The sequence below is a fragment of the Hypanus sabinus genome, chromosome 1, assembly GCF_030144855.1.
Source record: "Hypanus sabinus isolate sHypSab1 chromosome 1, sHypSab1.hap1, whole genome shotgun sequence".
NCBI lineage: Eukaryota > Metazoa > Chordata > Chondrichthyes > Myliobatiformes > Dasyatidae > Hypanus > Hypanus sabinus.
In genome coordinates this window covers 104,474,047-104,618,225 of record NC_082706.1, presented here as the reverse complement: position 1 = coordinate 104,618,225, position 144,179 = coordinate 104,474,047, and the positions used below count along the sequence as shown (strand labels likewise).

Genomic DNA, 144,179 nt, shown 5'->3' with positions numbered 1-144,179 from the left:
ACTATAAGCTAAAGTGACTAGCTGTAGGTTATAGAAGACTAGGAATGAACTGCAGACACCAGAACGGATGGGATAGGTCGAATGGCCTCATTCTGTGCTGTATATCTGTTGTAATCCCTGCCTTACCTCCTTCTACAGCACAGTCAATCTTTTCTGCTCTGCAAGTCTTTGCTTTGACTGTAATAAACCTCACAAGTGGGAGTGAACAGCTCAAAGTCAGCAAATGGTTCTGAAGAATATTATCAAACCCCAGGATGGAGCATCTTGTGCAGCTGTCCTTAATTCCCCTGAGTGTGTTTGTGTGTGTACTCTACAGTGAGAAATTCTCTCTCCTGCTCTCAGCTCTCTTCTAAATTCACTGCCAACAGGCTTCCTGACAATGCAGACACCTTTTATCAATATTTTTGCAGGGAACAGACCGTCTCTTTAAAGAGTGTTTCTAAGCTACAATTAGCTGGGGAATGATTGATAGTTATGATTAATGATGGCATGTTGAATCTATAAGTTTAATTCTCCCTGGCTGTGCAGAGTGCTGGCTGGGTTTAACTCTGCTACAAATTACATGGCTGATATCAGCAATAAAGAGCTTATTTGCTGTGAAATGTTCTACACAAAAGAATCGAGCCAAGATGAAACCACACTTTCTTTCTCCCACTTGTCCTCAGTTCCAACAAAGCTACATAATGAAAAAGCTTGTGTTGTTTGTGTATGTGTTACTCATAGAGAAGAGGCTGCAAGAAAGGAAAAGTGGAACAAACCTCAACAAATAAGACTCATTTCCTTGGCTCTGTGAGTGTGGTTGTGTTAGTGTTGGGCTCTGAGAGGAAGCCAGTCTTCTCCCTGGCCCAGGGTTGGATAGTGGAGGACTGAAGTGAGAGGGTTACTGGCATGGATATGGTTTCTGCCATGAGCCCACTATCATGGGAGGGAAAGAGGTGTGGAAAGGTTTTTGCTACCCTCACCCCAACTGGCACTTCAGTGCTATTAGTGTGGTGGCTCTGGGGTAGAGCATTCCCCACACAGTTCACACCACCTCTCAGACAGCTTTCATACGATATACAACACAGAACAGTACAGCACAAATTGGACTTCTACCTGTACATAACTCATATTCCTCCATTTTTTTGCATATTTATGTGTCTAACAGCCTCTCAACCACCTCCACCACATTTCCTTCCACTACCTGTCCTGACAGTCCATTCCAGACACCCACCACTCTCTGCAAAAAAAAACTTGCCCTACACATCTTCTTAGACTTTCCCTCTCTCACCATACACGTATGTCCTCTAGTATTTGACATTTCTACAGTGGAAAAGGAATTCTAACTATGTCCCCTATCTCTATCTTCCTTCTTTTCAATCAGGTCTTCCCTCAGGCCTCAACACTCCAGAGAAAACAAACATAGTTTGTTGAGCCTCTCCTTGTAGCTCATACCTCCTGATCCAGGCAGCATCTGTTTCTCTTCTGCCCCCTCTCCAAAAGCTCCACATGCCTTCTGTAGTGGGGCCACCAGAACTGCACAAAATAAGTGTGGGTGAAGTGAGGTTGAACCTCTTCCAGTGCAAGCTGCCCTGCTCCCTTTCCAATCAGAGCCACGGGATCCATCCCTTTCATTCCCAGCAGGAAGTCAGACCCTCGGGCGGCGACGCACAGTACTGCCCAGGGTGGGCCATCCTAGGGTTCCTTACTTCAGCACCTGGGCTGTGAAGTCTGGTCTTCCCGCAACAAGAGGAGCAGTTTGCTGCAGCTGAGCTTTGGGCTGACACGAGAGAGGGAGTTCATGCGATATCAATATCTGTTCCCCATGTACAGTGTGGATTCAAGGAAAAGAGAAGCAAGGTTCCTACACTGTAAGGGACAAAGCCTCTGAGAAGGTATCGGAGACCATGGTGCTGAGGCATGGGCAGCAGATACTCGGGAGTATGCCACTGACAATCCCCCTGTATCTACCAGACCGCTGCCAGATGCATACCGGAACCACCTTACCCCTACTCTGCAAAGTTATTCATTATCCTGGATGGGAATCGAATGCAGATTGTGACCCCATGAGTGAAAGCAAGACACTCAGTCTCCTACAGCCCCCCTCCTCATTCTCTCAGGTCCCTACAAACACAGGAGCCAATTTTTACCCAGCAAAATCCCGTGATCGTCAGCAGGCCATCTTTTCCAATGGGTGTTACAGACATTGTGCTAAGATACCAGAGGCAACTCACTCGCTCAGCTGTGAGGAAGCACGGAGGGCTATGTTGCATCCTACAATCAGAATGTTTAAACACTTTTAGACAGGTGCATGGACAGGAAAGATTTTAAATGATATGGGACAAATGCAGGAAGATGAGAATAGCTCAGATAGGTATCTTGTTTGGTGTGAACAAGTTGCCTCTGTGTTGAATAATTCTATGAATCTATGACTGTGCCCCTTTAGGTGACCACAGACTAATACCTCCTTCTGACTTTGCTATGTAATGTGTACTGTACCAGGATTACTGAACGTACCCCTGGACTTTCCAACTTTCACTTGGCATGGTGGAGGAAGCTGCGAATCTTCATTCGTCAGATACCCTTGCTGAATTCCATGGGCAGTGTTGCACCTACTGGCTTCTAGTGAGAGGCTTCAAGCTCCTGAGCATCAGTAACTCTGAGGATTTGTCCAGGGCCCAACATACTGATACATTATGAAGAAGGCATGCCCACAGCTCTACTTTGTTAAGAGTTTGGCAGATCATCGAAGACTCTAGGAACTGTCTGCAGATGCACGATGAAAAGCGTTCTCTTGGGTCGGATTGCAGCCTGGTGTGGAGGCTCCAATGCACAGGACCACGAGAAGTTTCAAACTCGGCCAGCTTATTCGTGGGTACACCGTCGGGGACATCTTTGAGAGACAGTGCCTCAAGGAGGCAACGTCGATCATTAAGGACCCTCATTGTCTGAGCCAAGTCTTCTTCTCATTAGTACCATCACAGAAGAGCCTGAAGACCCAAACTCATTGACTCAGGAACAACTTCTTCCCCTCCGCCATCAGATTTCTGAACAGTCCATGAATCTACAAACACTACCTCATTATTCACACGATTTATTCATTTTATAACTTACAAATTTTATGTCTTTGCACTGTGCTGCCGCCCTGAAGCAACATATTTCACACTATACGTCAGTGATAATAAACCTGACTCTGATTCTGTGTGAGATGAAACATCTTCACCAATCTTCACTACGTTAAAGTTCTGTGTCATCTCTCTGTTCCAGTTAGCCAGTGAAGAGAACAGGAATGTCCCCGAGGTGACCTGCTCTATTAAGTGTATCAGTGGTGCTCTAACTCCACACTGCAGTCACATACCATTGAGCTCATGAAGAAATTGTCACCATTGGGCTTCACAAATCGTGCAAAGTTGAATCTCTCAATAAGATTTACCCAGGGAACTGTTAGCTTACCCAGTTCCCTTATACAGCAGAGACTGACAGCTCCCAAATTTGACTGGGGTTGTGAGTGGGGAGAGTGGAATGGGGGAAGGAGGCTATTCAGCCCAAAGTGCCAGTCCCAGCTGTGTAGAAGAACTCTTATCAAGCCCACTCCGAAGTTCTGTCCTTGCATGTGGACAAGCAAATGGATGGAAAGGCTGAAGGGAATACTAGCCAAACATGATATCACATGACACATAACACCAAACACGTAAATGGGACTAACTTAGATGGACATCTTGGTCAGCATAGATCAGTTGGGCAACAGGGCTTGTCTTCCTGCTCTATGTATGATTTTACATACTGCAGCTCATTTCCTTTCCTGCTACTTTTCCTTCATTTCTGGAGGTTCTTGTTGAACCTACCTCCTTTGCCCTCTCGGGCTTGGAATTCTCCCCACCGCCCACTCTTGGTTCTTTTGAAGGGAATTCCAGGCCCCTGTTTCTTGAGCTCCTCCATGATTCTTGTGGCTGGGGAAGTGATTCTGACTGGTCAGTGACTTGAGGACTTTTCCCATCGACTTCTGATCCTAAGGTAGTCACACTTCCTCAGCGTACCTGCCCAGTTCCACATACGGGGGCTCTATGGGGCTTTCTACTAAAGGTTGGAGACTGGAAGGAAAGTTTCACTGGACAGTGTTGTGACTGTCGAAGATTAAATGGGCCAGAGGCATTGAGGAGGGCTCAGGATTGTCTGCAACTGGTGCCAACTCTGATAAAACCAGTGGAGGGTTTGGGGAACATCTGTCCCTAGAGACTAGGGAGGAGCTTACCACATGGAACCTGGCTCTTCGGACCACTGAGTCACTGCTGTATCTCTCTACCACCCAGTTACCTCAATCATACACAAACCCTATTTTGTTCTCCCCACACTCCCATCCATATTCCCTCTCCCACACTCTAGGGAGAGGTATATTTTACACTGGCTATTGGGCATACCATCCTGGGGAGGAGACCCTGTCTCACCTTGTCCAAACTAGCTGTCCCAAGGGAGGGATGGATAGTGTCCATGATAGCCAAACACATCTGTACCAGCTGTCTGACACAGAGCTGGTCCCACGGGCACAACGTGGCAGGTACCCACTGCAAAACATCACCTTCAGCATTCCTGCAGAAACCCTCACCTATGGCTTTGTCATGTAATTCCTGCGGGGAGTGTCATGAGATCCAGTCAGTGACCAGAGCAATGGGGCACACCAGTCACCTGCCTAACAGCTTGCCCATTCAGGGGGTTCAAATATGCCCACTACACATCACAGCACAGAGCCTCAGGGAAAGCATTTTAAGCAACATCACAGGTAGAAGGCTAATGAAAAAGCTGATAGCGGAGTTAGGACATTATGTTTCATTGTGCAAGATGCCAGTGAGGCCACACTACAGTAATGTTTACAGTTTTGGTCTCCCTTTTATAGGAAAGATGTGGTTAAGCTGGAATAAGTGCAGCAGAGATTGATGAGGATCTTTTCCAGGGCTGAGCAAGCTGACTTATTGTGATAGATGGTTCAGGCTAGATCTTTATTTCCTGGAGCATGAGAGAAAGAAGGGGTGACCTTACAGAAATGTTCAAAATTATGGGAGATGTAGATAAGGTGGAGGCAGTCTTTTCACTGGGGAGGGGAGTCCAAAATGAGGAGGCATAGACTTAAGGTGAAAGTGGACAGATTTAATAATGATCCAAGTTTCTTCATATAGAGAGTGGTCAGTATATAGGAAGAGGTTGAAGAAGGGACAATAATACCATTTAAGATTGGTGGGGCTTAGATGGACATGGGCCAACACAGGTCATTGGGATTAGATGGCTGGGGACCATGGGTCAGCATGGACTGGTTGGGCCAAAGGGCCTACATCCTTGTTGTATTGCTCAATGACTATGACTTCATGACTGCAAAACCTTGATCAATGCATAGAAAATATTCTGTTACCATAGTGACACCAGCCTTGGGAAACCAGAACTAGCTACTCCTGTTGGTTATGCAAAATTGAAAATAAAGTGAAGAGTTTGAGCAGATAAAGAGACATTCAAAAGTCAGCCTGTGAAGAGATGAATCACAGAATGGAACACTTTTCTCCACAGAAAGCATCGCCTACTGTCCTTCTGAAGTCATCGCTCATTGAAGTCATATGTACAGATAGGGAGAAATCAATTTTGTGTTGCTGGGCCTACTTCCTCCCTCACTGTTTGCACCCACTGTATTCACTCATTCACCTTTCAGGATCCGGGCATCGATGACAAGACCAGCATTTATTGCCCATCCCTAACCGACCCTGGGAAGGTTGAGGTGAGCTACCATCTTGAATCACTGCAGTACAACTGGTGGTGGTGCTCCACCAGTACCACTGGAGAGAGAGTTCCGGGATTTTAAAAAAACCTGAGGGAAGAATGGTGTTATGTTTCCAAATTGCCATTTGCTCTTGCTCTTGTCACTTTTGGTGGGAGAGGTGGTGGGGTTGTGAGATGCTGTTGAAGTAGTTTACATGAGGAACTGTAGATGGTGCACACTGGACATGGGTGGTGGAGGGAGTGAATGTTTAAGAGGTGGATGGGATGCCAACCATGCAGGCCACTTTATCCTGGATGGGGTCAAACTTCTTGAGTGTTAGAACCAACAAACCACAAGTGATGAATCCAGTGGCAACTCCACTGCGGCATGGGACAACTGCTGAAGGTGATGGTGCAGAGATTATCTCGGAGATGCAAGAAACTGCTGATGCTGGAATTTGGAGCAAAAGCCGTGCAGATGCAGACCCAAAACGTCGACTGTTCATTTCCCATCACAGATCCTGCTTGACCTACTGAGTTGCTCCAGAAAATTGTTTGTTGCTGCCGAGGCAGGAGCCCGGTAGCATAGCGGTCTCCAAGTGTGTGCTCAGAGCGTGAGGAGCAGCCCAGCAGGCGTGAAAAATGGCCAAAAATATCAAAATGGCCAGGGTTATGGAGGGTTACAGCATTGGAAAGTCAAGTAGGCAGTTGTAACGGGAAATAACTCCATAAGCAGGGAGTTGTAACAGGAGATAACTCCATAAGCAGGGAGTTGTAATGGGAAATAACTCCATAAGCAGGGAGTTGTAACGGAAAATAACTCCATAAGCAGGGAGTTCTTATGGGAAATAACTCCATAAGCAGGGAGTTGTAATGGAAAATAACTCCATAAGCAGGGAGTTGTAATGGGAAATAACTCCATAAGCAGGGAGTTGTAATGGGAAATAACTCCATAAGCAGGGAGTTGTAATGGGAAATAACTCCATAAGCAGGGAGTTGTAATGGGAAATAACTCCATAAGCAGGGAGTTGTAATGGGAAATAACTCCATAAGCAGGGAGTTGTAACGGAAAATAACTCCATAAGCAGGGAGTTGTAATGGGAAATAACTCCATAAGCAGGGAGTTGTAATGGGAAATAACTCCATAAGCAAGGATTATCCTTTCAATTCGCCAATATGTGCATTCATTCTATCTATTTTTTACATCACTATAATATCACACCTCACTCTAATAAGGCTCAGTGAATAAAATCCCAATGTTTCCCTACAACTCAGGCCCTTGATTCCTGGCAACATTCTCATACTGTGAATCTTCTTTCCAATGTATTCATGCCTTTCTTACAATAGGCACAAATAGATAGTAGATGTGGAATTAGAATGCAGTCTGTTTTCTGGAGCTTCAGGACTTGTCAGTGGCTGTTGGAGGGGAGGAGGGGATGGTGGGTTTTGCAGAAGGCTAGCTGGGGATTGGGGGGAAATCAGTGAAAGGGGCAGGGAAGGAGGAGGGTCAGAAGAGGAGTGGGGAAGGGTTAGAGGGGAGGTTTGCAGTGGGAGGCGTTGAGATGAACTTTAGACAAGAGTGGTGGCTTGGGAGAAGTTAGAGAGGGTTCATCCTCAGGGCTGGAAATCCTTTCACTATTTCGAACTGTACTTAATCAATTGAATCTAACAGCAGAATGTTGTCAACTTGGAAAATGGGAATCTAAATGGTGAGAGGTGCAAGAGAAGATGCAGGAACAACAAGGATAATTTTTTAAAAACTACTCAGAACAATAAACAAAAGTACTGGACTCTTCCTAAGGAAAATGCTTCATGCTCAGCATTGGATGTGGGTCAAAGTCTGATTAGAACCCACACAACACTGACACTGTCCTGGTTTCCTTACCTGTAGATGTTATAGTGGTACTGGCAAGAATGCCAAAAAAATTTACCAGGAGGATACACAACTGAGAGGTCCCACCCATCAGGAAGGACGGGTTTGCCAGCACCTTTCCCTTGTCTGGGAGTGAGCAACACGGGTTTATCTTTGAGTTACTGCATCAGGGGTTTGAATACTCTCTGGATGGACAATCATTTCCAGCTTGAACATGTACCTCAGAATCAGATTTACATTGGGAAACATCAGACCCTATGGAGGCTAGTTGTTGAGCTGAGACCCCACTGTAGTTATTCTAATAATTACACACTATTCACCCACAATGTACCTTCACCCCTCCTCACCACCATATTAAACCGCTAGAGCCCAACACCTGACCTCCCAAAGATCCCATTGTCAACTCACTACTACCGCAAGAACCTGATCACCTGCCCTCTAATCTCTAGTGGAGCTACCAACCCAATCACACAACCTAAATCTCTCCGTTCTCCAGTCTTCCTCTGGCTGACATCCAATGGAGCAAGTGACCTGATCACACAACCTAAAACCCTCCACTCTCCAATCTTCAAACGGCTGACATCCATCCCTGCTTTGGCAATGAGGTAATTGGATGTGCACTTGATACGGAGTCACAACAGAGAGAAGAACATGACTCAAGAGGAGAAGTGGCAGGTTGAATTTCCTGTGAGATGTAAACCCTAAACGTATCACACTTCACTCCAGAAATAGTACTTTATTCATGGTTTGCACCAAAATAAACAGCTCCTTACATTTAGTCTTGAATCAACAGCTCCAATCAGGGCAATAATCATTTGGGGAACAGCTTTTGTAATGCAGATGAGACAATGAGAAGCAAAAAATTAACTCAGCTTCTACTGTGACTGTTGAAGTCTTTTTCGCTAGCCTGATTCCTGGGGTGAGAAGGGAAGGTTGTTCCATACCAGGATTCCCAACCTGGAGTCCATGGGCCTCTCAGTTAATGGTAAGGTTCCATGGCATAAAAGCAGCTGGGAACTCCTGGTCCATACACACTAGAAAGAGCGGACATCTTCTAGATGTGCCTAGGAATCTGGAAGGGATGGGCAGGACAAGATTCAGGGAGAGGTCCACTGGGTACTGGACAGGATACAATGGAGGGAAGTCTCAATCATGTAAAATGGAACTACTTCTTTCAGAGAGTTGGAAACATCCAGAATTAGATGAGGGAATTAGAGGTGCAGGGGACTTCAAGGCCAAGACTCAGAGGTCATTGTGCTTGTAGTGCATGTAGGGTTGGTAGGAAAGTGCTCTGAGGGTGAATGACGGGCAGGTTCGGTGTGCTGAACCACATGCTTGCTCTTGTCTCTGATATATGACGAGGGCGGCACTTTAGTGTATTGGTTGGTGTAATGCTTTAGGACACTTGCCATTGGGGTTCAATTCCTGTTGCTGGCTTTACAAAGTCTGTACCTTCTCCCCGGTACTGCATGCGTTACCTCCCATATTCCAAAGACGTAGGGGCCAGTAAGCGGTGGGCATACTATGTTGGCACCAGAAGTGTTGTGACATTTGCAGGTTGTCCCCAGTACATCCTCGGATGGTGGAACTGTATGTTTCAACACTTTCGGTATACACGTGACAAATAAAGCTAATCTTTCGTCTTTTATGTTATGTATGAACTGATGCTAGTCATTGAAAGTTAGAGCAGCAGATTTTGTTTTGTATGTAAAATTCCTGGAAATGCTTTATTTGATTAAATAATTCAGATTCCGACAAACACAGCAGAGGGGTCCATGAGTTGGTGTAACGTTACTCACTTTCCGTTGGTTGATGATAGAAGGAAAATGCATGCAAGTCACCGGTGCTGTAGTATGCATGTAATATATATTATGTTGGCTATTGATTCTGTGAAGTGGATACTTGAGACTTCTGGAACAAGAGCCAACAATTTGTTTCAACTTAAGCTTTTGAGGGGAATATTAAAACACACCGTAATTAATAACATCCTGCATTTTATTCTCATACGACCAGTAGGTTCAAGAAATTGTCATCTCCTTGGCTAATCGGTCTGCTTCCAGATCACGTGCTGCAATCATCTTTCATGGGCAGAGCAGAGTTTTTAAGTGCCTCAGTCTTTAATGGTCCCCAATGGGAAGAACATTAATGTTTCTCTCTGTAATGATGTAATAAACAGCCACTTGTCCCCCAGGGCTCTGCAGCCAATGAAAAACTTTCTGGTGGAGTCACCGCTGTAAAGCACAAGACACCACTGCTGCTGCATGCACAGCAAGATCCCACACCTGCTTTTGCGATGTGAGCACATTACCTATGTTGGCTGCTGGCTAAAGGAAGGGTATCAAGCAGGCATGCCTGGGTTCGAGGTCTGGAACACTGAGACATCAACCTCAGCCACCCTCCTCCTTGACTCCTTGGCCTTCTCTCCCTTCTGATACCCACTGCTCAATTGGACTCTGTCTCAGGGTGAAACCAATGCCCCATGTACCTGCCAGCTAGACACCGCAGAGAAGGTCTGCAGTGGTGAGCTCCCTACAATGGTGAGCTGCGGGATGGGGCAGAAATTAGCTTAGACTTCCAACAAAAATGCAGAAGAGCCAAAATGATAATTTCTCCACCAAAGTGGCAGGAGTTCCAGGTCACAGGAAATTCTCAGTATCCAAGTCTCACTGCTGATGCAGAAACCGGGAAGACCAACCGCAGGACAGGACGGAGGGAGTGATGCATTGTAAGAAGTGCCATCTTTGGGCATAAAAGAGTGACAGGCCTCCGTTGCAATGTAAGGCAGTACAGTAAGTCCTGGCCAATAGTCATTCCCCAAACAACGTCGGTAACAACGCAGGTTGCCAGGTCATTATCACTCATATTGCGTTCGGCACCTTCTCACAGAGGAACAGTGGTTTCACTTCCACTGCATCACATTAAAAAGGCAGTTGAAAGTGCAACTCTTTCTCCAGTGGCTGAGGAACACTGCAGGCCCTGCTGTTGGGATATATTGGATTAATAATGTTTATACATTTTAAATCTAATTTGGAAGATGTGCAGCTGAATAAATATCTTGACAGTTTGCAAAGGTTAAATGTATATTCATGTATTTGAAGTCTAGAGAAAACAGGAGACATTTAAACAGAGCTGTGGATGTAAGTGTCAATTAATGGCTTTATGCAATGGATATAGAAGTTCAATAACCTTCACCAATCTTTAAGAACAGATGATAGAGAGGGTAAGATTATTATATCAGGTTCCAGCAAAACTCACGCACTCTTCATTGAGTAATGACAAAGCATCAAAAGCATTAGGATAGATCTAATTTGTAAAGGGAATTTTAAGCAAAGTCACAGTACACCCAGAGGCATAACCAGTATTAACAACACCTGCTCTGTCCTATGTTCCTCTGTTGCAGAGCCTGCTGCCTCTCATCCATCTGAGAGACAGCTTCGGTGAGCTGGGCAATGTCTGCATGCTGAGAAGCAGAGCCTGATTAGGTCACAAGCATCAGGGATAATCAGCCTGGGTGGGCCCGGGGGATCAAGAAATTTATCAGGTCTTGTTACAGCTAGCGGGACCTGCAGGCTTCATAGTAAACTCTATCTCCCACACCACTACGTTTCCACCCTCCCCTGCCAAATATCATCATTGGCTTGCACTTGGATAGCACCTTAGAAACACCTCAGTACCGTACAGCAGTGCCGTTACGTGCAGATCTCCTGGAGAGATAACAGGGCAGTGGGCAAATGGCTGGTCAAAGAGGGAGGTTTAAGAAGAGTGCTAAAGATTTTGAGACTCCAGAGGGCTGAAAGTGGGAGGAGCACAGAGGGCACAGAGGCTTTAGGTTTGGAGAAAGCTCGGTAATAGGAGAGGTGACTGTGCAGAAGTCTGGAAGCCACAGAAAACATTTGAAAAGTGGCGTGTTGGCTAGAAGGGGAATTCAAGCCGTAAGGTCTGAATGCCCCCCCTCCACAGAGCTGTGTTAAATGAGAGTGAATGGGAGGGCAAAGCTTTAAACTGTGTTACCAACACCCCCTCACGCTCACAGAAGCAACCAGACTACAACCTCCTTCTGATCATCAATATGTCAAAGCACGAGAGGAAATGAAAAAGTCAGGAAGGATCCTGCTGGGGCGGATTGATGCTCAGTGTGTCTCCTCGCTACAGATCAGCTGTCTCCCTGGCTCTCTGAAAAAGCACACGTCAATACACTTCTGCCAAGGAGGATGCTGCAGCCTGGAAAATCCCACATTGTTCTCTCTCGCTGCTCTGTGTCCTGTAGAAGCAGATGTGCCTCGCCCTGAGAGTCTGCCCCTGCTCCTCCCACCGTGAGTCGGATGGATGACAGAGACACTAAGGCAATAAGCAATTCATACATGGCTGTGGGAAGGAGTGGTTGTGTTGCTGTGACAAAGTAAGTAAACCTTACAGGGTAGCTATACCACATACTTAAACCCTTCTTTACTCTCCCGTTCTATCAGAGTCAGGTTTAATATCACTGGCATATGTTGTGAAATACTGTATGTTGCTTTGCAGCACCAATGCATTGTAATTCAAAATTAAAAAAACAATAAATTACAATAAGAAACATACATTAAGATATATATAAAAAATTGAAATAAAGAAGTAGTGCAAAACGAGAGCAAATGAAGAGGAAAAAATGGTGAGGTAGTGTTCATGGTTTCATTGTCCATTCAGCAGTCTGATGGTGGTGGAGAAGAAGCTGTTCCTGAAATATTGAGTGTGTGTCTTCAGGGTCCTTTACCTCTTCCTTGATGGCAACAAGAAGATGGTATGTCCTGGGGGATGGGGGTCCTTAATGATGGATGCTGCCTTTTTGAGGCATTGTCTGTTGAAGATGTTCTCGATGCTGGGGAGGCTAGCGCCCATGACGGAGTTAACCGAGTTTGCAACTTCCTACACCTCTATTGGATCCTGTGCTGTGCCCCCCACACGCACCCCCCCCCCCACCATACCAGACAGTGATGCACCAGTTAGAATGCTCTCCATGGTCCAACTTTAGAAATTTGTGAGAGTCTTAGGTGACATATCAAACCTCCTCAAGCTCCTAATGAAATGTAGCCACTGTTGTGCCTTCTTTGTGATTATGTTGGGCCCAGGATAGACCTTCAGAGATGTTGGCACTCAGAAACTCGCCTATTTGACTATTGATCCCTTGATGAGGACTGCAAGCTTAGGCAGGATTTGATTCTGACCATGATCAACCTCTCAAAGCACTTCATCACAGGAAATGTAACTACAGCCGTGAATGGTCACTGAGACAGCTTACCCTGTTCTCCATTACTCTGTCCTCATGAATTGACATTACCAACAGAAAATAAAATCCTGCAGAACTGGGAATCCAAATTAAATGCATATCCCTGTACCTCAGGTTGAGCTGAGAAAATTAACAATATAATAATATTGGTCTGAAACTGATCTGGAAAATTTAGAAGGAAAAATAAGAACTGAAATGACAAATGACAAACATTATGTACACTCGAACACACTCAGCTTAACACTGGCAACAAATTCAAGATGATAAATGCAGAAAATGCCATGAGTAACCAGAAACAATCCAACGCATTACAGGATCCTGCAGCAGTTTAACTCAATCTGATTACTTACACAGGGGCAATCAAATGGCAAACATCATTCACCAAAATCTTAATTTAAAATACAAATTTACAAAAGACTCCATACCTTACTATAATTATAAGCCTGCTCCAGTTTCAGAGTCTGAGTCCTACAAATTATATTACAACTGATCTATTATGACAGAGCAATCCATAATAACCGTCTGGATATAATAATACAGGATAAACAACCAAGAACTTAATAGATATAGTCATTCCAAACACACATAACTAACAGAAATCAATAAGTAAAAAAAAACACCAGAAATATGCTGAATTAAAAGAGGAAATTAAAAGACTATGGAACATGAACAGGGTTTACATTGTCCCAATGGTAATATCTACAACTGGTATCATCCCAAAGTCAGTACACAATGACATTAAGCAATTAGGGCTATACAGCAATATTTTATCTCCAGAAAGCCGCAATACTAAACACTCTGAAAGTTTCTAGCGATTGAGAAATTGGTGTACTTTGCTGTGCCTGTATCTCGGGTTTTACCAGTTTGTGCTGAGAAAAAATAAAAATTCAATAATAATATGTCGTTATATTGTCTACCAAAAGGCATTTATTCTGTTCCATGCTCCTGGTTGATAAAAGCTCTTAATATATATAAAATACACACAATACTTGTGAAATTCCTACAACATCTGATAAAGCATTAGCTAATTGACTGAATCAGACAAAAATAGGTTATCAGAACAGAGACAACAAAACAAATTGTGCCTTGACACACCTTCTATACGTGGATGATTTGAAATGATAAACTCCATCAGTAAATCTAAAGCAATTAATTTAAATAGTAGAATTATTTTCTAAAGATATAATCATGAACTTTGAACTAGCTAAGTGCAGAACATTAAACATAAAGATAGAGCTAATAGAATATAAAAGAGAGTAGCAGAATAAAATACAATCAATGGATGAATGTTAAACATAAATATATGGGTTAGCATCAAGCAAAGAAAATAAATCATTGTGCAATAAATGGAAAACTTTTAACAGAATTTACTTCAAGGCTTAAGGATATTTGCCAAACAGAGCTTAATAGTTAAACTATATAACAAAGGCAATAAACACTTTCATTATACCCATATTAATGTATTCTTTTGGCATAATTTCTTGGTCTGAACCCAATCTGGAAAACTTACAAAGAAAAGTAAGAATTGAAATGTCAAATTTTAGAAAACACAATGTACATTCAAACACACTTAGATTAACACTACCTAGGACAGAAGGGGGAAGAGGAATACCAGAGATTAAGGAAAATACAATTGTTAGATAAAACTTTTAAGAATATATTTTCATCAATGAAAACTAGATTCAGCACTCCATGTGAGCATATGCATTTCTGATAAGTACACACTACTAAACTTAAATGAAAGCACAACCCAGAGAAATGAAGAGATTATCACTACAGAAATAAAGTTAATCCATGGAAGAGCATGAGCCTCCATGGAAGAAATCCCATGATCTGAACAGACTAGATGTTGACAAGGAAGCAGTGAATGGCTGGCTGTAAGTCGGAGATCTCTTCCCATAAATAGAGGGGTTCCTTGTGGTAACACAGGACCAGGTGGTTAACACAAAAAATATCAAAAATACATAATAAAAAGACAACAGATTCAAGACAGCAAATGCAGAAAATGCCAAGGGAAGCCAGAAACAATCCAACAGATTACAGGATCCTGCAGCAGTTTAACTCAATCTGATTACTTACACAGGCACAATCAAATAGCAAACATCATTCACTAAAATCTTGGTTTAAAATGTAAACTCATAAAAGATACAATACCTTACTATAAATACAAGCCAGATCCAGTTTTAACGTCAGACTCCTACAAATTATATTATGTTTGATCCATTATTACAGATAGGTCAATCCATAGTAACCATTCAGATGTTATATCACAGGATAAACAAGCAAAAACAACTTTGTTAATAGATATAGCCAGTCCAAACACACATAGTATACAGACATCAATCATTGAAAAACACCAGAAATATGCTGAATTAAGAGGAAATTGAAAGACTATGGATCATGAAGAGGATATACATTATCCCGATAGTAATATCTACACCTGGTAACATCCCAAAGTAACTACACAATAGCATTAAACAATAAGGCCGACACAGCTATATGTATATACATCTCCAGAAATCCACAATACTAAACACCACTAGAATATTCCAGAAATTCCTAGCAATTGAGAAGTGAGTGTGTTTGGCTATGCCCATACCTCAGGTTTTACCAGCTTGAACTGAGAATAAAATAAAAATAAAATTAATAAATAAATGAATAAGCAAGAAAGGTCAAGAACATGAGATGAAGAGTTCTTAAACGTGAGTCCATAGGTTTTGGGAACATTTCAGTGAAAGTGAAGTTGAGTGATGCTGTCCCCTCAGTTTCAAGAACTTGATGGCTGAGGAGTAATAACTGTTCCTGATCGTGGTGGTGTGGGACCTGAGGCTCCTGTACCTTCTTCCTGATAGCAGTAGTGAGAAGAAAGCATATTCTGCATTGTGGGGGTCCTTGATGATGGTGCTGCTTTCTCGTGATAGCACTCTATGTAGATGTGCTCATGGTGGAGAGGTCTTTACCCATGATTGACTGAGCTGTATCTATTACTTTTTGTAGGCACTTCCATTCAAGAGCATTGGTGTTTCCATAAGAGGCTATGATGCAACCCGCCAATATACTCTGCACCACGTATCTATAGAAGTTTGTCAAAGTTTTAGATGCCATGCTGAATCTTTACAAACCTCTAAGGAAGTAGAGGCTCTGCTGTGCTTTCTCCATACTGCCACTTTTCATTTCATGTCAAGTTTATTGTCATTTCGACCATAAACTGCTGGTACAGTACACAGTAAAAATGAAACAACGTTCCTCCAGGACCCTGGTGCTACATGAAACAACACAAAACTACACTAGACTATGTGAGACAGCACAAGGCTGCACTAGACTACGTAAAACAACATAAAAACTGCACTAGACTACAGACCTGTACAGGACTATATAAAGTGCACAAAACAGTGCAGGGCAGTACAATAATTAATAAACAAGACAATAGGCACTGTACAGGGCAAATTACAATATAATAATAAATGATGTAGATGTCAGTCTAGACTCTGTATTGAGGAATCAGATGGCTTGGGGGAAGAAACTGTTGCACAATCTGGTCGTGAGAGCCCGAATGCTTCGGTACCCTTTGCCAGATGACAGGAGGGAGAAGAGTTTGTAGAGGGGTGCTGGACACAGGACAAATCCTCTGAAATAACTGCACTAAAGTTACTGACACTCTCCACCTCTGATCCCCCGATGAGGATAGGCTCATGGATCTCCAGTTTCCTCCTCCCAAAGTCAGCTCCTTGATCTTGCTGACATTGAGTGGGAAGTTGATGTTATGGTACCATTTAGCAAGATTTTTGTTCTCCCTCCTGTATGCTGACTTGTCACCACCTTTGAATCAACAACAACAATGGAGTTGTCAGCAAACTGCTCCTCCCTCAAGTCCTTAGTTCTAGAATTTCCCCCTCTGCATGGGAATGCACATTGTGAAGATGTTCATTGTTGCAATCTGTGTAAATATCTTTCTGTAGTAACAAGATGACTGACACCTGTCATTCTGGTTACCCAGTTCATCGGTTCCCCTCATCACCAAACTTCATCCTTGGGATGTCTAGAATGAGGCATGGCAGGGGGAAATGATTCTCATGTTATTTCACCTCCAACCCTCTCCAGCAGAAAGCACGGACCCAGTATTATGTATAAGGATGGATCAATTATTGTCTGTCCTGATGAAAAAAGAGCCTAAGACATGCAGCATCTCAGCCAGTAGAAAATTCAAGAACACTGACTCCTCTCTGAAGAATATTCCCCTGTTCCTTCTGGTTTTTGACAGGTTGAAATGAGAAGTTGCTCTTCCCTAACAAAACAAGGAGGACATTATTGGCTATAATAGTTATTACCCTTCAGCCATCAGGTGCCTGAACAATCATGAATAACTTCACTCACCTCAACTCTGAACTGATTCAACAACCTGTGGAGTCACCCTACAACTCATGTCCTCAGTATTATTTATTTAAGTATTTATCTATCAATTTATTTATTTATTTTTTATTTCTAAGTTGGTTTTTATTTGTTATTGTGTTTGCACAGTTTGTCTTCTTTTGCACATTGGTTGTTCAGTCTTTGTAGTTTTTCACTAATGCTTTGTTCTACTGTGAATGCCTGCAAGAAAACAAATCTCAGCATTATATATGGTGACGTCTATGTGCTTTGATAATAAATTTACTTTGAACTTTTCTAATGTCAGCTGTTCCATTCCACCACCTTCTAGGTGAGGGGAAAATCTCTAAGATTTAGTTGCACTGGCATTGCTCTGTTGCCACTGCACAGTAATGGGATCAGTCCACAGCGGGTGGTGGAGAATGCCGTATTTCATCTCATTGTCTCCCACCTCCCAGGCGCATCCAGAGCTACCATGACAAGCAGTCAAGTCAACTGCGAGATGCAGGTGCTGAATTTTGATGTGAAAACTGATCAAACTCACCAGATTGAGTGACTCTAATAAGTATAGTAACACCTCGGTGAAGAAGTACAAACAGCATTAAAGTTTGAATGTTCACAGTAGACTGCATCCCAAGTAATCACACCACAAAATTACTGCATCAATAGGGGGTGGTCAGCAGAACTGTTTTGAGTCAATAACAAATTATTTAATATAATGTGGTTTAGCAGATGGATTTTTTAGTTATAATAACAACTGCCACTAGAAGATAATGATAATGAAAACCAAAGTGTGAACAATGTTGGTATCAGGAGATAATTACAGAGTGCCCTTTCAAGATCTACAGAGCTAGATTAATTTATTCCGAAAGAAACAAGTGGCATTTCTCAAAAGGCCAGGCAGGAATGTACTGGATTTAATTTTCATTTCTCGATCACAGCTTATGCAGTTGTTATATCTAGAGTGTATTCAAACAGAATTCATTTCTTATTGATTTAAGTTTGTAGATCTTTTGCAGTATCATTCCACCCAATGAAAAGATCCCTGCAGAATCTCCATGTGAGTGCCACATTGCCTGTCCTTCCGGTCCTGGTGATTGTTGTAGATCCCGCAGCTTTGAGCAGTCAGATTCTGTCTTCTCCCCACCCTGAGCGCTGGCTGTATGTACTCCAGGACATTGCTCCTGAGCAGTCAAATATTGATAAAGGCTGGCAGCTATGGCTATCATCAGCCCTTGCCTTGAGGATGAGGTGTTAAAACAACACCTCCTCTCAGGCAGACATGAAAGGTCACCCAGTGAAGAAGAGTGAGGGAGTTCTCACCAGGACCCGTGAGCCTATATCTGCTCTCCAGTCAACATCCCTAAAACAGATGATCAGGTCACCATCCTGTTTGTGGGCCATTGCATCAGTGAAACAGCTGTCTTTTGGGGAATGTCAACTTGAGGTGCTGACAGGCACTTTAAAAGTAAGTCTTTTGCTCTCTGATTCATGATCTGAGTTGACTGATATTTTCCCCTGAAATCCCAGTCCTCACCATGAAGTGGGTTGTGGGCAGAAAGATGGTCAGACCAGCCACCCCATCACTGCCCATAGACCTCAAACTAAGTCTTAATGAAGATGGGAGCAGCCTACACTGGCTGAGGAGCGGAACAGGGATTCCAATCATATTCTAGACTGGGTCCCTAGTTAACATATTTAGGTACCTGTTTGAGGTGTGAGCACCTCAAATAAAGGCACCCAACAAATTGGACAGGCACCTTGCTAGGTTAACTGTCCTGCAATAAACCGGCTAGCTTGGTGCATGCACTTGGCACATGGTCCTGGTAAATCTTCCACACCCTCTGCAGTAATCATGGACCTTAGCATCTGGTGTGGTCTCCACACTACAGGAAGGATATGGTAGCACTGGAGAGGAAAGGAAGTTTATCAGAACTGAGGACTCTGAATGTGGGTCCCTGTTTTCTTTGGCGAGTGAGCTGAGATTTAATTTAGACATGATTATGACACTGTGTGAAGAGGAAGGAGTCATCTCCCCACCCCCACCCCCAGTAGAGTGGACAGTAAGGTGAAGAAAGAGACTTAAGGTAATGGCAGAGCATTAGATGGAATTTAAGGAAAGATTTGGTGTAATACAAACAGAAGCCCTGTCCACAGTCCTTGGATGAGCTTCTGCAAAGCTATGGCTGGAAAGGCTGTGGCCAGCATGCTGGAAAGTGGGATTACTCTGTAAGATATTGAACTGATTGCTCTTTCTCTGGTTCTGTGATGTTTGACCACTCTCTACACTGCCTCGACTTTGGCCAGTTTCCCCTCTCACCCTTCAGCCCAGCGCCCAGGGAATTATTCTGAGGTTGTTCCACATTACGTGTCCTTCGGATATAATAGATGTATTAGTGGCCAGAGGACCTAGGGTAACGGAGGAATTAAAGGAAATCCACATTAGGCAGAAAATGGTGTTGGGTAGACTGATGAGACTGAAGGCTGATAAATCCCCAGGTCCTGATCGTCTGCATCCCAGAGTACTTAAGGAGGTGGCTCTGGAAATCGTGGATGCATTGGTAATCATTTCCAATGATCTATAGATTCAGGAACAGTTCCTGAAGTTTGGAGGGTAGCTAATGTTATCCCACTTTTAAAGAAAGGAGGGAGAGAGAAAACAGGGCATTATAGACCAGTTAGCCTGACATCATTGGTGGGGAAGATGCTGGAGTCAATTATAAAAGATGAAATAGCGGCACATTTGGATAGCAGTAACAGGATCGGTCTGAGTCAGCATGGATCTACGAAGGGGAAATCATGCTTGACTAATCTTCTGGAATTTTTTGATGATTTAACTATGAAAATGGACAAGGGAGAGCCAGTGGATGTAGTGTACCTGGACTGTCAGAAAGCCTTTGATAAGGTCCCACATAGGAGATTGGTGGGCAAAATTAGAGCACATGGTATTGGGGGTAGGGTACTGACATGGATAGAAAATTGATTGGCAGACAGGAAACAAAGAGTATAGACTAACGGGTCCTTTTCAGAATGGCAGGCAGTGACTAGTGGGGTACCGCAAGGCTCGGTGCTGGGACTGCAGCTATTTACAATGTACATTAATGATTTAGATGAAGGGATTAAAAGTAACATTAGCAAATTTGCAGATGACACAAAGCTAGGTGGCAGTGTGAAATATGAGGAGGATGTTAGGAGAATGCAGGGTAACTTGGACAGATTGGGTGAGTGGACAGATGCATGGCAGATGCAGTTTAATGTGGATAAATGTGAGGTTATCCACTTTGGTGGTAAGAACAGGAAGACAGATTACTATCTAAATGGAGTCAAGTTAGGAAAAGGGGAAGTACAACGAGATCTAGGTGTTCTTGTTCATCAGTCAATGAAAGTAAGCATGCAGGTACAGCAGGCAGTGAAGAAAGCTAATGGCATGCTGGCCTTCATAACAAGGGGAGTTGAGTATAGGAGCAAAGAGGTCCTTCTGCAGCTGTATAGGGCCCTGGTGAGACCACACCTGGAGTATTGTGTTCAGTTTTGGTCTCTGAATTTGAGGAAGGACATTCTTGTTATTGAGGGAGTGCAGCATAGGTTCACGAGGTTAATTCCCGGGATGGCAGGACTGTCATATGTTGAAAGATTGGAGCGACTGGGCTTGTATACACTGGAATTTAGAAGGATGAGAGGGGATCTGATTGAAACATGTAAGATTATTGAGGGATTGGACATGCTAGAGACAGGAAACATGTTCCCAATGTTGGGGGAGTCCAGAACCTAAGGCCACAGTTTAAGAATAAGGGATAGGCCATTTAGAACAAAATTGAGGAAAAACTTTTTCACCCAGAGAGTTGTGGATCTATGGAATGCTCTGTCTCAGAAGGCAGTGGAGGCCAATTCTCTGATACTTTCAAGAAAGAGTTAGATAGAGCTCTTAAAGATAGCAGAGTCAAGGGATATGGGGAGAAGGCAGGAACGGGGTACTGGTTGTGGGTGATCAGCCATGATTAGAATGAATGGTGGGGCTGGCTCGAAGGGCCGAATGGCCTACTCCTGCACCAATTGTCTATTGGCTCTGGTGAATGTTGTAGTTAGAATCAGATTCTGTTACCGAAGTCAAATGCTCATCCTGAAACAAGTCAGCCCCACCCATCACCCATCTGCCGCGGGGAACATCACACCCTGGATATGTTACAACCACAGGTTCGGCAGCCCATCAGGTTCGGCTTCGCGCTCGTGAATATGCACGTGTCAGCTAATTATTATTTTATTGTGATAGTATTTAACTCCATTTGCTCGTCGTAGTTTTTGTCGAGACTTGAACCCAGGACATAGTAGTGCTTTGCTGCCTGCGTGAGAAACGGAACTGTTTAGTCAACTGAATCTGAAGACTGGAGGTATTCGTTTAATTCTTAGTTGTTCTCTTTCAGCCGCAGTTTTCCATCTGAGAGTTTTAGTAAACGGCTCTGTTTTCCCGAGCGTTTATTGTTTTCTTTCCATTGTTCGCATTAAAGTCTGTGATCTATCGACCTGCTCCAGTGCCTCTCGCTCCGCACTTGGGCCCTATCCGAACCGAGGGGACAGGATAAGGAGGCAAAGTGATGGCACTGGCTTTCCTGTTTTACCTCCAGTTGGATTTCAGGGGGGGCTTCCAGTTCTGAGGAAGCTCTTCGTCAGAATCTTCCCCCCCCCCCCTGTATAAATGCCAAATATAGAAAACAAGTATCTGGCCTGACCCACTGAGTATTTAAGGTCAATGTCAAGTTTATTAAGTGCACGAGTATGTACAGGGGAAATGAAAAACAGCATTCACAAAAAGAAAATCAATCAAACATAAATTATACACAATCTTTACAAAGAACATAAAATACCAAGTCCATTTTAGTGCAAATCCTAATAATGTTGCTAACTGGAGGTAGTAATTTGGGTTGTGCATGTTGGTTCAAAAACTGACTGGGTGAAGGGGAGTAGTTTGAAGTAATTTAATTGGAGTACATGCATGTCACCACTTCCAACCCTGTGATTATTCTTCCTGTGGGTGTACAGTACTTAGTAAATCTTTGGAACAGTAAGCAGGATCAATGATCAACACACAAAATGCTGGTGGAACACAGCAGGCCAAGCTGCACCTATAGGGAGAAGTGCTGTCGACGTTTTGGGCTGAGACCCTTCGCTAGGCCTGAAAGAAAAAATAGTAAGCGATTTGAAAGGGGAGGGGGAAATCTGAAATAAGATATATGGTTGTAATTGTGGGTCTGGGTCAAAATATGATCAAAAAGTTGAAGGGCTGAAGAAATTATAGATGGGTGGCAGCGAGAGAGGGTTTCACTGAGAAGATTTAAACTTCTTCAGTGTGGGCATCACTGGCAGAGGCTTCGCAGTAGTGAATTTGAAAACGCAAACGGGGAACAATTCACTACTGCGTTTCCCCGTGTTTGCGTTTTCAAATTCACTGGCAGAGGCTTCGCAGTAGTGCTGCCCACACTGAAGCAGTTTAAATCTTCGGGAGTTCAGTGAAACCCTCTCTCGCTACCACCCCTCCCCCCAATCTATAATTTCTTTGGCCCTTCTACTTTTCGGTCATATTTTGACCCAGACCCACTATTACAGCCATATATCTTATTTTGGATTTCCCCCTCCTACTTTCAAATCTCTTAATATCTCTCCTTTCAGTTAGTCCTGACGAAGGGTCTCAGCGCTAAACGTGGACAGTTTTTTTCTCTATAGGTGCTGCCTGGCCTGCTGTGTTCCACCAGCATTTTGTGTGTGTTGTTTGAATTTCCAGCATCTGCAGATTCCCCCGTGTTCAATGATAAATAACTATGCAAATATAAATAAATAGCAATAAATACTAAGATAAGGAGCCCTTAAAGTAAGGCCGTGGGTTGTGGGAACACTGGAAATAAAATGAATGTAGTTATGCACTTTTGTTCAAGAGCCTTATGGTTGAGGGGTAGCGGCTGTTCTTGAACCTGGTGGAGCAAGTCCTGAGGCACTTGTACCTTTTACCTGATGGCAGCAGCAGATAATTCATGAACCCGTTGGTGTGGGACTTCAAGCTTCTGTACCTCCTGGCCAGCGGTAACTGCGACAAGATGGCGCGGCGGGAGAGGCGGGGATCTGTGATGATGGCTCTTGCCTCCACCTGATGCTGCCGATGGGTGGGGTGGATGTGCCCGTATTGAGCGGAGTTCACCGTTCTCTGCAACTTCTAACGTTCCTGCTCATTTGAACTCCGATTCCGGCACCTCCTGTTTTTAGTTTGGACTTGAGTGACTGAGGTGATAGAGTGTCACAGGAGATTCCATCCCGCACCCTCTCAGTGAAACCACGGTCGTGGCAGGTCAGGGCACTGGGCGGGCTGATGACCACGCGCATCGCCGTTGCTATCTTTCTGATTAAAAAAAAGTGAGGGATTGAGGATCCCAGACCCTTGTTACCAGAGAATATGCCGACAGAGGATGGGGATTAGAGATTGCACGTAGATAAAAGGAAATCAGTCAATTCCCGGGGGTACGTTCCCGCTGGAAATGAAGGAGTCTGCAATTATCCCTTCAACCAGGTTTATCTTAAAGTGCCGGTAATGCCTTTCCGGAGAGATCAGAGCGGGCTGCCGTTTGCATATTGTGATCAGGGACTGTCGTTCAAAGGCAACTCCACAAATCTAAGCTTCCCTGCCCCTCTCGGGGCTGGGCTTCTCCCGATCCGGAGTTCGCAATAGCAAGTACAGTAATTCACAGAAGGGCAGCTCCGCGGGACATACTCTCGCTACGGGCGGCGATCCAGTTTACCAGAAACCTCCGTTAACCACGCTGGTGGTTGATAAGTTGACAGAGAAGGTCCTGAGAGGCAGGATTTATGAACATTTAGAGAGGCATAATATGATTAGGAATAGTCAGCATAGCTTTGCCAAAGGCAGATCGTGCCTTACGAGCCTGAGTGAATCTTTTGAGGATGTGACTAAACACATTGATGAAGGTAGAACAGTAGATGTAGTGTATATGGATTTCAGCAAGGCTTTTGATAAGGTACCCCATGCAAGGCTTATTGAGAAAGTAAGGAGGCATGGGATCCAAGGGGACATTGCTTTGTGGATCCAGAACTGGCTTGCCCACAGAAGGCAAAGAGTGGTTGTAGGCGGGTCATATTCGGCATGGAGGTCGGTCACCTTTGGGGTGTCTCAGGGATCTGTTCTGGGACACCTACTCTTTGTGATTTTTATAAATGACCTGGATGAAGAAGTGGAGGGATGGGTTAGTAAGCTTACTGATGACACAAAGGTTGGAGGTGTTATGGATAGTGTGGAGGGCTGTCAGAGATTACAGCGGGACATTGATAGGATGCAAAACTGGGCTGAGAATTGGCAGATGGAGTTCAGCCCAGATAAGTGTGAGGTAATTCATTTTGGTAGGTCAAATATGATGACAGAATATAGTATTAATGGTAAGACTCTTGGCAGTGTGGAGGATCAGAGGGATCTTGGGGTCCGAGTCCATAGGACGTTCAAAGCAGCTGTGCAGGTTGACTCTGTGGTTAAGATGGTGTATGGCGCATTGGCCTTCATCAGTCGTGGGATTGAGTTTAGGAGCCAAGAGGTAATGTTACAGCTATATAGGACCCTGGTCAGACCCCACTTGGAGTACTGTGTTCAGTTCTGGTTGCATCACTATAGGAAGGATGTGGAAGCTGTAGAAAGGGTGCAGAGGAGATTTACAAGGATGTTGCCTGGATTGGGGAGCATGCCTTATGAGAATAGGTTGAGTGAACTCGGCCTTTTCTCCATGGAGTGATGGAGGATGAGAGGTGACCTGATAGAGGTGTACAACATGATGAGAGACATTGATCATATGGATAGTCAGAGGCTTTTTACCAGGGCTGAAACGGCTAGCATGAGAGGGCTTGGAAGTAGGTACAGAGGAGATATCAGGGGTAAGTTTTTTACACAGAGAGTGGTGAGTGCATGGAATGGGCTGCTGGCAGTGAGGGTGGAGGCGGATATGATAGGGTCTTTTAAGAGACTCCTGGATGGGTATATGGAGCTCAAAAATATAGAGGGCTATTGTTAACCCTAGGTAATTTCTCTGGTAGGGACATGTTTGGCACAGCTTTGTGGGTCAAAGGGCCTGTATTGTGCTGTAGGTTTTCTATGTTTCTATGAGCCCCAGTATTCATCAAATTTGGGAAGCTTATGCCCAATTGTAATTCTCCTCCCCAGTCAGATTTAGTGCACAGTCCTCAAGAAAGAGGGGATGAGGAAGAAACAGTTGACCAGAAGCTGGGATAAAACTAAGTTAATGAATTTGAGGTGGGTTAGTGGAGTCCCATCATGCATGTCACATTGTCAGATGGAGGGCAGGAGTCTACTAGGTCTACTTGTCATTGAGCCTACTAGGGGATCAGCTGTACTGGATTGGGTGTTAATGTAATGAACCAGAGGTGATTAGGGAGCTCAAGGTAAAATAACCCTTAGGAGGCATTAATCACAATATTTAACTTGAAATTTGATAGGGAGAAAGTAAAGTAGCAGTATTTCAGTGGAGTAAAGGAAATTACAGTGGTATGAGAAAGGAGTTGGCCAAAATAGATTACAAGGACTTACTGGCAGAGATGACAGCAGAGCAGCAATGGCGTGCATCTCTGGGGAAAATGAGGAAGGTACAGGATAGATGTATTAAAAAAAAAAGAAATACTCAAATAGGAAAATAATACAATTGTGGCTGACAAGGGAAGTCAAAGCTCATGTAAGAGCAAAAGAAAGGGCATTCAACAAAGCAAAAATTAGTTGAAAGACAGAGGATTGGGAAGCTTTTGAAACCCTACAGAGAGCAACTAAAAGAATCATTAGGAGGGAAAAGATGAAATATGAAAGCAAGTTAGCAAATAATATCAAAGTAAATAGTAAAAGCTTTTTCAAGTATGTTTAAAAAAAAAATAAGAGATAGGAGTTAATATAGGACCACTAGAAAATGAAACTGGAGAAATAATAACGGGCCAAGGAGATGACAGATGAATTAAATGGGTATTTTGCATCAGTCTTCACTGTGGAAGACAGGAGCAGTGTGCCAGATGTTGCAAGTTGTGAGGGAAGAGAAGTGAGAGCAGTTACTGTTACAAGAGAGAAGGTGCTCAAAAAGCTGAAAGACCTAAGGGTACATAAGTCACCTGGACCAGATGCACTGCAGCCTAGGGTTCTGAAGGAGTTAGTGGTAGAGATTGTGGAGGCATTAGTAATGATCTTTCCAAAATCATTGGACTCTGGCATGGTGTCAGAGGACTGGAAAATTGCAAATGTCGTTCCACTCTTTAAGAAAGGAGGAAGGCAGCAGAGAGGAAATTATAGACCAGTTAGTCTGACCTCAGTGGTTGGGAAGATGTTGGAGTCACTTTTTAAGGATGAGGTTATGAAATACTTAGTGACTCAGGTCAAGATAGTACAAAGTTAGTTTGGTTTCCTAAAGGGAAAATCTTGCCTGGCGATCCTGTTGGAATTCTTTAAGGATATTACGCGTAGGATAGATAAAGAGGATGCAGTGGATGTTGTATATTTGGACTTTCAGAAGACCTTTGACAAGGTGCTACACATAAGGCTGCTTACCAAGTTTACAGCCCTTAGTATCACAGGAAGGTTACTAACATGGTTAGAGCATTGGCTGATTGGTAGGAGGCAATGAGTGGGAACACAAGGATCCTTTTCTGGTTGGCTGCCAGTGACTGGTAGTGTTCTGCAGGGGTTGGTGTTGGGACTGCTTTGTATACTGAATATCAATGATTTAGATGATGGAATAGATGACATCACCAAGTTTGCAGATGATCAAAGATTCATGGAGGGGCAAGTAGGAAACAGGTAGGCTGCAGAAGGAGTTAGATTAGGAGAATAAGCAAGAGAGAGGCAAATGAAATACAATGTTGAAAAATGCATAGTCATGCACTTTGATAGTAGAAATAAATGTGCAGACTATTTTCTAAATGGGGAGAAAATCCAAAAATCTAAGGTGCAAAGGGACTTGGGAGTCTTTGTGCTTTGACATCTCCTCTGCACCTACTTCCAAGCACCTTAAAACTCTGCCTTCTTGTGCTAGCCATTTCAGCCCTGGGAAAACGCAATCCACACAATCAATGCCTCTCATCATCTTATACACCTCTATCAGGTTACCTCTGTCGCTCCAAGGAGAAAAGGTCAAGTTCACTCAACCTATTCTCATAAGGCATGCTCCCCAATCCTTGTAAATCTCCTTTGCACCCTTTCTATGGTTTCCACATCCTTCCTGTAGTGAGGTGACTAGAACTGAGCACAGCAGTCCACGTAGGGTCTGACCAGGGTCCTATACAGCTGCAACATAACCTCTTGGCTCCTAAACTCAATCCCATGATTGATGAAGGCCAATGAGTTTTGGGCCCCTCATTTATGATGGTTTGGCATGTGTTGGCAGAAGAGGTTCACAACAATGATTCCAGGAATGAAAGGGTTATCATACATGGATAGTTTGATAGCTCTGGGTCTGTATTCACTGGAAGGATGGTGAGGAGGGGGGGAAATCTCATTGAAACCTTTTGAATGTTGAAAGGCCTAGACAGAGTAGATGTGGAAAGGATGGTTCCCATAATGGGGGAGTCTAGGACAAGAGGGCACAGCCTCAGTATAGAGGGGTGTCCATTTAAAACAGAGATGCAGAGACATTTCTTTAACCAAAGGGTGGTGAATTTGTGGAATTTATTACCATATGCAGCTGTGGAGGCCAGGTCATTGAGTGTATTTAAGACAGAGCTTGATGGGTTTTTGATTGGACATGGCATCAAAGGTTACAGGGAGAAGGGCAGGAAGAGGGGCTGAGGAGGGGAGAAAGGATCAGTCATGATTGAATGGTGGAGCAGACTCGATGGGCCAAATGGCCTTACTCTGCTCCTATGTTTTATGGTCTTAGGAGTCTGGTGCTGAGGTCAGGGTCCAGACTGTGGTGGTTTCAGGGATGATAGAGATCAGAATAGGAGCTAAGCAGTTTTGGAATTGCTGAGCAGTGTAGCAGTTGGAGGGTGCAGGCAGTGATCAAAGGGGGTACAGAGACAGGAATCGTGTAGCAGTTGGAGGGTGCAGGCAGTGATCAAAGGGGGGTACAGAGACGGGAATCGTGTAGCAGTTGGAGGGTGCAGGCAGTGATCAAAGGGGGTACAGAGACAGGAATCGTGTAGCAGTTGGAGGGTGCAGGCAGTGATCAAAGGGGGTACAGAGACAGGAATCGTGTAGCAGTTGGAGGGTGCAGGCAGTGATCAAAGGGGGGTACAGAGACAGGAATCGTGTAGGAGTTGGAGGGTGCAGGCAGTGATCAAAGGGGGTACAGAGACGGGAATCGTGTAGCAGTTGGAAGGTGCAGGCAGTGATCAAAGGGGAGTACAGAGACGGGAATCGTGTAGGAGTTGGAGGGTGCAGGCAGTGATCAAAGGGGGTACAGAGACAGGAATCGTGTAGCAGTTGGAGGGTGCAGGCAGTGATCAAAGGGGGTACAGAGAGGGGAATCGTGTAGGAGTTGGAAGGTGCAGGCAGTGATGAAAGGGGGTACAGAGACAGGATTCGTGTAGGAGTTGGAGGGTGCAGACAGTGATGAAAGGGGGGTACAGAGACGGGAATCGTGTAGCAGTTGGAGGGTGCAGGCAGTGATCAAAGGGGGTACAGAGAGGAATCATGTAGCAGTTGGAGGGTGCAGGCAGTGATCAAAGGGGGTACAGAGAGGAATCGTGTAGCAGTTGGAGGGTGCAGGCAGTGATCAAAGGGGGTACAGACAGGAATCGTGTAGGAGTTGGAGGGTGCAGGCAGTGATCAAAGGGGGTACAGAGACAGGAATCGTGTAGCAGTTGGAGGGTGCAGGCAGTGATCAAAGGGGGTACAGACAGGATTCGTGTAGGAGTTGGAGGGTGCAGGCAGTGATCAAAGGGGGTACAGAGAGGAATCGTGTAGCAGTTGGAGGGTGCAGGCAGTGATCAAAGGGGGTACAGAGACAGGAATCGTGTAGGAGTTGGAGGGTGCAGGCAGTGATCAAAGGGGGTACAGAGAGGAATCGTGTAGGAGTTGGAGGGTGCAGGCAGTGATCAAAGGGGGGTACAGAGACGGGAATCGTGTAGCAGTTGGAGGGTGCAGGCAGTGATCAAAGGGGGTACAGAGACAGGAATCGTGTAGGAGTTGGAGGGTGCAGGCAGTGATCAAAGGGGGTACAGAGAGGAATCGTGTAGCAGTTGGATGTTTCAGAGATGGGTAGAAGGATAGGGATTGGTATAAGTTACCAAGATGAGGAGGCAGGTAGAGGCTTGAAGAGTTAGAGATAGGATTGGGAGGAGAGAAGGGATGTGGGTGAATATAGAGATAGGATGTCAGGATTTGAGGAGAGCTGTAAAACAAGATTGGGAAGAGATATTTTAAAGTTCTTATAGAAAAGTCCAGAGATGGAGCAGTAATAAAGGCCTTAAATTAGGAGAAAGCCAGTGTCATTAACATAAAAGAAAAAATGACAAAGGTAAATTGGAAGCATCTTTTTGTAGGTAAGTCTACGTTCAAAGCAGAAATAGCTAGCGTTTGGGTAAACATGTGCCTGTAAGGGTTCCAAGTGCAGGAAACAATAGATGCTGAGGGATATCAATGTCTGAACTAAAAGGGGAAAGGAGATGTGCAATGAGTATCGGGAGCTAATGACAGGGGAGGGGACAAGTGTAAAAAGGGTAGATAGGTGTTAAGCTAAATCCAAAATGCTAGCCAGGTCTCAACTGGAGAACTGGGAGTGGTTTTGGGCTGAGGAATAATCACGTGCTGCTGGGAGATGCAAGGTCCCAGGTGACTGTAATGATCCGCAACAGGATTTAGGTTTCTCAGCAAACAGTGTTCCTATGCAGATTGAAAGGACCACAGTTTGCTTGGAAATTGAAATTCTTGGCAGATGTAACCCTCTCGCACTAAAATATGTGCTGATTGTGACTGTGATCTATTTGACTGTCAGTCTGATGTAAAATTAGCCATTGAGTTATTTATATCCGGGGTATTTGAATATATCCCTTCAGCTTCAAACTGGTCACAGGGGATGCCTGTGGTCATGTAATTATTTTTAATTTATTAATTGGGGGCCTTAATTGATCTGCTAATCACTGCAGTATATCATTAAACTAATTATGGGCTGCTTTGAAAGGCATGCATTTGTAAAAGTGTTGAATTCTCTACAAGTCTGCGTGTCTAAGAGCTCGTGGCATTCATCAAGGAAATGGTTTAATTATGCGGAGTTGTAGATGTAAATGTAATGCACACAAGTAGCAAACTAACTCTAAAGAGGCTTATTATTAAAGAATTCTTCTTTACCTGGACTGGTTCTCAGATTCGAGAATGAAAGATGCAAATAGCTCCTCATTTTACTAACAAACCAGCACTGGGTCCTCTGAGATCAGCATACTTCTGCAAAATGTTTTAACGGGCTCCCCAGAGCAGCCTTTCTGTGTTCTGCAGGTAAACAACATCAGGGAAAGATGAGGGGCTGTGAGTGTAAATTCAGCGTGCTCATTACGCGAAGGACCTCATTTGTATTTCTATGGAAGCCTCTGAAGTCCCAAAGAGATTTGCAACCAATGAAGCGCTTTGAAGTGCAGCCACTGTTGTCACATTCGAAGCAACGTGCATAGGAGGATTCAACAAACATCATCACGGTAGTGGCCAGAGACATTCCAGCAGTTGGAGGCACACTGTGCACCAAGGGTGGTGCTTGTTAAGGTCAATCATTGCCAGGATTCCTCAGAGCAGAGTTCGAAGCCCACCCATCTTCAGTTGTTTCGTCAATCTGTCACAGAAACACATCAGTACAGCTCATAATTCCCAAGCAAATGAAGCAGACCTTGCCTATACGTAGCAAGGCTTGGACCATATTAACGGCTGCTAAATAGCAGGTAATATTTGTGTCACAAGAGAACAAGAAACACCTACCCTTGAAATTGAATGGTGTGATGGATATTGACTTTTTGGGCCCCAAAAGGGCTCATTGATAACTTCAGGTTTTTGGCACAGCAGCAGAAACTGCCAAGGTGTCAAGAGGCTTGTTCATTAGGGTAAATTCTTCATTAGCGAAGCAGCAGAAGTTGCCCAAGGTCAAGATAATTGTTGTTCAATAAGTTAAACTACTTAATTGTTTTCTTTCCTTGCCCTTTTGACTTCTAACCAGTATACTTTATTCACCCTCTTAACTGAATCAAGGGACACGATGCAGTCCATGTTGGCCTAGCTAAACTATGATCGAATCGAGAAGGTACACATTGACGTAAGTAAACATTCTATCCAGCATGATAATGTAGTTGAGAAACACCAATTAACAATGATGCCAATTAATAGGAAAAAAACTGTATAAATGTTAAAAGGCTGTCAGGGTTGTAAACATTGACAAAAGGAAGATACAAAATTCATTCTTCAGCCATGGCTTCTGTAATAGCTGACTCATTCATCTGAACTCTTTGGAAATTTTTCTAGTCTATAAGAATTGTACTTGTATTTGGAAATCCTTTGCAGGTTATCCTGTAAATCTCTTAAGAATTACTCGTCAGAAATTAAAATGTGCTTCACTTAAAAATTGTTTAATCTTCTTCCTTTCCTGGATGGTGGGGGTCCTTGATGATGGATGTTGCAGTCCTTGTAGATGGAGAATCGATGAAGGTAAGGCAGTGGATGTTGTCTACATAGACTTTAGCATGGCATTTAACAAGATACCGCATGGGATGTTGATCAAGAAGGTTCAGTCACTCAGCATTCAAGATGAAATAGTAAATTGGATGAGACATTGGCTTTGTGGGAGAACCCAGGGAGTGGTAGTAGATGGCTGCCTCTCTGAGATCTTTGACTAGTGGTGTGCTGTGAGGGATTGGTGCTGGGTCCTTTGTTGTTTCTCATCCATATCAACAATCTGCATGATGTGGTTAACTGGATCAGCAATTTTGCAGGTGGCATCAAGATTGAGGGTGTAGTAGACAATGAGGAAGACTATTATGGCTTGTAGTGGGATCTAGATTAGCTAGAAAAATGGCAGATGGAATTTAATGCAAACAATTGAGAGTGTGCTCCACTTTGGTAGGACCAAATAGGGGTGGTCTTGCACAGTGAATGTTAGGGAACTGAGGAGTGCTTTAGAACAAAGGGATCTGGGAATACAGGTCCATAATTCAATGGAAGTGGTGTCACAGGTTGATAGGATCATATTGGCCTTCATAAATCACAGTATTTACAAAAGATGGGATGCTATATTGAAGATGTATAAGTCATTGGTGAGGCCTAATTTGGAGTATTGTGTACAGTTTTGATCAGCTACTTACAAGAAAGATGTAAATAGTTTGAAAAAGTAAAGAGAAAATTTATAATGATGTTGCTGGGTCTGGAGGACCCGAGTTATAAGAAAAGATTGAATAGGTTAGGACTTTATCGGAATCAGGTTTATTATCACCAGTATGTGACATGAAATCTGTTAACTTACCAGCAGCAGTTCAATGCAATACATAATATAGAAGAGAAAAAAAATAAAATAATAAATAAATCAATTACAGTATACATATATTGAATATATTTTAAAAAGTGCAAAAAAACAGAAATACTGTATATTTTTTAAAAGTGAAGTAGTGTCCAAGGGTTCAATGTCCATTTAGCGATTCAGGGACAGCTTCTTCCCCTCCGCCATCTGATTCCTGAGTGTGTGCCTTCAGGCTTCTGTACCTCCTACCTGACTGTAACAAGTGAGAAAAGGGCATGTCCTGGGTGCTGGAGGTCCTTAATAATGGACTCTGCCTTTCTGAGACACCACTCTCGGAAGATGTCCTGGGTATTTTGTAGACTAGTACCTAAGATGGAGCTGACTAGATTTACAACCCTCTGCAGCTTCTTTCAGTCCTGTGCAGTAGTCCCTCCATACCAGACAGTGATGCAGCCCGTCAGAATGCTCTCCATGCTGCAACTATTGAAGTTTTTGAGTGTATTTGTTGACTCTTCAAACTCCTAATGAAGTATAGCCACTGTCTTGCCTTCTTTATAACTACTTCGATATGTTGGGACCAGGTTAGATCCTCAGAGATCTTGACACCCTGGAACTTGAAACTGCTCACTCTCTCCACTTCTGACCCCTCAATGAGGACTGGTATGTGTTTCTTCGTCTTACCCTTCCTGAAGTCCACAATCAACTCTTTCGTCTTACTGATGTTGAGTACCAGGTTGTTGCTGTGGCACCACTTCACTAGTTGGCATATCTCATTCTTGTATGCCTTCTCGTCACCACTGGAGATTCTACCAACAATGGTTGTATTGTCAGCAAATTTGTAGATGGTATTTGAGCTATGTCTAGCCACACAGTCATGTGTATATAGAGAGTAGAGCAGTGGGCTAAGCACACACCCCTGAGGTGCACCAGTGTTGATCATCAGCGAAGAGGATATGTTATCACCAATCCGCACAGACTGTGGTCTTCCAGTTAGGAAGTTGAGAATCCAATTGCAGAGGGGGATATAGAGGCTCAGGTTCTGCAACTTCTCAATCAGGATTGTGGGAATGATGGTATTCAATGTTGAGCTACAATTGATCATCCTGACATCCTGTCAGCATCCTGACATAGGTGTTTGTGTTGTCCAGGTGGTCTAAAGCCGTGTGAAGAGCCATTGAGATTCCTTGGAATGTAGAAGATTGAGTGGAGATTTGATAGAGGTATACCAAAATCATGAGGGGTATAGATAGGGTAAATGCAAGCAGGCTTTTGCAATGAGTTTAGGTGAAACTACAGCTAGAGGTCATGGGTTATGGGTGAAAGGTGAAAAGTTTAAGGGGATCATGAGGGGAATTTTCTTCACTCAACGTTGTGAGAGTGCGGAATGAGTTGCCAGCAGAAGTGATGCATGCAAACTTGATTTCAAAATTTAAGAGAAGTTTGGATAGGCACATGGATGGTAAGGGTATTGAGGGCTATGGTCTGGGTGTAACTTGAAAGAAGTAGTCAGATTAAATAGTTTAGCATGGACAAGATGGGCCAAAGGGCCTGTTTCTGTGCTGTGCTGTTTTGTCTCTATGACTTTATAAGTACTGAATGGTGGGGAGGGCTTTTCCTGTGATGGATGAAAAAGCCCTCCCCAGCATGAGCACCTACAATTGCAATTATGAAGAAAGGGTGGTTGTGCTTCTACTTCTTTAGAAGTTTGCAAAGTTTCGGCATGACATCAAAAACTATGACAAACTTCTATAGGTGTGTGATGGAGAGTACGGTAATTGGTTGCATCATGGTCTGGTTTGGAAACACTAATATCTTTGAGGAAAATCTTAGAAAATGTAGTGGAAATGGCCCAGTCCATCAAGGGTAAAGCTCTCCCCACCATTGAGCACATCTACATGGAACATTGTTGCAGGAAAGCAGCATCCATTGTGGTGGGCCCTCACCACTCAGGCCATGCTCCTATCTCACTGTTGCCATCAGGAAGAAGGTAGAGGAGCCTCAGTACCCAAACCACCAGTCACTTGAACCCGATGGGTTAACCTCACTCAATTTCACTTGCCCCATTATGGAACTGTTCCCATAACCAATGGACTCATTTTCAAGGGCTGTTTATCTCATGTTCTTGATAGTTATTGCTTATTTATTTATTATTATTACTTTCAATATTTCTTTTTCTCTTTTTTATTTGCACAGCTTGTTGGCTCTTGCACATTAATTGTTGTCTGTCCTGTTAGGTGAGGTTCTATTGTGTTTCTTGAATTTACTGTGTATGCCTGCAAGAAAATGAATCTCATGGTGGCATATATGTACTTTGTTAATAAACTCAATTGGAACTTTGAACCCATGTTCTCACTTATTTATTTCATTATTGATTTTGTTATTTCTTTTAAATTTGCACAGTTTGTCTTGTTTTGCATGCTGTTTGTTGGTCTTTGTTTTGGTGCTGATTTTCAAGCAATTCACTGCCAATACCAAAAATCAATACTTGCTGTGATACCAAACATCATTACTAACCGTCGGTACCAAGCATCAATGCGAGCTGTCGGTAGGGCCACAGACACTCACCACTGCCACTAGGTTACCAAGACATAGGTTTCATCTGCATTTTTTTGTTGTGAAGTTTTCAGTAACTTTAAGCAGACCATCTTTATTCAGCTCAGCCATGGAATAAATTATTTCATCAACATAGCTCTCGAGAATCAGGTTCAACAGTCTCTTGAGTTGCACGATTGTATTTTTTGAGAGACTGTGGCAAAAACACTATCAGAATTAGCTGAGGATAAGGTTTAAAACTGAAATGAATCTGTTATCAATGGCCACAATATTTAAATTGACACTATTCCCTAATCCAGGTTTTGGTGTGAGCACTGAGCTCATGGTACACTGGACAACAGTGAACTTTATCTCCCCAGTATGCTTCATGGGCAGTTTCCAAAAACTTGCCACGCACTTGAAGCACTGGGTGATGCCACCAGTATTGTCCCTGCAAAGTCTTCCAGTTGCACCATAAGATTAATGGCATTGTCAGAATCCTCTCTCAGGCCAACATCCCCAAAGATGAGGCTCTACTTACCTGTACACTGTCAGATCTATTGGCCTTGTATTCAGCATCAGAGCCCAAAAACAGGTTCTCTATTTTGAGTTCTGTTGTGATAATGGTGGGGGTGGGGTGGTCATGGTGGAATTTATCGAACAGGAAGAAGGAAAGATTCAAAGTTGTGTTGTATCCTACTTGGGTGGGGGGGGACAATATCCCTGTTGTCTTTTGGGAATTCTTGTCCCATGGTTGCTCAGACTGCAGAAGGAGCATTAAGGGAGAGATTACCTCAAGGCCATGCATCAGGACACACAGAGACTCTGTGTACATGGGAGAAGATATGTACCCACTCACAAAGTGTACACCTGTCCACTCCATTCGGCATCTTCTGCCCAACTGCGTGAGTCATATTTGAACCCTCAGAAGAAAGTCATCTTTGACCCAAGGAGCTGCCAAAAAGGAGAGGAGCAGGAGGGAAAGGGTAGGAAGTGGGATTGGGTGGGAGGTCACCCTTTGTTTGAGTCTGTGCTTCTTTGAGACTGCATCCTCTGAGGCTGATGCCCACCCACCTCGCTACCATGCTCATCTCTGATGTCTCCAGAGGGTAGGTTGCCCCAATGGAGGCAGGATAACACTTCATAGCCTCAGTCTCAGCATGTTCCAGAGACAAGGGTATCAGGGTATGCACTTTGAGTGTGGACACTATTGCCCTGTAGATAACATGATGAGCAATATATATATATATTCATACATGCATGCATACATAGATATATAAATACAAATCTGTGTGTATGTGTTTAAAAAAAAATTGAGATGTAGTCTACATGGAGTTGGAGTTTATAGCTAAGCAGGGAGGAGTGTTGTGTATTTTTGATTAAACATTATTTGTTGTAAACACATTGCATTACGGGTTATCTGTTGAAGTACATAAATGGCATACGTCATCATGCCATCATGTGATACGTGCGCACCTCACTTACAGAAAAAAAAACAAAGTTAGGATTGCATTCCTGGCTCTGTGTTTTGCTTCTAATTACTTTTATGTTTTGGAGTTACATAACATAATGTAAAGTCCAGAACTTGGTCCATCCCCAGGGGTGGGCTCTGTAGTCCTCCTCTGGATGTCTCAAATGCTTCAAAGATCCCCCAAGGTTGGAGATGGACACTGCCTCCTTTATTGCACAGCTAAGCACCTTCTGGCCAAATTAACCATGCAGAGACGTACCCCACTGACTAAATCTTATGACAAGATGCAGGAAACACGGAATGTTACCAGTACCTGCTGTAGAAATAAAACACGGACAGAGCAGAAGAATGAGGGTTCACCGCTCACTCACATGTCTGGAGGGAAGTAGTTGAACTGACCACCTGTCTGCCTGCGAGAAAGATTTGGAAGGAGCTGTTTGCAGTGATGTTGTTGAACTGAAATGATTAATGTTCCCAGCAAGAGGCAGTATCTACCAAGTTTTGTAAGATTTCGCTGGTAGTGTGGGAAATGCCAGCACTGAAACAGTCCTATCAGTTGTATTATCACAGTGATCCAGGGCACCCTGTTATTTTTTAAACTAGACCAAGATCATAGACCGACGCGTGCTTGTCAACACTCAGTCTCTACTTTTGATTGCAGTATGTATTACTGTGAAACTGGTTAAATAATCCTGAGGGCAGGGTTGAGTGACCAGCAAGAGACAGTTAGCTCTCTCCCAGCCCAGCCTCCCTTCCAATGACTAAAACTGTGTCTGTGCGTGGTGAGTGTGGGTGTGTCAATATGTGAGTTGTCTGCATGACTGTGTGAGTGTGTGTGTATGAATATGTGAGTGTGAGTAAGAGAGAGGGAGGGAGAGGGAGATATGATTGAGGTGTCCAGGACTACATAAAGCTGGTGTTGACAGGGTGGAAATTTACAAAGTGAGAATTCATAAGGCTAGTGTTTATAAGTGAATGTGCATATAGGGAGGGTGTGTCTGAGTGACGGTGTATATTAGGAGTGCATGAATGGGAAGGGTGTGTGTAAGTGAAGGTTAGGACAGGAAAGGTGCCTATAGGAAGGGTGTGTATAGAAAGAGTGTACATGTATGAGGGTATGTATAGGGATTGTGTATATACATAGGGTGTATAAAAGTGGAGGTATGTATAGTGAGGGTATAAGTGGAGGTATGTATAGGAAGTGTGCTTAAGGAGTATGGAGGTGCATATGATTGTATCAGTTAGGGCGTGTACTTGGAGGATGTGCATAGAGAGAGTGCGTATGATGTGTACAGGGAAGGTGCTTTATACTGAGGGTTTGTATAGGGAGGGTGTATATGAGTTTGGCTTTAATTGCTGCCAAAGGTGCATCTACTAAATGCTGACGTGAAGGGTGTGAATACTTATCCAATCAATTATTTTGTGTTTTAGATTTCTAATTAATTTAGATCACTGTATAGAGATCTGTTTTCACTTTGACATGAAAGAGACTTTTTCTGTTGATCAGTGTCAAAAAAAGCCAAATTAAATCCATTGTGATTCAGTGTTGTAAAACATTAAAACATGATAACTTCCAAGGGAGGGGGGTTGACTACTTTTTATAGATACTGTATGTTAGGAAGGGTCTCGGCCTAAAATGTCGACTGTTTTCCATAGATGCTGCCTAACCTGCTGAGTTTGTCCAATGTTTTGTGTGAGTTCCTTTAGATTTCCAGCACTTGCAGACTTTCTCATATTAAGAAAGGTAATTGTTCATCCAAAACTCCAATCCTTGTTAAGCCTTGGATGCCTGAAGTGAGTTTCAGTAAAGGCAATCACTGTACATCTGTGTTCACCCCTGCGCTTTGTCCAACCCCTGTTTCTCATTCTCTGGCCCTCACTGGCTCTCCCAACTACTCTATATGGAATTCCCAGAGCCTACCAGTAGCTGTTGGCAGAACCACCGACTCCTGTACAAGACACAGTTCACAAGCCGAAAGGAATATGCCTCATGAAGGCATAAAAAAACGGTCCTACGCTGGTGTAGAGAAGACATTGAGTAGGTCTCACTGCTTCTAAATCAACAGCACAGAGGACCTACAAGGTTCAAAGTCAAAGTTGAGTTTATTGTCATATGCACAGGTGTGATGAAAACCTTACTTTTACTACCAAACTGGAGAATTATCATTGAAAAGAGACGCTGCTCAGGATGGGCGTGCTTAAACTGGAACAGAGGACGTTCAGGGAAGATTTCACTGAAATTAATAAAATTATCAGAAGCTTACAGAGAGTGAACAGAGGGGCCTATCCCCCAGCAGAGAGATGAGTAAACAGGGAACCCTCTGCCAGATTGGGGTCTAGATACTTGTTTTTATTGGGGTTTTTTTTCTTGTAGTGTTAGTTTTCCTTACACTATCTTTATGTTTACAACATAGTGTATATAGAATATAGAATATTACAGCACAGAATAGGCCCTTCAGCCCACAATGTTGTGCAACCTTTTAACCTACCCTAAGATCAATCTAACCCTCCCCTCTCACATACCCTCCATTTTTCTATCATCCATGTGCCTATTTAAGAGTTCCTTAAATGTCTCTAATATATCTGTCTCTAACTCCACGCTTGGGAGTACTTTCCACACTCCCACCACTCTCTTTGTGGAAAACTTTCCTCTGACATCCCACTTATACTTTCCTCCAATCACCCTAAAATTATACCCCTTTGCATTTTTTCAGCCCTGGGGAAGCATCTCTGGCTATTCACGCCTCTTAATGTCTTGTTCGCCTCTGTCAGCTTGCCGGCTTCTCATCCTCCTTTGCTATCAAGAGTGAAGCCCTAACTTATTCAACCAATCTTCTTCCTAAAGCCCAGGCAGCATCCTGGTAAATCTCCTCTGCACCCCCTGCAAAGCTTCCACATCCTTCCTATAATGAGACAATCAAAACTGAACACAACACTCCAAGTGTGGTTTAACCAGGAGTTGCAACATTTACCTTACAGTTCTCAATCTCAATCCCCTGACTATTGAAGCTCAACACCTCATGCGTCCTCTTAACAACCCTATCAACTTGCGCAGCAACTTTGAGGGATCCATGGATATGATCCCCAAAATCCTTCTATTGCTCCACGCTGCCAACAATCCTGCCATTAACTCTGTATTCTGCCTTCAAATTCAACTTTCCAAAGTGAACCATTTCACACTTTCCCGGATCGAATTCCATCTGCCATTTCTCAGCCCAATTCTGTACAATCACTTATTTCTTTGTAAACTTTTAGTACCTCGTAGTATATTTGGTTCTATGCCTCTGTGTTTACAAAGAAATAAGTGATTATACAGAGCTGTGTTGAGCTGAAGGGTGGCTCAGACAGTGCTGCTTCACAGTTTCCTTATCTAACTGATTCAGACTGGGTTACAGTACAAACTGGGAAAGTGTGGGGTCAATTTCTTTATTTTATTTCTTTTAATTTGTCTTGATTGCCGGTACAGGCTGACGCTATCTGACCTGTACTCTAATGAACATTTAATAAAAGAGCAGTAATCATAAGATTGGTGCCTCATTCTCGACTTCTGAGGGACTTAGAACATAGAATATATGACATTACAGCACACTACAAGTCTTCGTCCCAAAATATTGTGCTGACCTTTTAACATACACTAATCTGACACTTCCCACCCACATAACCCCCCATTTTTATTTCAGCCTTGTTCCTATCTAAGAGTTTCTTAAACGTCCTTAATGTATCTGTCTTTACAAACAGCCCTGGCAGAGCTTTCCATGAACTTCACACACTCTATGGGAAAAAAAACATGCCTCTAACATCCCCCTTTTACTTCCCTCCTTAAAATTATGTCCTCTAGTATTGGCCATTGGCACACTCTATAGGCCTCTCATCATCTTATACATTTATATCAAGTCACCTCTCTTTCTTGTTCACTCAAAGAGAAAAGCCTTAGCTCGCTCTGCCTTTGCTCATAATGTATGTTTTCTAATCCAGACACCATTCTGGTAAGTCTCCTCTGCACCCTCCCTAAAAACTTCATATCCTTCCTATTCAATGCTCCAAGTGTGGTCTCACCAGAATTTTATAGAACTGCAAAATTACCTCAAGGCACTTGAATTCATTTCCTCGACTAATGAAGAGCAACACAAGACATGCCTTCTTAATCACCCTATCAATGTTAAGGGATTTATGGACCTGAACTCCAAGATCCCCCGTTTCTCCACATTGCTAAGCGTCCTGCCATTAACCTTGTAATCTACCTTCAAATTTGATTTTCTAAAGTGTATCACTTCAGTTTTCTGGATTGATCTCCACCTGCCACTTCCAAGCCAATCTCTGAATCCTGTCAATGTCCCAACGTGACCTACAATAGTCTTCTATACTATTCCCAACACCACCAACTTTTGTGTCATCTGCAAACTTTCTACCCCACCCTTCCACTTCCTCACCTAAGTCATTTATAAAAAAAAGTCTCTAAGAGCAAGGACCTCAGAACAGATACCTGCAGAACACTACTAGTCACAGACCTCCAGGTAGAATATACTCCATTCTTCTGGACACCCACCTCACCACCAGAGTGGTGACTTCTGGATCTTTTTGCCCAATGGATGGGTGGTGGGTGCTGGATCATTTACATGAAGTTTTGATGATTCGAGCTCGGAACACGACTTTAAGAGATGGAAGCCGCAGGAAACAGAGGTGGAGAGCCAGCAATTATGTATCTTTGTCTCAATGTGTCTTCATCATATGACAGGACATGATGGACTGGGTGGATTCTGCAACTGTGGCACATCTCAGTGATTCTGAAGGTACTTGACAGAGATGGTTTGGTGACTTGTGACCCTATTAGTTTGGGAGATTGACGTAGAGGCAGAGGTGAGGAAGAAGAGTCCAGTGAGACACTTACGATGTTAAATGGATTGATGATCCTGAGATTTCAGTCTCTGGGACTGACGTACGAGCAACCTTCAGGAGGATGAAGCCACGAAAAGCATCCAGCCCAGACAGGGTTCCTGGCCAAGTACTAACGACCTGTGCTGGTTAACTGACTGGACTGTTCACTGAGATTTTTAACCTCTCAGTTCAGCGGTCTGAGATACCCACCTGCTTCAAGCAGACTTCACTTATACCGGTGCCTAAGAAGAATGTGGTAACTCGCCTCGATGACTAACGTCCTGTAGCACTTACATTCACTGTGATGAAACTTTTTTAGAGGTTGGTGACGAAACATATCAACTCCCACCTGAGAAGCGACTTGACTTCTCTCCAATTTGCCTACCGGAGCAACAGGTCCACAGCAGATGCCACCTCACTGGCTCTGCACTCAGCCCTGGAACATCTGGACAGCAAAGGTGCATATATCAGGATGCTCTTTATTGACTACAGCTCAGCATTCAATATCATCATCCCCTCAAAACTAGTCAGTACACTTCAAGGCCTCAACCTCAGTACCTCCATGTGCGAATGGATCCTCAATTTCTTCACTTGCAGATCCCAGTCAGTTCAGATTGGCAGCAACATCTCCTCCTCAACCTCTATCAGCACAGGTGCACCACAAAACTGTGTGCTTAGCCCCCTGCTCTATTTGCTTTACACCTATGACTGTGTGGCTAAGCACAGCTCCAATGCCATATTCAAGTTTGCTGAAAACACAGGCTGAATCAAAGGTGATGATGAATCAGCATTTAGGAAGGAGACTGAAAATCTGGCTGAGTGGTGCCACAGCAACAACCTCTCACTCAATGTCAGCAAGACCAAGGAGCTGATCATTGACTTCAGGAGGAGGGAATCAGAGGTCCATGAAGCCAGTCCTCATTGGAGGTTCAAAGGTGGAATGGGACAGCAACTTTAAATTCTCAGTGTTATCATTTCGGGGACCTGTCTTGCGACCAGCACATAAATGCAATTATGAAGAAATTACAGCAGCACCTCAACTTCCTTAGGAGTTTGCAAAGATTTGGCATGAAATCTGAAACTCTGACAAACATCTCTAGATGTGTGGTGGAGAGTATATTGACTGGCTGCATCACTACCTGATATGGAAACATCAACACCCTTCAATGGAAAATCCTGCAAAAAGTAATGGAGATAGCCCAATTGTTGCAGGAAAGCAGCATCCATCATCAGGGACCCCAACCACCCAGGCCATGCTCTCTTCTCACTTCTGCTATCAGGAATAAGGTACAGGAGCCCTAGGACTCACACCTCCAGGTTCAGAAACAGTTATTACCCCTCAACCATCAGTCTCTTGAGCCAAAGGGGATAACTTCACTTAACTTCCCCATCATTAAAATGTTCCCACAACCTATGGGCTCACTTTCAAGGACTCTTCATCTCAAGTTCTATATGTCTATGTTCTATTATAATAGGGTGTTTTAATAGATTTAGATAGGTACACAGAGCTTAGAAAAATAGAGGGCTATGCAGTAGGGAAATTCTAGACAGTTTCTAGAGTAGTTTACATGGTTGGCACAACATTGTGGGCCGAAGGGTCTGTAATGTGCTGCAGATTTCCATGTTTTATATTCTATGTTCACGTTCTCAATGTTTATTGCTTATTTATTTATTATTATTTTTTTCTTTTCGTATTTACAGTTTGATGTCTTTTTCACACTGGTTGAACACCCAAGCTGGTACAGTCTTTCATTGATACTATTATGATTACCATTCTATAATGGATTTATTAAGTATTCCACAAGAAAATGAGTCACAAGTTTGCATATGGTGATATAGGTGTACTTCGGTAGAGAGAGAGAATTTGTTTCTATGATGTTGAACAGGACCTTAAAATCTGAGCCGGGTCACTCAGATATTGCCTCCATCCTCGTGAGGGAGAGCTGTTGGTGCTGGGACTCTAGGTTTGCCAGATCTTTTATGAATTACAGTTCTGTCCGTTCTTGGTGCTGCTGCATGATTAAGCAGACTTGGTGCTGCCTGACTGGGTGGGAGCCAGCAGGCTTGCTGGGTCGGGAGTTGGTGTCAATGAAACTGGAGGGATTGGGACTCCCATGCTCTCCCTGGCCAAGGACAGAATCTCTTGGTTGTCCTTTCAACTGAAAAGTGCAGGGAGTTCAAAGTGAAGAGAATTTTCCACTGAGCTGTCTGATCTTGGGTCACTGCTGAAAATTCAAACTGAATCCTTAACTTCACAATGTTTTAAGTACAGGGAAAAGAAGCACTCTACACAGCTAGATCCTGGTGCTATCAAAGCACATCAGTTGTTAGAAAACTAAAATTACAATGGCAGAGTGTGATTTTTGTTATGGTAACAGGAAGCAGAGTGCAAGATTACTGTTTAGCAACTAAATGAGTGTTACCCATGCCACTTATCATTGCCTTTCCTCCATAGCTTGGTCTCTTCCTGAATGCTCCAATACTGATATGATTGATCCTAGGAATGATATCAGCATCATGAATATACCAGTGAAGGAATATCACTGATAATTTCTTCCGATTTTGAAGGCACAGTGGCATAGTCTACATCTAATATACTTGGAAATGAAGGCAAAGTAACAACAGTTTAATCTCTTCCTGATTCATCATTCACAAATTCTCTGATCAAAACATTTCTGTTCTAACCTGGAATATTGAGTTTCATAGATTTACTGATCCGGTCACTTGATTCTTTCTGATTCCTATCGCTCCACCACTGGTTGTTGTACCTTCAGCTGCCTGGGCCCCATCTCTGGAATCTGCCCCCCCCCCCCACTACTTACCAAATCCCTCATTTAAAAGCCTCTAAAATACAGCTCTCTCATCCTAAAATTCAGCCCCTTAACCAAGTTCTTTGGTCAACAACTTCATGTCACTTAAGTTTGATATGTGTACTCTGAGCCATAGTATCAGTATATAAATGCAGATTGTTGCCCTTTGAGTGGGTTGACATCTCTGCTTCTGATAACTGTGTAAAAAGACTAGGGTATCCATGTCAAGTGTCCCTTAAGTTTTAACTTGGCTCCTAGTGAATAGCAGTCAGGGGCAATTATGCTGAAGAATATTCCCAATGACTTGGCCATTCCATGTATCTTCAATGCCACTGTTCACTTGCGTACAGATTACTCTCCAGAACGGCAAGGAGATGAGTATTAGACAGGCAACATGGGTTTACGATCACAGTGTCGCTGATCCCTGGGGCTTGTCCACTGGATGTACTAATATGGGTCTGTAATTATTATGTGACTTGGCGTGGGATTAAAAGCAACTAATGGGAAATTTTTCAATAAACATCAATTTATTGAGGGAGATTCTAATAGCACCTCAATTCAGCAAGAGTGATTGATCCCTAAGGTCACAGAATAGAACCCATATGGTAAAAGTGATCATCCCAGGACAGTGTGCTTCTCCCGAGAACTGATCAAACACATCCTTTACCCCCTTTTCTGTCTCTGAGGTCCCAGAAATGTCTCCTTTGCTTTTAGTTTTGGGGAAGTGAATTCCATCCCAATTTTATCTATCAGCCTTCCCCATCCAGGAAAGATGGATCACTGTTGGTATGAGAATGAAATGTTTAGAGGGAACCATTTTAAAACATAAGAGACCCTAAGGGAACTTGACACGGTCAGTGTTGGGATGTTTTCACTTGTGGGAGAGTCATGAGCAATAGGATATAGCTACAAAGTCAGGGCTGATCTTTTAACTCAAGCGCATAGAAATTTCTTCAAAGAGCAGTAGAGCATAGATACTGACCCATTGGCCCAACAAGTCCATGCTGGCCATGGTGCTCACCCAGCTAGACCTGATTTCCTGCATTCAGCCCATACTTCTCTAAACCCTGCTCCACCAAATGGCCCTACAGTACCTGCTTCAATCACTTCCACTAACAGCTTGTTTCATATTTTCACCATCCTCTGAATGAACATGTTGCCTCTCAGGTCATTTTTAGACCTTTTCCCTCTGGTCCTAAACCTATGCCACCTCGTTTTGGACTCCCCTACTCTGGGAAAAGGGATACCATCTGGCTTATCTGTGCCTGAGGGGTAACTTGCAGCCAACGGATGGTGAAACTCTGGAGAGATGGATCATGAGATGTATTTAATGTGGTGATGGATAAATATCGACAGATCAAAGGACAGAGGGCTCTGGGAAGCTGACACAGAGGTGCAACTGAGGTTAACACAGATCAGCCATGATTGTATAGTGTTCCTTGAGTTCTGGAGTCAGTGAGAGGTTATTGGTGAGTAAACAGTAAATGACCGCACTATTGATGACAGCTTCTATCATTACTGTTGACTGAAGGTGGGTTGATTGTGTGATGATGAGATGGGCTGGTTTGTGCTGCCTTCTGCGAACGGGATGTACCTGTTGTCAGGTAGTTACCAGTGTTGTGACTGGAACTGGAGGTACAGCTGGTTCTGAAGCACAGGGTTTCAGAACCACAACTGGGGTGTGGCCTGTGCTGCCCCTAATACTGCCTGTCATGGGGTGAATGGAATTGTCTGGAGACAGGTTTCTGAACCAGTGGGATCTCAGGAGGGACAGAGACCGATCACCCTGAACATGGTTTTATATATATAGGTCACTCCACCCTCACGGAGGGTAGGGGTCGACCCTGGAGCCCCCTGCTCCCGTTCCTGTTTATTTGTTCACCCCCATCCACAACCAGATGAGGCAGACTGCAGAGCTCGGATCCGATCCCCTGTGACGTCACAGCGCTCCGTCACTCGCTGTTGGCGATGTTGAGCAGCGTGCAGTCCTGCTGCAGCTTCACTGGGCTGGGACCTCATCAGCTTCAGGTGTACAGACCCGAGGCCGCTCCCAACCTGCCCTTCTGCACAGCCCATTGACCCGAGTCTGACAGTGAGGGTGGTGTGACGGCCACGAGGTTACCGATTGGGACGGGGAACCTTTCTTACAATGGACCAAAGCGTCTCATAGATGATCAGTACTGAGTGGATGCCAGATATGCTCTGATTCTACCCCATTTGGTGTAGCATGCTGGAGAATATCCTCCATATGAAGAGGGGCTGTGGTTCTCATGGGCAGATGCATCTGCCACAGAGAGATTGGTGGATGGGGAACTTTCAACCCCTCAGACCAGGTGTGGGTGTTGGCAGACTCATTCCTGAGAAGATCTCTGATCTCCAGCATCTGGTTTTATTCAGAACTTCTAAACCCATCCATCCTTCCTACTTACACAGGGCCTGTAACCATCTTCCTGCTTCCTTCAAATTCTCAACAGAGATCAGGTTTTTACATCCAGGGATGAAAAGGAATTTCTTTGAAACCACTGGTATTTATCAGAAGCCAAAGGACAAGCAGGAGAGACGGGGCAGGAATCAGTAAGTGGAGCAGAGATGAGCCAATGGTGCAGGAGGATTTCACTTCCAACGGATGATAAGATGGAATTAATTCACTGACACGGTGGGAGGGCAGGGAGTGCGATCAGGCTGGGATTTGTACAGGGCTATGGGAAGAGAGCAGGGCAATAGGATTAGGGTGGATAATACAGGGATCTGGGGAGAGAACAGGGCAATGGGATTAATTTGGGGACTGATACAGGAATGTAGGGAGAGTGCTGGGCATGGAATTAGTTTAGGCACTCGTATACGGATGTCAGGAGAGGGTGTGGCAGTGGGATTAGTTTGGGCTTGGTAAAAGACTGGGGTAAGCAAGCCAGGAGTGGATTCAGAGTGCTGTGGGGAGAGAGTAGGGCAGTGAGATTAATTTAGATTACAGTAGATTAGATTAGTTTTTGTCATATTCATCAAAGTGGAATAAAATGCTTTCTTCACTTGAAGGTAACAAAGAAAGATGAGATTGATACAGAGCAGTGGGGTGGGGGGGACAGACAGTGGGTCAGTGGGTTTAGTGTGACGACTGAAGATTGGGTCAGTGGGCTTAGTTTGAGGCTGTGGGGAGAGTGCTGAATGTTTCATGTATGCCTGATGCATAAGCAAGATCTCACTTTATTACTGGTGAGACTGCAGCATTATGCACACGTTTTAATAATTTTCACACTAGGAAATGGTTCTGCATGTGGACAGTCTGGATTAAGTACTCAGAGTGTGTGTGGAATACAAGTTGTTTATTGAGAGGCAGTCTGACAGCTAGATTGGGCACACTCACTTGATGCATAATGTGTGCAGTTCCAAGGATCAGGTGATCTTTCGTTCCTGTTACTGGCCTTGACCTGCCCAGTGTAATGCAAAGGCAGCAGACCTCAATTCTGAGGCTATCCAGAAAATTAAATTTTAATTTAGGTTTGTCATTCATTTTCCAAGCATTAAAGATATCCAGCACTGGATTCCCTTTCTGTTTCAGTGCAACTGGACCAACATACAGTCAAAAGTGAGGCAAGATTTACTTGTCCTGGATGCCACACCTTCATCTGGCCGACAGTGATACAAGCGACAGCAGACTTGGGAATCTGGAGCAAAGTACAAACTGCTGAAAGAAGTCGGCCAGCTAGCCATCCCTTTGCTCGAGAGTTGCTGCCTGACCCACTGAGTTCTTCCAGCAGCTTGCTTTCTTGCTCCATCTGGCCAAGTTTGTCTCAAATTAACTACAAACAAGTTATCGTTCCACGATTAACTCATATAATCAGCCTATGAATAATCACAAGGTACATTCAGTGAATTTTTATAACATTTCATTATTAATGCACAAATGGAAGTAAGTGTACCTGTGCGTTTGCGTCTGAGTGTGTGTGTGTGGCAATGTGTGTGTGTGTGTATTTGTGTGTGGCAATGAGTGTGTCCAAGTGTGCGTGCATGCATGCTCTGCAGAATATTATTACGGTGGAGGTGGACAGGTTGTTAGGAAGAAAAAGGGGTGAAAGATCTGCAAGGGTGAAAGATCTGCAATGGTGAGTGGAAATGCAGAGCCAAGCATCAGTTGTAATCTTTTGAAAGTGTGGAGAAGGCATGAGGGACCGAAGGCCTACTTTAGCTTTTAGATTATATGATCATGTACACGTATATGAGTGTGTGGGGTGCAGAGTATATGAGTATACGAGAGTATACATGAATGGTGCGTAAGTGGGTGTGTTAAATCCAATCCAGCTAATTACTGGGCAACCTGTCTGATCTCACTGAGCAGTAACAACGTTGACGGTGCGCTCAGGCACTGCGTACTCTTCGATACTTGCTCACTGGTGCCCGGTTTACACTTTGTGTGTCGCTAGGACCACTGAGCTCCAGATCTCATCACATGCTTGGTCTGAAGATCTGAACTCTAGGGTTGAGGTGAGAGAGACTGACCTTGACAAAACGGCAGCATCTGTCCATATGGAGCCCCTGCAAGCCTGAAGTTACTGGGTGTCAATGGGAAATCACTCTAGTAGATAGCCAGAGTTCCTCGGGGCATTTTCAGCCACTTCAACACCTTTCCTCCCATCGTAAGGTTGGATGTAGGGATGCTCATTGATGGTTGCACAATGTTTTATTGCAAATGAAAAAGCCCATGCTACACATAGCAAAAACTGCTAAGTGACAAGTAACACTCTCATCACTAGGGTGCCAGTGGAGATGGTCATTGTCTGGCACTTCTGTAATGCCACTGTTACTTGACACACAGAATGGGGTTGCTTATCTACAACATTCAATGGCATTACCACAGCGCAATCCCTCGCCACCAACGTGCTGGTAGCCACCACTGCCTAGACATTGACCTGGACCAGTCATGTAAGTACTGTTACCATGAGAACTGCTCAGAGGCTAGGTATTATACATTGACTGACTCACTTCCTGACAGCCCAAGGACTTTTTACCATCCTCAAGAAGGTGGTGAACTCTCTCCATATATTTATCAATCACCTAACACTGAATCATTCTACTTTCTTTTGAGAAATAGCTTCAGGATTTTAAACTTATTACCCAATTTAATTTTTAAGTCATTTAAAACAGAAAGGGGTGAAAACCTTTAAAAAGAAGTGGAAATCAATGTAATTATAGAGTGACCGTCCATAGCTACGAAGAGGTTTAAGCAAAGAGTGAACCACACTGTAAGCAGTGAGCAGGGTCAGACCAAGCTAAGAACAGAAGCTCCATTACAGCATCACTAAGATGGTGGGATAGGGGACTTGCACTTGTGTCAACTTATCTCTTCATGTTCTCTCTCCTCTGCCGTTGGTCAGATCTATTGACAGAGTCCTCATATTGTTAATTTCTGTTGCTATCAACTCTATCAAGAATGATAATCTGCCTTCCCTTTACCAGATGTTGCTAGAACAGATAATGGTGAGGTTGTGGGGACTGATGTTGTTAAAACCTCAAAGTCAGGAATCCAAAGGTTGAGCATGGTGCGGCTAATGTCCTGAGCTGCAAAAAGTACTGTAGGAAAGGCAGATGAGCACAGGGCATGGATCAACAGCTAGGATTATGATACTGTAGCTATCAGTGAGAATTGATTGCAGAAGGGGAAGGACTGGCAGCTCAATATTTCGTGGTTCAATTGAGACAGAGTGGGAGTGATTATGGGAGGAGGGTTGGCCTCTATATGTGAAACTATATGTGATTTAGTTTCCCGCATATAGACTGGGACTCCCGTGCTGTAAAAGGACTAGATGGGATAGAACTTGTCAAATGTGTTCAGGAAAGTTTCCTTAGTCAGCCCATAGAAGTCCCAGCAACAGAATGTGTGATTCTTGATCTGCTACTAAGGAATGAGACAGGGCAGGTGACAGAAGTTTGTGTAAGAGAACACTTTGCATCCAGTGATCATAATGCCATTAGTTTCAAAGTAAAAATGCAAATAAGTAGGTCTGGTCCACGGGTTGAGATTCTGAATTGGAGAAAGGCTAGTTACCATGGTATCAGAAGGATGTGGCGAAAGCAGCTTTCTGGCAAAGGATACTTGGTAAGTGGGAGGCCTTCAGAAGTGAAATTTTGAGAGTACTATGTTTGCCTACAGAATAAAAGGTAAAGATAACATGTAGGAAACCTTGGTTTTCAAGAGATATTGATGCCCTGATTAAGAAATAAAAGGAAGTGTATTGCAGGCATAACCAGGTAGGAATAATTGAGGTGCTTATAGAGTACAAGAGATACAAGAGAACACTTGAGAAAGAAATCAGGAGGGTTAAAAGAAGGCGTGAAGTTCCCTTAGCAGACAAGGTGAAAGAGAAACTTAAGGTATGATAAGAATCTTATGCATATGTTAGAGCAAATGGATTGCAAGGGACAACATTGGGACAGAATGGTAATCAATGAGCACAGATGCAAGCAATTAATTTAAGATCTCCCCTATCAAACAAGATAGGGGAGACCTTGGCAGAGAAGTGTGAAGTGTTGCACTTTGGGAGAACCAACCAGGGTAGGTCTTACACCGTGAATGGTAGGGCACTGAGGAGTGTGTTAGAACAAAGGAATCTGAATACAAGAGCATAATTCATTGAAAGTCACCCACAGGTAGAAAAGGTCATAAAGAAAGCTTTTAGTAATTGGCTTTCATAAATTAAAGTATTGAGTACAAAAGTTGGGGTGTTATGTTGAAATTGTACAAGACATTGAAGTGGCCTAATTTGGAGTATTTTGTGCAGTTTTGGTTACCTACGTACAGGAAAGATATCAATAAGATTGAAAGAGTACAGAGAAATTTACAAGGATGTTGCTGGCTTTAGAGGACCTAAGTTTTATAGGAAGGTTAACTAGGCTATCACTTTATTCCTTGGAATGTAGAAGATTGAGAGGAGATTTGATAAAGGTATACAGAATTATGAGGGGTATAAATAGTGTAAATGCATGCAGGCTTTTTCTACTGTGGTTGGGTGAGACTACAACTGTATGTCATGGGTTAAGGGTGAAAGGTGAAAAGTTTAAGGGGACCATGAGGGTAAACTTCATCACTCAGAGTTCAGTGTGTGTGGAACCAGCTGCCATGGCAAATGCTGCATGTGAGCTTGCTTTCAACGTTTAAGAAAAGTTTGGATAGGTACATGGATTGTAGGGGTATAGAGGGCTGTAGTCCTGGTGTAGGTCGATGGGAATAGGCAGTTTAAACGGTTCAGCACAGACTACATGGGTTGAAGGGCCTATTCCTGTGTCGTAGCTTTCTATGACTCTATAGAGAAAGGCAATGATGGGTAAGTATTGAGACAAAAGACAGAGAGCAAGTGTGTGGGGAAAGTAAATGCCTGAGGCTGTTGAACTCAGTTAAATTGTCCTGGTCCCAGCACATAACTACAATCATTAAGAAGGCATGCAAGTGCCTCTACTTTACTATAAGCTTACGGGGATTTGGCACATCACCAAGTACTCAAAGAAACTTCTACCTGTACACTGAACATATCCTGACTGGTGGCCTGGTACAGTTTGCCAAAACACAGGAAGGCAAGAGGCTGTAGAGAGTAGTGGGCGTCAAAGACACAGACTTCCCCACCATTGACAGCATTTCCAGGAGGTGCTGCCTCAGGAGGGCAGTGTCCATCAGCAACAATCTCGATCACCTGGACCATGCCATCTTCTCACTGCAGCCATCAGGCAGGAAGTACCGGAGGACCAGGTCCAGGAGTAGCTACTTCCCAACAGGCATCAGATTCTTGAATCGGCCTGCACAATCCTAAATCTATCTCAGCAATGGAACACTATGGAGCAGCTCTTGCACTACCATGGGTTTGTCTCGGATTCTGCCTTTGTTTCTTGTGCTGATAACTTGTGTTTGCACAGTGTATTTTTTCTTCTCTATCTTCACTATAATCCATGCATTTATATTCAGCGTGTTGTCTGAACATACCTGCCTGTAATTCTGCTACAAGTAAGTTTTTCAACTGTGTGGCTGGAGGTGTAGGATCCATTCTTGCTCTATGGTGAGTGGTTATTTATAACTGTCCTGCTCTGCCTTCCCTTCAGTTTGCGAAACAAACCCTGCAGAGTCCAGTCAGGGATGTTGTGGTAACAGCATAATTGCTGATACAGCTTTACAGGCCACTTGTCCCCTCTGCTCCATGCTGGAGATTCCACTCTATGCCAGCCCCTCCCATTTCACCCTCTCCTGCACTCGAATTACTCACGGGTTAATTGATGAGCCTCTTATATTTATGGCCCTAAGTTTTGCATGGGGACAGCTTCCACGGACACATTGATGGCCTCCTCCAACTCCATAGCCTTCCAATACTAGAATACGAAGCCCATCTCAGCCCTCCCTCTGGCTGACGGCGACCTCTCAGTTGTGTTACTCTCCTAAGGAATCCCTTCTCTTCCTTCTCCAAGTCCACCACACCTGAGTTTTCCAAAAATGCACCAGCTGGGATTTGAACTCTCGTCATTTGCTCAACCCATGCTCAATCCCACTCTGCAAGTATTCCAGCAGCAAAAGGGCTTTATGAGGGGCCTGTCATACCCCAGGAGCCTGATTCAGTTCTTTGAGGATGAAGGCAGCACGCTGATGAAGGTAGAGCAGTGGATGTTGTGTATATGGATTTTAGTAAGGTGATTGAGAAAGTGCCCCCCTATTCTGAAAGTCAGGAGGCATGGGATCCAGGGAAACCTGGCTGTGTGGATACAGAATTGGATTGCCCATAGAAGGAAGAGGCTGATCATAGATGGAGTGTATTCTGCCTGCAGGTCAGTGACCAGTGGTGTTCCACGGGGATTTCTTCTTTGTGTCTCTGTGATTTTTATAAATAACTTAGATGAAGAAGCAGAAGGGCTATTAGTAAGTTTGCAGATGAGACAAATGTTGCTGGAGTTGTGGATAGTGTGGAGGATGGCTGTAGGCTGCAGCAGACAAGATGCAGAGCTGAGCGGCAAAGCGACAGAGTTCAACCTGGAAAAGTGTGAAGTGATTCATTTTGAGAAGGTTGAATTTCAAAGCAGAATACAGGGTTAATGGCAGGATTCTTGACAGCTTGGAGGAACAGATCTGGGGTCCCCATCCATAGATTCCTATAAAGTTGTCACGCAAGATGATAGGTTGATTAAGAAGGTGTGTGGTGTGTTAGCTTCATCAGTTGGGGGATTGAGATTAAAAACCATGAGGTAATGTTGCAGCTCTATAAAACTCTGGTTAGAACAGCCATGGAATATTGTGATCAGCCCTTGTTGCCTCATTTTAGGAAGGATGAGGAAGTTGTAGAGAGAATTTTTGTGTGTGTTTACTTTAGATTTCCAGCATCTGCAAAATCTTTAGTATTCAGTAAAATTTTTAAAAACTGTTGAATTGAAAGTCTTTGACTTGGTAGCAATATTATCAAATTGTGGTTCAGTTGCTCTATTCCTTAACTTTCGAACTCAAAATCAACAGCAGTAAGATAAATACATTGCTATATTAACTTGCTACAATATCCAACTGTACTTTCTTTACTGTTGCAAGTGTCTCACATTTCCACACAGTAAGGATGGTTGATAGCAAATAATCAGAATGAAAAAGTAAGTTTTAAGGAATGTCTTAACTTGTTGATCAGGGCATGAAGGGATACAGGGAGGAGGCAGCAGAGTGGGGCTGAGGAAAATTGGATGAGCTATGATGAAACGGTGGAACAGACTCGATGGGCCAAATGGCCTAATTCTGCTCCTATATCTTATGATGAAAGAGAATACAGAGGAGATTTACCAGGATGCTGCCTGGATAAGAGAATGTCTTATGAGCATAGGCTGAGTGAGTTTGGGCTTTTCTCTCTGGAGCAAAGTTGGATGAGCAGTGACGTATTAGAAATGTACAAGATGATAAGTGGCATAGATAGAGTGGATAGTCAGCGGCTTCTTCCCAGGGCAAAAATGGCTGATACAAGCTGACATAATTTTAAGGTGATTAGAGGGAAGTATAGGGTGGGTCATCAGAGTTAAGTTCCTTACACAGCGAGTGGTAACACCCTGCCAGTGGTGGTTGTGGATGCTGGTACATTAGGGACATTCAGGAGTCTCTTAGTTGGATGATAGATAAATGGAGAGCTATGTAGGACAGAAGGGTTATCTTGATTTTAGGTTAGGTTAAAAGGTTGGCACAATATTGTGGGCCGAAGGGCCTTTACTGTGCTGTACTGTTCTATGTTCCATGTTAATAACCTTTCATCAGAACTCTGTCTCTGCCTGACCTGCTGAGTACTTCCAGCATTTAGACCAAGAAAACTCACCAACGCCCCCACTTCCTCCGGAGGCTTAAGAAATTTGGCATCTTCCCTTCGGTCCTCACCAATTTTTATCAGTGCACCCTAGAAAGCATCCTATCTGAATGCAGCAGCTCTTGGTATGGCCATTCTTCTTCCCGAGACCATGAAAAAACCTGGAGATAGTGGTGGGCACAGCTCAGCAAATTGCAGAAAACACCCTCCTCTCCACGTACTGTCTACATTTCTCCCTGCCTTCATAGTGCAGCCAACATTATCAAAGACTCCACCAACCCAGAAATTTTCTCTTCTCTCCCATCTCGTTGAGCAGAAGATACTAAAGCCTGAAAGCACGTACCACCAGGCTAGAGGACAGCTTCTATCCTGCTGTCATAAAGTTACTGATCAGTCCCCAGAACAATAATATGGACTTTTGACTTTGTCTCCCTCATCATGACCTGGTACTTTATTTTCTACCTGCACTGTAGTTTCCCTGTAACTGTAACCGCATTCTGTTTGTGCTCTGTCTTGTACCACCTTGAAGCACTGTTGTAATGAATTGATTTATATGAAAGGTACACAAGTTCTTCCCTTTACACGTGACAATAATAAACTAATTTAGCAGTTTACTGAAGATCCAAAGACCATCTTGGGGTTAGAGCAGGAATTAGATGTCAATACATACACGTCTCTCCACACACACCACTGGACATCCCAAAATATAGTTATCAGAGAAATAGTAGCAGGTTCTGTGATGCAGATGGCCAACAATTAAAGTGTAAGTGTGTGTGTATATACACACATACAAATACATATCTAAATATACATATAAACACAGTGAATAAGTTTATTATGGATAGACTCAGCACTGTGTACACACCAGTCAAGCAACAAGGAGACAGTCATTGCTTTGATTATACGGTTATAGCCTTTAAAGCGTTTTATGTAGGTGATGTCCTTAGGACCTGTGGCAAACCCTGCATAACATTGCAGCTTGGCAGTGCTTATACACATGGGGGGTCTTCCTGGAATGTAGGACAAACGGAAAATGCAGACTCCATGTAGTAAACAGTCCTTGTCCTGTGTTCAAAAGTCTTCCTGCATTTAAATAGACACATCTTGTTCTCCAACTCTGGGCAACTCTAGAAGCAGGGGCTAACCTTGCATGATTTAAATTATCTCAATGCAAACTGTGGCTTTTCAAAGAGTCTTTGCCACACCAAGCTTGTTCTTTACAGGTCAAACGGAACAGCAAACGCCTGATGTATAAATAAAATTTTTCATGGACTTTCCCTCTTTCTTTCATTTCTGCCACTAATATTGTCAAAAGCAGCACAACTGCAGGAGTGTAGGAAGGACGAGCAGCTTGATGAATGTTGTGGATTAATGTTTTATAGGTCTGTGCTCTCTGTTGTTTGCAGCGCCACAAATTGCTTGCGTTCCTTAGCACGAGCTCTCTTCTTCTTCTTCTTGTCTGCTCCCTTCGCTTTTGCTCTCTGCTTTTTCTCTGCCAAAGGAAAGAACGACAATTAGTCAGGGTTCTCGTCTCTGCAGACATGAGGCATTTGTTCATCTGCCTAATCCCATCCCTCTTTACCCTAAGGAAACTGGGGCTTCTGACAGAAACTGCCTCTTGAAGTCTGGAAAGATTCAGACTATGAAGTCTTCCAATGGAAAAACGCACTGTCCACCAACCAGTATCCAGGGAACACCACCACCCCTCCAACTGGCCTATTTAACATCAGTGAATCCTGGAACCCTCTTCTGTGTTCTGGCCATCAAGGAGACTGACACCATGGCCAGAACTCAGAGGCAGACAAGAGGATATTCTGAAAAAGTCCTTGAAGAAATGCAACATCCACACTGATCCTGGGAATATCCAGCCCAGAACAATTCAAAGTGGAAGAGATTTGGGGTGGTAGTGACAACCTCAATCCTGATTCAGAGCAGACAGAAACCCCACACAGTGGTAAAAGGAGCACACCACATCACAACCCACACCCCAACCCTAACAGCCACCTCTTGCCCATCTGTGGTCCCCACAATAGCCTCAGTCACCTCAGAACCTGCAGAATAGGAAGCAAATCAGCCTCATCCTGCCTAAGACGACACAATGCTCTGGCCATTGGTCTAATTAGTGCAGAGTAGCCTCCCAGCTCTGAGCCTGTGAGTCTTGGTTGATTAAGGCTAGATTGCTGCATACCACCTGGTCTTGCTGGCCTTGACAGATGTGTGAACCAGCACTTCCCATGTGCCCCTCACTTATCCAGTTATTCTGTACAAATTCACCGGCAACCAAGAGGTTCTTTCATGGTGAACCTGCCTGAACTCTAGTTTTCTGAGAGGCCTGAAAGGGATTTCATTGAAATGCGCCAGGCTCCCAGGGCCAGAACACTGTGTCGTCTTAGGCAAAGCCAGAGATGACTTGCTTCCACTCCACAACCATGGGATTGAGGCTGGTGTGAAAGCTAGGAATTCTGCTTTGGGGGTGTGGTTGCAGAGATCCGGGCCTAGAAGGCAAAGTTTCTAGACCAGGTGAAGAAGAATTTCTTCCCTCAGAGTGTCTTTGCAAGAGAGGCCTGAGAAGACAGCTACTGAATGTATTCAAGCTTGAGATAGGCCGAGAGTGTGGGTAAGCGGCAGGAAAGTGGAAATGAGGGCAAGACCATGGGTCTTATAAATGGCAGCACATATTCGGACTCGATGGCTTTCTCCTGCTCCTGTGCCATGTGTTCTTGACTGCCTCTAGTACCACTTGCTAGCTCACCTCCTGCAGTAATACATTATATTTAAACTTTAAGGGAGATTGTGAGACATTGAAGGTCCATTAAAGAGATTTGTAAATAGGTGGAGCCATGGTGTAAAGCTGAAGATCCCTGTGAATCCTACAGAACTTTACATTCCTCTCATACAGGGAGTGGGGGCCGAGGTAAAAATGATAAGACCTTGAGAAGTCCCATTGTTAATGGGCAAAGCAGCCTTCCATCATTCCACAGTAATTAACCAAGGTACAGACTCACCTAATTGGGGATCAGTACCCAGAGTACCGACAGCCACCATATCAAATGGCTTGGCATTTGACACTTCAACTGTCAAAATATCTTTCAAATGTTTGTTATTGTAACTGCCGAACCACTTCCTCTGGTAATTCATTCCATAGAACCACCATCCTCTGCATGAAGCAGCTTCTCCTTGGGTCCCTTTTCTGACGGTGATCCTCCTGGAATCTTAGGGTCCAAATTCCTTGGGACCTATACTCCTTGTTCATATCATGCAGTGCTAATTCCACTCTGCGAGTATTCCAAAATCTATCCGCTCTCACCTCAATCCTACGCACTCTAGTTTTTAATTTCCTTCCCTGAGAACAAGACAGTGTACGTTCACTGTACATATAGTGTAACCCTCATGATTTTATAAAGCCTTGTATGTTCACCCTCAGTCTCCCACACTTCAAGAGAAATTATCTTTATTTGTCCATTGTCGTGATGAGGCCACACTTAGGTTGGAAGAACAACACCTTTTATTCCATTTGTGTAGCCTCCAACCTGAAGGCGAGAACATCGATTTCTCGAACTACCGATAATGCCCCCCAAGCCTTCCTCTCCTCCATTTCCCATCCCCTTTTCCCTCTGTCACCTTATCGCCTCCGTCTGATGCTCCTGCCCCCTTTTCTTTCTTCCATGGCCTTCTGTCTCTTTCTCCAATCAGCTTCCCAGCTCTTTACCTCATCCCTCCCCTTCAGGTTTCACCCATCACCTTGTGTTTCTCTCTCCCCTCCTCCCATCTTTTAAATCTACTCCTTAGCTTTTCCTTCTCCAGTCCTGCTGAAGGGTTTTGGCCTGAAATGTCAACTGTGCTCTCCCTGCCAATTTCCTCAAGCGTTTTGTGTGTGTTGCTCAGATTTCCAGCATCTGCAGGGGGGAAGAAACAGGTGGGAAGAGGTTGTATGGGGCAGGAGCACCAGTGGCAGAGGGGCTGAGTGGTCTGTGTCAGCAGTGCAGTATTTGCTTCCTCCTCTCCAGGCAGCATGGAGTCTGTGGGCTCCGATCACTGACCCGTCCCGAATAAACCAGGCCATGAGGTTACTGAAAGCAGATAGTGAACTATGAATGCTTTGTTCAAAAATTAAGATAACATCAGTCAGGGGTTCGTTTAGTTTCACTTCTACATTCTATTTACAGGTTGGTATCAAACTCACTCTCCATCAGTTGGATATTCCACGGTGAGGTAGAAATCTTAGTGTTTAAAGTCTTCAGATTACTAGCATTGCAACCTGTTAGACTGCTCTGCATGAAGAGTTTTCTGGTGTGTCGAAGTGTGGTCCAGGGTTGGGCTGGTGCACATGGTGTGAGCACCCGGAGTCAGGTCTGTGCCGACAATCACACCTCCCATTGGGAAGATGCAGCATTCCAGCCCTTGTCAATGGATAAAGGATGCAGACAACATCTTCTCAGTGTGAATAAGCTCGACACGGGTTGTGTCCCCTGGCTGAGGTGTCTCACAACAGTATCAGTCTCAGAATGAGGGGATCAGCTGCTTTTGGCCTGATCCCCATATCCATCAACACCTGGACATCAAATACTGATGGAACGCAGCAGGCCAGGCAGCATCTATAGGAAGAAGCAGTCAACATTTCGGGCTGAGACTCTTCGTCAGGACTAACTGAAAGGAATGATACCATCTGGGTAGCCTCCAACCTGATGGCATGAACATTGACTTCTCTAATTTTTATTAATGCCCCCCTCTCCTCCTTACCCCATCCCTGATATATTTAGTTTCCCCCCTCTTTTTTTCCTTCTCTCTCTGCCCATCACGCTGCCTGTTCTCCATCTCCCTCTGGTGCTCCCCTCCCCCTTTCTTTCTCCCGAGGCCTCCCGTCCCATGATCCTTTCCCTTCTCCAGCTCTGTATCCCTTTTGCCAATCAACTTTCCAGCTCTCAGCTTCACCCCAACCCCTGCAGTCTTCTCCCATCATTTCACATTTCCTCCTTCCCCTCCTACTTTCAAATTCCTTACTATCTTTCCTTTCAGTTAGTCCTGACGGAGGGTCTCAGCCAGGAACGTCGACGGTGCTTCTCCCTATAGATGCTGCCTGGCCTGCTGCGTTCCTCCAGCATTTTATGTGTGTTGCTTGAATTTCCAGCATCTGCAGATTTCCTCGTGTCTACATCAATCGTGTTTCAAATCAACTCATCTTCCGTGGCCTTCGGAGGATGGAATCTCAGATTCTGTTGGGAGAAGAGGAGGAGGAAGAGAAATATCTCCCCTCAGTGCATGGTGACTCATCAGAACTCTCTCCCCAACGCTGCAGGGACACTTGGCGTTCATTCTAGATTGCTGGATAGATTTCTGATGGTGGAGCAGGTTTGAGATCTTGAATGGACCACTCCTGTTCCTAGTTCTTCATGACTATACTTCCCCCATGGTTGGCTGGGATAAAGGTGGTCACTGGTTAGAGAAGGACAATTGAGTTTTGCCTACCCAGCTCCCTTGAGCTGACCTCCACTGGGGAAGGGACTGCGAGGATATGCTGCAAGCCCACACACTACATCAGCAGAAGAACCCTGGCAGCACCCGATGTGGTGCCTCAGGGAAGAGTGGGCCGCTGTTGCTCAGATCCACAAGCAGCGACAGCAACTCCCACAGTAAACCCTGAGGTCACGTCAGAGCTGCAGAGAATAAATAGAAGCATCAGTAGACAGAAAGACATCTCCTGTTCTTTTAATGGCTTCACACCACCTCAAAGTAGTTTGCAGCCAATCAACCTCTTTTCAAAGTGCATCTACTGTCTGTGTACGGGGGGCTACTCTGACAGCACCTGCTGAAACCTGTGACTTGTATGGCAGCAGTTACAGGGCTGCATGTTCCCCTCCAGGATACAAACTTCCTGACTTATAAATATATAATTTGTCCTTCATCCTCACTGGTTCCAAACCCTGGTACTCCCTCCTATCGGCTCTGTGGGAGACCATCAACAGACAGACTAAACGTTCACCAGAAGGACCAAGTCTGATTTATACTTGTGCATCACATCTACGCTGTAGGGTGACATGTACCTCCGCAAAAAAGTAACTCACGTGTCACGGCGACGCAGACCACAACAACTGTGATTGGTCCACTTGGTAGCATCGCATTTCCGGTTGCTGATTCTCCGCCATGTCTGTAGGCTGTGCGTACACCAATGCGAAATAGATGAACCAAATCGTCAAATCTACCTGCCGACATCTGAAAATATTTGAAATGTATTTCCTTGTCCACGTCTCTCGCGAAGAAACTCAACACTGTGCCATAGAAACTCCACTACCAACAAGCGTTTTGGCGCACACCAACGCATGCTCGCTACGGCGTTCAGCAACGCAGAAGTGAAAATCAGGGTTACAGCGTAGCCCATACGCTCAAGTATAAATCAGCCTTTACATCTTCACCAGAAAAACCACATCTTCACCTGAAATATTATATCTTCATCAGAAGCACCACAGCTTCACCAATAGGACCACACCTTCACCAACAGGACCATCCCTTCACCAAAAATACCAGCCCCTCATCAAAAGAACTCCACCTTCACAAAAAGGCACCTCTTTCACCATAAGGACCCAGCCTTCACCAAAAGGAGCACATCTTCACCAATAGGACCACACCTTCACCAAAAGGAGCATACCTTCATGAATAGGACCAGTCCTTCATGAAGGATTATATTTCTATGGATAGGATTACACCTTCACCAGAAGGATTATGCAATCTTAAATAAGTTTGGATGATAAATGTTATCCTTCACAGACAGAGGATAAAGACAGTCACTATTAATATCAGGAATAAACACTGGGCCCAGATACAGGCTCAATAAACATTAAGAAATAGATGTTGCACATCCTTGCTTAAAATGACAACAGATGTAGAAGCTCAATGTTAAGAGTTAAAGGCAGATCTGCCTGGAATAGGTTGCTGACGTGGGCCCAAATCACAACCCAGGATGAATCAGAGCATCTGTTCACAAACAAAATCCACAGTGAACATCCAGAGCTTTATGTCACCTCTGTACACGCAAGACCTGGAATTTACCTCAGTCTGAATAAATATGGATGTGAAATCCATTCGGACTGTTTCATATCTGAAGCACTTTATAGATGAAAGAAAAAAAAACTAGCACAACTATACTCAAGTCTGTGTTCCCGATACACTGGCCCACTCCACTTCAGATGGATCCAGGGCCACTTTCACTCAAACTCTCAGCATCTCCTTTTTGTGCTGTTTTTCTAATATCTGGTATTTATTTAAAAGTACATCCAAAGTCATTAAGATTTGTAATGGAACAGCCTGGATGGGAGAAGGTTGCAGGTTACCAGTCTGAAGTTTAACTGTTCAAATATCAAGGAGTCAAACTTTAAAAAAGGAAGAGTCTGAGTGGGCAGGAGGAGGAGGGACTAACAAAGATGCTCACTGCTCCTGGAGTCCAATCTCTGCCTAACCAGAAAGCAATCCTCGGGCTGACATGATCCTCCAAAGTAACAAGCTGCAATTCCAATGCTCCTTCCTCCTCCTGGATGTTCTTTTAGTGGCACACATTGCAAAAAGGATATGAGCCAAGTGGATATTTGTAAGGGTAATACAATCCCAGCGTTTCGATTTGAGTCATAGCTCACTTATTCCAGCAAGGGAAAAAAAAATAGGTTCATCTTCTGAGCAAAGAGCAGGGCTGTAGGAATGTTTTCACATTCTACTATTACAAACCCAAGTGCTCTGTGAAAAATTTATTGGTCGTCTTGCAGATTTACTCTTACTCTCTCCGAGTTTTGTCATGTGATTTGGAATTTTGCAAATCAGACCCATATATGGAAGTGTAAGCTCTTCTCACTTGGCGTGGAGTGCCCTGCATTAGAGAGAGGTAGGCGGACTGGGCCTCACCATGGGTTTGTCAGATCTTGACATCACAACAGGATTCATAAGTGAAAGCAGAGATGGAACCTGTTGACAGGAAAAGGATTGTTGGGGAGGGGAAGAAAGGGAAAGAGACAAGCAGGAGAGGGGGGGGGAGAGGAATGGAGGACGAAAGAACTGACAAAGTCAGGGGAAAAGATGGGTCAGAGGGGAAGGAGTAACGGGGGGGGGGGGGGAGAGAGAGAGAGAGAGAGAGAGAGAGAGAGAGAGAGAGAGAGAGAGAGATAGGCCAAAAGGGAAAGAAGATACGTGAGCGAGAGAGATAGATAAGTCTGCCAGAATATGAAAGAACACTACATCCGAGAGAAAAACAAGAAGCCAATAATCACAGCAGGGGACAAGGAATGTAAAATACAGTCATTCAAAAATTAGTAATACACTAGGTTCATAGCTACAAGACATAGAGATAACTTATAACCAGCTCCGTTCAATTGGAACAAAAGCAGAAAATATATTTCAATGTCCAGCCTCTGCAGCCTTTTGTTTGTATCTTCTGCTGAATTTGCCCTCTTCCAAGCCCCTGAAGATTTCTCGTCATAACCTCAGACAAAGCAGTAGGAAGATCAACCCTGAACTGGGTCATAGAACTGAAGAATCTCACTCAGCCCCACCAAACATCCATCGGCAATCTTTACCTCAATTGACTGCCCAACTGTGTAACTAAAGGCTTAAATCACCAGATATACATAATCAGGTCAACATTTCTCATCCTCCATAATCCAACAATCCCTCTCTCCTTCCTCCTTCCCCACCAACCCAACACCTCCTCCTCCTCTCTCCCCCCCTCAAAAGCCCAACACACCCAACCTCTTCCCTCATCAGCAAACCAGCACTCTCCACCACCTCCTTCCCTCAATAATTCAAGCTCCTACCTTACCCTCCCTTCCTCAACAATCCAACACTCCCACTTCCCTCTCCTCCTCAACATGTCAACACCCTCCACCTTCTCCCTCCCTCTCTCAGTAATCCAACCCGGACCTTCCTCCGCTCTTCAACAATCCAACATCCCTACCTTCCCCTCCTCTCTCTCAATATCCCTATCCTTTCTCATCCCACCTCCCCTCCCCACAGTGATCCAACCCCTCCCTCCACCTGCTCCTCTCCAGATTCTCAATTTTTCAAACACTTTGCCCACCAAGTAACAACTTGCAAGAGATGCTTAGCCCACAAATCTGCCCACAGCTCTGGAGATCTTCAGTTCACGTGCTGCTGATCTCAGGTGAGAAGGCTTAGCGGATAGGAGATAGTCCCTGAGGAACTGAAGGCATGTCATACCGTCAGAGAGGTAGTACTGAAGGAGTGTCATACTTGGTAGTAGCTGAGGGGGCCAGTACTTTGTGAGGAGTGTCACACTGTCCTTTTAACTGAGATTCTAAAATGCAATTGCATCTGCTCTCGTGGGGACAGTGGCACTAGAGAGATTTACAAAATCAGGCAGGGGTTAAGACCCAGAAGAGATTACAGAGATAGTAAGAGGTGTAGGGTCCCAGAGCAGGTTATAGAATCAAGGACTGTGTAAGGACCAGAGGGGTTACAGACGTAGCGCCAGAGACAGTTAGAGTTAGGGTGGGGTATAAGGGCTGGATGGAGGTAGAGAGTCAGAGGGGGTTACAGAGATAGTGAGAGGGGTTATGGAGATGATGCAGGCTAAAGGGGCCAGAGATGTTACAGATTCAGTGGGAGTGTAAGGAGCTAGAAAAATTTGACAGCTTTAACATGAGATGGAACAACGTAGGAGTGAAGGGTACCAAAATGAATAATTAATGAACTGGATCAAATGAAAAATGAATGCAGTAATCTGGACTGAAAAGTTTGTTAGAATTTCCATTAAAAGTGCAAAACCCTGAGCTGAGTCTGTCTACACTCTGCAGGTGGACACATCCACCAGACAATGTTCGGTAATATCTTTCAGACGGTCCACAAGGAGTTGTAGCAGAAACGGGTGAAACAGACAGGCTGGAGAGTAGGGTCCGAGCTTACACCCTGTACCTACTGACAGGAACCCCAGAGCAAATCAGGAGCAGCTCAAATCACAGCTGTCAGGAGTAACACTGCCCCACTCATAAAGTGATCTGGAAACCCCGGCTGGTGTCACTGAGCAATAAAACAGACAGAGCTGTACACTAATGCACAACTCGAGCTCAGACTGCACACTGCCAATCAGATGGTGGCAGCTACCTCTCAGTTACACTCATAGTGCAACATCCACCACAACCTCACTGTCACTGTACTACACCTATTGAGATACAGTTGGTGCTTCCAGTCCTTCGAGCCATCACACCTAGCAATCCCCTGATTTAATCCTGGCCTAATCACGGGACAACTTACAACAAACCTATTAACCTACTAACCGGTCCGTCTTTGGACTGTGGGAGGAAACCGGAGCACCCAGAGGAAACCCACGCAGTCACGGGCAGCAGTGAGAATTGAACCCTGGTCGCCTGCACTGTACAGTGCTGTGCTAACCACTACGCGGCTGTGCCACCCCTACTCGGGCATTGCACAGCTGGGCAAGAAGGATTGGAGGGAGCTATCGGAGGAATGTCCGAGGTTAAGAAGAAGTAGTCTGCCAGTCTCAGCACCTCTGGCACTTCCCGATGCCGCAGTGAGGAACTCCATTCTCTAGACCGAGACCTGGCAAGATGACTGAGCTAATTCCATTCCTTAGCAGATACTAGAAATATGATTTTCATGGCATTAGAAGTCCATGAGGAATATAAGGAGCAGTAGTGACTGCTGTACATTGCCTTTCTTTGTCTTGTCAAACACAGACAGACCCGCTGCAGTTTCCACAAAAGCCAAGTCAAGGCTCGGACCCTTCTCTCTATCGACCTCATTGCCGTACCTGATCCCACCTTCAGCCAGCTTCCTAACGGACAGGCTAAGAGGGAGGTGGTGCAACCTTTACCTCCATAACCGGGCCCAATCAGCACTGAACATTGTTGACCCCTTAACTTGGTGCAGAGGCGAATGATCCCTAAACAAAACATCCTGAGTTAGTGTTACACAGCACTGAAACAGGCTTTCAGCCCACCTAGCCCATGCTGGCCTGGTTTTCTACCAGCACCTGGATCATAGTTCCCCATACCTCTCTCATCCATGTACCTATCCAAACTTCTCTAAAATGTTCTGTCTACAAGTTCTAAATTCTCTACAATTGAACCCACATCTACCTTTCTACTTGGTTCTACTTAGTTTCACACACACCATCCTCTGAGTTCCCTCACAGATTCCTCTTAAATAGTTCAACTTTCAGACTAAGCCTGTGACTTAGTTCTCATCTCATCTAACCTGAGGGGGAGAAAAACTGGATTCAGCTTGTCTTTACACCTCATAAAGACTGAAATCCTTTCGTAAGATGTCCCAGCACACAAACAGACAGCCCCGACACTGCTGCAAATCAATGCCCATTCCCCCAGCACCTTTCCGCAGCACAGCCTTTGATTGCCAGAGGCAAGATCTTTGTGAAGGCCAAGACCTGAAAATCCTGCACCTTTCACTCTCCCGTGTGTTTCTGACCTCCTCATTTGCACGTTAGCTTAGGACCTCCCAGCTCATCTTAACTCTCACCCTGTTGATTACCAGAAACCTGGTGGGACAGGACAATATTTCATTGTACCAAAGGCACAGAGTACAAACTCACTCTCATTACCCAGTCTCCTCTCCCACAAACTAGAACTGCATACTAGTGCATGACCCAATCTCGGACTGCACAGCAGTAACCAGACCACAGCAGCTGCCTCTTCCCTCTGTGCCGATAGAGTAACTGCTTGACTCCAGAAAAAACTTGCCCGGCAGCCTTGCCTTCAACCCTTCTTGCGATTAAGACTAGTGTACTCATTGCCTTCCTTTTTCCGTACAGCACCTGCTTGCTAACTTTCAGTAACTTGTATAGGGACACAGAGACCATCTCAGCACCTTTTAATCTCCCACAGTTTAATAATATTCTGCTGTTTTAAATATTTTCCACCTGTCGAATGTCTTGCATTTTCCAGCATTGTACTCTATTAGCCAGATCCTTATCCAATCACCTGAAAGCTTCTCTGCACTCTCCTCATGTAGCATAATCACTTCACTCAAGTCATTTGTCTGGATGATGACGGATGTTGAGGGACACCAGTGTACAGTATCAATCACAACAACGTTGCTCAGATCAACTAAATATTCTAGTCTTTCTCGGCATTTAACCACACAGGCAGATCCCAGGTTACAACAGGGTTCTGTTCCTGAGAAGTGTTAGTAAGCTGGAAATGAACAGAAGCACTGCTTGGGAGAGGATCACAGATACAACCATGATGGGAGAGCAAGCAGGAATGGGAAGGGCAGCCACCAGCCAGCCTCACTGTCCTCAGCTCCACCCAGCCCCCGACTGTTGTTGCTCGGGGTGGGAATGCCCTATTCTCACCGAGCAGAAACACATAACATAGAACGTTACAGGCCCTTCGGCCCACAATGCTGTGATGACCATGTAACCTACTCTAGACACGCCCTAGATTTTCCCTAGCACATAGCCCTCTATTTTCCTAAGCTCCATGTACCTATCTAAGAGGCTCTTAAAAGACCCTGTTGTATCTGCTTTCCCCACCGTCGTCAGCAGTGCATTCCACGCACCCACCACTCTCTGTGTAAAAATCTTACCCCTGACATCCCCTCAGTACCTATCTCCAAGCACCTTAAAACTGTGCTCTCTCGTGTTAGCCATTTCAGCCCTGGGACTATCCACACGATCAAAGCCCCTCATCATCTCATACACCTCTGTCAGGTAACCTCTCATCCTCCGTTGCTCCAAGGAGAAAAGGCTGAGTACACTCAACCTATTCTCATAAGGTACACCCTCCAATCCAGGCAACAGCCTTGTAAATCTCCTCTGCGGATGCCTGCAGAAATCAAACCCCAACCATACAGTTGGTCTCGCAAGGGGTCCATAACTCTGAAAGGACCTGTACCTCCACATGGGAGAAAGGTCCTCCTTGGTCGTAGAATTTTATTTGTGTAACTTGGTACTCTAGCAGAGTGATTTGGTATCAGTAATGCTGGGCACATCAGAGTCTGAGCCTGAAGAAGCACTGCCCTGAAAGATCTCCACCAAAAGCTACGGCGGACGTGGAGACTGTTTGATGAGCAAAGTCCTTGGGAAGATTAAACTACATCAGGGAGCTGGACTTTCATTCTAAGGGCTAAGGCACAGTCAGCCTGCTTTTAGAAAGGAAAACAAAGACATAAAATTCAGCAGGTTTAGTATTCTTATCAAAGGGTCAGAACCCAGCTTTTCTGGTATCAACTCATTTCTTTCAGTGAAGTTGTTGAGGGATAACTATTGACATCAAGACACGGTTTCACATTCAGATTCAGTTATCAAATATACATGGAAGCACACAGTGAAATGCATCGTTTGCATTAGACCATAAGACATAGGAGCAGAATTAGGCCATTCAGCCCATCGAGTCTGCTCTGCTATTCCCATCATGGCTGATCCCAGACTCCACTTAACACCCATACACCTGTCTTCTCGCCATATCCTTTGATGCCTTGACCAATCAGGAAACGATCCATTTCTGCCTCCACCGCAGTCTGTGGCAGAGCTTTCCACTCTCTGGCTAAAAAAATTCCTCCTTTCCTCTGTTATAAAGGTTTACCCCTCAATTTTGAGGCTGTGCCTTCTAGTTCTGGATACCCCCACCATAGGAAACATCCTCTCCACATCCACCCCATCTATCTAGTCCTTTCAACAACTGGTAGGATTCAATGAAATGACTCTGTATTTTTCTAAATTCCAGTGAGTTCAGGCCCAAAGCTGCCAAACGCTCCTCATATATTAACCCCTTCATTCCCAGAATCATCCTCATAAACCTCCTCTTGACTCTTTCCAATGACAATATATCCTTTTTGAGATATGGGGCCCAAAACTGTTGACAATATTCCAAGTCTTATAAAGGCTCAGCATTATCTCCTTGCTTTTATATTCCCCTGGAAATAAATGCCAACATTGCATTTGCCTTCTTTACCACAGATTCAACCCGTAAATTAACCTTCTGGGAGTCTTGCATAAGGACCCCTAAGTCCCTCCGCACATCTAATGTTTGAACATTCTCCCCATGTAGATAATATTTTATACTATTGTTCCATTTACCAAAATGCATTATCATACATTTCCCAATATTGTATTCCATCTGCCACTTTTTTTTTAACCTAGTCTTCCAATCTGTCCAAGTCCTACTGCAATTGCATTGCTTCCTCAGCACTACCTACCCCTCCACCTATCTTCGTATCATCTGCAAAGCCATCAATTCCTTTATCCAAATCATTGACAAACAATGTGAAAAGCAGCGGTCCCAATACTGACCCCTGAGGTACACCACCAATATCTTTCCAGTAATACCATAGGATTTTATCTTGTTAGCAGCCTCATGTGTGGCAGCTTATCAAATGCCTTCTGAAAATCCAAGTAAATGACATCCACTGCCTCTCCTTTGTCCACTCCGCTTGTTACTTCCTCGAAGAACTCTAACAATTTTGTCAAGTAATATTTCCCTTCACAGAAACCATGTGACTTTGACTTATTTTATCATTAGTCTCCAAGAACCTTGAAACTTCATCCCTATAATAGACTCCAACACTTTCCCAACCACTGGAGTTAGGCTAACTGGCCTATAATGTCCTTTCCTTTGTCTTCCTCCATTCTTCAAGAGTGCAGTGACATTTGCAAACTTCCAGTCCTCCAGGACCATGCCAGAATTAAGTGATTCTTTTAAGATTATGACCAATGCATCTGTTAACTCTTCAGCAAACCTCTCTCAAGACTCTGGGATGTTGTCCATCTGGTCCAGGTGACTTATCCACCTTTCAATTTGCCCAGCACTTTTTCCTTTGTAATAACAATGGTACTCACTCATGCTCCCTGACACTCACAGACCCCTGGCACACTACTGGTGTCTTACACAGTGAGGACAGATGCAAAGTACCCATTAAGTTCATCTGCCATTTATTTGTCCCCCATTAGTACATCACCAGCATAATTTTCTTGTGATCCAATATCAACTCTTTTACTCTTTATATAAATGAAAAAAAACTTTTGGTATCCTGCTTTATATTATTGGCTAGTCTGTCCTCGTATTTCATCTTTTCCCTTCTTATAGCTTTTTTAGCTGCATTTTGTTAGATTTTAAAAGCTTCCCAATCATCCAGCTTCCCACTCACCTTTACTAACTTATTTGCCCCTTCCTTGGCTTTTATGTAGTCCTTAGCTTCCCCTGTCACCCACAGTTGCCTATCTGACATTTGACAATTTCTCCCTCTGTGGGACATGTCTATTGTCCACCTTGTAAGCTATTCCCAGAAACTTCAGCCACCTGTATTCTGCGGTCATCCCCGCCAGTATCCTCCTCCAATCCACCTGGGCAAGCTCCTCTCTCATGCCTCTGTAATTCCCTTTATTCCATTGTGATGCTGATATATCTGACATGTGCTTCTCCCTCTCAAACTGCAGAATGAATTCAATCTTATTATAATCGCTGCCTCCTAAGGGTTCCTTTACGCTAAGCTCCCTAATATCTGGGTTATTACACAACACCCGATCTAAGATAGCCTTTCCCCAAGTAGGCTCAAGCACAAGCTGCTCTAAACAACCATCTCGCAGGCTTTCAACAAATTCCCTCTCTTGTGATCGGATACCAACAATGATTTTCCCAATCCCCTTGCATATTGAAGACCCCCATTAGAATTGTGAAATTACCCTTATTACTTACCCTTTTCAGCTCCATTTGCAATCTCAACACCACATCTTGGCTACTATTTGGAGGCCTATATATGATTCCCATAATGTTTTTTTAACCCTTGCAATTTCTTAACACCACCCATAAAGATTCAATATTTTCTGACCCTATGTCACATCTTTCTAAAGATGTGATTCCGTCTCTTACTAACAGAGCCACACCACCGCCTATGCCTTCCTGCCTCTCCTTTCAATACAAAGTATATCCTTTGATGTTAAGCTCCCAAATATGGCCCTCTTTCAGTCATGACTCAGTGATGCCCACAAAGTCATATCGACCAATCAGTAATTGTGCCACAAGTTCTTCCACCTTATGCTACACACATTCAAATACAGCACCGTCAGTCCTGCACCCTTTGCTCTTTTGAATTTTGCCTCTATGATACAATTGAACTCTTCGCTCTGTCTGCATTTGACCCTGGCTCTGGCTTGCCATTAACAACCAATGCAACCCAAAGGTGCGCAGAGGCAGCGCACAAGTGTCACTACATATTCAGACACCAACACATGCACGCCAGCCAAGTTCACAGAGCAACACTAGCAATGGGAGAACAGCAGCAGCAAGACAAGTCCCGTCCCTCCTTCACACCCATGCAACGCCCACACGGACACACAAGTAAAATTCCATTATTCCTCCAGCCAGAGGACCCATTCAAATGATTACACTTCTCAACTGTTCAGCCCCACAACAGCGTGGATTCCTTCACTGCCCACCCCACAACGACTTTCCCCAACATGTGACACTCTCTCAGTACTGCCCTGCCGCAGTGTGACACTCCCTCAGTATTGCCCCTCCCGCACTGCTCCTCCCACAGATTGGATATTGGTCTGGATAGTCCACCAAAGATCTCATACATGGCTCCGTCACAGGGTAGGGGTAGAAATATCCCTCTTGGCCTGTCACAGTCTGAAGAAATAATACGCGACTTTGTCCATTGCAAGTGTGAAATCCTGTTGTTAAAAGCCAGGGTAGGCCAGGTCTAGATTGGTAGGCGAGCCAGGATATTGCTGTTGGTGTGTTTGCTCGGGGTTGGGTGGGAACCCCCAGGCCCCTCAAAGACCAGTTATGCTGCACTTTGCCAGATCCGGTGAAAGGCCCCTTAACAAGTCTGTCCAATGGGCTGAGAAGGCAATTAAAGCAGAGAAGTTGAATTTAGGTCGTCAGATGAGCAGGGGAGAAAGAGGGAGAGTGAAGGAAAGAGGGAGCGTGAAGAAGCTGATTGAAAGATAAAGCAACATATATGAAGAACGTTTAACATTTTTGGAAGTCTGTGAGAGAAGTTCAGAAAGTGCAATAAGCTGAACTGTTGAAATCATTCCATCTCTGGCCTTGCTCAGCAATTATCACATTTCAAAAACAGTTTTGCTCTGTTAATTAGTGGTCACAGTCTCTGCTGTTTGTTTACTTGACAGCGCACTCCATTTCCACATGTTTTCATACTGCATGGAGGATGGAGTTAGGAAAACATAATGGGCAAACAAAAAATATAAAGCCTCAGAGTCACGGAGCACTGCAGCAGAGAAACAGGCCCTTCTGCCCATCCAATCCATGCTGAGCTGTTATTCTGCCTAGTCCCATAACGGACCATAATCCCCTATACCCCTATCATCTACGTAGCTGTCCCAAATTTCTCCTAAATTTTGAAATTGAACCAGCATCCATTCACCCTCTGAGTGAAGACCTCAGGTTCCCTGAAATATTTCATCTTTCACCCTTAACTATGACCTCTAGTTCTAGTCTCACCCAACCTCAGTAGAAAACGTCTGCCCGCATTTACCCTATCTATATGCCTCAATCTTCTATTAAATTTCCCCACATTCTTCTGCAATCCTAATCTATTCAACCTCTTCCTATAACTCGGGTCTTCAAGACCTGGCAATATCCTTGTAAAATTTCTCTGTACTTCTTCAATCTTATATGTTTCCTGTAGGTAGGTGGCCAAGACTGCACACAATACTCCAATTTAGGCCTCACCAATGTCTCATACAGCTTCAACATCTCAACTCCTGTATTCAGTACTTTGATTTATGAAGGCCAATGTGCCAAGTGCTCTCTTTATGTCCTTGTGTACCTGTGATGCCACTTTCAAGGGAGTATAGGTCTGTGTTTCCTCTGTTCTACTGCACTTCTCAGTAACTTAGTCCTACTATCCTGGTTTGTCCTCCCAAAGTGCAACAGCTCATTTGTCTGCATTAAATTCTATTCGCTATTTTTCAGCCATTGTCCAGCTGGTCCAGATCTTGCTGCAAGCTTTGATAGCCTTCCTCATTGTCCACTAGCCCCCCAATGCTGGAATCTGGAGCAAACAAGGAATTGTCAGCTTGTTGAAATTATGTCGATACCCTGCATCAGGTTCCAACCCAAAGCATCGACAATTCCTTTTCTCCAAGAGATGCTGCTCGGCCCAATAAGTTCTTTCAGCAGGTTGTTTGTTGAAGTGAGGGAAGTTTTGGTACAAATGCAGCAGTGGGCTTTGCAAATTCACAATTCATGCAAGACGGAGATAATTCACATTTTTAATAACTGCATATAGGTTACAAGAAAAACCTTTAGCTGAGAGAGAGAATGGGAGGAAGTGACGAGAAAGAGAGGGAGAGGAGGAGATGGGAAGAGGAGAGGGAGGAGCGGGGAGAGAGAGAAGCAATGAGACAGACTTCGAAGGGAGGTGTAAAGAAACAGATTGATATAAGAAGAGGCATAGGGAGATAGAGAGAAAGAAAGAGAAGATGGAAGAGATTGACATGGAGACAGAAAGAGAAGTGGAAATAAGATAGAGAGAACAGATACAGAGATAGAGAGAAAAATAGAAAAGAGGCAGAGAGAGTGTGACAGGGAAAGAGACAAAAAGAGAAATAGAAAGTTAGTGACAAGGAATAAGTTAAAGAAAGAATGAAAAAGTGGAGTAGGCAGAAGGAGAAAACCAGAGAAAAGAAATGGATAGACTGAGAGATAATGAAATAATGACATAGGCAGTGAGTGAGCAAGTGAGAGAGAACGAGTGAGTGAGAGAGAGAGAGAGAGAGAGAGAGAATGAGAGAGAGAGAGGTGAGAGGAGGATTTGACAGCCCACAGGTTTTGGGGCACATTGAAATAAAAAAACAAATATGTTTGGGGGTCAGTGTTGGACCAAATGGGAATTTGTGGTATGTTAGATTATAGGGGTGAATATCTGAGCCAACTATCATGACCACGGCTGTGGACTGGGTCATAATTAAGGAAGAGCCCATTGTACTTCCCTGGACAATGAAGACACAGAAATGTAAAGTGAAGTATAAGCCAGCAGTGAGTGAAAGGGCCTGATTAAGCCCACAGCCTGTTCTTTCTGGGTGATGTTTGTGAACTTCTGTTCCAGCTGGTGGGCATTGAACACTGTACCAATGATTACTGGGACTTACAGTTATTCTAGAAACAGGAAATATACCAGATCTAAGGCAGAACAAAAAGACTCAGTTGATTACAATAAAAGATAGAAGATTCCTATGGTGGTATTTTGAAGCACTAAAAGATGTGAAAGGTGTGAAGGGAGCTATTTGTCCTATCATGTAAGCTAACTTCCTTGATCAGCCTTTATTCCCATCCCAACTCCCGCCTCTTTTTCTTACCCATTACCTTTGTTTAAAAAGCTCCCATAGCCTCTATTCCACGGCAGCATGGCCCAGATCACAACTTGTAGAGCAAACAATCAAGGACATCAGCCACACACACAAGATGCTGGAGGAACTCAGCAGGACAATCAGCCATCCTTCTCCATTCAGGCAGAAAACACAAAAGCATGTACTTCCAGCTTCAAGGACAGCTTCTAAACCACTGTTCATAGACTCTTGTTTTGCCGTCTCACTCACTAAAAGATGAACCTTGAACTTCGAGCTCCCAATCAACCTCACTTAATTTGTCTCACTGCTCTGTACTTTCTCTGTGTATGCAACACTATATTCTGTGCTGTTTTATTTTAAGCATCTCAGTGTAATTATGTATGGTACTTTCTGCATGAATGGCATGCAAAAGCTTTTCACTGTATCTTCATCAGGGCTATAGGCTTAATCAGGCCCTTTATAACGAACTAATAACATTACCTTCTCCTGCTCCACTTGTTAATTTCTCTCACTTCATACCTGGTGGTTCACCCATCCTCCATTAAATGTCAAGGGGAACAATCCCAGACCCCCAGATTTTCTAAAGCCCTACCTCTGGAATGCTCCTCAAAATATCCCTTAACCTCTCTCTAAGTTTTAAAGAACCTTCCCTTAATTTGGTGCCAAAATTAGCCACAGAAAAGCAGCTAATGCCCATCCAATGATTTATATAAAGTATAAAAATACCGAAGGCCGGGCATTTGAGAATTATGTGTGCTTTCCGTTTACTTGGACAAACTTTGGTACAATGTAACTAGTTCCAAAACTCACTTATGGCAAAGAGCTGATAAGACGCAAGAAGTAATTACTGCATCCCTTATAGAATTTTTGTTGAAGTGCTCTGCTGTGCTTCAGTTTGTCAAACTTCAGATAACAAAGTTGCGACTGTGATTAAACTGGAAAGGGTACAAAAAAATTTACAAGGCTATTATCAGGGGTGACTTTATTGAGGTTTATGAGATCATGAGAGATGTAAATAAGCTGAATGGCCAATTTTTCTCTCAGGATAGGGGAGTCTAAAACTAGAGGGCAAAAGTTTAAAGTGGGAGGGGAAAGATTTAAAATAAATTTGAGTTGCATCTTTTCCACAAAGGGAGTAGTGGGTTTATTGAACGAGCTGCCAGGAGAAGTGGCAGAAGTGGGTACAATTATATCATTTAAAAGACATTTGGACAGGTACGTGGATAAGAAAGGTCTAGGCAGGGGTGGCCAACCTTTTACATTCCATGCGTCGATTTTTTCATGCACAAGTTCTATATTAACATATTTTTACAAGATTTGAATGGGGGTACAAGAGTTGTATGGCGCAACTGAACTCGTGCATGAAAAAACTGATGCATGGAATGTAAAAGGTTGGCCACCCCTGGGTCTAGAGGGCTACAGGTCTAATGCAGGCAAATGGGACGAACTCCGTTTGGAAACTTGGTAAGAATAGATAAGTTGGACCAAATGTCCTATTATGCCATATATCTTTACAATCGTAATGACTGAATGAAGTGGCTGCTTCTCCCCCATTTACAGCCTCTCAGCTCACTCTCGCAGAGCTGTTAAACAGCCAACCCTGCCACCACACTGCTACATGTTTACACATCCTTGCCAGTAGGCGATGCATTACAAAAAACACAAAATGGTTTAGAAGCCAATCAAAACATCAAATTTGTCTTTGATGTACTTCAAAACAGATGTTGATTAGCAGATCCTTAATCAGAAATGAGAGGAGGACTAATATCCTTGCACTAACCACAGCAAAGTCTACACTGGTATTCCTGACGATTTTAGCTCTGAAGTTTTTTGCTTATATTTATCAAACAGTCCAGGGAAATTGGTAACATATGGTCAAGAGCCCTTGGCTAACCTTCTGTCACAATGTCTTTACTGCATGCCTTCTAATAAGCTGGTCCATAACTAGCAGATACCTGTCTTAGGTATCTTCATGGGACCTAAGTATTGCCAGCAGAACTAACATTTATTGTCCACCCATGCCATTGTTGAGAAGGTTGGGGTGAGCCACCTTATTGAAATATTGAAGTCTCTCTGGTGAAGGTGTTCCCACAATGGTGTTAGGGAGGGAGTTCCGGGTTGTAGACCCAGTGATGAAGAAGGACCCGTGATCTATTTAAGTCAGGACAGTTTGCCAACTTGAGGGAAGCCTACGGGTGATGGTGTTTGCCTGCACCAGATTGGGCTAAAAGATCTTACACACTGGCAACAAGCCCCTGCTGCCAGGGGTGGTCTCATACTGTAAATCTGGACTGGGCCCTATTCAGATTCAAAGACTTTGAAGCGTGAAATGTTCCAGGAGTTAGAGTGACAGAGACAGACAGAGAGACAGAGAGAGAGAGAGAGACAGTATAGTACTTACTCACTTGAACACGTAGTAGTACCTCAGTAACTCCCATGTTATAGATATCATGGGGTAAGCAGTGCAAGATGTTATCAGATATTGTCTGTTAGCTGTTGGAGGGATGACTGCCTAGTTTTATGTTTTAATGCAAACATTCCGCAGCTGTGTTATCTATCAGTGTTGAATGAACTCAGCCCATCCACCATGCCAGTATTGTGTTCTGAACAGATCCACCAAACTCATGGAAAGCTCAATTCCCTGCAAGAAAGATAGGAGAACCGCAGCCAGTTTGTTGCAGGGGGAATAACCACTCCTCACCACCACCACCACCCTCCCTCGGTACAAAAGAAAAAGTCAATGTTGGTTTAAGTTTGGTCCACACAACTTCTGCTCTCTAATGGGAAAGGACCGAGACCTCAAATATTTCCTCTTGACACTCCGCCATCATCTGGTTTCCCTGCCACATTCTGCACTGTGCCAGGTCTCGCTAACTTCAGGGTGTTACACTTTGAGACGCACAGGCCACATCTACTGAAGATCTTGGCTTTTAACAATGTTTCCTCACTGCAGTTCAGTAGCTTGACAGTTTGATTCAGCACACCAAGACAGCAGAGCCCGTGACTGGGATCCAGCTCCTCATCCCCCTGTAGACATCCATGTCACTCACTGCCAGCTCAGACTGGCTCCAATTCAATGCCACAAAACTGCCCAGCAGCTAAAAACAGATGAAACTACCAACGAAGCATCACAGAGATCACAGCCCACTGGCCCACCGCAGAAGTGGTCATGTGACCCTCTCGGCTAAACCCCATTAATAATTAAACTAGGAACAACAATCTTCTTTGGACCTCAGTATTTGAGAGGCTTGACAGAGATGATCTCTGAGCTTGGAATATAGACTGTGAAACAATTGAAGTAATGTGGACTGCTAGACTCTTGTCCAGGAATCTGACAAGGTCCCCCCTGTAGGCTAGTCCAGAAGACGATTCTACATGGGATCCAGCACGAGCGAGCCAACGGGAGGCAAAACTTAGCTTGGTGGTGGGAGTCAGAGTGGCAGTGGAGAGGTACTTTTCAAATGAGAGCCCTGTAATCAGTGGTGTGTCACAGGGACTGGTGGTAGGTCTTCTATTGTTCAGCATCTGTGTTAACAATTCCGATGAGAACATTTAGATGAATTGGGAGGGTTAGTAAGATTCCAGATGACACTAAAATTAAGGGTATACTCAACGGTGAAGAAGGTTTCTAAGGTTACATCAGGAAATAGATCAAATGAGAAAGTGAACCAGAGAATGGAATGGAATTAAACCCAGACAAGCGTGAAGTCTTGCATTTACTATTTTAACACTGCAAGACTTGTACAGCAAAAGGCAAGGCCCTGGAGAACATCGGAGAACAGAGCTGGGGTACAGTACATAGTTCCTTGAAAGTAATGACTTGAAGGTAGACAGGGTGGATCTGACACACCTGCCTTCGTTGGCGAAAGCACGGAGTACAAGAGTTGGGATGTCATGTTACAACTGTACAAGATGCTGGTGAGATCGCAGTTGAAGTATCATGTGCAATTCTGGTCACCTAGCTTTAGAAAAGGTGTGTTTAAGTTGGAAAGGATGCAGAAAAGCTTCACAAGGAGCGGAGGGCTTTAGTTGTAAAGAGAGGCTGATAGGCTGGGAGTGTGTTCCAGGAAATGAAGGGAGCTGAGAGGCGACCTTATAGAGGTTTATAAAATCATGAGGGTCATGGATAAAAGTCAGTCTTTTTCCCTGGGGTGGGGGAGTATAAAGCTAGCTGGCATAGCTTTCGGGTGAGAGGATAAAATTTAAGGGAACCTGATGGACAACTTTTTCCACACAAAATGTGTGGAAGGAGCTGCCAGAGGAAGTGGCAGATGTGGGTACAATTACAACATTTACAAAGCATGCACATGGATAGCAGAGGATTGGAAGGATATGGACCAAATGCAGGCACGTAAATGGGAAAACACAAATGGGAGTAGGTCAGTACGAACAAGCTGGGCTGAAGGGCCTGATCCTGTGCTATACAACTCTAAGAGGGTGAGGACACTGAGACTGAGCCCAGCAGCTTACTCCGTTCTCCCACTCCCAGAGTTGGTGTGGCAGCTGGATCAGACCACAGCTGCGTGGGCTAACAGCTGCAAAGAATCAGAACTTCTGAAAGACGAGCTAAATTATACGCATCCACAAGCAAAGTAGAAGGTAGACCTCCTGCCCAAGAAGAAAGCTGTAGGAATCTGGTAATTGAGGGTAGGGTTTAACAGTGGGTTAGCAATGTAAAAGGCTTGTGTTTTACCCAGTGCGGCTTTCATTAGGCTATATGTCTACTTGATCTGCACTTCTGAGCATATGAAAGACTCACCACAGCAGTTCAGAGGCAGGCGGGGACAAGCAGTGAACTCTCCAATTGCTTTTATATCCTGGGGTACATTACAAGCTTAACTCCTGCAAGACAGCACACATGATCGGGAAGCTGGTGCACCAGCTGAGCTCTCCCCTCTGTGTAACTGTTGTTCATGCTGTTGATAAAGGAAATCAATCGGTGTCACTATATCAGTAGAGGTGAACGATTACAAATCTAGGGCAAGAACCACTAGGAGACAAGTCTGACCAAATAAACAGAGGACTTTCCATCAGGATAAATACTCCCATAGTTTGCTAATACACAACATTGCTTCGTCATCTCACGCATCCTGAACTTTACAATATCCCCTCTAACACATTCACTGTCCTGGGGTTAACCAAGTAACCTGCACAAACAGCAACCCTCTCCAGATATTTACCTGTTACCTGGCCCCAAAGATGCAGAGCTGGAAATCTCTTCCAGCTGGAAATTTAATTCTCAAATGTTCAGAGAACTTGAGGCACAAGCCAGTACAAAGGGGTAAAGTTTGCTGAATGTCGTTGGCCAAATCAAAGGTGGTGGTGAATCAGCACATAGAGAGAATGAAAATCTAGTTGAGTGGTGCTGCAACAGCCATCTCTCACGCAGTGTCGGCAAGATCAAGGAGCTGATTATTGACTACAGGAGGAGGAAATCAGAGATCCAGGAACCAGTCCTCATTGGGTGATTAAAGGTGGAGAGGGTCAGCAACTTTAAATTGCTCTGTGTTTTCATTTCAGAGGACCTATTCTGGTCCAAGCACATAATTGCAATTATGAAGAAGTACGTCAGCATCTCTACTTCCTTAGGAGTTTGTGAAGATTCAGCATGATTTCTAATACTTTGATAAACTTCTATAGATGTGTGGTGGAGATTATACTGACAGGTTGCAGTTCAGCCTGGTAAGGAAACACCAATACCCTTAAACGGAAAATCATACATAAAGTAGTGGACACAGCCCAGTCTATCACAGGTAAAACCCTCCCCACCATTGAGCACATCTACACTGAGCACTGGCACTGTCGCAGGAAAGCAGAATCCATTATAGGGACCCCCACCGCCCAGGTCGTGCTCTCTTCTCACTGCTGCCATCAGGAAGAAGGTACAGGAGCCTCAGTACTCACACCACCAGGTTCAGGAACAGTTATTACCCCTCAACTATCAGGCTCTTGATCCAATGGGGACAACTTCATTCAACTTCACTCACCCCATCACTGAACTGTTCCCACAACCTATGGACTCACGTGCAAGGATCTTCATCTCATGTTCATGTTATTACTTATTTAGTATTATTATTTCTCTTTTATATTTGCATATTTTGTTGTCTTTTGCACACTGGTTGTTTGTTCGCCTTGTTGAGTGAGGTCTTTCATTGGCTGTATTATGTTCTTGAATTTACTAACACAAGGAAGCAAGGCTCAGGGTTCTATGTAGTGATATACATGTACTTTGATAATAAGTTTACTTGGAACTTTGATTTAGTGGCCTTTACAGAAAAGTGGTTGCAGGATGGAGATGACTAGGAAGTAAATATCCAGGGTATCAGGTAGCAGGGAATGATGGGCAAGAATGCAAGGGAAGTGGGGCCATGCTTTTAATTCTTGATGAGATCAGGGACATCAGTGAGAGATGATATAAGACCTAAGGTGCAGAATGTTGAATCAATCTGGAGGGAAATCCAGATTGGAGTTGAATATAGGCCACCTAATAACAACATTACAGAGACACAGGCAATACACCAAGAAATATCCGATGCATGGAAGAATGGAATGGCAGTTGTCATGGGGATGTTGACTTGCATATAAATTGGGTGAATCTAGTTGGTTGAGGCAGACTTGAGGGGGACTTCATAGAGTGCAGATATGAATATTAATGATGTATTTCGGGAAGAATGTGAATGAATTTCTCATTCAAGTGGAGGACTGATCTAAAATCAGTGCATTATACCTGAACAAGGAAGACTACAAACAGACGAGGGATGAGGTTATATGGCGGAGCAGTTGAAAACTTTCAGAGATTTTTCATATTGCTCAACTAACGTATATTCCAGTTAAAAGCAAAATCATTATGGATCAGGAGAGCCACCCTTCAAAAAACCAAAGAAATAAAGGCAAGCATCAAACTAGAAACTCATGCATACAAACAAGAGAAAATCTTCATAAGCTGGAAATCCAAGCAACACACACAAAATGCTGGAGGAACCCAGCAGGCCAGGCAACATCTTATGGAAAAGAGCAAACAGTCGACATTTTGGGCCAAGACTCTTCGTCAGCACTCATGCGTACAAAGTCACTAAGAACAGGTGGGAACTCAATTCCATCTTTATCGTAAACAAGCAATAAAGGGAAGATAGATTATGACAGTAAACTAGCACAGAATATAAAAACAGTGAAACTTTCTATAATTACATAAAGCTGAAAAGTTTAGCGAAAGTGGATGCATAATGAGAAAGAGGAATTAATATTGGGTGATGCAGAAATAGTCAAAGCTTTGAACAACTATTTTGTGTCAGCTTCATAAGGGAGTACATGTCTAACGTGCCTCAGAGAGATGTTATGGATACAACAGCACATGAGGACCTTGATACAACTGCTATCACTTAAGAGGTAGTCCTGAGTAAACTAATGGGCCTAAAGATAGATAAGCCCCCGGTTCTGATGGAGTGTGTCCCAGGTTACTGAAAGAAATAGAAGTGTTTGTAATAAATTTCCAAAATTCTCTGGACTCTGGGCATGGCCTGATAGACTAGAAAACAGCAAATATTACGTCATTATTCAAAAATGGATTTATGCAGAAGGCAGGTAACTATTGGTTGGTCTATAGTCAGGAAAATATTCAAAGCTATCATTAAGGAAGATATTGCTAAAGATTTGGATATAATTGATTCCATCAGGCAGACACAGCACAGATTCAGGGGAGCAGATCCTGTCTGACAAACTTCTGGAGTTCTTTAAGTATATAATGTGCAGTGGATAGAGAGGAAAAGGTGCATGCTGTAAATTTGAATTACTAGAAGGCATTTAATAAGGTGCCATGAGATAAAGATATATGAATTTGGGACAATGTATTGGCACGGAAAGAGGACTGGTTAGCCAATAGAAGGCAGAGAGTTTGGATAAATGGGTACTTATCTAGTTGGATATCAGTGGTGAGCAGAGTACCACAGGGTTCAGTGCTGGGTCTGCAACTGTTAACGGCAGACATTAATGATTTGGAAAAGAGGGACATGTTTAACATTTGTAAGTTTGCTGATGACATTAAATTTAGTGGAAAAGCAAACTGTGCAGTTTGCAGAGAGTCTACAGGCAGATATGGTTTGGTTAAGTCGTGGGCAAGGGTCCGGCAGATGGAATGCAATCTTAGTAAAAGCAAGCCATTCATTTTGGAAAAGATTATTGTTTAAATGGTGAAAGACGGCACTGTGCCATTATGCAAGAAGGACTTTGGAGTGCTTGTGCATGAATGGCAGAGTAGTGGTTTGCAGGTGCAACAGGTTAGCTAGAAAGCAAATTAACTGAATTCAGAAGCAGAGAGTACAATGCCCTTCAGCATCTTGGGATGGTCCAAACCACCTGTCTATTCACTCCAAAATGGTGCAGCAAGCTTCCACGAACAAATGGGCAATGATCAGGTCATCCATTTGAGGTATTTAGAACACATTCCTGCCTTTTTCAGTCCGGTGTTTCCGAACTTCCTGTGGTTACAGGAATGCACTGTTAACCCATCTTAGACCATGCCATACTGACCGTCAGTCCAGTCCTCTCTGAAAACTATCCATTTCTTCTTTAGTTCTGCTTCTCTCTCTCTCTCTCTCCCTCTCCTTTCCAATACCACCACCCAGTGCCCAGTTGCGTTACACCACTCCGTAGCTCTAGTAAACCTTCCTGTGAGGACATTGGTCCAGACCCAGTCCCTAGGAATCCAAAGCACTCTCTCCTCCACTACCTCCCCAGCCCCACATTCGCCTGCACCGTACTCATAGTTTTGTTTTCCTATGGTAGGGAGCCCAAAGATAATATGAAATTAGCACCTTCAGTGTCCTGCTTAAACTCTTCCCCAGCTTCCGAAGATTCTGATTGTTCCCTTCTCCGTCCATTTCGTACCACCCTGGTACCACATCTGCAGCTACAGAAATGTCTGCTTGCTTTCCAGGCTATGGAATCTTCTATCAATCCATTCCAGCCATTCAGCTCATTGACCCTCTAAGTAAGAACACCTACCCTCTCCCCAGAAGCCTTCAAATGCTTTCCTTCCAGATATTTATGTGGCTCCCTCAAACGCAGACTGAATCTGCCCATCCATGTTTGGTCGACTTAAGCGTCAGGCCGGATCAGGAACATCCGGGTGTTGGGGCTGGAGGCGAAGGATGGACTGGTGGTCAGCTTGCTGCTCGGTGAGGTTCACTCATCTCTGCATTGAACTGAGGCTGTGGCCTGCAGCTAACAAACTCCTGGACCAGCTGCAGTGATGACTGGCTTCGTGGCTGCAAACCCAGTTTCATGAACTTTAATTCTGAATATTATTTGCTTACTTTTTATTGTTTGCACAATTTGTTCTTTATTTTTGCACGTTGGGTGTTGGATGTTTTTTTTATGGGTGCTCTCAGGTTTCTATGTTTTGTGGCTGCCTGGAAGGAGACAAATCTGAAGGTTATGTATACGATACATACTTTGATAATAAATTACTTTGAACTGCTTTTCCAACCTGCCCTGCCATTCTCTCTTTCAGACACACCCTTCAGTTCCCTGTGCCTAACAGGGACACAAGTGGCTGCTCAAGCTTTCCCACCATTCAATATGATCACGCTGGCCTCAATTTGTCTTCTGTGATACTTCTCTGTCCCCCCCTATGAGACACATATCCACGTCCACTTTACACACTTGTAATGATCCAACTTCCCATCTGCCAGGGCAGACAATTCTCGAGATTCACAGCCCTCACCCAGAAGAAGTTACTGTGAACCTCAGTTTTAACTTAAAAGCTCTTTATCTTGTGGGGATTTTGTTCAAGACTCTCCACGTCCTTCTTACCAAACCATAACACGTCACCTCTCCCCCTTCCCGCCAACCTGGTCTATTTTTGTACTCCTCACAGTACACTACGCAGCCAGGTAGAATCACCTACAGATTTGGGAATCGTGCCCTGGATGCCCAAGGTGAAAGTGTTAATATTTATTAAGAAAAGCAGCGATCCCTGAGGCATTCCTCTGTCCACTCCCCTACAGTCTGAAAATGCCTCACGCTACCAGTCCATGTACTGGGCTAATTTTCTACCTGCTCCTCTGTGCTGCTCCATCACCTTTTACTCCCTGGTTTCTGATCTTGATGGCAAGCCAGTAATGAGGCACCTTTTTAAATGCCTTCTGGGAGTCTATATGTAGCACACTAACCAGGTAGCTTCACCACCCTCTCTGTAACTTACTCCAGCAGGTGACTTGGACACAGTTAACCTTCAACAATTCCATGCAGGCTCTCTCTAATTGTTTCACACCTCTCCAAGTAACTGCTATTTCTGTGCATACTTTTTGCCCCACCGCTGAGGGTTAAACATTTACAGTTTTCCTGCTCTGAATCTATAGTTGGTTTACAGTCAGACTTATCTATTATGACGATTGCTTGTAATTTTTTTTTGCACAGTTTGTCTTCTTTTCCACATTGGTTATCTGTCAATCTTTGGGTGTAGATTTTCATTGATCCTATCGTATCTGTTGTTCTACTGTGGATGCCCGCAAGAAAATATATCTCAGGGTGACTTCTACTTACTTTGATAATAAATTTACCTTGAACTTTGAGAGCAATTTCCCTCCTTCCCTCAGCAATCTATCAGAGGGGGGGGGGTTTACACATACGAAGCAGGGCAAGTCTGTTTTCTCTATCAGTTGACAGCCCATTCCAGATACCTGCTACCTCTTTTAGCAGCACCCAATCCCTCCCTGAGGAGGTGTGAACTTCTCAGCCCATCCCTCACAGCTCCCTCACAACCATGACTTGCTCTCCGATGATCACCCCCCCAACATGGCGACAGAATATTTTTGGATTAGTACAGTCAACATGTAAGAGTTAGTACTAATAAGGAGAGAGGGTGCAGGTTAAGGTGATTGTACAGAGAACTTGGATCCTTAGTCCTAATTTTATTGAATGGACACAGCCTTCTGAATGCATTAAACACTACATAAAAAGTCAGGAGAGGTTTTATTAGTAATGTGCCTGGCGTGGTGAACTTTGAGTTACAACATAGTTCCTGATGCTGTCACATCAAGCGGATGGCAGTGGCAATCTGCTACAGTCAGGTCACATTGAGTCGAAATCCTCCTCCCAAAGTAAACGATCCAGTGAATTTGGTCACTACATTTGGGGCGACTGGGCACCAGTGCTTTATAGTGCCAGCAATCACTGGTCGCGGTTTGAATCCCGAGGCTGCCTGTACATCTTCCCTTTGAAGAACTGATCGTGTGGGTGGATGCACGGTTGGTTAGTAAATTGTGAGCACGGGTAGGCGCCGGGAGCATGGCGACACTTGTAGGCCGACCCCCACCCCCCACCCAAACTTTGCTGCTTTGATTTGGCGCAAACATTTTGGTGTACTTATGACAGATAAAAACTAAACTGCATCTCTCTCTCCCTCTCTCTTTAGATTACACAATACTGAGCACGATCGTCCACCAAACATTCCAGAATCATCTCCACAGCGTTCCTTGGCAGATAAAATCTCAAAACAAAAACCTTTCCCACTGACATCTTAATTCAGCCACAGCTCATAAATACAGGGGAACCATTTAACGTTGAGCAATAAAACTTGGACTGCTGCTCTCGAGTTTTCAAAAAGAGAATTAATTTTCCATCCAGCACCAAAGACTAGAAAGCACAAACTAGTTTCCTTTCCAGACGTTTCACACCTCCTAGGGGCCAGAGTTGTGTAATTTGAAACTTACTGAGAGCTGGCCGGTTCTTTTGCCACACTACTTCCTCTCACCTTAATTCCCCACATCCATAAATGCTGCACTTGGTACAGTTCGTAATTGAATTAACGGGTCTTATGTTCGTCCAGCCGCTTGAAGGGAGGTTAGTGGGAAATGCTTCGGGCCAGCACCGAGGATGGCAAACGGCCGGTAGCTGCGGATCTCCGCTCCCGTGCGAAGTTCCTAAGCCGCACTCAACCACGAGAGCGGGGCACCTCCCACGCCGAGCTCGCAGAGGAGGTCAGTGGGAAAGCAAACGGCTCAGATAGTTTGGACCTGCGAGCCACCAAGTGTCTAAACTATCTAAGGGCTCAGTACAAGCCTGTTGGGGTGGGGGGGGGGGGGGGGGTGATGGCGGGGAAGGGTACTGCAGGAGGCATCCTCGGGCTCAAGTAATGGCAGCGTGGTGGCTGTCAGACGACAGTCAAAGAAATCCTGCGGTTTCTCTAAATCTCGAGCAACACACACAAAATGCTGGAAATACTCAGCAGGTCAGGCAGCATCTCTGACTTGAGCAGGCAATCAGGCACCTTTCGTAATAGCATCTCTTTTAAACATAGCTCAAACACTCGCACATCTCTAATTGCTTGTTAATTTAAAGTGTGCAGTAATGTTTAAAACTGTTTTATATCAATTTAAGACTCTTTTAATTCAAAATCCTGTTGCCATAGACAATGCAATACATTGTAAACGGCTCACTATGAAACAATCCCTGCAGGCACTATAATGCTCCCATGGATACCCTGTACAATCACTCTGTGACAGGCAGTTGGGAGAGAGTGTAGGGAGCTGTCTGATGGTTATAAGGTGTAGTGCCTGTACTGTCACTGGGCTGGGTGTCCCATGGTTATTGTACATCAGGGGGTGGCCCATGGTCAATCATTACCCTGGGAGCTCACTGCCTGGTGTATACAGCAGACTGACCATGGTTCAACGCAGGTACAGACACGCCAAACTGTGTCTGTGAGCTTGCCATGGGGAACTAATGGCCACACAATCAAGGTGGTGTGGTACCATGGGCCACTGACACAAAATTCAGCCAATCCCTGGGCCCAAAACTCACTCTCCAGGTCCCCTGTGCTGCCCTGGGGTTGTGAGTAGGAGAAGGGCCAAGGTCGATACAAGGGGATCAACTGCGAATTCCAGCAAAAATAATCTGAAATGTAGTAGTGGGAAGGTTAACCCAGTGAAATTGGAGAGGAACACACAGTGTGTGTGTGCGCGTGTGTGTGTACAGTGACCAAGCACAATACTCTCACTGCTCACCAGCTATAACGCTGGATATGATACTGGAAAACAAATAGGGAATTAAAGAGGAACAAGGACATGGGGCAAATGGGAACAAAGTCAGAGAGATGCCAGGTTTAACAACTCATTCTACTGGTTCAACACTCCACCCAAATTTCACCACCTCCCACCACGGTCAATCAGGGATGGTTAAGGTGCCAAGACCTAGTGGTTTCCGGAGTCCAGATTGGGAACAGATCCCACTGTTCAACAATACCAAGGCCAATCTGATGTTTCATCACTTCAGCCTTGTATTGTCACCAGATTTCAATTCTATTCTCCCTGGTCAAGTATGCCTGCTCTCAGGAAAACTAAAATCTCCCCAGATAATACACTTGATGATCTTACAGCCATGCCCAGGTTTGATGTTACAGATTTCCTGTAGAAAAACCAAAACTTTACCGATGCCCAAAACTGAGCAGTTAACTCAAAGTGCTGGCCATCAGCCAGGGCAGAGATACCAAGACTGACAGCACCACTGTGTTGGGATTTACAAAACTACTGGATCATTGCTTCTGGCTTTCACATATGCTTGCAGAGAATGAGTAACAACTGGCGATACACACCAACAACTGAGCAGAAAGAGACGGGAGTGTTAAAGACAGGAGGAAGTGGGAAAGAGAGAGAAAGGAGGAGAGAAGGAACAGGAAGGGGTCAGGGAGAAATAGAGAGTGAGAGGAAAGAGAAATAGGGAGAGGAAGGAGGAGAAAGGAGAATGGATGGAGTGAAGGTGAGAGAAAGAAGGAAAGAAAAGAGGAGAAACAACAACCAGAGAGTGGAGAGAGCAGAAGGCAGGAAGTGGAAAAGGAGGCGGTGAAATAAAAACTGCAAACCACCACCGCTGCATAGTCTACATTCAGCACCGTCCACCAGACACAGCTCGGGCGTGGACGGTCCACACACAGGACCGTCCACCAGACACAGCTCGGGAGTGGACGGTCAGTGAGTTGCTTGTCCTTGGAGAAAGGTGGAGCTCCACCAGGACTCAACTACAGTGCAGGGTGCTGTGGCAGCCCGGGGAAAGTGCTCTCAGCTGAACATGGTCTGCACTCAGATACATCTCCTGTATCCACTGAATATCAAGGTCGGCTCCCAGCCCCCATACAAAATTGAAAGAGCAACACAATAGTGGGGAGTACTGAGAGAGTGAACATCAAAAACCTGCAGAGCAGCAAATCTGAAATAAAGTCAGAATTTCTGGAGGGCAGATACCATACTGGAATAAAGCAACAGTCAACAGTTCAGATGAAAGACGATTCAACAACTCCCTTACCTCCTGGACAGTGCCGCTTTTCCATTTTACATCTCCTGGATTCTGCGATGGTTGGACAGGGAATCGTGTCCCTCGCTGGCTTCTTCACGATCTGCCGTCTCCTGGTTTCCAGCCCCCACTTGTAGCCGCATGTTTTGCCATTCTTTATACAAGTTTCCCAGCTGCTCCACGGTCCGACCTGACAACCCTCTGAAGAGAAGAAACATGCACTTTAGGCTGAAGACCAGGTGTGAGCGAGTGTAAGAACTGGATGAACCTTAGCTGGACACACACTGCTGAAGATGCCCCCCACCCACCCGCAGAGGCATTCCAGGTGTAAATGCGAAGCAACTAAACCTTCTGCAAGACCCCTGCATCTTGTACAATGTAGTCATAGAGTTAAACAGACCCTTCCAAGCCAACCAAATTACCAAACTGATCTGGTTCCACATGGCCCAAATTCCTCCACATACCTATCCAAATGTACCTCCCTCTGCCACTTCCTCTCATAGTTCATTCCATATGCCCACACTCTCTGTTTCAAAAATTTGCCCCTGAGGTGCCCTTTAAAGCTTTTCAGTCTTACCTTAAGCCTATGCTCTCTAGGTTTGGATTCCCTGTACTGGGGCAAAGATGGTAAATGCCTCTTAACTTTTATTTAAACCTCTGAATTTGGAGCTATTATTATTCCCGAAGATATTAAGTATCAAAACTTTCCACAAAGCAAATGTTAATAAAGTTTTCCAAGAAGTGATGAAGAGAATCTAAAGATGAGACAGAGGGGACAGTTTCCTGTTTGTCCGTGAAGTGGAGCTGTTTGGGACAGTATCAGGATACACTTCTCGACACAGAGGGCAATGAGAATGAGAATTCCCTCTCCCCCCAGTGAAGCTGTGGGTGGCAGGGAATGTGGAGCTTTCAAGATTGCAGACTGTATATTTCTGATCTGATCTATTTAGTAGCTCGAATCATTATGACATTATTTGTTACAGATGTCCATTCTGGCTGATTTAACTATTTTGCAAATTCCATGGATACATATTGACAATTTTGCTGATGTCTTAACACAAACTCCAAATCCCAAAATTGTCATGGTCACTGTATGCACTCATTTCCTAGTTGGAAAACAAGCAATTCCTGGGTGTAACCAATTGCAAGACAACACAACTCAATTTATTAGACCATCCACAAGGTGTTAATAAACCTTAAACAGAACCACTTGCTGGAAACATACGCTATTCCCTCTTTAAGGGCTGTTATATGAGATCACTTACCCACACATTCCATGTGCTCTTGCAATGGTACATATGCTTCAGGGCATTCTTCAAAGCAACGCCCCTTGTGTAAGTATGAACCAGCTTTGCACTTTGTACAAAAGTCTTTGCTGAAACATGTGTCACAATTATCTATTTTACATCCTAGGAGGGAAATTAAAACAAAACTACTGTTAGAAGGGAAGTGGGTGTAAGTCTGCTAACCAAACTGGAACAATGCAATCACATAAGCTTTCTTGCAAGAAAAAGAATGTGTATGAGACAGAGATAGATGGATGGAGATAGAGGGAAAGACAGAATGAGAGAGAGAGAGGGAGAGAGAGAGAGAGAGAGGGGGAGAGAGAGAGAGAGAGAGGGGGGAGAGGGGAGGGAGAGAGAGGGGGAGGGGGAGAGGGAGAGGGGAGAGAGGGGGGAGAGGGAGAGGGAGAGGGAGAGGGGAGAGGGGAGAGGGGGGGAGAAGGGGGAGAGAGGGCGAGACAGAGAGAGAGAAGGTATCACCAGGTACTGAAATGGAAAGCAGCTGTAGTAAATTGTTTCCCATACAACTTTCATTATAACTGACCCATTTAATACAGCACTTGCAAACATGCTGCTACATCATATTAAATACACTCCTAGTCAGGGCTACAATTTTTGGCACCACAGCATTTCAATAAGAAAGTACAAGAGGATGGGCTTTATTTGATTAAAATAGTAGCCCCAATTTGCCTGTTCATTTAATATTGTAAATCATTCTGAGATGTAGTTATTAGACCAAACCAATTCATTTTGGGAGGTGGTGGTGCAGGTAACTAAAAGCACGGGCAGAAGGCAGGCTCAAGGAGCATCTCAAGAGAAGAGAGAAATGTGGAGGGGTACAGGGAAAGAAATCCAGAGCTCTAGGCACAGATGTGATTAAAATCAGGGGAAGACTGAGAAGCTAGTATTAGATGATGTCAGGTATCGCAGAGATGGAAGAATGAGACCATGGGGGAGGGGTAGTGTAGGGATGGAAGATTAAACACCAGACAGCAAGGGTGCACAGGATGATGGGAGTGGTCAGGACATAAATCAAACACTTTCCCAAGACCCAAACTCAGTACAGTGACAGAGCTGCCCTCATCAGCGTTGGATAGTTCTATTTAAGTGAGCGCAGATGCTGTAGAGAAATATAGAAGCAATGAAATAGGGGGCAACAGTAGGCCATTCATCAGTGTGAATCTACACCATTTTCAACATGATCGAAGCTGTCCAAATTCACTAGCCTGTTGCTCCTTTCTCCCCACTCCCCTTGAACTCTTCATCTCAAGAAGCAATATTGCAGATATTACAACACTACAAGCTCATTGCTCTCAGGATGATGAACTTTCTCCTCATTGGAAACCCAAATAGCCAACCTCATCTCCCAGTCTGATTCTCAACTCCTCCACCTTCAAGAAGTGTTCAGAACCAGGAGGATCTTTCCTGCATCTCATCTGTCCAGCCCACCTGCCCTCTCCTTCAGTTTTGGTCACCCAGCTGCTGGGTGTTTAACCTGGAAAGATGCAGCGACGGTTTATGAGGAAGTCGCCAGGACTCGAGGGACTCATTTAGGGAAAATGGTTGAGCAGGCTAGAACTTCATTCATTGAAGTGAAGATGATCTTATGAAATTGCTTAAAATCATCATGGATCAATGTGCACAGTCTTTCTCCCAGGGTTGGGGAATCAAGAACTCAGGGGCATATGTTTAAGATGAAAGAGAGGAGAGATTTAGTAGGAACCTGAGAGGCAACTTTTTTTGGAGGGTGGTGCATATATGGAATGAGCTGCCAGACAAAGTGGTTGAGGCAGGTACATTAACAACACTCAAAAGGCTCATTACACGTATATGGATTGGAAAGGTTTAGAAGGATAGGGGCAGAATGCAGGTAATAGAACCACAGGGTCAGTTTCTGTGCTGTAAGACTATGATAATCTCTGTCTATCTATCCTCATGGCCTGGTAGCAGTGAATCAGTTCCTCGGGCTCCATCACCTCCACTTGTGTGTGTCCATAGCATCAGCTCAAGAGCACTCACTGGTCCATGTCACTCCATCCTGCTGTTCTGCTGACGAGTAACTCCTCCTTCTGTTCCGGTGCCCCACATACAGTGAGGATCCGCAGGGGCATTGGCAAAGGCCTGAAATACACAGGCATCTGGTTCCCATTGAATTCCAGCTTCCTCTCGGACTCCTCATTCCCCTTCTTTACACCCCTCGCTCTCTCTCTCTCTCTCTCTCTGTAGCGGATCCCATGATCACTGACACCAGGGAGTTTACAGCGAAGGATGATGGGAGTTAATCAGAGGAAAGGCAACCATCCTTGGAGAACAGTACCTAGTGCCAGGAGTTACAGCATCTCCATCTCCAGATTGACAGGAGCACTCTCTTTCATCGCTGCACTCATCATTTGTCTGTACCTGCTCTATGATAGTGACCTCCACAATCATATTAATGAGAGAAATGCCAAAACCTTGAAATATTCACTGGGTAGAAGCCAATCTCAATGGAACTATCAGCCGAGCTGGGTGTTTTATTAATGACGAGGGCTTCCAACATGGTGGTGGTGGTGTCCATCCTCCACTGCAACTCCTTCTCACATGCACTGAACTCCATTTGTCCTGAAGTCCACTGACCCAGATGTTGGCATCAGAGTGTGAATGTGTTGCACACTTAACACGTGTGATCCCAGAATGAGATGGAGCACCCTCGCCACCTTTCAGGATGTTCAGTAACACCCAGGACAAAGTAGCTCACTTTGATGGCTCGTCAACCACCCCAAACATTCATTCCCACTGCTATCAATGCCCGGTAGGTGCAGGGTTACCATCTACAAAATGCACTCAGTCACCTTACCCAGGCTATTCCAACAGCTGAAACCCAGGATCTCTACCAGCAAGAGGAACACAGGAGAACCATCTGTGGCTTCCCTTCCATCTCCTACACTATCCCAACTTGGAAATACATCACTGGTCCTTCATAGTCACAGGGTCTAAGTCCTGGAATTTCATCCCCAAAAGCTCTGTGGGAGATCTTCACAAGGGGTACTGCAGTTGTTCAAGATGACCACTCTTCAGCAGCTTCTCAAGGGCAGTTACAGATGGGCAGTAAGTGATAGTCTTGCCAGAGACATCTATATTCTGTTAAAAAACCAAGTAAGAACTAGCTCTTCTCCCTCAAATTCTCTCCAGGAATTTTTACATGTAATCCCAGCTTACATGTAATGAAGAGGGCTTTACCTTCAGAAGTGTCCTCCTCTGTGTCTCTGAGCCCTTGGTTGTCCTCTGTCATTGCTACCCAACATCCAACTCTTGCTTCACCTACTTTCATCCTGCTGTTTGTGGGATCCTACCATGCACATGTTGACAGTGCTACCTTCCCTACAACACTGACCATATTTCCAACCACAGGCGTAAGCCACTTTGAGACATCCCGATATCGAGGATAGTGTCATTGGTCCCTTTGATGGTGTTCTTGTTAAAAGATCAAAATCTGCTTCCAGGAAGCAGGCAACATGTTGGCTATGACTCAGCAACTAATTAGATGACAGCCTCTGCCCTCAGGGCTTTCCGTCTGATAACTCATGTTCGACATGATGGTCTCTCAGCAGCTCATTCCTCAGAATGAAGATGTCACCAGTGAACTGGACATTTATGGCCTACCACTAACATGGGCACGCCACAGGTGCACCTGACAGCCAGATTCTCCAGTCCCATAAAGCTCGAGGCCAGATGCAAAACAGCTGTGCCTCTCTCAGTGATCAGAGAGTTTCTCTCTGACAAATGCCCAGCAACATCTTCACAACACACCCTGGCTGAAGCGATGGCATTTCCTGCAGATGCTCTCTACTCAATCTTAGAGATGCCAAGAGAGGCACTGACACCTGCATTATATAAACAAGGATGACTAATAGTATAAATTTGCATAAATGATAGAATGAAAATATCTTGAATTATGAAGTAATGAATGAGTGAAACAAAGTCTGTGGAAGGCACCATCATTGAGAGCCCAAAGTAGAGAATCGGGGGTTCTGGGGGGGACCATGTCTGATTGAAGTGGGGGAAGGGGGTCAGGGTGAGGGCCAGGTATGAGCACTGGCTCAGATCACTTTCCCTGGCTTCTTTCCGAGCTATTGGCATTTTGGATCATGGATATAAATGCAGCCACTTCAACCCAATGACCCATTTCTGCTCCGTCAGGTTGGCTCTCTCGCGAGCTGGGAAAGAATTAGAAATCAAGTTGCGTGCCACTCATGGGTTAGCTCACCCCACCGGCTGCCCGAGCACATCTGCTGGCCTTGGCCAAACCCTCGGGACAGGCAGCGTCTCCACGACTGACGGTGAGGAACTCAATGAGAAAATTCATTGGGGGTTTAAAACAGCCAAGTACTCTTTCAAAGAAATACTTCTTGGATTTCCTTCCAAATTTGTTCCAAAATTAACCTGCTTTGGAAATAAAAGCTGTTTGTCAACTTTTAAGCAGACGTGAATAAGAACACTCTATCAAGGTTCTGCTTGGAGAGGGAAGGTGGACTCGCCATGTTGCTGACCATTGGCAGGAACGTGGGTGCAATATTGTTGGTGGCAGGGGTTTCGTAATGATGTGGAACGGATCTTCACTCAGAGTCAGTAAACCAAAAGTTCCATCACTGACCTCTAACTTCTACTGAAACCACCCAGGATAACAGAACAACACACACAATATGGTGGATGAACTTTGCAGGTCGGGCAGTATCTATGGAAGTGAATAAACAGTCAATGCTTCAGGCCACAACCCTTTTTCAGGACTGAGAAGGAAGGAGGAAGATGTCAGGGTAAGAAGGTGGGGGAGGGGAAGGAGGATAGCGGGAAGGTGATAGGTGAAGCCAGATGAGTAGGAAAGAGAAAAGACTGAACAGGAAGCGATCTGATCGGACAGAAGAGTGAACCATAGGAGACAGGGAAGGAGGAGGGGACCCAGGGGAGGTGATAGGCAGGTGTGAAGAGGTAAGACACGGAGTAGGGAATAGAAGAAGTGGGGACGGGGAGGAAATAGTTATTTTAAACCAGAAGGAGAAATCGATATTCATGCCATCAGGTTGGAGGCTACCCGGATTGAACATAAGGACAACAGAGTTCATGATATAATGCCTGGTCCCAGTGGTAATAGCTTACCATCAAAAGTCTGGGATTACAACTAGGCTACCAGTGCTAAGGAGTTCATTGCCCTTGTTGGCTGAATGGTCAACTCTGCTCCTGTTCTTCATTCTCTTAGAACATCCTGGTGTGTGGGTTGTCTAGGTTCACAAAGCCACAACAAATGGAGCATCACCTCTCTACCCCACCCATCCTATTTCCATCCAGACCCTTACCCTCATTCAACATCACCCTTCTATCTCCATCTGCACTCCCTCCAATCAACACTCTACCTCATCCTCATTGAACAACACCCTCTCCCATCACCCCTCTACACCCAACCCCATCAAACATCACTCTTCTATTGTTATCCACACCCTCTCCCATCACCAGTCTACCTCCAAACCCACCAAATATCACCTTTCTATCTCCATCCCCAATCCCACCAACATCACCCCTCTAGCCCATCCTCACTGAACATCACCCTTCTATCTCCATCCCCCCTCCCTTCCATCACCCCTCTATCCCAACCCCACCAAACACCACCCTTTTATCTCCATTCCCACTCCTACCAACATCACCCCTCTACCCCCAGACCCAGCTGGGCATCACTCCTGCACCCACCCTCACCCCCAGCCCAGTCACCGCCTGGGAGACCAGCAATGACTAAAGGAAATGTCAGGGAAACACAAAATAGGGAGAATGCCTCCGAGGTTTGTAAACCAACCAGAGGAGTATTTTGACGGCAAAAAAATGAAAACACATTCAGCACTCGTTTCTAACATTTAAACCGTGTCAAGAGAAATGTAGGCTTTGAAACCACATCACACAGCAGTGTAAATCAGAGCAAGAGGCAGGTATGCACTGCTCATTCAAACAAGATGTATTCCCCAAACCATCAAACTGAAATAAACTGTTAAGTAGAGAGCCAGTTTCAGAGACAGCCACAGCATAAACATTGTGCCATTACCCATGGGCTGGCCAGGGGACAACTGGACCCTCTCATCCCTGAAACTTTACAAAGTAAACGTAGGCTCGAGCTGCAATACAAATGTTCATGTGAAGCCGAGAGCGGCTCCTCTCTTCATCACTGCTACCCAGCCTGGTGAGCACTCCGGAGAATTGCTCCTTAAATGTGAAACCAAATCCTTGTCTGGGCTTAGTGTGAAAAGAGGTTCTGCCTGCAGGTGAAAGCAGAGCAAAGCAAATACAATAACGTGAGACCTACTTGCACATCTGTTCATCTCGGGCGCCCGCAGACCATAGTACCCCGAGGGGCAGGAGTGGAGGCATTCACCAAACTGACGCATTCCCTGTCGTCGGAGGTAAAAGAACAGCTTCTGCTGGCAGCTAAGGCATCCATTATCCTTCGAACAAAGGAGACAGCCCTTACAGATTGGGTACAGTCCTGCGTTTGCTGCAGAATAACAACAGGGGAGATAATCCAACAGCAGGGTCAAGAGCTGAAACCATATCTTCACAAGTGTGCTAAACCCCAACAGACAGCGATCCATTATGGACGTGGAAAAGCACGGGATGGCCCTAGAACGCTAATGTAACAACAACCTCTGCATCTTCAACGTGGAAAGTCCATCCCAGTGCACTGAATGAACATACTGACATAACTACACTAAGTCACGTCTGAGGCAGGGGTTGAGAGTGTGACTGACAGGGTGGCTTCCAGCAGGAGAGCGAGAAGTAGCGGGGGTTAGGAAGGGGGTTCTAGAGCTCAGAGACACAAGCGGATGAATGTAAGGCAGCAATGGGAGAAGTGATGGCGGAGGGGGTGAGGTCAGGAGGGTGAAAGTGAAGACATGCGGAGACCAGAATGGAATCCGAACTAGGTGGAGGGCACGATGGTGGAAACCATTTATCACACAGTACACTGCCTGTTCACTAACCAGATTAACATCTCTTAATGCTCAGCAGGGGAGTGTGTTGGGACACTAATAGGGTCCTGATGTGTGAAGGAAAACGGAGGATTTGAGAGAGAATGACCCCGTATCCACTGTCAGGATGCCTGAGTGGACAACACGTGGTCCTGTTTCACAGCCCCACCATGCAAGAATAACAGGGGAATAACTGGCAAACCTAAGGATGAAAGGTTCACACACATCACCACATGGGCATGGGGGATAGGGGTTGGAGGAAATACTTCCTCTGGGCTTTAGAGCTTGTCTGAGCACTTTAAGTGCAGACCCCAGAAGGGCCTGCTCCCAGTTCTGAAGGCTTCTCGAGTAATGATAAACGGATCAAAACCCGATGAACAACTGAAGTTGAGAAGAATTTCTTCCCCTGGCATGTGGGGATACTGTGAAATCCTTTAATATATTTGGAGAAAATTCAGTATCTGAAGTGGGAGCTGGAAACAATGGTAAATGCAGGTGAAATATGGAACAGTGGCAAGCCCATGACATTGCTTCACCAAGACAGGCCATTCGATCCATCTACTTACATTGGCATTTATTCCCAATATCGACAGTCCTGGTAGTACTAACCCTCCTACATACTGTACACACGTGGTCTTGGTCACACATCCTCACATGCATGCATACAAAATCTTGGTCACATTTACACCTGCAGTATTCATAACATTTAGCTACCCCCCATCCACCCCATGCACACAAATACTTGCATGCACAAAAGCACATACATAATTCCTTACCCCTCTTGCTCCTCCACCCTCACCCACCCCCCCACACACACTCATGGTCCTATTGCACTTATTCCCTAAACACCCCCCAAAACACACACACACACACACACACACACACACACACACACACTCTCTCTCTCTCTCTCTCGCTCCGTCACATGAAGCCCTGCTTTTGCTTTGGATTTCCAATTCCCATGGTTTCTTGTTCTCTTGCTCCCACCAGATCACTTTGTGTCCAGCTCCCTCATCCAATCTCCCATATCTCTGGTTTCCTGCATCTAGGGTGCTGACAAGTCGTCTCCAGTGCTTCAAGTACCATGCCAGGCAGCAGCCCAGAGAATACGCACTGTAGCTCTTTAAAGGATCAATGTCTCCCCTAAAGAGTGGGGACTGGGAATCAGGGCTTGCTTAACAAACAAATAAAGCTCAGCACTCCCCCTCTGCCCAAGGTAACAAAAGTGCAAAGGCATCTTATGTCCTGCGCTCCACCCTGGAGACGGGCTTGTGTCACACTTTAGTTGTTAGATACATGACCACATCTGTGCTAACAACCTTCCCAGTGCTGGACGGTTGGTTATAGGATGGATGACACAGGAAAGGCCAGTAGATAAACCCTGAAACTCCAGGATTTGAATTTGTTACCAGGTTTAGCCGGAGTTTCAGATCAGGCAGAAATCTTACAAAAATCTTACTCACAGTCTGACAATTAAGTATCAAAACTCCAGTAAAGAGCCGAGAGGGTCAGAGATGTGTCAAGACTAACCCAATTCACATCAGTATCAGGGCAGTTGGCTTTGGACCACAGAAATGTCTGACCTTCAATATCACACTAGCAGACTGGGACCTAAATAATGTCTTCAAATCCATCATAGAAACTCTTAAATTTAGTTAAACTATTAAATTAGCATCATAGTTAGCAACAATTCACAAATTACAAGCTTCTTACATTCTGCTTTGTAGATCATTGGTTTCTTCTCAGAGGACATTGCAACCCCCCTGGGCTGAGTGACTTTCCTGTGTGCCATGGGCAGACTGGACTTCTCATGCTTCCTACTGAACTGAAATGGACACTGTAGATCAGACTCGGAAATTCACAACACATAAGGACGCCATTCGACATATCCAGGTGCTCACCCAGCCGGTTTGTAACAAACACTGCCACCAACCTTTCTGGGTCCCTTCTTCCCCTCCCCTATAATACATCCACTCAGTAACGCAGTACTCTGGTTATTGAGACCCTTTCTCTTAACCCTGTCACAGGTGCTCATATCCTTCAAATAAACCTTTTCCTAAACTCCTTTGTTCTAAAGAAGACAGCAATCTCTCCTAATGATGACCATTCTCTAACCCATGTTCATCTCCTGCACCTTCTCTTGTGCCACCGTGTCCTCCCTGTAGGACCATACAGTGCTGTTCAGAATAGTTCTCTGCACCACTCCATCTGGCTACCCTATGCCCGCTTGGCAAGGGTCCATCAATTAACAGGATACAAAAACCCCAAATCAGATGCAAAGATGAGTATCAGTAATTGCAGACTAAGGCTTGGTCAAGGAGAACAGTATAAGCAAGAATTCCAAATAAAAAGAAAGTCAAACAGGCCTTGAAATCTAGAAAGAGAACTCCAGAGCTGGGGACTTTCAGAGCCATAGGCACGTCTACCAAAGCCAGAGGGATTGGGAGACTTTCAAGCCTGGCCCAGGGCTGGAGTCCAGAGCTCATGTTAGAAGCAAAATACAACTTTTAACATTCTTCCTAAGCAGACAAGTGAAAAAAAAACATCTCTTGGCAATGGTGACTTGCCAAGAGAAATTATATAAATTATGTCAAACCATGGCAAGCATTTTATACAGCGCATAAAGAATGAGCAAAATAAAAGTATTTGAAAAAGGAATTTGCATCAACAGCCTCAAAAAGTGCTAAAGACCACTTCTTTTAAACAAGAAATGAACCCTGTGCATTCCTCAACCATCATCACATAGCAGACACCAGCTTCTCTGCCACATAATGTTGAATCCCATTCAAGCAAAACCTCCCTTTGCAATCTCTTTGTAGACAGGCTCTCAGTAGCCATACCTCGTCACTTTGAACAGAGATGTTGCAATAAACCTGCTCACAGTTGTTTATGTAAAAAATATTTGAAGGTTTAATTATCAACAACTTTTTAAAATAATCACAGGAGAGATATGTGACAGATTTAAAAATGGGTCCGATAACGTAGAAGCAACAATGAATGGATTGAAAATTGGAGATAAGATGAAATCAAATCCATATGAGATGAGAGGAGCTCCGGGGCAAGGCAGATGTAACAGTGTACATCTCCTGATGTAACACAGCAGAATTCACAGCTTCAAACAGCACCGTGCCTGTGCACACTCAGAGACCAGATGTAACATACTTGGTTTCAATAGTGAGCATTAGGTTTGGCTCACACAAAACTAACAAGATTTCCAGCCATCTATCGATCCCAGGTTTGGGACAGTTCCTGCAGGCATGCAGACTCATAGCCTTTGGCCAAGAGAAGAGGTAGAGAGGCAGTCCCAGCGGGAAGGCAGAGAAACACTACCACCGTACACACCATCTCACACCTCACAATCTGCACTCCAGCACTGGACACACCAGCTCACAATCCACAGCCCATGCATGCCACAGCACTGTACAAAGGGTGATTGATATGTTCAGGGCCTGCATGTTTATCTTCATGGACTGGTCTTTTCTCCCCTCTGTCTTTCCCTATCTATTGCCATTCAAATAATAATCTGCCTTCTTATTTTTATCACAAAGTAGAGAATCTTGCACGCATCTGCCCATTCCCTCAAGCCATTCAAATCACAGTGGTGCCTCTTTGTATCCTTCTTGCCCTCCCACTCATAAAGCATTACATTTAATTCCTTCATCTCAGTCATCACCACCTTGTAATCCGACTGAAGCTCCACGACAATCTATCGACCACCGTGAAAATGTCCTGTTTACTGTTTCCTGTCTGCTAGCCAGTTCTCTATCTTTGCCTCAACCCCATGTGTTTCAAGTTTGCAGGCTGATCATTTATGTGCAAGTCTTAATACACCACAGCTATGGGTCTATCTATTCTGATAGTCACATCCTCAAAACAACAAAAGGAGTAGAATTGTTGAGAATGGGGGTTTGATTTCCTTTTCATAAACCCATGCTGACTTTCTGTGATCTTGTCACCATTTTCCTTCTAGTCTGATGCATCTTTCACTTTCTCCACAACTGACTTGTCAATAACATCCTGTTTTCTCTCACTCCTCTTTTAAGTTGTGGGGTAACAATAGCTACTCTTCAATCTATTGGAACCGATCCAGAGTCCACGCGAATTTGGAAATGAGCAGCAATCCACCTATTACTACCACGGCCTGTTCCTTATTGGATGGAGATTTCAGAGGCTGGGGAAATTTTCACTGTTGAATGCCATCAACTACACACACGTTTTCCCAGCCAAAACCTACTCTGCTCCTTCCTCTGGGTCCTCTCACATTCCTGGGAATTGACTATATCCTCCTTTGTGAGGACAGAAACAATATAAATGATTGTTCCAAAATCTCTTTGCTTCCTGTTATCAAATCCCACCAATAACTGTAACCGTACACATTCACAGGAGCTTTTACAGTCAGTTTTTATGCTCTCTGCGAGCTTACTCTCATAGTCTATTTTCCCATCCACTAGACAGCATGTCTTATGAAGAGAGGCTGAGTGACCTTGGGCTTTTCTCTTTGAAGCCGAGGAGGGTGAAAGGTGACCTGATAGATCGTAGATAGAGTGAACAGCCAGAGACTTTTTCCCTTGGTGGAAATGGCTAATACAAGGGCCATAATTTTAAGGTGATGGGAGCAAAGTACGGGGGGAGGAAATGCCAGGGGTAAGTATTTTTTTTATTACACAGAAAAATTTGGGGGCCTGGAGTTCCCTGCCAGAAATGGTGGTAGAAGCAGATACATTAGGGGCATTTAAGAACCTCTTAGTTAGGCACATGGATGATAGAGAAATAGAGGGTTGTGTGGGAACAAAGAGTTAGATTGATCGTACAGTAGGTTAACAGGTCAACACAATTTTGTGTTCTAAGACCTTGGCCCTCCTTTACTCACTTGTAAACAGTTCCCACCCTCAGAAGTGCTGCCATATTCAGCCATTTTCCACTTGTTCTCCTTGGATTTAATTTCCCTCATAAGCCACAGCTGAGCACTTTTTTCCAAGTTGTTTCTGCACCGACCCAGAAGGAACAGCTGTCTGCCAAATCCTTGCTATTCACAGATCGTCATGAGGTCAGCCATGTACTATTGGTAAACACCGCATGTTCCTCAGGACCCTCTGTTTTCCTCAAGACGCTTTCCTTGTGCTGGTATGTGGTGATACATCGACGGTCAATATACGGCCATGCTAGACGTTGGGGGTCACCAGGTGTAGGGAACATGTGAAAGTTTACCGACAGACTTAGGTTGGCTCATGAGCTGAAGTGCAGCCAGCGTCAGGACCAGGGTTGGGGTCAGGATCTCTGATAGGTTTACGCTTGGGGTTTGCTGTGCGTGCATTTTCCAATCCACCCCATTTCTGTGTCTCCTTGCAACCTTTTCTTTCACATTCACGCCCCCCCACCCAACCCTTCATTTTGTTTTGTCGCTTATGGGTAACAATAACCCACCAGTACATCCTGGGACGGCGGAGAAAATGGGAGCACCTGGGAGGAGGCTGGGAGTGTTCAGGGAGCGAGAAGGACAGGGTGAAAATGCCCAAAATGGTGTTTACGGAGCTGACAAATAGAATCTCTGGATCTGCTGAAAACATATCCACTTAACACCTGAAAAAATGCAACAGGGCAGCTGCCAGGAGAGTACTTTGCAAGGTTGTCGCACAGAGGAGACAAAGTAGTCGTCATGGAAACCAGAACTTGCTGAAACAAGTATCAAATCTCAGTCCAATATGATCGATGATGATCACATCATGCAATTCCCAGAGCAACCATAGTATCCTCAGTGTCAACAGGGAGACTTTGGAAAAGTGCATGTGTTGACGGCTTCTGAATTAAATCAGGCTTGGGCTTTGTGACCAAGACTGTGATCTTACACTCAGCTTGTGACTTAATGAAAAGGACTAGCTGAGTTAGTGAGGGAAGAGGCAGCAGACACCACATGCGCGAGGGCCACAGCAAGGGAGTGCAGCGGGTAGTGCAACTGCTGCATAGTTCCAGTGACCCAGGTTCGAGTCTGGCTTCCACCACTGCCTGTGTGAGCTTGCTCATCTTCCCACAACCGTGTGTATTTCTGCCGAAACCACCTCCACATTGCAAAGATGGGACTGGCTGCTGTAATGGCCTCTGATGTAAAAGGGAAGGGGTATTCAAGGGTGAGTTGGTGGACATTGTGGGGGAAATAATAAGGGTTCAGGGGCACAAGAAGAGGAGAATGGGACTGATGGGATGTCTCCTCTTGGAGCTAGCATGGACAGATGGGCCAAATAGACTCTTCCTGAGCCATTTTAATTGATTGGGTCAAATGCACTCGTATTGTTTACCAGATAAAGCATAGCACACCCCACTGATTTTGCAGCTGATGAAATATTTTATATACACAGCCTCTGGTGTTTAAAGGAAAGCCATGGCCAACTTCATGCACAGCAAGATCCCTTGGGTAAGAAGATATAGTTGATGATGGTGATAATCAGTGGATGAGATGTTAAACTCGAGGCCCTGATTGCTCTGTTTGTTTGGTGTAAAAGATCCCATGGCTCTGTCTCAGTGAAAGGGCAATGCCAGAGGACGATTTCCATTCATCCACAGCTGACACAGCTGGGCACACACTAATGGTCACCCTGTTGTTTGCAGGAAGTGCTGTGCAAAAGGATGGATTGCCTTCTTTTTCCAGACATGTACGTTCAAACCTAAAGAGAAATGCATCAATAGCATCAAACCAAACCAGCCAGGATTGTGCGGACACTGCAAGCCTCGTCACCCTTCCAGGGCCAGTGTAGCATCCCCACAACTCCCCAAGCCTAAACATTCGTCCTGGGAATGTGGGGGGAAGCTGGAGGACCCAGAGGTAACCCATCAGATCATGGGGACGTTGTGCAAGCTCTGATGCTGTGACGACCATCGGGCCATCAGTTGGCATCATCCGCCCATCATCAAATTTTTGCCATCGTACATGTATTGTGTTGTTGTGAAAAGCATTGGAATCTCTCCTTTTGTTACAATTATCTACCACAATCCAGCCAGCAAACCCATGCACACACCCTACACCACCCTTCACCAATCCACTGCAATTTCCACACCTACAGTGCCCTTAACACGATAAGATGAACAAAGAAGCTTCATAGCATGCTCACCAAGCACGTAGGCAGCAGATGGGAAAAGAAAGAGCTTGGTAAGGGAGACACGAGAGACTGCAAATGTGGAAATCTGGAGGAAAGACGCAGGAGGAACACTCAGTGGTTCGGGCAGCATCTATGGAGGGAAATGCACAGTTAAAGTTTCTGTGTGCCCCACTGAGTTCCTCCAGCACATTGTGTGTTGTAAGCTCATGGTTCTAGGGTCAAACATGTCAGGAACGGCTGCAGAACATCTTGAAGGAGCAGATGATGAACACCAGAGGCAGTTTGTACAGTACATATTAGCACCAAAATCAGAGACCATAAGGCACAGGAGCAGAATTAAGCCATTCAGCCCATCAAGCCTGCTCTAAATCATTATGGCTGATTTATTAGTCCCCTCAACTCCATTCTCCTACCTTCTCCCTGAACCTTTGAAATCCTTACTAATCAAGAAGCTATCAACTTCTACTTTAAGTAAACCCAATGACCCGGCCTCCATAGCCACTGGTTGCAAAGAAATTCCACAGATTCACCACCCTCTGGCTAAAGAAATTACTCCTCATCTCTGTTCTAAATGGACATCCCCCTATTCTGATGCTGTGCCCTCTGATCCTAGACTCCCCCACTATAGGAAACATCCTCTCCACATCTACTTTTTCTTGGCTTTTCTATATTCTATAGGTTTCAGTAAGATTCTGCCCACCCTGCTCATTTTTCTAAACTCCAATGGATACAGGCCCAGACCCATCAAGCACTCTTCATTTGTTAACCCTTTCATTCCCAGGATCATTCTTTTGACCCCCTTTAAGGGAGATGAGGATAAAATGAATTTAAGGAGTTATGAAATAATAAAGCAGGAATTCTGAAGTAATATTGCCAGGATTACGTCCAGCACCATGTGCTATTGAGTACAGAACCAGGAAAATAGAACAGGTAAGTGCATGGCTGAAGAGATGGTGAACCAGAGAGATGATTTAGATATCTGGGACACGGGAACCAATTCTGCAAAAGGTGGGATCAAATGGAGCATCAAGATTAACGGGAGCGTTGGCTTTTGCTGTAGGGAAAGCTTTAAGTGAGAATGGCACTGGGATGGAAAACCAGGCAAGGAGTTGGAAGCAAGGACAGGAATGAAATGAAAGAACGAACAACAGACAAAACCAAAAGGAAAGGAAGCTGGTGATGAAAGACAAATAGGGCCCTGTGCAATAAAAGGTAAAAATAGCAAGACTGGAGCATTTGCATCCTAATGAAAAACAGCAATCATGTGAGATGAACTCAGCTCTGTACGTCACTCTGCCTGTAGTTTCTGATGACTCAGAACAGCAGCCAATGTAAACAAGGACCCCACCCACCCCTCTTCTCTCCTCTCCCAATACATAAATCCTTGGAAGTATGCACTTTCAGGCTCAGGGACAATTTCTATCCCATCGAGATATCCTCTTCAACGATTTCTCAAACACCGAAGGTGAACGCTTGATCTCTAAATCTAGCCGGTCATGGCCCTTGCACTTCACTTGCACAACTCTTTCTCTACAGCTGTACCACCATATTCTGCACTGTGCTTTCTTTTTACTGTCCTGATCTGCGTGCACATGGAATGATTTGTCTGGATGGCATGCTAACAAAAGCTTCTCACTGTACCTTGGTGCGTGTGACATATTAAGCAGCTCCAATCCCAACTCCAAACTGCACAGATGGAGGTGAACAGGTTGAAGGGCCACAGCAAGGTGATTCAAGCTGTGCGCTTAATACTCAGCGATATTTCACTTCTGGGAGGACGGATAGGAAGAGAGTGGAGGGTGGCGCTGTGAACATGTTACGAAAGTAAGTCCACCTGTGAGAGGGGAACCAAGCTCCAGTGATGCTGAGTCCATTTGGACAGAGGCAAACAGCGAGGCAAAGAAGGCACGGGCAAGAGTGGTGCAACACCCATGACATAAACTGGCAGATAATGGGGGTGCCTAGAAAGAACAATGCTGTAATGATGAGTGACTTCAGATGTCATGTAGATTAAGTTAATGAAGTTGGAAAAGACAGCTGCAAAAATGAATTCATAGAATGCATTCACGACTATTTCCTTAAGCAATCTGGAGTCACATGGAACAGGCTACCTTGTACCTGGTAATGGATAAATGAGGCAGTTTTTAAATAAATGATTCCGGAGCAATATAGTTTCTATGTAATAGTATTTGTGGTATAATAAAATTTTTCATCCAGTTTGAGAGAGACAGGAGCTTGAGAGGAGCAATGGTGTTTAGCTTAATGAAAGGAATAAGCACAGACAGAGTTGGCTAAAGTGGATCGGGATGTTAGATAAACAGGAAAGACAGTCCACCAGCAGTGGCCAGCAGTTAAGGAGATAATTCATGATACCATCCAGCAAAGGGGAAGAAAAGAAAGCTAATAAAAGAGGGGAAATAAACCATGAAGCAAACTAGCGAGGATTTAATAACAGACAATAAGAGTGTGTTTAAGTACGCAAAGAGGAATGAAGACTTACAAGTAAACAGCAGTGTGATAGAGAACTAAACTGGGGAAATACTGGGAATAAGGAAATGTTAGAGGAGTTAAAGAGATATCTTGCATCAGTTTATACAGTGAAAGATACAACAAACAATCCCATTAACACTAGGAAGGAATTAAATACCATCCCTGGAGAATTGGTATTAGGCAAAGTAATGGGGCTAAAGGATGATAAGAACCCTGGTCCAGATGGCTCGCATCTTAGGATCTTAAACAAAGTGACTACTGAGATAGTGAGCGCATCGCCCAAAAATCTGTAGATTCTGGTGAAGTGCCAGAGGATTAGAAACCTACCAGCGTGATGTTTCTATTCAAAGAAAAGGGAGTGATTTTAAAAGCATGCAACTTTAAACAGATTCGCCTAACATTTATTGTTTGTCGAGGAAAAGGTTAGAATCAATTATTAAGGAAGCGATAGCAGTGTGTTTGTAATAGCAATCTAATCATTGGAGTAAGCATGAATGGAAATTGTGTCTAACAAATCTATTAAAGTATTTTGAGAAAATATTGACCGCAGTGGGTAGAGGGGAAGCAGCAGATGCTTGGACTTCTAGAGGATGTAATACCATGTGTCTCACAAAGGGTTAAGTTCCAGGAAAAGACTGCGTGTTATTGAAGGTAATATTTTGGCTTGAGCAACAGATTGACTTACAGTGAGCAATGAGTAGAAGCAGAGGGTCACGTTCAGGCTGGCAACCTGTGACCATTGGGTAATCAGAAATTAGTTCTGAATCCTCAGCTTTTCTGCAATAGATATTAATATCTTTGGAGGAAGGAGGTAAAAGGCACAAGGGTAGGTGTGATGCTGAGTTGTTAGGAGGATTACTGTGCTGATGTTAATATAGAAGAAAGAAACAGAGTAAGGGAAAGAAAGGACAGAAATATGACTTATTTGGAGAGAAGTCGCAGGAAGTTGCACTTTAGGGATTCTAGTGCACAAACAGGAGGATACCACGCCAGTGCTCAGGTAATAGGGAAGGCTAATAGAATAGAGAGGCCCAGTGACTGAAAGACAGAGCACTGTGCAGCACAGAGACAGAGGAAGGAAGAGTCTGCGTCAGTAATGAGAGATCACTGCAAGGCCCTTACTTCTCTGGTAGATGACCCCAACGTTGGTGGTGCACCATTCAACCTGCTATGAAAAGTTAATGTTAGTAAACATGTAGGCTGAATATCAGGTTACAAGTAAAAGCAAAAGAACAAAATAAGTGACCTCAGTGGGTCGGGCTGAATCGGTGAAGGGAAGTGCACAGATAACATTTCTGGGCAAGAACCTTTATCTGATCCATTTCCCTCCTCGGGTGTTGCCTGGCCCACTAAGCAGTTTGGCTTTTGCTGCCTGTTCCAGCATCTGCAGTCTCACGTTTCCATGACACAAGTGAATGCTGGTCTGTGTTCGATGCAGCTGTGGCCCCTAGCCTTCTCTGCCCACTGGTGTCCACTCACCTACCATTCACTCCAATGTGTGCTGGAATGCAGGGCACCCCAGCACCCAGTCACCAACCCACTGATAACTGGCGCTAGCCATTGAAATAAAGCATGGGCTGTCCACCTGTACGGGTGGGCTCAGACTCCCCAGTTTTATGCACTGGCAGCCCTGTCTGGGTGGAGTCAGCTCCAAACCAAACTCTGCAAAGTATTCCTCTTTTGGGAATCTTAACCTCTATCACAGCAGCAGTAGTCAGCCGGAGAGGGTGTGAGCCAATCTTCTTTTCCCATCCTGTGACCTGTCCCAACTACTCCCCAGCTGACCCTACCCCTTCACTTGTTCCCACTGCCATCTCTTTCCACCTGTCACAAGTCTCTGCCCCATCACCTCAGCTCTCCTACTTTCCCCTCCTCTGGATCCCCCACCCTAGCCTCTCCCCCCTCTCCCTGTGCCACCCCGCTTCCATCCTGGAAAAGACCCTTTTGCGTCCACCTGCGTTCGGAGAGGGTGTGAAGACATGACCGATTTCTTCTCTGTACAGTCCCCACTCTACAGCAGGAGCCACATCTCAGAAGACAATTCTCCATTAAGCCATTCGCTAATCATAACTTTGCAAGCCAGGAGGGAGTGTTGAGACATCAGACTCGATACACCCACCCTGGGTAGAAGCAGCACACTGCCTTGGATCAGGAGCTAGATCAGTACCTCATCTGAAGCAGAATGTCCTGCACCTCTCCCGCACCTTGCTCCTTCTCAGTGTCCCGAAACGCTTCGCATTTCCTTTGGAAGGAGCCACCGGTACAAAGTAGGAAGCTCGGATCTTGTTCAGTGGGGGAAAAAAACCACGTAAACAAGTTGGGAAAAGAAAATCCACCATGCACTTCATTAGTGAATGGATGGACACTGGTGGAAGAACGATTATGTACCAATGAGGGCATATAACAAGACAGCAGCAAAAACGTTATAGCAGTTGCACTAAAATAAAGCACAGATGACAAGACATTCCACTGATTAGTTTGTGTAACTTGGGCTAATATAGATTTCATTAAAATGCACTGGGATCTGTTCTGGGACTCCTGCTCTTTGTAATTTTTGTAAATGAGGAAGTGGAAGCGTTGGTTAGTAAGCTTGCAGATGACATGAAAGTTGGTGGTGTTGTGAATAGAGTAGAAGGTTGTCATAGTGTAACGCGCTGTAAGGTAAAGGGTTCACTGTAGCAGCAGTGTTTGGGTTACGACTAGAGATAACGGGGACTTTGGAATGTGCACTGGCCAATGAGGGAAGATGTTTTCTTTCTTGTGTGCCCGAGCGAAGGTTTCGCAGGAGATAGAGAGAGAAGATGCCAGAACGGGGATGCTGTAGTCTACAGGATGGAGTGGACTTGGAATGGGGTCGGGAGTCGACAGGAAAATCGATGGAGGACGGATGGGAACACAGTGAGCTCCAACGTTGCGCATTAGGCTGTTTCATGAGAATGGGCTCTTCTTTTTTGTTTCTTTACTAACCTAGAGTCAAATTAAGAATTATAAAGCTCAATCATTTAATTGCATATTATGTACTGTTTGTTATTTCATGGTCCTGATTTGTAACAGGGGATCACATCATGCAGCTTCCACACAAACAAGATTTCTCTGGTTTGGCCGGAACAGAGGCTGTCTTCCCCTCGATTAAGCTGCTAGCTGAACCCAAGAGGTTACAATAGGTTCCAACGAGACATTGGCTGCAGAAATGGGCTGAGAAGTGGCAGATGATGTTCAATTCAGAAAAGACCATAAGATTATAAGACCATAAGACGTAGGAGCAGATTTAGGCCATTCGGCCCATCAAGTGTGCTCCGCCATTTCATCATGGCTGATGAAATTTTTCTCTCAGCACCAGTCTCCCTGCCTCCCTTCATGCCCTGCCCAATTAAGAATCTATAAACCTCTGCCTTAAAAATACATAAAGACTTGGCCTCCACAGCTGCCTGTGGCAAAGAGTTGCACAGATTCACCAATCTCTGGCGAAAGAAATCCTCCACATCGCCATTTTAAAAGGACTCCCCTCGTTTCTGGGGCTGTGTCCTATGAAGGGATACACCTTGGAAGGTCAAACTTCAGGGCAAGTACAGGGTTAATGGTAGGGCTCTTAGCACTGTGCAGGAACAGAGGGGTCTTGGGGTCCTCGTCTACAGATCCCTCAAAGTTGTTGTGCAAGTTGATAGGTTGCTTAAGAAGGTGTGTGGTGTATTGTCCTTCTTTAGTTGTGGGATTGAGTCCAAGAGCTGTGAGGTACTGACGGAGCTCTATAAAACTCTGGTTAGAGCACACTGGGAATATCACGTTCAGTTCCGGTAGCCTCATTTTCAGAGCAACGTGGATGCTTTAGCGAGGATACAGAGTAGAGTTACCAGGATGCTGCCTGGATTAGAGAGCATGCCTTATAAGGAAAGGTTAAGCAGGCTAGTTTAGATTTTTCCCTTTGGAGCAGAGGTTGAGAGGCAACTTGGTAGTGGTGTATAAGATGATAAGGGGCATAAACAGTGAACAACCAGGCCTTTTTCCCAGGGTGGCAAGAGATGCCAACCTGCTGCAAGAGGTGATTGGGGAAAAGTATAGGAGGGATGTCAGTGATAGATATTTCACACAGTGTTGTAGGTACATGGAACACACTGCCAGGGGTAAGAGTAGAGGCAGATTCATCAGGGACATTTAAGAGACTCTTAGATAGGCACATGGATTAAAGAGAAATGGAGAGCTGTGTGGGTGGATAGGGGAATACTGATCTTGGAGTAGGATAAAATGTCAGCCAAAGGGCCTGGTTGTGCTTTAGTCTATGTTTCATGTTTGAAAAAAACTGCATTCAGCACCCCTAACATCCTTTAGCCCCCACCTTGCTCCACATCACAGCTTATCCCCCAGCCCCAAACAAACTCCATGGGCAGGTTTCTAACAGAAGTCTCACAGTATTATCCCTGGCTCAAAGGCTACTCCACGGGTGTTTTGGGGTGATTCCTGCTGCCCACATCTAGATCGGACAGATCTGAAGAGTCAGATGGCAAACTTTCCTGGAAACATTCAGTGGATCAGGCAACATCCCTGAGGAGAGTAACAGTCAACCCATCAGGCCTCAGGCGTCTCTGCTGCCCAATATTCCAGCTTTTGAGTTTTACTAAGAACCAGATTTATTTCAAAATCCGTCACAATCCAGGCAGTTTGTTCACTGGCTCGGCAGGCAATGTTCTCACTAAACACAGCAGGCATAGTATTCGTCCCCAATGGTATTTTAAGTCTGTTTCTCCTTCCAGTTCTTCACTTTAGTCCAAGCATATAGTTGGGGATGTGCACATCTTTGCTTTGAAACGTTACACAGAACCAAGGGGAATTTTAGGATTAAAGAATTAGGATTACAGTTCGAGTTTTAGAACAGGACTCAACGATTGCAACAACTCAGGTCTCCGCAAAACAAAAAAAAACCTCAAACTACTTCAGACCAGCTGCTGGCAAATTCCTTTGAATTTTATCACAGAGCATTTACTCCAGGCCATTCAGCCCATTATTGACAAGTGCTTAGTAACAACACAATGGTCCTGTCCCAACACACTGCAAGTTCTTATTTTCACTTACATTTACAGCTCTCTTTTGAACACCGCAATTGAAATTGCCTCCACTGCTTCTCCAGGTGCCAAAGACTCACTGCCTGAAAAATTTTGCCAATCATCTTCATTCTCCGTCTCCTGCTTGCTGACCTGCCAACTGAGAAAAACTGTTTCTCTCTATTTACCCTGTACCCTTCCTGATTTCAAAAACTTCCCTCACGTCCGCTCACAACATTCTCTGCTCTGAAACAAAACTCCAGCTTCTCCAGTCAAAAGTCCCTCGTCCCTGGAATCGTTTTGGTAAATCACTTTGCAGCCTCTCTCAAAACTCTGATTCAAGTGCTCCCTTAGAGGGCTTTGTTTCCCATTCCCTTTTAGATTCATACCCTTCCATTTACTGGATTACTTTAGGTCACTGAATTCTCTTTCTTGCACACTTTCTCAATGCATCTTCATAATCACTACATTCTGTTTCCAAGTTCCTTTAATCTCATCAAATTCTGTATGCTGCTCCCTTTACATTCAGTGAGCTCTGTTAAACCTTTCCAGATTCTGTTTCCACATTCCATTTAATGTCTGAAGGTATTTTTTTTTTAAATACACTTTCTGGATTGGAAACAAAAATGGAAATTCCTGGAAGCATCTAGCTGATCTGCAGGGAGGAAAACAAAGTTAGCATTTCAGGCTAAAGACCCTTTGTCAGAACTGGGAAAGAGATGAAAAGTTATTTTATGGTGTAGAGAAGGTTAACTTTGTCACGTGTACATCGAAACATTGAAACATACAGTGAAATGTGCCATTTGCTTCAGTTACCAACACAGTCCAGGAGGCACTGGTGCAGTCCACAACTGTCGCCATGCTTCCAGCACCCACAACTTAATAACCCTAACCTGTACGTCTTTTGTGGAAGGAACCGGAGAACCCATGCAATCATAGGAGAACGTGCAAACTCCTTACAGACAGTGGCAGGAATTGAATCCCAGTCTTCCAATCACTGCTGCTGTAAAGCATGATGCTACACACTATGGTACTGTGGCACCCATGTGTGTGGTCCTGAGATCCCGAGAGCAATGCCGTCTGGAGCTATGCTCCTGGTAGGGTCACCCATGGCGGTAAGGTCGAGGGTGAGGTCCCTGACAAAGAACAATCCAACCAGGACCTCAATGGTGGGACAGGCGGACAAACTCAACGGCTGTGAAAGCAGATGAAGGCTACAACAAATCCAGCAGCTCCAGTCGTCGTGGTTTCCATGCCATTGGGATCAGTTGGTTGATTTGTGAAGTATTGTGTGCTTCTTGGAGTGCAACGTCTTCGCTCTGTGGGCCACTTCTTCAAGTCTTTCGGCGATTGGGGGAGGGCGACGGGAGCAGGCAACGTGATGGCTGGAAGCTCCTAGTCCTGAACCGGCACAAAAGTGATGAATGCTTGATTCAGTTGCTCAACTTTTGGACAGAAGCAGGAAAGTTGTTTGGCAGTAGTATTCATGTCTGAGCAGCCCTATGAGATCCACTCTGCTCACCCTGAACTGGGAGGGGGCTAGAAAAGGTGCCCTAAAAATAGTCTGCTTCACCCCATCCTGTCTGGAAAGCTGCGTCTAGAGGGATCACCATCATGCGGTTGAAAAACATCAAGAAGTGAAACTATGAAATCTGGAACCTGGAATGTACAAACTCTGATGGATAACCCAAACTCAGACCGACCAGGGAGGAGAACTACCTTTGTTGCCCGGGAACTCCAAAACTTCAGCTTTGACATTGTTGTTCCGAGTGAGACCCGCAGAGCTGGAGAAGGGCAACTAAAGGAAGAGCATGGTCAATACACTTTTTTCTGGAAAGGACTTGATCCTGAATAACCGAGGATCCATGGATCACATTTTGCCATCAGAAACAGCCTACTTCAGAAGCTGACAGAGCAACCACTGGGAACCAATGAACGTCTCATGACTCTGTGAATCCCGCTCGTCAAGAACCAACATGCCACCATCATCAGCGCCTATGCTCCAACTCCGGATGCTGAAGATGAAGTAGAGATGAACTTCTATGCCCAACTTGACCACGTCCTTTCCTCTGTTCCCAACAATGACAAGATCATTCTCCTGGGAGACTTCAACGCCAGAGTCAGGAAAGATCATGTGCTCTGGACTGAGATAATAAGCAAGGAAGGAGTTGGCAAGGTCAACGCCGGTGGAACATATCTCCTCACCAAATGTGCTGAACATAACCTAGTGATTACAAACACCCTATTTCACCAGAAAAACAGGCACAAAGTCTCCTGGCAGCATCCACGCTCCAAACACTGGCACCTCATCGACTACATCATCGTAAGATCTCAGGACCAACAAGACGTACTGATAACAAGAGTTGTGACCGGCGCCGACTAGTGCTGGACAGATCATCGACTCATCTTGTCCATCATGAGAATGAAGATTCGGCCCAAAAGGAAACACCAAAATCAGAACACTATTAAGAAATTCAGTGTTGACCTCCTTCAAGACATCAATCATGTACAGAAGTCCAACAAAATCTTCAAGAACAACTGCCTCAACAAATCCCACCATCTGTAGAAGAACACTGGAATCAATTGAAGAAAGCTATCATCACCTCCTGCAAAGAAACAATTGGGTTCAAGATGAAAAACATCAGGATTGGTTCGATGATAACAACAAACTACTCCAACAACTCATCAATGAAAAAAGAAAAGCTTTTATCACCTTACAAAATGACTAACAATCAGCTACGGAAAGGAAATGCCATCAGGAATGCAAGGCTGCAGTCCAGAAGAGCACCTGAAACCTGAAAAACCAATGGTGGAGGAAGAAAGCTCAGGAAATCCAACAACTAGCAGACGCCAATGACACTCGAGGCTTTTTCAATGCAACTAAAGCTATTTTTGGCCCATCCACTCACAGTCAAGCCCCTCTCAAAAGCAAAGCATCCTGAAGAGCAATATAACATCAATTCTAGATGGAGAGAGCACTTTGAAGATCTTCTAAATCAGACCATCTCATTAGACAGGAATGTGATTAACAACATTCCAAAGCAGCCCATTGATGACTCCCTAAACAAAATACCAACACTTGAAGAAGTCAAGGAAGCCATCAAAACCTTGAAAAACAACAAGGCCGCTGGACTCGATGGAATACCTGCTGAGGTCTACAAAATTGGAGGAAACCTGCTTCATTACCAACTGCATCAACTTCTCATCAAGATCTGGATAAATGAAGATGTACCAGCAGACTTCAGAGGCTCAGCAATCGTTACCATCTACAAAAGGCAAGGTGGTCAATCCGAATGTGGAAACTATCGTGGAATTTCCGTTAGCACCAGCAGGAAGGATCCTCACCCACATCATGAACAACCGGCTCAAGTCTTTAGCCGAGAAGATCCTTCCGGAGACACAAGCTGGTTTTAGACCATCATGTGGAGCAATCAACATGATCTTCACAATGCAACAACTACAAGAAAAATGTCATGAACAACTTCAACCTTTGTACATGGCATTCATCGACCTCACCAAAGCCCTTGACTCGGTATCAAGGGAACTCCTATGGGATGTCCTATCCACCTATGGGTGCCCTGAAAAGTACATTCGAATCCTGAGAATCCTCCACGATGGCATGCTTGCCACAGTCATGATCAGCAATAGTAGCTGTGAGCCTTTTCAAGTCAGATCAGGAGTAAAACTAGGATGCATGATTGCCCCAACTTTGTTCACCATCTGCATTGCGACAATCATCCATATCATCAAGGATGACCTACCCTCAGGAATCGAAATTGTCTATAGAAAAGATGGCAGACTTTTCAAGTTTGCCCATCTCAAGTCCAAAAACAAGACATCTATGAGTTCCCTCATCGAGTTCCAATATGCAGATGACAACAGTGTTGCTGCTCTTTCAGAAAACCACCTACAACAGATTCTGACTGCCTTCAACTGTGCATACATGAAACTTGGACTTACCATCAATTCCAAGAAGACTCAGATCATCTACCAGCCATCACCAACTGAGACAAATCAGATAGAACCAACAATTCAATTTGGCGAAACAACCTTGGAAAACGTGGACCACTTTCCATATCTTGGAAGTCACCTCTACTCCAATGTCGACCTTAATGATAAGATCCAACATAGTCTTAAATGTGCTGGAACAGTTTTTGGACGTCTCCAAACAAGAGACTTTCATGATCGTGACACCCAAACAGACACCAAAATGTTACTGTACAAAGCAGTGGTGATCCCAATGCTCCTGTATGCATCAGAAACCTGGACAACATACCGACGACATCTGAAGGCACTTGAAAAGTTCCATCAATGCTGCCTTCAAAACATTTTAAATATCAGCTGGGAAGATAGAAGAACCAATGTCTAAATGAAGCAAAGACAACAAGCATTGAAGCCTACGTCATCAAGAACCAACTAAGATGGAGCGGTCATGTTGTTCAGATGAAAGACGAATGTCTGCCGAAACAAATCTTCTACTCCCAGCTTAAAGAAGGCAAATGTAAAAGAGGCAGACAACAGAAGAGATTCAAAAACATCTTAAGAGCCAACATGAAGAAATGTAACATCGACATCAACAATTGGGAAACCAGTGCCAAGGACAGGAAACTCTGGCAAACCATCATCCAAGAAGAAACAGCAACTTTCGAAGCCAACAGATATGCAGAATTAGAAGAAAATGGAAAGAGAGGCAGCAACAACCAAAGCCCGATCTGCCATCTGGAACTAGCTGTCCTGAATGCAGAAGAACTTTCAAAGCCAAGATTGGACTCATAAGCCACTTGAGAGCCCATAAATAGATCGACGGAACGAAGACCATCATCCTCTACCTCGAGGGATAGCCACGACGACGACTGTGGCACCCTGATGTACATGTGACAAATAAAGCTAATCTTATCTTATAGATAAATGGAGGATGGTAAGAGTAACACAAAGGGAACAATTAATAAGGCGAGGCCTGGATTGCAATGTGGTTAAATTACAGATGAGGCAACATCAAAGGTCAGACTGTGGAAACAGAGAGGGGAAAATTAAGCGAGGAGTAAATATTACAGGCAGATGGCTAAAACCACAATGACTATATCTTATATAGGCAGTGAAACTGAGTAATCTTTGATCCTGGGAGGCTGCAGTGTACCCAGAAGAAAGATGAAATGCTGTCCCATAAGCCTGTTAGGGCTCATGACTACAGTGCAAGAGGGGACAATCATAGAAGTTGGGCTGGAAGTGGGATCGGGTATTAAAGTTACAGGCATCAGGAAGCTCAAGGTTTCCCCTGCCTGCCTGTTGAATACAGCAGCACCACAAAGTGACCCCCCCAGTCTGCATCTCATCTTTTCAGTATAGCAAAGATGTTAGCAGAGCAGCAAATGCAGCAGACAGGGCAGGCAGCAGTGCACGTCGGTCTCTGTTTCACCTGCAGGGACTACTTCACCTGGATGGCAGAAGGAAGAGGTGTTGCACCTCCTGCATGGGAAGTGCCATATGATGAGAGAGGTTGGTGAGGATGAAGATCAGACTAGGGACTCATGAAAGGAACGGCGCTTTCAAAATGCTGACAGTGAAGGGGGAGTAGAATGTGTCTGCTGGTAGAATTTTGGAGCTGATGGAAGTGGTGATAAATGGTCTGGTGGCATGGAAGGTAACAGCAATTCATGTACACCAGCCAGTTTCATAACTGTTCTCTTTGTTCTCAAAAATGGAGAACTCAAGCACAGACAGCGTGTTGTTTTGTGGGGTCCATGTGAGTGAATCTGAGCTTTCAGTTGCTACGACTTAAATTCTCCATTTCACTCCTGGTCTGTCCATGGCCATAGCAAGATGCAACACAATCTTGAGAAACAGCATATCACCACCTTCTGTCTGTGCATGTTGCCACCTTGTAGACTCAGTATCAAATTCATTCGCTTCTGATAACTCACCACCTCTGTCTAGGTCAGGATTGCCTGTTTCTGCTGTAATGGCTCAGAACTTTGTTTTTATTGTTTCTGTTTCCTCTTCTCCATCAACATAAACTTCCTGATCTACAATTGACACAACCACCCTTCTTTATCGCCCTCTGACTACTTCATCTCCATGGTAATCCTGGTCCCACCTTGTCACAGATATTTCCCTTAGCCGACACTTTCAGCACATCAGGCTTCTCCATCACCTACTAACTAGCCCATGAGTAATCCTTTTGACAGCCTTGATTTAACCTGATTATGGTTATTTCCTTTACCCCATCCATCCCACCCCCATCTTCTCTCCAATTTAAAACTGATTTACATCTCTTTCCAACTTCCGATGAAGTTTTTTTTTACCTCAAACATTAACTGCTTCTCCTTCCAAAGCTATAACCTGACAAAGCATTGTTTGTTCAGATTTCCAGCACTTGCAGATTTTATTGTACCTTCTGTTTCCTGCACTTAGTTTAATCTCACTGGTTTCTGTTTCCTCTTCCCCCTTTAATCTCACTGGTTTCTGTTTCCTTTACCCCCTGTAATCTCACTGGTTTCTGTTTCCTTTACCCCCTTTAATCCTGCTGGTTTCTGTTTCCTTTCCCCCTGTAATCTCACTGGTTTCTGTTTCCTCTTCCCCCTTTAATCCTGCTGGTTTCTGTTTCCTCTTCTCCTTGTAATCTCACTGGTTTCTGTTTCCTCTTCCCCCTGTAATCTCACTGGTTTCTGTTTCCTCTTCCCCCTGTAATCTCACTGGTTTCTGTTTCCTTTTCCCTCTGTAATCTCACTGGTTTCTGTTTCCTTTTCCCCCTGTAATCTCACTGGTTTCTGTTTCCTTTCCCCCTTTAATCCTGCTGGTTTCTGTTTCCTTTTCCCCCTTTAATCCTGCTGGTTTCTGTTTCCTTTCCCCCCTTTAATCCTGCTGGTTTCTGTTTCCTTTTCCCCCTTTAATCCTGCTGGTTTCTGTTTCCTCTTCCCCCCTTTAATCCTGCTGGTTTCTGTTTCCTTTTCCCCCTGTAATCTCACTGGTTTCTGTTTCCTTTTCCCTCTGTAATCTCACTGGTTTCTGTTTCCTCTTCCCCCTGTAATCTCACTGGTTTCTGTTTCCTCTTCCCCCTGTAATCTCACTGGTTTCTGTTTCCTCTTCCCCCTTTAATCTCACTGGTTTCTGTTTCCTTTACCCCCTGTAATCTCACTGGTTTCTGTTTCCTTTACCCCCTTTAATCCTGCTGGTTTCTGTTTCCTTTCCCCCTGTAATCTCACTGGTTTCTGTTTCCTCTTCCCCCTGTAATCTCACTGGTTTCTGTTTCCTCTTCCCCCTGTAATCTCACTGGTTTCTGTTTCCTCTTCCCCCTGTAATCTCACTGGTTTCTGTTTCCTCTTCCCCCTGTAATCTCACTGGTTTCTGTTTCCTTTTCCCCCTGTAATCTCACTGGTTTCTGTTTCCTCTTCCCCCTGTAATCTCACTGGTTTCTGTTTCCTCTTCCCCCTTTAATCTCACTGGTTTCTGTTTCCTTTACCCCCTGTAATCTCACTGGTTTCTGTTTCCTTTACCCCCTTTAATCCTGCTGGTTTCTGTTTCCTTTCCCCCTGTAATCTCACTGGTTTCTGTTTCCTCTTCCCCCTGTAATCTCACTGGTTTCTGTTTCCTCTTCCCCCTGTAATCTCACTGGTTTCTGTTTCCTCTTCCCCCTGTAATCTCACTGGTTTCTGTTTCCTCTTCCCCCTGTAATCTCACTGGTTTCTGTTTCCTTTTCCCCCTTTAATCCTGCTGGTTTCTGTTTCCTCTTCCCCCTGTAATCTCACTGGTTTCTGTTTCCTTTACCCCCTTTAATCTCACTGGTTTCTGTTTCCTCTTCCCCCTGTAATCTCACTGGTTTCTGTTTCCTTTTCCCCCTTTAATCCTGCTGGTTTCTGTTTCCTCTTCCCCCTGTAATCTCACTGGTTTCTGTTTCCTCTTCCCCCTGTAATCTCACTGGTTTCGGTTTCCTTTTCCCTCTGTAATCTCACTGGTTTCTGTTTCCTTTTCCCCCTTTAATCCTGCTGGTTTCTGTTTCCTTTTCCCCCTTTAATCCTGCTGGTTTCTGTTTCCTTTCCCCCCTTTAATCCTGCTGGTTTCTGTTTCCTTTCCCCCTGTAATCTCACTGGTTTCTGTTTCCTTTCCCCCCTTTAATCCTGCTGGTTTCTGTTTCCTCTTCCCCCTGTAATCTCACTGGTTTCTGTTTCCTCTTCCCTCTGTAATCTCGCTGGTTTCTGTTTCCTCTTCCCTCTGTAATCTCACTGGTTTCTGTTTCCTCTTCCCTCTGTAATCTCACTGGTTTCTGTTTCCTCTTCCCCCTGTAATCTCACTGGTTTCTGTTTCCTCTTCCCCCTGTAATCTCACTGGTTTCTGTTTCCTTTTCCCCCTGTAATCTCACTGGTTTCTGTTTCCTCTTCCCCCTGTAATCTCACTGGTTTCTGTTTCCTCTGTTCCCTTTAAACTATCAGACCCTGTTTCTTGCATTCCTTTAAACTCATCAGGATCTAATAGAATCATGGAGTCAAATAGAAGAGAAAGTGGCCCTTCAGCCCATCATGAACATATCAGTTATTTAGCTCCCATCTGTACTAATCCCATTTACCAGCAATTGGTCTATAACGTTTAATGTTTCAAGTGATTCAAATGTTTGACTTCTTAACTGCAATGACAGCCTCTGATTCCAGAGCCTCCTCTGTCTATGTGCTTTAAATTCCAACCACCTTCTGGTGAGAAATATCTTCTGCTGATTCCCTCCACACCTCCTGCCCTTTAACAATCCCGAGTCCTTTAATTTTATACACTGCTCCCTTGGGAAAAAGTGTCCTGCCACCTACTCTCTCATAACATCATCCTTCAAGTATCCTTCAACCTCCCCCAAAGAAAACAGGTTCAACCTATCCAGTCTACATTTCAAGCAACTTCCTTGCATATCTCCTCTACATCCTCTCCCCAAAAACACATTCTTTCTATAGTAAAGTGATCAGTACTCCTGCTGTGGCCAAACTAATATTTTATTAAGTTGAGACATAACCTCTCTCCTCAGATGCTATGTTCTAGTTAATGAAGATAATTCCTCTTCGCCTTCTTCACAGCCTCACTTATCTGTGCTGCCACCTTCAGGAGTTCTTAGACTTGTATGCCGACATCCCTTTGTTCCCGGGGATCTGAGCATGCATCGACTGTTATTAGTCCTCCAAAACGCATCACCTCACCTACCAGAATTAAATTCCATTTCTGTCAAATTTACCAACTGATCAATATCATCCTGTAGCCCAAGGCCACCCTCCTCACTACCATCACCACCATCTACAGGCTTACTCATCATATATCCTATACCTATATCCAAAAGATTAATGCACTGGCAGTCTCAACACTGATCTCTTTAAACTAAGTTCTGGTCCCAACTCCTTTTAAACTCAGTGGCTTCTGCATTGCTTTGTAATCACAGATTAATAGTTTAAACTTGCTGGAACTCTGTTTCTCAATCCTTTAATTGCCCCGTACCGCTTTAAAGCCCCCACATTCTCTTTCCTGCTGTCTGGATGTTGCTGACTTTAAACCCATTGAGATTGTGTTAACCTAGAGGTGTTTTTAGAGTCACAGGACTTTGCTGTTCCAGCCTTTAAAAGGTTGTTTCCCACTTCGTTTACCAGCTACTCATGAGCTCATGGCACTCTGATGCCCATTTCTTGTAATTAGCCCAACTCTGCCCAGCACTCACCATCCCCTGCACCACTCTCTTTAAACCACCAAGCACTGATGCTCTCCTTTTAAAACTCACTGTCTTCTATTTTGCTGAATCAAAGGAACTGGCTCTCACTCCCTTCAACACTCAGTGGGTTCGGTTTCCCACACTCACAGGTTCTCATGGAGTCATTATGGACCAAAGGGGTAGTATTGTGCTGTAATGTTCAAAGCACCAAACAAGACAGAGACAGCCCTTTCTGTCCACCATGTCCCTGCTACCATCAATCTCCCATCTATATTATCCTCATTTCACTTGGTCCAGAGTTCTCCCTGCCTTGGCGATTCAAGAACTGGTCTTCTTAAATGCTCCCCAAGTCTCTGCCTCCACCATCTACACAGGCAGTATGTTCTAGACTTCAATCATCAGGTATTCTTCAAATTCCTGACTCCTCAATTTATTCCTGTTCCCTCTGGCCTTGGACAAGTCTGCTCGGGAGAAAGTTTCTATCAGTGCTGCACACAATCTTGCACTGCACAATCAGAAGCAGTCAACCATCAGCTTCCAACTAAACTAATGTTGGGTTTGATTTTCCAGTGTATCCTGGATCCCATGGACTCTAACCTTCTGATCAGTTTCCTATCTAAGATGCAGTTTTAAAAAAACCTTGCTGAAGTTCATGTAGACTATACCAATTGCACTGCCCTTAACACTATTACCTCTTCAAGATCTCTCCCTAACCACGTCCTCCTTGATCGATCTCTGCCTTTCAAAGTGGAGATTAACCCTGCCCCACAGAATTTGTTCTGTATCTTTCCTACAACTGACATTAGACTCGCTGGTATGTAATATGCTTCTCTTGCTGCCCTGCTTGAATAAAATGATCACATTTGCTATGCTCCAGTTAATGGGCACTTCCACCCACATCCGGAAAGGATTTAAAAATCTGCCATAACCTCAAGAGATTTGCAGATGCATTAAATCATAAGCAACACATACAAAATTCTGAAGGAATTCAGCAAGTTAAGCAGCACCTAAGGAGAGGGTGGCATGAACACAGATTTCTCCAGTAATTTCTCTCCCTTCCCCTTCTCTCTCTCTTTTCATTCCCCATTCTGTTTATGCTCTCATCCCTTCTCTTCTACTCACCTGCCCATCACTTCCTCCTTTTCCCCCTTCTGTACCTTTCTCCCATGGTCCACTGTCTTCTCCCATCAGATTCCTTCTTCTCCAGCCCTTTACCTCTTCCACCCATCACCTCCCAGCTTCTTACTTCATTCCTGCTACCCCACCCACCCACCTGGTTTCACCTATCACTTGCCAACTTGCAGTCCTTCCCTCACCTCATCACCCCTCCCCACCTTCTTATTATGGCTTCTGTCCACATCCTTTACAGTTCTGATGAAGAGTTTTAGCCCAAAACATTAGCTATTTATTCCTCTCCATAGATGCTGCCTGACTTGCTGAGAATCTCTAGCATTTTCTGAGAGTTTCTTAACACTTGCTTCCTCTCTTTTCTTCCATAACAACCTAGAATATACCTCATTGATACTTACTATCAAACAATTCTTCCTTCTTCAATGACTATTACTCTCTGAACCTGATTTGTTTTGAAAATCCCATTTCAAAAATTCTAGTCCCTCTTGACCTTTCACACTGTGATCCCAGTTAAAATCAGGGGTGTTGAAGACCTCGACCAGGACAATGTTGTTATTCATTACCCCTCAGCAGTTTGTTACATATTTGTTCATCCAACTCCTGCTGTCTATAGGGAGGGTAACATATATACCCAGCAAGCTTCTCACACCTTTGTCCTATCCGCATGACCTTATTTGAAGAGCCTTCTGGTATATCCTCCATCAATAACTTCTCCTTAGTCAATATTGCAATGCCCCTTCCTCTTATACCCACCTCCCCTTCACCTGAAAGTTCTAGACTTGGAACCCTGCCCCTTCTTCAACCGACTCGTCCCAGCAATGATATCAGATTGCCAAGTGCTGATCAATGTTTTCAATTCATTTGATGTGCTCAGCAGACCTTTCACTTAAAATATTTGCAATTCGTGCCACATGTTGTATTATGCCCATACCTGCTTAGCCTACTGGAGTAATTTAATTTTCCTTCTGTATTTGACTGGAGCACCCCACCAACCTACTTTTTGCTCCATACCCTTGCCAGATTAGTTCAAGCCCTATCCAATAGCACCAGGAAACGTCCCTGCAGGATATTGGACACACTCTAGCTAATTGATCAAGTTTTACCAGTTTTTCCAGCTGGAAAAAGTCCCACCTGCTCCAGAGACAATGCCAGTAATCCAGAAATGGATTAGCCACACGTTTATCCAAGCAGCTCCGGAAACATCCTTCATGCTTTCTCCAATCCTGCAATATCTTTTCCAGATGTGCTCCAAATATGGTCTGGCCAAGGTTCAATTTTCTCCCACTGGAAATGACCCCTGGTGTCTAATTTTATTACTGTTCATATGATCCAGACCCACTATTTTTAATGACTGGGAGAATCCGAATTAAATCAAGAGTTCGTACACAACAATATCTGCTAAATGTCTAACGTGAGCTCACCACTGTGCATGGACTTTCTTCAACCTCACTAAAGATTCTTTTCTTGCTGATGGTATTCTGATCCTAGTCCATCCAACATGGAGCCAATATCGAAAACTGGCATCAAACAAGATTGTGTCATCACTCCAATGCTTTTCTTAATCCTGTTCGCACAGTGCTCTTACCTCACCTTCAAGCTTTCATTTGAACGTAGAACAGAGAACACTACAGTTCAGTACCGGCCCTTCCACCTATGATGTTATGCTGACCTTTTAACCTACTCCAAGTTCAACCTTATCCTTCCTTCCCAGATAGCCTTGCAATGTTTCTGTCATCTATGTGCCGACCTAAGAATCTCTTAAATGCCCCTCATGTATCTGCCTCCACCACCACCCCTAGCAGCATCTTCCTCGCACACACCACTCCGTGTAAAAGAAAACGTACCTCTGACATTACCCTGATACTTTCCTCCAATTATCTTAAATGTATGCCGCTTGGATTAGCACTGTGAAAAAGTCTCTGGCTGAAATTCGATCCTATTATTCCTATCATCTTATACACCTTTATCAAGTCAACTTTCATCTTCCTTTTCTCCAAAAAGAAAGCTAATCAACCCTACTCGTAAGACATGCTCTCCAGTCGAGACAGCATGTCACAACCACGGATTCGGCAGCACAGCAGATTCGGCAACTGTGGACAGCCAGCGTCAGCTGCCAGCCATTAGCGTTCTGGCAAACACAATTCAGCAGCCCCGGTTGCATCAGTCCCACTCCCCGCATCTCATAGGTCCTCCTTTTCTGCAGCCCTGACAATCTCTGCTACTAATGTTCCAGTTCCCACACCCGGACTAGGAATGTCTCCCACTTTCGGACCCCCGCGTGCATTCAGGATCCCAACGGCTGCAAGAATTTTACGACCCATCACAGCCACTCGCAGTCAAGCCGGATGCATCCATTGTCGGCACTGGAGCTGTCCTCTCTCGGAGCTCTTCTGCGGATAGTCGGCTGCACCCAGTGTCTTTCTTTCCTGACTCTTCTCTCTGGAACTACGATGTTGGGAACCAGGAGCTTCTGGCTGTCAATGAGGCCCTGGAGGAACGGCGACACTGGCTGGAGGGGGCAGAGCATCCATTCTTGGTCTGGACAGATACAAGAACTTCTCCTATATTCAGGATGCTAAGAGACTCAACTCTTGTCAAGCCCGGTGGGCTCTCATCTTCACACGGTTCAATTTCATCCTCACCTATCATCCTGACAGCAAGAATATAAAGGCCGATGCTCTCTCCCGGTAGTTCAACGGATCTGAGGACAATGTTGATTGAGAGCCTATTCTTCCTCACATGTCTTGCTACCCTGGTGCTCTGGGGAATAGAGGCAGAGGTGAGGGCCGCCAGACAGTTGGACCATTCTACCAGCTGTTTGTCTCTGCTGCAGTGTGCTCCAAAGGGTTGGAATGGGGTCCTCCCATCTGGCTGGACATCTGGGAATTCAATGGATCTGAGAGTTTGTAAAGAGACAATTTTGTTGCCCATCTATGCCCCAGGATGTCCACGACTGTGTATCTGCCTGTCCTACCTGTGCTTGGAACAAGACATCATGCCAGCATCCTGGGGGTTTGTTATGTCCACTGCCTGTGCCCCACCGCCCCTGGTCCCACCTCTCAGTAGATTTCATCACTGGTCTGCCCCTTTCTAATGGAAACGCCACCATTTTGGTCATTGTGGGTCGATTTTCCAAGGTTGCCCACTTCATTGTCCTCCCTAAGCTCCCATCGGCTCACGAGACTGCCACACTCATGGTTCAACACGTGTTCAGGCTTCACGGCTTCCCTCAAGACAGCATTGTCATGGTCCACAGTTCACTTCCTGCTTTGGGAAGGCTTTCTGCTCTCTTGGAGGAGCCACGGACAGTCTCTCATCATGCTTCCACCCCCAGTCCAATGGCCAGATTGAGAGGAGTTGTCTCCTGTACTGTCTTGCCTCTTTCAACCGCGCACCCTGGAGCTCCCAATTGGTTTGGGCAGAAATCACCCACGATAACCTCCAGTCGTCCTTCATTTGTATGTCTCCCTTTGAATGCCAGAAGGGATTCCAGCCCCCACTCTTCCCTGATCAGGAGATCGACGTAGGAGTTGCTGCTGCTGAACAGCTGATCCACCTGGAGACGAGCCAGGGCTTCTCTGCTGCTCGCCCAGAAACAACATGCCTCCCTTATCAACCTTAATGCTCCAACATTGCCTCCTCTTTTAAATGCTCTGGCATATTAATACTCTGATCTCCATGTGCTTCTCTTTGGTAAATACTGATGTAAAGTACTCATTAAGAACCTCAGCCACATCTTCTACATGATCCCCCCACTCCCCTTCATCCTCGAGTGATTGTACTCTCTACCTGGTTATCCTCTTCCTCTTGATATGTGTAGAGAATGTCTTGCAATTCTCTTTAATATTTCTTGCCGAAGACTTTTCATGACTCCTGTTGGCTTTTCTAATTCCCCTCACATTCTTTCCTAGCTTCTTTATAATCCTCAAGGTCTCTGCTTGATTCTGGTTTCCTAAGCTTTTCATTCTTCTTCATCACCTCCCAAGGTTCTCTCTTACCTTTCCATCCTTTTGACGGGAACATACCTGACATGGTCTCTGTGCAGCTGGTCTTTGAACACACTCCACGTGTCAGATGAGGACCTGCCCAAAACCACCTGTTCCCAATCGATTCTCCCTCGTTCCTGCCTGTCACTTTTGTAATTTGCCCTGTTCCAATTTTATACTCTCCTGCAAGGTCCATACCTACCCTTGTGTATAGCTATCTTAAAAGTAAGGAGTTATGAGCATTCTTCTCTAAATGCTGACACACTGACAGCCCGGTCACCCAACACCAAATTGAGTGCAGCCCCTCCTCTTGTTGTAGTTTTTCTGGCAAGATCCCAAAACATATGGATCATTTAATGTATCTGCTTCTGAGAGTTGGACTATGTACAACCACCACCTCAAGTCACAGGGGAGATACCACCAGCACTATTTTTAGTGAACACACCAAATCACGGGTAAATTAACACCTCAGCAATTAAGTGCTAATTTCACTCCACGGGTCCCGTTGGACAGATGTTCACTTGGATGCCTCACCCCAGGCTCTTAATCAGATCCATTTCAGGCCTCTGAGATAGGCCGCCGGGTGGAGGAAAGATTCAAGGACATTTCTGAGCCTCACTGTAAACAAAAGCAATACCCCTGCCCCTCTTGTTGATCTCTGGCCCAGAATCACCTAGTGGAGGCAGAGCAGGTGCAACAGGAAGCTGTGCGTTAGGAGTGGTGGAAGGGGTGAACCACCTCAAAGCTACCATTTGCCCATCTCTTCTGACACCTCCTACCCTCTGTGGATGAGTCTGCGACTTCCATTGACTTTATCAGTCAGCTCAGAGCCCACAGGACCGGAACGAGAACAAGTGCAGCTGAAGTCTGCTGATGAGACAGCAGCGGAGAATCAAGAAGTCTAAGTGTGGCCACAGTTACACAGGAATAACCAGCAAGCACTGCTGTTAGGACTTCAATGGAAGCAGCACCCAGCCCGTGAACAACCCTGTCATATGGGGAGGGGAGGGGTAAAGTTTGTAAGTTGTGAAAGTCATTTCTAGTAAAATAAAACCCACTATATACCTGTCCATGCTTCAACACCCAAGACAAAAAAAAAATTGTGATCACAAAATAAGGCAAACATTTTCCATTCCTGTGTTGGCTGAAGTTCCAGGGTCCATTTCCCCACCAATGTCTTGTTTGGAAGCTGGGAATTATACTGGATTTTGGTAAGAATGACTCATTCATGTATATTTGCTCCCAGTACAGTACCTCACCACTCCCCACCAGAATGGAATTGGGGGATAATTTGTTCACACCACTTCCCTACCCGATGGAAATGATTTCCCTTATCAAACATTTGGTAGAACTGTTAATATTGTATCAGAAGCAGCCCACCTTCTCCCCCTGAAGCAAGACCGCATCCCTGGACCCTACACAGGGAAATATCCGAGATCCCGGTACGGACGACACAACCACACAATGAGGCTGAGCTCTAGAGTTGAAACACAGGTCTCCTTGCTGGAACCTAGAAGCCCACAGCTCCGCGATGTCATAATTCTCAATTGTTCGAACTATATTTCTCCTCTGTCCTCCTGGATTACAAGGACTGTTAGTTACTGAGAGGTGATCTGGAGCGGATGCAGGCTGTGGAGAAGGGGCGCCTCTCCAGCTACCTGGATCTGCCTCCAGTAACCAGACTTCACAATGCCAAAGCTGTTCTGCGGAAACGACACCTCAGTGTACAGCAGTACCCCTCAAGGAAAATATAATCAATGGTAAGTGAAAACCCCCACATACATACCTGTTGTAAATAAGAAGCAGGCATGGGCAGAGAACAAGGGGGATCTATCTGAATGTATTTCTCCATAGGATAAAACTTGGATTTGTTTCTCAAATCTAGTAACTGCTGCCAAAAGGCTTGGTTTAAATATGATACTATATTGTAGTGTTTATAAGAGGGAGAAAAAGGACTCCTGACTAAATAAAGGAGCTAAATTAAATGCCACAGCCATTGCCCCACTATTTGGTCCAATCACCAGCAAATGTGCTGTACTGTACTTTAGAAACTGAAAGGGCAATAGATCTATATCTCTTCATCTCTACCCTCTCGAGCAACCCACCTCTCTCCATCCCCAAATCTTCCTCCTCTCCCTCCAAACCCCTACAATGTGCAGTTGTGTTCACAGATGTCTAAGCTCATATTTGGGAGCTCCCTCTCTCAGTTCCCCCGCTCTGCTCCTTAAAGACATTCCTTAAAGCCTATTTTTCTGGCTAGTCCTTTGGTCACCTGACTAAATGACACGCAGACCCCAGTCAGTTCAGATTGTCAAAAACATCTCCTCCACAACATCCATCAGCACAGGAGCACCACAGGGCTGCTCTATTCATTTTACACCTAAGATTGTGTGGCTAAGCACAGTTCCAACACCATATTTTCAAGTTTGCTGATGACACCACTACTGTGGGCTGTATCAAAGGTGGTGATGAATTAGCATATGGGGAGGGGAGGAGAGATTGAAAATTTGGCTGAGTGATGTCATAACAACAACCTCTTACTCAATGTCAATAACTTTTAATACCTGGGTGTCACTATCTCAAAGGACCTGTCCTGCACCCATCATATAAATGTAATTGCAAAGAAAGCACAACAGTGCCTCTACTTCCTCAGGAGTCTGCGGAGATTCAGCACGTCATCGAAAACGTTGACAAACTTCCATGGATGTGTGGTGGAAAGTGTGCTGATTGGTTGCATTACGGCCTGGTGTGGGAACACCGATGCCTTTGAGTGGAAAATCCTAAAAAAGGTAGTGAATTTGGCCCAGTACATCTTGGGTTAAGCCTTTTCGACCATTAAGCACATCTACATGAAATAAGTCATGCCGTAGTAGGAAAGCAGCATCCATCATCAGAGATCCTCGCCACCCAGGCCATGGTCTTTTCTCACTGCTGCTGTCAGGTGGAAGGTACAGGTGCCTCAGGACTTGCGCCACCAGGTGCAAGACCAGTTACTACCCCTCAACCATCAGGCTCTTAAACAAAAGAGGATAACTACACTCATCTATTGAGAAGTTCCCACAACCAATGATCTCACGTTCAAGGATTCTTTATCTTGTTATTTCATGTTCTTGTTATTTACTACTATTTATTTATATTTGCATTTGCAGTTTGTTGTCTTCTATGTTCTACTTGATCTTACATTGATCCTGTTTATAGTTAACATTCTATAGATTTGCCAGATATACCCACAGGAACAAAAAACTCAGGGTTGTATATGGGGACATGTATGTACTCTGATAATAAATACATTTTACTTTACTTTTAAGTTCTCATAAGTTCAAATCAAAAAATGCTCCAAAAGTTCCCCAAGTTAACCAAAGATGCCGCATGGACAAACTCTAGGGCATGCTGGGGATTCTTCACTTAGCACCCTATAACCACCCACCACTTGTACATTGCCTAAGTTCCATTTGCTTCCATTATAGACCTAGAGAGCCAATGTAATGTCAACCTGGGGGGGGGGGGCAGTTGTTAGGCAACAGAATATGTTATCAACAAGAGTGCTCAGTTGCCCGCTCTTGCCTCTGACACAGGGGATTATGCCTCCAAGTCAATAATCCGGAGTAGTTCTGAACAAAGGCTGAACCATTGGAGGAGCCCTTCAAAGTAGGACTTGACCTGTTCTCTGCAACGTGCACAAAGTGCTGGAGGAACTCGGCAGGCCAGGCAGCATCTCTGGAAAAGAGTACACAGTCGATGCTTTGGGCTGAGACCCTTCATCAGGCCCCCTCTTTTACTATCCAGCTATTCTCTCATTTACATATAAAGAATCCCATGATACATATGGGTCTCTTTGCTATTCTCAAATAATATCAGAGACCTAGATTATCAGGTCACCATGATATTGCTCTTTGTGGGAACTTGTTGTACACAACTTAGCCATTGTGTTTCCTGTATCAACCTAGACTAAAGAAAGACTTGACAGAATTTCAGGTGTTCTGGGAATCTTTGATTTCACACTAAAGAAATGAAAGTCTTTTTTTTAGTTTTGGGGTCCTGCATATAAGCAAAAGATCATTCACACTGAAAAACAGAATTATATTCAACAATCCCAGGGTAAAACTTACAAGGACATCTGGTTCTCTTTGCTATTTTCCAAATTGTCACGTTCCTGCAAATCCTTACCCTACAGTGCCAAATTCAAAGAGTTCATACCCACCAGCTTCTATCCCACTGCTATCAGACTCTTGTATGATAAGATGGACCCTTGGCTTCACAGTCCATCTGTTAATGATCTTGCTCTTTCAGTAGCATTTACATTTTGTTCTGTACTGTTCTGGTTTCACCTTATTCTGTCTCAATGTACTGTATAATGATTTGCTCTGTACAGTTAGTACACAAGACAAGGTTTCCTCTGTATCTTGGTATATGTGACAATAGGAAACCAAACCTACTTAGACACGTGCAAAAGACGGATCCGGAATGGAAACTGCATTCGGCAAGGTGTCATGTTGCCACAGCAATCCAACGGGAGAAGAGAACCTGATACCCTCAGCTGGAGTGATCCTACGTGTGACTTGAGACCCTCTCCAACTGCTCGAGTCTAAATTGTCCCAACAAAGGAGTTATGTAGGTAGGATCCTTCCACCACAACCATTTTAACTCAGGACAGAAAGTAAATGCCACACGGGCCAGCAATGTTCTCAGAATTTATTACTTACCATTCATTAAGCAAACAGTAATTTGACACAGATACCATTTTTTTAAACCAGCTGATGTTGTAAAGCAGAATCCATTTCTCCCCATCCTCATGGGCCTCAGTCTTAACAGCACTTACAAACCCTGGACAGGGTTGGCTTTAGCGGGCAGCAGTGTTACGCTGTCCCTGCAGCTCCAGGAAGCATTGCGGTAGCTCTTCAAATCAATTGGCCAAACTAGGTTTGCCCAGTGGCCTTGTTCACCCTTACAGCCTTTCTGGTAAATGTAATTTTCCTCGACAGATCTTTATTCTACGGCTGATCACACCCGCCCGGCGAGTTCCTGCGCACCTACCAAGCCGACAAACCTTCAGGAAGCTGCAGCTTGCTCCAACTTCTACAGGGGACTGCCCACTTGAAGAGATCTCTACTTTCAGTTGACAGGTCCCTACCCTTCCACGTTCAGACAAGAGCGAAAAGTTGCACTTTTCCTAGCTAAGGGCCACTCTGGGACGGACAGATTACAGTATTGATCAAGCACGACCACTGTAGCAGCCACAAGGAAGCTCCCGCAAACATTGTGACAGTGATCCGATCTCTTGATTCGGTGAAGTGGATTGAGGGATTGCTACCTGCCTGATATTGGTAAGAAATCATTCCCCCTTCACTATATTATACAACAAGACTTCATACCTCGACTGAGGGAGCAATGGGACCTCTGTTAACGTCCCTTCCAAAAGACAGCAGCTCTGACAGTGCAACACCACTGTCAGGACTACATTCAGATTTGTTTCTTGTCGTACACACTAGGATGCCACTGAATTTCTAGCTCAGGTGAAGCTGACAGATCAGTAGTACACATAGAAATAATAAACAGAACCGTTAAGATAGCAAGAGGCACACAACAGGGTGGTCTTGTTACAATCTTGCCAAGATTGTAGGGCAATCTAAAATAGTGCAAAACAAAATGCTGAGGTGGCAATGTGGAATAACCGAGAGAGGAGTAGGTCTGTCAAGAGGTGCTGCGGATTGAACAGCTTTCTGATCTCAAGGATAGAATGCTACCAGGCTGAGAAATACTCATCAATAGCTTGTTCATCTTATTTGAGCTGAATTGTGGCAGAATACTGACTCAATCATTATCACATGCAGTCCCTACTCTCAAATGTAAACTCCCAGCTAAGTTAATGCGTTCCACAGGATGCTTGTGTTTGTTATTCCAGCTGCTACAGGCGTTAAGAGAGCAGACCTAAAAACACCATGAAGCAAATATATTTGTTTATTACTTGTACATAAGATTTTGTGTTCCATTACAATTGACTTTCAGATCGGCGCTGGGAGATCACCAGGAAGCACTACGTCTGACAGGGGATTACATGAAGACCTGTATGGTGGATTTCAAGCAGGATTGGGACCAAAGGTTTCAAGGATATTTTCTAAAGGGCTTATAATCTGAAGTGAGTTTGCAAGTATATCGTTCAGCTAAAATCATGCTGTAATGACATCTTTCTAACTTATTTCAACTAAGGCATGTGTTTTCTTTAGAAATATTGATGTGCATTGGTGACTTCTGGGTATCCAGGCTTTTTGGGTCTAAGCATGCACATTTTCTAAGCTGGAGTTCAATAGGATACAATTCTGCAATGAGTGTCTATTGTGTCCATTGTAACTCCATTCTCTGGAAGACTGGAGTTGCTCCAGTATAAAGCTGCCATTGAAATAAATCAAAATTACTGAACAAATGGAACACACAAGCCCGAAAAACGCAAAGTGTTTTCCAAATTCCAGTGTATTACAGATTAATGAACAATATCTCATAGTATGCATCACATAACCTCTCAAATGATCACCAGCAGTGTTGTTACATTGTACAATTCAATCTGAAAAACTTTTAAGGAAACAACAGAAGTCTGCATCAAAACTTAAGAGGCCAATCACAAACCTGAGAGCAGTGGGTGTGCTCATAATGGGGGAGTCTTATTGGTGAGTTAACCAGTTGCCAACCTGTCTGAATCTCCTCCACACAGCCATAAAGAAAGGGAAAGTTCAGTATAAGCAGCAAACATTAAGGTAAAGTGATTAGACACTGTACAGTCAGAGATATTATTACCTAATACTTGTGTTGTTCAAATGTTACATGACACTTACTCAGCCTGTGCCTGAATGTTACCCAAGTCATGCTGTGTGCAGGCACCAGCTGCTGTGTGTGCTGAGTTGCGAATGGAATTGAATACTGTGCGGTCGTAAGTGAACATCCCCACTTTTGACTGTATGATAGAGGGGAAAGGTCATTGAAGTAGCTAAGAATAGTCGGGCCCAACTCATCGCCCTGAGTTTGCAAAACAACAAAAAAAAACTGCAGGATGTTGCTTTTCACACTGAAAAGCAGGAAATCCCCCCAAGGCAGTAGAATGGGCTCCGAGCCTTTCCCCACCTTCCCCCAGACTGATACCCAACTTACTCAGCACCGGTATGCAAGTGAGGCCCCACGTCCCATTCAATACATTCTCTGAACTACACTATGTGACTCCATAGCTACCACTCCCATAGTGTGTATAAGGTTTAATGGTTCAATTAAATATCAGAGAATGTGTTTAGTACACAACCTGAAATCCTTACTCTTCACAGACATCCATGAAACAAGAAAATCCCCAAAGAATGAATGACAGCAAACATTAGAACCCAAAGCCTCCCACCTCCCACGTTAAGTTGTTCACCCTATCTAATACTGCTAGACTGAGGCTTCCTACTCTAGTGTATGTAAGCGTAGTGTATCTTTAAGAACCGAGAGTACCATGTTCTCTGAGACTTGACGCCATGCTACATCAGGCTCCGGGTGTGGGGGGGGGGGGGGGTTTATTACCTCCAATAAGGGAGCCTTTGCTGATGGAGCAACTGCTATTTGCCTTTACAACACGAAGAAGCTCACAGAAGCTATGTCACAGTTAAGGTTCCTAATTAGTCATTCAGCATGCAGTCAGTCTCTTCAGCCACCAAGCCCACACAGGACACGAAGCACCATCTGCCCCTGTTGTTCTCGTTTCGTATGGCTTGCCTGCGGGGGGAGGGGGGGGGGACAGTCACCAGTCAGTCCGTTCAATAGCCAGGGTTGGATCAATCTTCGTCTGGGATCTTGTCCACAGCCATTCCAACATGGGTGGCTCTGATGAAGTCCCTGAAGCACACAAGCCTCCAAACAGTGTCAACATGCTGATCCATCAGCACTAAACCTATTTCAGTTTCACCACTTCCCACTAATTCCATTCAGATCCCAGTGCTCACCAAACCTCTCCCACAAATCATCCCAAGGTGCTTTGATGCTGTGGGGAGGGAGAGTGAAGCTAAGGTTCAGGAAGGAAATTGCAGAGATCAGGTACAGGCAACTGAGTGCACCAGATACATACAGGGAGGACCACAAGTACAGACTTGGTCAAAGACAAAGGGTGGTGGAGCTGGGAACAGTTATAGGGATAAGGGGAGTGGGGGTGTAGGGGCCAGAGGGGGTTACAGTGATAACAGCTGGAGGGGGTTACAGGGGTTGGTGAGGGCTGGAGATTGTTACAGTGACAGTGCTTGAAAAGTTCCAGGGATAGAATGTAAATCATGAAAGATAGACACAGGGACAGGCTATCTGACCCCTCTTGCCCGGTAGCCATTCAATAAGATGACTGTATTTTAGTGCCATCTTCCTACACTAACCTTCCAATCTTGATTCCCTTAATATCTAAAAACCTGTCTATACTTCTCTTGAATATACCTAGAACCATAGAACATTACAGCACAGAAACAGGCCTTTTGGCCCTTCTTGGCTGTGCCAAACCATATTTCTGCCTAGTCCCACAGACCTGCACCTAGACCATATCCCTCCATACACTCTCATCCATGTACCTGTCCAGGTTTTTCTTAAATGTTAAAAGTGAGCCCACATTTACCACTTCATCTGGCAGCTCATTCCACACTCCCACCACTCTTAGCGTGAAGAAGCCCCACCCCCAATGTTCCCTTTAAACTTCTCCCCCATGTACTTCTCCCCTAGCCTCATGGAAAAAGCCTGCTTGTGTTCACTCTATCTATACCCAGCATAATTTTATATATCTCTGTCAAATCTCCCCTCATTTTTCTACGCTCCAGGGAATAAAGTCCTAACCTATTCAACTTTTCTCTGTAACTCAGTTTCTCAAGTCCTGGCAACATCCTTGTAAACCTTCTTGACACTCTTTCAACCTTATTAATATCCCTTCTGTAACTTGGAGACCAAAACTGCACACAATACTCCAAATGCGGCCTCACCAATGCCTTATACAACCTCATCATAATGTTCCAACTCTTATACTCAATACTTTGATTTATAAAGGCCAATGTACCAAAAGCTCTCTTTACTACCCTATCTAACTGTGACACCACTTTTAGGGAATTTTATATCTGTATTCCCAGATCCCTCTGTTCTACTGCACCCCTCAGTGCCCTACTATTTACCTTGTATGTTCTACCTTGGTTTGTCCTTCCAAAGTGCAATACCTCACAATTGTCTGCATTAAACTCCATCTGCCATTCTTCAGCCCATTTTTCCAGCTGATCCAAATCCCTCTGCAAGCTTTGAAAACCTTCCTCACTGTCCACTACACCTCCAATCTTTTATCATCAGCAAATTTGCTGATCCAATTTACCATATTATCATCCAGATCATTGATATAGATGACAAATAACAATGAACCCAGCACTGATCCCTGTGGCACACCACCAGTCACAGGCCTCCACTCAGAGAAGCAATCCTCCAATACCACTGTCTGGCTTTGCTCATTGAGCCAATGTCTAATCCAATGCACTACCTCACCATGTATACCTGGTGACTGAATCTTCGTAACTAACCTCCCATGCAGAACCTTGTCAAAGGCTTTACTGAAGTCCATGTAGACAACATCCACTGCCTTCCCTTCATCCACTTTCCTGGTAACCTCCTCAAAAAACTCTAATAGATTTGTTAAACATGACCTACCACGCACAAAGCCGTGTTGACTCTCCCTAATAAGTCCCTGTCTATCCAAATACTTGGAGGTCCTATCTCTTAGTACTCTTTCCAATAATTTACCTACTACTGACGTCAAATTTACCAGCCTATAATTTCCCAGATTACTTTTAGAGCCCTTTTTAAACAACGGAACAACATGAGCTATCCTCTAATCCTCTGGCACCTCACCCATAGATACTGACATTTTAAATATATCTGCCAGGGCCCGTGCAATTTCAACACTAGTCTCCTTCAAGGTCCGAGGGAATACCCTGTCAGGTCCTGGGTATTTATCTACTCTGATTTGCCTCAAGATAGCAAGCACCTTCTCCTCTTCAATCCATATAGATTCCATGACCTCACTACTTGTTTGCCTTATTTCCATAGACTCCATGCCAGTTTTCTTAGTAAATACAGATGCAAAAAACCCATTTAAGATCTCCCCCATTTCTTTTGGTTCCATACATAGCCAACCACTCTGATCTTCAAGAGGACCAATTTTATCCCTTACTATCCTTTTGCTCTTAATATACCTATAGAAGTTCTTTGGATTATCCTTTACCTTGACTGCCAAAGCAACCTCATGTCTTCTTTTAGCCCTCCTGATTTCTTTCTTAAGTATTTTTTGCACTTTTTATACTCCTCAAGCACCTTATTTGCTCCCTGTTTCCTATACATCTTCTTTATCAGAGTTCCAATATCCCTTGAGAACCAAGGTTCCTTATTCTTATTCATTTTGCCTTTAATCCTGACAGGAACATACAAACTCTGCACTCTCAAAATTTCTCCTTTGAAGACCTCCCACTTACCAATCACATCCTTGCCAGATAACAACCTGTCCCAATCCATGCTTTTTAGATCCTTTCTCATTTCTTCAAATTTGGCTCTTCTCCAGTTTAGAACCTCAACCCGAGGACCAGATCTATCTTTATCCATGATCAAGTTGAAATTAATGGTGTTATGTTCATTGGAACCAAAGTGTTCCCCTACACACAATTCTGTCACCTGTCCTAACTCATTTCCTAATAGGAGATCTAATATTGCACCCTCTCTAGTCGATACCTCTATATATTGATTTAGAAAACTTTCCTGAACACATTTTGCAAACTCTGACCAGTCTAGACCTTTAACAGTATGGCAGTCCCAATCAATATGAGGAAAATTAAAAACCCCTACTATCACAACTTTATGTTTCCTGCAGTTGTCTGCTATCTCTCTGTAGATTTGCTCCTCCAATTCTTGGGTGGTCTATAATACAACCCCATTAATGTGGTGATACCTTTTTCCGGTTTCTCAGCTCCACCCATATGGCCTCGGTAGACAAGCCCTCTAATCTGTCCTGCATGAGCATTGCTGTAACATTTTCCTGATTAGCAATGCCACCACCCCCCCACCCATCATCCCTCTGCCTCTATCACATCTGAAACATCAGAACCCTGGAACATTGAGCTGCCAGTCCTGCCCCTCCTGTAGCCAAGTTTCACTAATGGCTACAATGTCATAATTCCACGTGTCAATCCATGCCCTCAGCTTGTCTGCCTTTCCCCACAATACTCCTCACATTGAAATAGACACACCTCAGAAGACTATTACCACCACACACAACCCTCCTATTTGTGACTTTGCATGAACTTTTAACATCATTTATTTTTACCTCCACTCCACTATCTGCTCTGGCACTTTGGTTCCCATCCCCCTGCAAATCTAGAAATCTAGTTTAAACCGCACCCCCCGCCCCCCAACAGCACTAACAAACCTCCCTGCGAGGATATTGGTCCCCCTGTAGTTCAGGTGTCACCTGTCTCTCTTGTACAGGTCCCACCTGCCCCAGAAGAGGTCCCAATGATCCTGAAATCTGTAACATTGCCCCCTACACCAGTTCCTCAGCCATGTGTTCATCCTCCAGAGCATCCTTTTGTTACTCTCACTGGCACATGGCACAGGTTGCAAACCTGAGATTACCACCCTCGAGGTCCTGCTTTTTAATCAAGTTCTCTACACTCACTCTTCAGGACCTCCTCACTCTTTCTTCCTAAGTCATTGGTACCGATGTGTACCGTGACATCTGGCTGCTCACCCTCCCATTTCAGAATGCTGTGCATGCAATCAGAGACATCCCTGACAAGGCAACAAACCATCCGTGAGTCTCTGTCGCAACCACAGAACCTCCTGTCTATATCTCTATCGAGTCCCCTATCGCTACCACTCTCCTCTTCTTCCACCCTCCCTTCTGCACAGCAGAACCAGACTCAGTGCCAGAGATCCAGCTGCCGCAGCTTGTCCCAGGTAAGTCATCCCCCCAACAGTATCCAAATCGGTATACTTATTGTTGAGGGGAATTGCCACAGGGGAACCCTGCTCGGCCTTCCCTTTCCCCTTCCCTCACCTGACGGTAACCCAATTACATGTGCCCTGCTCCTTTGGCATAACTACCTCCCTGAAATTACTATCCTCATTCGCCCAAATGATCCGGAGGTCATCCAGCTCCTGCTCCAGTTCCCTAACGCGGTTTGTTAGGAGCTGCAGCTGGATGCGCTTCTTGCAGGTGTCATTGTCAGGGAGACCGGAGGTCTCCCTGACTTCCCAGATCCTGCAAGAGGAGCATTCCAACATCCTGCCTGGCATTTTCTCTACTCTAAACAAACAAAACTTAACGGAACCTACCCTCGCCTCTGCCTGTTCAATGACGAAGCCTTCACAGCCTTCCAGGGTGAAGGATTCTGAAGATGTACCAACTGGATGAAGACCCCTCATCTCTGTCCTGAATGACCAAGGAGAATGAACCAGACAGGGGAAACATCACATCCACTTCTCCCCTCTCAAGTCCTTTGAGAATTTATAATGTTTCTAACAGATCATCTCTGAACCTACTAAGCTCTTGAAAATGCATACCTAGATGTCTTGTTGTACGACATCCCAGAATGGCATCTGGGATCCTTCATTCCAGGGTCACTCCGGTGAATTTTTGCTACATTCCCTCATTCACAAAAAAATAAATATCTTTGCTTCGATACAGAGACTAAACTTCTACACAAATATCAGATGGATTTTCACCTGGTATCATATAAGACATTTTTATCCTTTTACACAAATCAGTCAAGGTCAGCATTATATTTGCCTTGCTAATTGCTTTGTTGTATCTGCATGGGTTAAATTCCAGTGTTTTGTGCACAAGGATACCCTGAATATCAATACCTTTCAGACTCTCACCATTTAGAATATGCTCTGAATTCATTCTTTCTCTACAAAACGGAACAAAAATAGAAAAAAAAATAGACTATTTCACCTCACATTTTTCTGTACTCCATTTTGTCTGCCTTGTCCTCACCCACTCACTTTGCCCATCTCTGTCTACCTCGGTCCTCTCCGCCATATCCTCATTGCCCCCGAATGCCACCCAGTTTTGTATCACTTTTGTAGCTTCGATACATTTCACGTTGATTCTCTCTTGCAAAATCACTGCTGATGTGAACAGCAGGGTTCCCAGAACCGACCTCTGAAAACTCCATTAGCCACTGCCACCCTTCCCAACAATGTCAAAATGCCATCTACTTCTTCTCTCTACCTCCTGTCAAACAACCAAGCTGTTACACACCCCATGTGCTCCCATCCTTGTTCAATAACCTGTTGTTAAATGGCCTTGTGAAAGTCCAAATCTGCTGGTGAGAAATGGTATTGTTTTCATAGATCCACACCCACTCTGGTCAATTTTATTATTTTTCACACTCTGTCACACTGCCTTTTTAATGGGGTCCAGCAGTTTCCTTTACCTGTTCTATACTTCTCTGTTTCACTTTTGCTTCTTTCTTTAATCATTTTCTATTTTCCAGCCTGTTGGAATCATTCTGGATCTTTGGAAGATGATATCTGGTCCATTCTCTCACTCTGTCACCACCTTCTTTAAACCCTGGGATGCAAGACCTGGGAAACTTCTGTCTTTCAGTTAATTTAGCCTCTCCAGTTTTCTTCAACTAAGATTAATCACCTTTTTTCCCCCACTCTCATCCTGGTGCTCACTGTTTCAGTAAGGTTTGTCTGAGTCTTCAGTGAAGATCAACACCAAATATTTGTTTAATTTCCTTGCTGCCTACTCATTCTCCATTATAACTACCCGTCTCAGTCTATACAGGAACCATATTAACTTTTGATCATATTTCTCTTTTTGCAGATCCATGGAAAGTTTATTATTGTGTTTCTCAATAATTAATTCTCATTTCCTGCTTTACCTTTCTTTATCCAAGTCTCAGTCCCCCTTACCTGGCATCTGAAAATTTCTAAGCTCCTTTTTGGCTGACATTACGGACTTTGATCTAAGGCGTTCTATAACTCTTGTTTGTCACAGCAGGACAATTGTTTCTACCGGCTTTCATTCTCTGAAGAGTAAACTATATACTAATTCTATGACTGTTTCCTCTTGCTTATTTATGGTCATATTTATTAATGTAGTTTCCCAAATTACGCCTTCCCAATTATTTTGATCAGATTTAGGACACTAGTTTCAGATTGAACTAAATTACTTCCTTTTTTTTGCAGAATTCTATCATTCTAAAAGCCAATGAATATAAGTAGTACAACACTAGATATAAAGCAGACTGTTCCCCTTCGCTCCCTCAACATCCTGATCTGTGAAACCACTTGGTATAAGATCATGATTTTATTTCCCAAACCATCACTGCTAATTTACTTTGCCAAATGTATATGCACCGTATATTAAAGTCTCACTAGGAAATGGTATTAGTCCCACTACATTTGCTTCTCATTTCCTTATTTGTACCATGCCCTGCATTAACACAAGGTTCGGGGAAGGAGTGTGGGTTTGCAGAGTTAGGAACAAGTGTAAGGGCTGGAGCACTTGAGGAATAGGAAGGGTTACAAAGGCTGGAGGAGTTCTCACATTGTGAGAACAATAGAAGAGTTTACATAGGTGCTAAGGAATTAGTAGCTGGAAGACATCTCTGGTGGAGTAGTGTTTCATTTAGGGAGAAGGGTAAGGGCATGGGGGGGCATAAAGAGATAGGGAGGAGTGGTTACAGAAATACCAAAGTATATGGAGGTAGTCATGGAGATCAGAAGTGGTGTAAGGGCTGGACAAGTTTATAGGAGTAAGATTGTGTACGGCTGGAGGGGGGCATAGGGATAGAGAGGGGTATAGTGGCGAGAGGGATTTACAGACATAGGAAGGGGTGAAGGGATTGGAGCGGGTTACAGAGTGAACAATGTGCTTAGGGCTGGAAGGAGTTGCAGAGATAGGGAGGAGTGTAGGGGCTAGAGATAATTACATGGATAGAGAGGGGTACAGAGACTGATGGAGGTTTAACAAAGATGGGGTTTGTAATGGAGTGGGTTTACAGAGACTGGGAGGGATTGTGATGGTTACTGAGTTAGGGGTCTGACAGTGTTACTGCGATAAGAAGGGTTAAAAGGGAACAGAAATAGAGAGGGATGTGGAAGTCAGAAACAGAGAGGGACGTAGAGGTCAGAAACAAGGAGAGCTGTAGGGATTGAGGTGGTTACAGAGATAGGGAGGGTTGCAGGAGCGGGGGTCGTTATAACTCAGTGCTATAGAACTAACTTAAGTGCTTGATTGCCAGATGCTCTCACTTAACCGAAGAACTAAGGCTATATAAAACACATTTTAAAAATAATAATATTCTGATTCTCAGAACTTCAGAAACCCTTGGTCAGACGACAGAGAGGAAGCTTCCTGGCCACTTGGGGGCAGTTGAGAGTCAGCCTCCCGATGTCTGATTGGACTCACAAACAAGCCGTGCTCCTCTCGACGAGTCAACCGCTACAGCTTGCCTGACACGGAATATCCACTCACAAGCTACTTACGCAAAGTTATCCTCGTGTCTATTAGTCTGAGAAAATTACAAGCACTCTATAAAATAATGTTCAACATACAACACCACACTCTGATCCGGTAGTAAAACACTTCCACGGTGCAGGATCTTGTACCGTACTTAAAGCATCTTTCGTATCCCAAAGCCAAACATCACTCAACAGGTACAGCCACGTTGGAAATCAGACTGCTAAATTCTGAACAGCAAGATCCCACAGAGAGCAATGTAATAGTGGCCAGATAGTGTGACATCTATTCAGCAATAAACTCTGGGGGTGAGAGCTGCCTGCTGTCTGTCAACTAAGTGTAGTGGGAACAATGACACAAATAGGAGCGGGGAGACAAGACCACAGCGAACGTCTCACGTGAATGACAGACCACTCGTAAAACAGCACATTGTGCAACTGTCCCTCAGTAGTCCCCTTCCCGAGGAGTGACTCCCCCTCATCACTGCCCCTCCCACAGTACAGCACCGTCTCTACGCCCCCCCCCCAACAGTGTGGCACTCTCTCAGTAACGCAACTCTCAGTGTGACTCTCCCTCATTACAGCACCTCCCACAAAGTGACACTCCATCATGACCACCCTTCTCAGTGTGGCACTCTCTCAGTATCATCAGCGTGGTTAGGTTAGGCCCTAGCTCCGGGTGAGAGAGGTGGCAAGATCTGTGTTTCAGAGCCTATGACTGTTCACAGTAGAAACAGGCAGTCCTGCTGGGAATTGATCCTCAGAATTCCCGCCTCGACTGGGGAGGGTCGGGATTCATTTCTTCCCTGTGGTCCTGATGGGATTCCTACACATCGGGCTCGTCTCTGTGTTTTGTTGGGACAGCTCAGCCCCACCTACACCTACACTCACTGGGGAAATGAAACATCTCGGCAAGTTGTGTGGGCTGGGAGGTGGGACAATGGGAAGAGGAGAGGGAGGATGGGGGAGCGACTGGAGAAAGCTGAATGAGGGGCAGGGTTCAAGGAGAGAATTGGGAAAGGAAGGGGAAATAGTAGAGGGAGAGGATTTAGAGAGGGAATTGGAGAAAGGAGTATAAATTGGAAATAGGGTTTAGAGAGAAGAGTGATAGTGGACCAGTGAGGAAATGGGGAGACAGGATTGGGAGGGGAGAGGGGATGGGAGAGAGTTATGCGTAGGTAGGGAGGTAGAGAGGGAATGGGAGGGGAGAGGAGTTGGGGAGGGTTTAGGAGATGGAGATGGATTGGGGGAGTGAGCAGAAGAGGGGAAGGGAAAAGTAATTGGGTGGGGAGAGAGAGAGATTGGAGTGGGAGGGGGAGAAGGAGTGGGAGGGGGAGAAGAAGTGGAGAGGGGAGAGAAGTTGGGGAGTGTTTGGGAGAGGAGAGGAACTGCGGTGAAAGGATTTTTGGGAAGGGAAAGGGATTTAGTAGGGGGGATTGGACAGTGAGAGGGGACTGGGTAGTGAGAAGTTTGGAGAGGGGAGAGGGGTTTGAGGAAAGGGAAGGAAGGGGATGAGATAGCGGAGAGCAATTGGGGAAGGGGAAGCGGAGGGAGTTGAGGACGGTTGTGGGGAGGTTGCAAGATCGGAGACAGTCCGGGCTGGGGAGAGATATCTGCCTCTCGCCTCTCACTCACCGCCGTGCCCGGGATAGGAACCGCAGCGGCTGCGGAGAGGGTGGGGTACGATGGGACGTCTACCTCCTTTCTGTTGGACAGGGGACCGGTTGGTGAGCCGAGACAACAGCAGGGACAGGGGAACCCCTCAGCGCGCAGACACATAGCGCTGCGCCCCAGGATCAACTCTCCGCGTAAAACTGCAGCGCGTCCGGTGGAACTTTGTGGACTGGGTCGGGGGTCCCGTTGCCGACACTGACCTCTCCTGCTCCGCTTGCCCCGCTGCTTCAGGCCGTACCCATAATCCATGCAGTTCACAAGAAGCAGGGCCAGAGAAAAGAGTCGAAAATGCATCTGTGCTCCGGGGCCGTGCCTGCGGTGGGATCGGACCGTGCCGCCGGACCTCTCGCTCACTCTGCGCTCCGCTCCCCCGCACCAGCGGGGTCCGGATTATTCTGACAACGACTGGGGGGGTGTCCTGGGCTCCGGCCGCTCTCCCTGCAGCCCCCACCCCCCTTTGTAGACACACCGAATAATCTGGTCTCAGGCACCTTCCAGCCGCGACATCCTGGATGGGGCGAGCCGGCGCCCAGACAACTGATCACACCGAGCCGCTCCCAGAGCACTCAACCCCCGCCTTAAATCCTGCCCGGTCTCCACGGGGTCGGGGGCACCAAGGCTTCGTGCGATCTCGGGAGGAGTTTGAACAGTCAGCCCGGGATCCGGACCAGAGCGGCGAGGATCAGTGCAACATCGGCGCATGGAGATGTGGATGGTACCTCTGGACAGCGTCTGTCCCGGCCCTGCCTCTTGTAGCGGCTCCTCGGATGACGCTGGGAGCTGTGGTACTTGCTGATCAGGGTGGGGGGAGAGAGAGGCAACCACGGCTGTTCAATGCAAGGTGCAAAAAGGTTTGAGGACTAACAGGGGGTGCTGTGCTCCCGTCTCACATCAGCTCGCTCCACACAGTCTTACACTGGTCCGCAGGCTCCGACCGCCCCACATCCCACGCCCGCTCCTCGCCAACACGCGACAATAACGCCACCGGGTGCAGATGCAATTAAGTCACTCGGGCCCAAAGCTGAGTGCATTAATTTTGATTAATTGCGTTCAAGGTTGGAACTGGGGACAGAAATAAGTTAGAATTGCGAGAATCACCAATG

The 144,179-nt window shown here is 44.7% G+C and overlaps 1 protein-coding gene across 1 annotated transcript; it reads right to left on the bottom strand.

Moving 5' to 3' along the window:
* Positions 1–55,537: 55,537 nt before the first annotated feature.
* rspo2 (R-spondin 2) lies at positions 55,538–143,911 on the bottom strand. The gene is made up of 5 exons (XM_059994468.1): positions 143,277–143,911; positions 95,843–96,031; positions 89,503–89,646; positions 88,250–88,438; positions 55,538–56,158 (listed from the first exon to the last, which is right to left on the bottom strand). Exons 1-5 carry the CDS (start codon positions 143,368–143,370, stop codon positions 56,043–56,045), a joined length of 732 nt encoding a protein of 243 aa, XP_059850451.1. The 5' UTR covers positions 143,371–143,911; the 3' UTR covers positions 55,538–56,042.
* Between the last annotated feature and the right edge of the window lie 268 nt (positions 143,912–144,179).

Coding starts and splice junctions, on each gene's coding strand:
- rspo2 (XM_059994468.1), bottom strand. CDS start 143,370: ATGCATTTTCGACTCTTTTCTCTGGCCCTGCTTCTTGTGAACTGCATG. Junction 89,647..95,842: donor CGAGATGAACAGATGTGCAA/GTAGGTCTCACG, acceptor TTTCCCTCCTAG/GATGTAAAATAGATAATTGT. Junction 88,439..89,502: donor AGAGCACATGGAATGTGTGG/GTAAGTGATCTC, acceptor TCTTCTCTTCAG/AGGGTTGTCAGGTCGGACCG.